The sequence below is a fragment of the Aquila chrysaetos genome, chromosome 17 (assembly GCF_900496995.4).
Source record: "Aquila chrysaetos chrysaetos chromosome 17, bAquChr1.4, whole genome shotgun sequence".
Lineage (NCBI taxonomy): Eukaryota > Metazoa > Chordata > Aves > Accipitriformes > Accipitridae > Aquila > Aquila chrysaetos.
In genome coordinates, this window is record NC_044020.1 from 15,500,988 (window position 1) to 15,645,166 (window position 144,179).

General features: G+C 39.4%; 2 protein-coding genes and 1 long non-coding RNA gene across 6 annotated transcripts; 1 reads left to right on the forward strand and 2 right to left on the reverse strand.

Moving 5' to 3' along the window:
• Positions 1-1,630: 1,630 nt before the first annotated feature.
• Positions 1,631-8,252, reverse strand: LOC115352576. Its single transcript, XR_003927188.2, has 5 exons — positions 7,832-8,252; positions 6,485-6,682; positions 5,128-5,247; positions 4,415-4,576; positions 1,631-2,344 (listed from the first exon to the last, which is right to left on the reverse strand). It is a non-coding gene; the product is annotated as an uncharacterized LOC115352576 (long non-coding RNA).
• A 22,497-nt stretch (positions 8,253-30,749) lies between these two features.
• Positions 30,750-66,526, reverse strand: SLC15A5 (solute carrier family 15 member 5). The gene is made up of 9 exons (XM_030041553.2): positions 65,742-66,526; positions 63,722-63,944; positions 57,537-57,706; positions 53,321-53,544; positions 50,604-50,790; positions 45,633-45,821; positions 41,137-41,268; positions 32,945-33,053; positions 30,750-31,077 (listed from the first exon to the last, which is right to left on the reverse strand). The coding sequence occupies exons 1-9, from the start codon at positions 66,109-66,111 to the stop codon at positions 30,969-30,971; spliced, it is 1,713 nt and encodes a 570-aa protein (XP_029897413.1). The 5' UTR covers positions 66,112-66,526; the 3' UTR covers positions 30,750-30,968.
• An 18,063-nt stretch (positions 66,527-84,589) lies between these two features.
• Positions 84,590-108,295, forward strand: MGST1 (microsomal glutathione S-transferase 1). Of its 4 annotated transcripts, none has more exons than XM_030041024.2 (4): positions 84,590-84,715; positions 102,852-102,999; positions 105,115-105,209; positions 107,678-108,295. In XM_030041024.2, coding segments are annotated over exons 1-4 (492 nt in total). In that variant the 5' UTR covers positions 84,590-84,713; the 3' UTR covers positions 107,925-108,295. The 4 variants fall into 4 exon arrangements, with proteins under 4 accessions (XP_029896884.1, XP_029896887.1, XP_029896885.1 ...); XM_030041027.2 differs by lacking the exon at positions 84,590-84,715 and adding an exon at positions 96,965-97,120; XM_030041025.1 differs by lacking the exon at positions 84,590-84,715 and adding an exon at positions 100,124-100,253.
• Positions 108,296-144,179: the final 35,884 nt, after the last annotated feature.

The following is a 144,179-nucleotide window of genomic DNA, read 5'->3' on the forward strand; positions in this document are numbered from 1 at the left end:
CCAGGCAATGTTTCTGCTTTCTAAATGCTTTGAAACACACAAAAATGTTGCATTTATAAGTTATTTAAAAAACAACATCAAATAATGACCTGCAGTAGTTCCCCAAGAATTAAAAATTGCTTACAATTTGTAGCGTATGCAGGATCTCGCTGCAAATCCCATCCCAGCCCCAGTTCTAAGTAGCTCATAAAAATGGCCTGTTTATTTTCTAAAATGATCTGCATAAAAAGATTAAGCTTATTTATTGTAAAAATTAACGTCTTGCTGAAACAGTAATGACTATATCATCGAGGAATGTTCTTCCCCTGAATGCCTCCCTCGGCAGTGCTGTGCAAGGAGACCCGCATTTATAGTCTCCTAGAATAAAGTTAATGCTCATAAGACTCTGCTCTTGTACGCCTACAGCTAAATCATGGTATCTAGCAGATGGTGTATGTGTGTTTCCTAATGCAATGTCTTGTATGTGTGTAGTTGTCATAATTAAATAATAACTCCCTACACCAGCTCATGTAACAGGAGAGCCACAGCCATATTTCCCGTCAGAATGAAGTCGTCAAACCCAGCTTGTGGGTAGATGAAGTAGACTATAAGGAAACTAATACACAAAGCACCCCATCACCTCCTCTCAGGAATGAAACAAGTTCTGTATGTGGCTAGTCCTTTTTAAAAAGTAAATAAAATCATCTCTGCCCCAAACCTATCGGATACTAGGGTCCCAACACATCCCTGAGGTTAAGTAATCTATTTGTGTGGGAGAGGAGTCTGGCCTTATATATTTGGGATTTTCCCTGCTTTTCATGGTCATCGTCACGACGGAGGAATTATGGACATCTGGAGGAGAAATGCCTGTGAGACAAGGCAATTCACAGCTACCATCTTCTTAAGATAAATGCAACAGCTTCTTTTTATATTCCTTTATGGATGGAAGACAGAATGATAGGTCGCTGCAGATATTCATTCTTTCCTTGACTTAGGGAGAGAATTAAGTTGTTGATTACGCCCAGCAAGAAACATCTCTGTTCAAACTGAGGACAAATGTAACTTATTTTAAGGGATACGAGTTTAACAATTCCAGTATCATCCTTCACTTTGCTGTAAAAAAATCCTTTTGCTAAGGATACTATAAATGCCTCGAACAGATGAAAGGCGTTTAGCCTTTATTTCATACTAAAAATTAGAATGTGAAATCAAGAAAAGCATCTTTCAAATTTGAGTGCGCAAGTTAAACAGGAGGTAGTGGGAGCTATTTACCTCTTTTGTGTGAAAAAATACAAGGAAGCTTTGGCTCCTGCTCCCTTTTGGCCAGGCAGAGCTTTGCCTGTGGATCAGCCTCCTCCTCCTGCCCCAGCAGGTCACACCTCCCAGTTAACTGCTTACTTCTTGGGAGTGGGAAGCAGTAAGCAACACCTCCCTGCGGCTTTCTCCTCTATAAGGTGGTACAGCAATAGTTGATCACCTTCCCCCCCGCTTCAGCTTCAGAGAACTGAAAATTAAAACCGGGAGTCAGTTCTAAACTTTGCAAAGGGCTTCAACCTCCTGGCAAACAAATCACTCCTCCTTTATCTTTAGGACGCTAATATCCTTTTTTTGGCTTGAAAAATGGAAGACATAATTGTCTAGAACATATGAATGGCTAACTCGGTATTTTTATTTCATACTATGATCATTTTGCTTCACATGGGTGAGAAAAAAAGAAAAATTCCACCTTGAAATTTCACATCCTATACTCTAATTAAAAGTCAAGGCAAGCTATTGCCACAGGAAGCTCATAAAGACAACAAACCCCCTTTTAATTTTTTTCCCAAAGTTTACATTATAATAAATATTCATGCCATCCACCTTTCACAGTGTAACTGCTAGAGAACACACTGTAATCTGTTTAAGAAGAACATGAATCAGACTGATAAAAATAATTGGTTGGATTTTTCTTTTAATTTTTTTTTAATGTTTTAAATAAAGCTGTCAAAGGTTCCTGTGGTAATGAAGAGCTTTGTTGTTATGACAACTGCTTATTCCTTTTCTTTTGAAGAAGTCTGCGATTTGATAGGCAAAAACATCAGGAATAATTAAAACAAATGGTAAGTGAAGACAAACATCTGCTAGGAAAAATCCCCACCCAAAACCTTAACAATCATCTTGCTTATGAAGTGACAAACTTCAGATGGAGCGTCTTCATGTCAGCTAGCACAGGGGTGTTCAGCAGCTGCCGGAGGTTCGGGTAACCCCATGTCAGAAAGCCCATCTCTTCATAAGGGGCACATATACATTATTCGTGTGACTCTCTCTTCCTCTCCAAAGTTGTGGTTTAACCCCAGTCGGCAGCTAAGGCCCACGCAGCCACTCGCTGTGGGATGGGGGAAAGAATGAGAAGGGTAAAAGTGAGAAAACTCGTGGGCTGGGATAAAGGCAGTTTAACAGGTAAAGCAAAAGCCGCGCACACAAGCAAAGCAAACCAAGGAATTCATTCCCCACTTCCCATGGGCAGGCAGGTGTTCAGCCATCTCCAGGAAAGCAGGGCTCCAGCACCCGTAACAGGGACTTGGGGAGACAAACGCCATCACTCCAAATGTCTGCCCCTTCCTTCTCCTTCCCCCAGCTTTCTATGCTGAGCATGACGTCCTGTGGTCTGGAATATCCCTTGGTCAGTTGGGTCAGCTGTCCCGGCTGTGTCCCCTCCCAACTCCTTGTGCCCCCCCAGCCTCCTCGCTGGTGGGGTGGGGTGAGGAGCAGAACAGGCCTTGGCTCGGTGTGAGCACTGCTCAGCAGTAACGACAACGTCCCTGTGTTATCAATGCTGTTTTCAGCACAAATCCAAAACACAGCCTCATACTAGCTACTACGCAGAAAATTAACTCTATCCCAGCCAAAACCAGCACAAAAGTATATTGTTATCAAAGTGTCCTTTCAGAAGTTAATTCTGCTTCTTCTAATAATTTATTGCTCCTCCATTTTAAAAGCAGTGATCGCTTAAAACATGGCCTCCAAGCATTTGGCAAACCATGCTGGTGTCTCTGCGACACGTTCCCCTCTCACTGCAGGACAAGGACTGGGGAATGGTGAGCTCTGGGCAAACTGGTGTGAATTAATATGTTTTGGCAGGAAGCAGGACTTCCCTTTAGAAGTGAAGGTGGACATTGCCAGAGTCCTCTAGTGGAGATGGAGCAATCCTCAGAGCACTGGCCAGGGCCCTACTGAGGGTCTTCATGGCTTTGACGAACCATGGTGTGAGCAGTAGGGCTGTCCACAGCTGAGAGCATAAGTGGACAGCTTTGGTGTTGACAGCCACATACACACACACACACACACACTGGATCTCGAGATGCATCGATCAAAAGTATTTCTGCCATCTGGGACTAATGTTAGATGCTACGGGAAAGCACACCATAGACAAGTACTGAAAATTTGGGAAAGTTTTCCCCAACACAATTTTTTCCCTCATTGTTATCTCATGGGCTATCTTTCCCAGGAGACATGTGACTGTCAGATTTTAGTCATTTCTTGTGTATGATAATTAGTCTGCTCCACTTTACAAACCGCAAGACTTAACCCCATAGATGTAATATGACAGAAGGGATACAAACGCACGTTCCTGGCTCTATAATGCTAATAAACTCGGTGTTTGGCAATAAGCTGTGATGATACATGCCGCTTGGAGACTGGAATCAGGAGTGCCAACATTCCTGCTGTGCACCTGACTTCATGAGAAATAGGACACTTTGCAGTAATTTCTGTAGCTTTACATGCCAGCTCGTACTGCCAGGCACACCACGATCTCATTTTGCCGTTCTTTGTGGCACACTCTGCTCTCCATTGCTCCATCCTCTGGAAATAATCCAGCACTCTTAAGCAGCAGAATTTTAACCACTCTCTTGCCTTGCCACCGACATTTAAGAACCTGCATTTTTCATGAAGTCTCTTCTTGATACCGCTGTGCTCCTCATTCATTCAGCCAAGATACGCTTACCAAAAGTGAGGATTTCAACATCCCTACCAAGAAAGTGCAGTCCCTGCTTGCCACCCTTTTCTATGCAGAGAGATTTCAGACATCCAAGAGAAGACAATCTTGCTAAGAAGATGGCAGGATTTAGAAATAAAAGCAATATTTCAGATGTTGCAACTGTAGATTTTTTTCTGAAGGTGCCGTAGGAGTCTATAGTAGTTTAAGAAAACAGAAAGAACCCCCTGAGTCTTATTTCCCTTCCCCACCCCGACTCCGCAACTGGCTGTATTACCACGTTAACAACATCTGAACTGCCAGGTTGGACACTAGGTGGTGCTAGGACAGTGGTTTGTCAGGAAATTCAGTAGGAAAATTCTGGGTGGAAGAGCACAGTAGGTTGTAAACGGTTACTTGCCAATAAAACATTTGCTCTGGTACAGCTAATCCATTACTATCTGTCTTTGTTAGACTCACCCACATGACTGGACACCATTAGCTGGCAGCAGGAACATCTAATGCTGTCTTTTGCCAACCTCGTTTCCCATACATCCGTAAGCTGTCAGAGGTATAATGCTCCTTTTGCCAATCTGTCACTCTTCCCGTCCCTTCCCAGGAGGACATGAGCCTGGCTGCCTCCTGAATGCAGAGAGAAAGATGCTTAAGTTTTCCTGAGCTAGCCCTCCCACTCAGGACGGCTACGTGGTCACTCCGCACATCTGCCTCGTGCCATGCCCGTAATAGCTGTTTGCCTGGTTGTGCAGCTGGCCAGGGTCGGGGAGCTGATTTGGTTTTAAAACAACCATTTCCCACCATGTCCCAAGGTTGGTTTTCAGCCGGATTGGGTCCCTCACCCACCGCATCGCCCACATAAGACATAGGGTGCCAGCGCAGGGTGCAGGGTCAGCCCTGCTTGCTGCGACCGCAGCGGTGCCGCCACCGACGACCGCGCAGCCCAGGACGCCGCGGCCGGCTCTCCTAGCAATGAAGGTACCAGAATTGGCGAGCTCTGATGGAGGGCTGTCTGCTGGGAGCGCACAGGAGGACCCAGCTTGGCTCCCTGCCCTCCCGAGCAACCCCTGCCGCAGGGGTGCGAGGCTCAGCGTCCCCTGAGCCACCCGCTCCCCCGGCAGCCCCGGCTCCCTCGCAGACGTGGCGTGCATCCTCCTGCAACTGCATTAAGGGCGTACGGTGCTCCGAAGGTCACGGCAGCTGCCACGCGCTGCAGGTGTGACGGTGTGCGAAGAAACCCGACGAAGCCTTGTTCAGGAGCGCTGCAGTGCCCTGTGCTCCCAGAGGTGTGAGTGAATCTGGTGACAAGAGGAATGAATAACGCTTAGAAACCAATTAGTGAGAAAGGCTTGCTTACTCTGATCTGGTTTTGACACCCAGCTAAAGTGTTTCTCCTCACTTACAGGGTGCTACGCGAGTGAGAGCCGTCTTGTCACACCGTCCGCCCACCCCTCTCTCCCCCCAGCCTCCAGGCAAACTGCACCCCCATATTTACAGACAGCAAATAAGATTAATTCCCTGGCGTCGGTCAGGTGCAAATTGGACATAGCTTAGCCTTTTATTAAATATATTCAGAGAAAAAGAAGAGTTTGAAAGAACAAATCATGTAGTCTTAGGATGCGGTCTACCTAAAGGATTGGCTGAAACTGAAAAATTCAAGGGCCAATTCACTTTTCATCCTAACTATAACAATTAGTTTGTCTCTGCTTCAGACTAAATTCTTTTACCCAAAACATTAGGAATAACAAAGGAAAGGGGCCCCGGAGATCCGGTACTTGGTGCTTTCTATTGTCAGAGAGCACTATTTGGAAAATCAGGACCAGTTTAAGGCAAATTTAAAAAAAACCAAAACCACCAAACAAACAAACAAAACAAACCTTGAAGAATAAAATGCAATTTCAGAATAACTAACAGCATACAGCAAGTACCCACACATTCCTGTGAGAGGTGCATTGAACCTAGAGATGATACCTGGCTTAACAGCGTGCAAGGCCTGTTCCCAGAAAACAAGAAATTCATTACAACATACGATACACAATACAAGGAGTTGGTGTTTGGGGTTTTGGGGTTTTTTTGGTTTTGTTTTTTTTGGGTTTTGGGGGGGGGGGGGTTGGTGGGGTTTTTTTTTGTTTTGTTTTGTTGGTTTTTTTTTTTAAATTGAAGCACTAAGCACCACTTCGTGGCAACCAGAAGTTTGTGTAAGAATGCTCCCATTTCTATATTTATCTGGAATGAAATATCTAGTCTGGAGCAGGCAAACAAAGATTTGAAACTGCACTTCTAGGCAAGTGTCCAAGGGGTGTAAACACAAGACTGCTCTGGACACTTTTGAGTCCAAGTTTTCCCTCAAAACTTTTTCTCAGTCATTGGCAGATATCTTGGCACAGAGTGGAAAGAGATCTGAAACCACAGAACTGCAGAGAGGAATAAACATGCTCTCACCCAGGAAAGGCACACAATAAATCTAGCATTTTGACCCTTTGGTGCTTGTGTTATCACAACACGACACCCATCACATCCTCATTCATCAGTTACCTGCGGCAAGACAAACATCCTTCAGCGGACGGGGCAGGAACTGGGATGTAGCGGCAGGCTGCATCCTTCCTGTCCCAGTTAACCAGTAACTGAGTAAATGGTGGGTGTTTGTAATGGCTCCCTCAGATGAAGATACTGTTGAGATCCAGGCATGCTGTCCCCCAGCCAGCATGCTGTACACAGAAAGACCTGGATCACCTGGAAGTGAAGACCGGGAAGTTGTGAGGAACACACAGATGATTCAGCTAGCAAAAAAAGGTTGACTCTCCTTGTCAAACTGCAGAGCATCCTCTGCACGGGTGCTTGTGGTGGGAAAGAGTTTCTTCCATTTTCTCGTTTCCTAGATTAAACTAAGTAGGAAAGTATTCTTAATGGCAAAGACGACCATTTGCACGTGGGAAAATTCAAACTAGCTATTGTGATTTATATCTGTGCCTTCATCAGTCAAATTAGTTTTCATGGATAGACAAGCCTGTGATGGAGCCAGGGATAGTATCACATCAAATAGTTTTACAAAGTCATTAATTACTAAAGGTCAGAACAATATTACAGCAGCTTTTTACGGATTTCTTGCCTTTCCCTACTCCGTTCTTGCTATGTATTCAGGGATCTTTCAAGACAATACAGATTAAAAAAAGAATTAAAAAAAAAAAAAGCAACAGTAACTTGGTGACTATTTTGTTATCTAAATGAGTAGTCCCAGATGACCATCTTGTTAATGCGCACTATAAAATATATTGTCCCTGCTTGGTGGATGTAAAACAAACACAGAGATTTGTGGGTTCTGGCAGTTGCTGCTTGCTCAGTAATGCTCGTGCATCTTGTCACAAATATAAAATGTAGATTTTTAAAATATATAAATATTTCCAGCTTGGCAAAGTGATTAAAGACAGAGGTTATCCATCTTCAACTATCCAAAGGTATAAAAATGAAAAAAGGAAAATATTAGCAATAATTCACAACGGGATGGGTCAGAAGACCCAGATGTCATTGTGATTTTTAGCCTTCGAAAAAAACCGCGGTTACCCTGACAAGACCCGGTCACCTGTGACTTCAGGAACACGTATTAAGGACCCCGTCCTCTTCTGGCAGTGAACCCCCCTGCTGTAAGCGCACCTGCAGCCGAAGGGCGCGACGACGGCCACGGCTCACGGAGCGGGCGCTGCTGCCCGCGCCGCCCCCGCCGCCCGAATGCCACCGTCCAGCAAACGGGCGCTCGCGAGACCACCGCTTGCTGCGTAGACGTACACGTTCAGGGGGCGAGCAAAAAGCCCAAAGTGCTGCCGAAGCGCAAGGGCCCGCGGCGGCTCCCCCGTGCCCCCCAGGACGCTGCGCTGCAGGACTTACCGAGCCACCGGCGCCTGACGGAGGAGGGCGAGCGACCCACGTGCGCGCCGGGGGCAAACAAAACACGCGCCCAGGAGCTGGCTGCTGCTTCGGGCTGGGTGAAAGCGCTGCTGCGAGGTGTGTACCGCTGTACAACCCCTTAAATTAGTCCTAGAGAGAGAACAAAGATAATTACACAAAGCGCTAATAAGATTTGAAGTCCTTTTGGTAATAACCAGCAAAATCAACGCAACCACAGCTGACACGAGCATCAGCGCGGAGCTGTTGAGCAGAACGTCGGGGCACGAGGCGTGGATCTTCAGACACAAAAAGAGTTGCTGAGAACTGGCTCACTGACAATACCCAGCCTGCTGCGTGCATTTATTGCAATGCGTGGGCTTGCAGCAGGTGACTCTGGCGTTAGCCGGGTGGGAAATAGTATCCATGAACAACTCCTCGCAGAGTCACTCTTAAATGTCTGCGATCCCTGCTTGTTCTATTGCTTCCCATTCAGTGGATGAGTGTAACTGCACTGTCATCCTGTGCTCCCCAGGGATATTTATTACACAACGGCCAGCAAATCACCTTCATTATAGCAACAAAATGCAAAGCCTCGAACAATGCAAAGATCTTTCAAGTTTATTGGCAGCACTTCCAGAGAAAGAAAGAGAGTGTGAATGTAGTTTTGGGTTTTGTATCCTGTCATCCCTCAACATCCAAGGGCTTCAGCTTGCTGCAGCTGGACTGTTGAGGACCCCCATGGATTAACATGAAGCCAGAAGACGGTATGAGATGATCAGACGGCAATCACAGAAGCAGACGCTTAAAGGATCTTTTCATTTCACCAGGTGACGGTCCTGATATGCTAATTGAAACAATATCTGTGTCTGCTCATGCGATTTCAAACCACTAAAGCTCTGGTTTTGACACAGGCACGATAAAAATAAAGTGTCTTCAAAAGAGTAGTAGTGACCTCATTCAGACACGTTCGTTTTCATGAAAGGTATATATGGCAGACAAAGTAGTGATGTTAGCAGTTTGTTCCTGGGAAGTAAGGTGGGGGGGAGAAAAATCATCACATGGTTTGTCTTTCCACCAGGCTGATTTCCTTTAGCAGCCTGAATAAGCAATTGGCTACTAGCCAGCTGCGGTGAATTTGTCCCATGTTTGCAAGATCAGTCAGTGAGCAAAGCTGTTTTCAGTTAATAAATATTTGATTTACAAGGTACAGTAAGTAATAAAAGGGGAAGGGAGTTTAGCTGCTGGGAGATTTGTTTAGCACTTTAGTGGGGATAACTAACAACAAGCTTTGGTTGTTTTTCCTCCTTCGCATGGCCAGTGGGCAACCAACTTTATCAGTCTTGCTGCATTACACCTCGTAGCGAGCAGAACTAACACACTGAGCAAAACAGAGGTGGACTGGGACGTACACTGTGCCTTGACAGAAACACAGCTGAAGGGAACACTCTTAGATTCTCCTTTCTTCTTCTCTGCGAGTAACCTGTGATAAATATTGCATTTCTCAGTATCATTGGGAAAAATCAAAACTGTTTGATCCTTTCCATATGATATAGGTAGCTATATATGAGAGGGGGAAGGATATAAAGTAGCAGGTACAGAACAGCCAGCAGCATTTTATCAAAGGAGAAAAGACCCCAGAAGACACTAATCAGCTGACTACATAGTCCTGGGTATTTTGGATAGAGCTGGAAAACAAAGTGGGCAGACACACAAACACACACAAAAGAAAAAAAAAAAGCCTTGTGTTTAAAAAAGCCCAAACGGGCTATGATATAAAAGGTAGCTTTTTTTTTTTTTTACATTTTAATTTCTTCCTAGAGTACTGAGCCTCTAGGTGGGGATGTGGTAATGCGGGCAAGGCAGGGAACAGAGCACCAGGAGACCTGAAGTGCAATGCTAAGCACAGGTGAGCGCATTCTGCATGCTGAAGGAACCGACACTTCTGTTCTCAGTCTCTCGTACGCAACAGACCTCCCGTGTGACCACGGGCACATCACCTAGTCTTTCAGATCTCCAGTTCGCCCACTTAGAAAAGGACTGACTATCCTACCCACTGCTCGGGCACATCAGGTTGTTTCACGCAGGCTCTGTAAAGGAGTTCTGAGTTGTGTAGCAGGTACTAAAAGAGTAGCTGTTAGAGTTGCGGCTGCTCATTGCATATCAAGGACTCCACCAGAAGAGTAACAGCCTCTTTCTAGAGGCTCAGAACAGCAGTAAGGATGTCCATACAGCATCACCAGAAATACTGCATATGGACAGAGTTATTGATTTCCAGGATGCTGTCAGTAGTTGCTTCCCAGTAAGTACGAGTGGGAAAGAACAAAGCGTTTTCTCTGTCACGTACAGACTAATTCTTCTGAGTTCTAGCTCTCCAGTCTATACAGCTTAACCCTGTTTTACACCGCTTTGCATTTGTCCCCAAAGTTATTCCAGGTGTTTGCCAAGTAGGAGCACAGAGCAAGCCCCAGAGAGCCTGCGGGTGAGGGACAGACCACAGGTCTTACAAAGCAGACTCTGGAAAACTGGCCCCTTCCCCACTCCGCGCCGCGCAGAGAGGTCTCGGACCGCGGCACCGGGAGAGGACGGCGGAAGGCAGCCCCGGTAACCCCGCACGCACCGCGGCCTTGGCTGGGCTGGCCCACAGCTCCGCTCCGAGGGCCGCAGTGGGGCTCGGTGGCCGGTTCGTTCCCCTGCCGAAGCGAGCGGCGAGCTCTCGCAAGAGCAGCTTTGGCACGGCTGGCGTCCGGCGGGTCCGCGCGGCGAGGAGCCGGCCTCGTTCAGCACTGCTGCGGAGGACGCGGCAGCTCCGGCGCTGGGCGAGCCAGGGCCCCGCACGGCGACGGAGGAAGGTCCATCTTCGCTCTTCTACCGGCACAGGAACCGAGCCTTTAAATTCTGCTCCAGGCTTCAGGAGAACTTCATGCCGGGAGTTTCATCAAAGCGTGTGCTTCTGCAAAAGAGTTTTAATGAATCAATGTTTCCTGACAAAAAATAGTTTTTGCCAGAAATCCTGTCCAGCTCCCCCGCTCAGTTACCTATCTCTAAAGACTGCAGTCCTCCATCTGCAAAACAAGGATAAGAATTCTACCTTCTTTTTATGAAGCACATTAGGGTCTATGGGTGAACAGCTCACAAAATAAAGAGCTATTAAGAACTGGTGCTTTCACAAATGGATCTGACAGCTGCCACGCTACTGTTGGACAATAGCATTCAAATGGGCCAGACAAAATAGTAATTTTGGCATGAACAATCCCGCATTATATTATTATAAGATATCCAATCATTCCCCTGGAACTGGAGTCCAAGGGTGATGCCGAGTGCTTTGGGGAAAGGAGGGAGCATGAGGAGGGTGTATTTCTTTCATATACGCTTTACTTTTTAATAGCTATTGGGATATCTGCTAAACTAAACTGCAATAGTTGGACCACAAATGTTTATTGTAATAACAGCAACATTATAAAACTGATCAGCCCCATCCTTCAGTAACAGGCTGTGCCTCTGTTTGTTTTTTCTGTTGAGGAGGGACGTGTCCCAGAGGATCTCCCTTTGGGAACCCCTGTCTCGGCATGAAATGAGTAACAGGATTTATGTAGACACTGCCAGCTTCTTTCCCTTCTCAGACAGAAAATGGCTTTATCTAGTCAGGTAATGTCACAATAAAGTAGTACAGTAGAAATTTCATCACCGAATGGTCTAAAAGAGACAGATCACCCAATCTATATTTTCACAGACTTTTTAAACAACATGCTGTGCTCAAATGGCAGTAAGCAGTAAAAAGAGGGGGGAAAAAACCCTAAACCACCACAAAAGCAAACAATTGATGCTACACTACAGATTTTAAGCCAAATATTTTCATGAGGGACTCATGGTAGCATTATCAAAGTTGGATAAACAGGGAGGGGACAATGCAAAGTGCTGATCAGATTTAGTGACCCTATTAGACTTGCTTTGGGTGAGCTTTTCAAAACAACTCTTGATTTATCATCTGTTTAACTAGGCAGGATTTGAGGGCAGAGGACGGGCTCCGTCAGGGCTGACAACCCCCTGCTAACAACATTCAATACGATGCTCACACCTCCCCAGCACATCTGCATCCATCCTACCTCTCCTCTCCTACCCTCGCACCCCTGCTCCTGAGTCAGACTGTGTTTGCACATCCATAGATGGGGATTATTAACAGCTGATTTTTTAAAGAGAGGGAGAAATGTAGCAAACGTTTCTTTTGCTACACTATTTCAGCTTCTTGCTTTAACTGCATTTCATAGAATCATGGAATCGTTTAGGCTGGAAAAGACCTTTGAGATCATCGAGTCCAACCGCCAATCAGAGCCTGTCCCAAATCAGAGCCTGGTGGCAGGTACAAAGCTCTCTGCTCAGTAATCTGTTACATTACAGCAGGGCTGGTGACAGTAATGCTTAACTGCATGGTTTGCACAGTCAGTCTGAACACAGGCAAAAACTGTACTTCCTATACTCCCTTCATATTTCTGTTTTCATAAAAAAAAAGAAAAAAGAGAAGGAAGCCTTAAGAAACGGCACAGAAGTTTCATAGGAAAAATTGGGATACAAATGAGGGAGATTTGGGACATAAAATGTTCAGCAGTGTCACGAATACTCACCACTTGCATCTAACTTGGCACATCTCTCTCAGCTGCGTGACTAAATAAAATAGTACTGTGTCATTTTGATGTTTTCTTGGTTTTGAATACCTGAATACAAAGCCTTAAAAAAAACAACAAACAGCCACATTAAGTACATAACACTACTGTCACATTAGTGTCCAGAAGCTCCACTCATGGTTTCAGCATAACAAGGTTTTTTAGTCTATGAAAAACCTCAGTGGATGTTGTTTTGTTTTAAGGAAAAGAACACCACGTACGATGCAGCAGGTTTGAGCCACTTTTGCTCTGTCAAGGAAAGACCAATTAGTGTCTCAGAAAATAAGTTCCTTCCAAGAAATCCAGACTTTTCTTGCAGCTCATATTGGTAACTCTGTACCACACCGACAGTGCCAAAGAGGGATGGGGACGCAGGAATTGGTGATGGGCTTTAGGAAACAAAGAGAAAGGAGGCGTGTCACCACCTACAGAGATTTTTACTTATTTTCAAAGGTGCGAGTGTTTACAAGCTCTCTTCCCTCAAAAGTAAAAGCAGATCTAAAACAAAACTATGTAAGTCACTACTGTCTCAGCTGATTTAGGCAGCTGTTGTTGTCGATGGTATCTTTGCTTCTCAACATTCATGAATAAATTCCTTCATCTTAAACCTTATATGTTTATAAGTTCATGAAAAGAACCCACATGACTCCTTTTATTTTTAGGAGATTGAATTAAATATTTATATTCCTCTGTGTCCCAAATATCAATTACTTCCTTCACCGAAAAAGTACATATGCAATGTGATTAAAAATTTACCCTACTACAAAACAATATACAATTAACTCATACTTTTCCAACTTTCCTTGTCAGACATCCACATCCATCCCTTTTAAACCATGCACACCATCAATACATCCTTTCAAATTTGACAAGTAAGTAAAAAATACAGCTATTATCAGACAACGCATCCACATGATCTCCTGACAGCTACAAGCACACAAGCAGTTGCTGCTGGAAGAAGTCAGCATTTACTAATGTGTGTCAGATACCGGTCTGATTTTCCTAGATTATAAGATTCCTAAAGTGCTTTGGCTTCAGAATTAATTTTTAGAGAAATTTAGAAAAACACAGACTCTGATCATTTTCAGCACAACCTACAAAGTTCTATTTTAACTTTTTTTTTAAATTCTATAAAATTATATTTGCATCTCTTATTCTTTCTGATGACAACTGCCCCCTCCCAAAAAAAGAATATCCAGCAAAAACCCTTAAAACTTTATCCCAGTAAAGCTTTCATTATTTTCCTCCTCTTCTGGAATAGAGAACATGAAATTCAATAGCAACATTTGCTTTCATCACTGCATTTTTACATGGGAGATATGAGGAATTTAAGATCTTATTTAGAATTAAGTAATAGTTTTTAAATGCCTAGAGAAAGACACCCTCCACAATAACCTTACAATAACATAGCTATGAAAATCTGTGGTATTAAAAAAAATTGCACAATACATTACCTAGTTAAAAAAAATTAAAAATCAACAAATCCAAACAGGAAATCAATGCTCACAAAGCAGAAGCAGCACTGCAAAGCTGTGTTGGGTTTTTTTTAACCCTACATCATCCTCAAAATATTTCTTTTTAGAAAGTCTCCTGAATCTCTCTAAAAATTAACTTTAGTGGTACGTTAATATTCAGACCGCAGGAGCAGAGAAAGACTGAGAAAACAGTATGTGAAATAAGTAGTGAAATGCTGTTTGTGAATACCAGATCCTATAGCAAAACACAACAGTTAACCAAAATTTGTCTTCTAACACAGAAAGTTAAGGGGTGCTTTTCAATTATTTTTTAAAAATGAAATAGCTATGATACAATCAGACATCAACTGGTCACAGTTAAAATGGCATAAACTAATATAGATTTTCTTCCAATGTGCAAACCCCTCTACACCAGCAGAAGTTATCTTTATACCTATGAGGAAAGGGATCCTACTGCTTTAATATCAGACAGGTTGAAAGAGCTACACATTTTCTGTTCAAGTACCCCTCCAAGTTCAGAAAAGTGAAGCTTTTTTTCAGATACTTACTGACATCACCTCACTAAGCAGTGCCTTTAGGAAAGCCCCCATACTGCTTCCGTTGCTTCTGCTGCCCTCTCAGATCTAATTTTTGCAGTTAGTAAGGGCTCAGACCAACCTAAGAACAACCACACGGTTCTCAAGCAGAAGAAAGCAGGAAGAACGAGGGGAAAGGAGGAAAAGACTTTCTCGAGAAAGAAACTCCCCAAATCTCTTTATTTGCGTTCCTGCAACACAGACACAGTGTGTCATTTCTCAGTTGTGGATCTGAAGTGGCTATCGTTTCCAAGATGAGGGGAAGGCAACTGCCTGACCTGTTGTATACTTCCCCCCTACAATGGAGAAAATAAGTATTAAGAAGTTTTGTGGATCAGGGACGAGGCTCTCGGTGGTATCGCTATACAGATACCTGAGCTCCTACTGAAGTCAAGAAGCAAAACTTCAAGAGCTCATGTGAGGCTGATCACGTGCCTCTTGTATTCAGTTTTGGAAGATCGCAAGGTTGTCTCCACTTCCCTATTTCTGGCTTCCTACAGCCTCTTCTAATATAAAATAGAAGGACTTCCCATCTGGATGGGTCTTCTGAAAAGCAATAACAACATATGACTTGATGATTTCCAGCAGGAGTACAGAAGAATGCACAGTGGAAAAATGTATCTTTGAATTCATAATTTTTGAACTTATTTTCATTCTCATTCTATGAAAAATTCATTTGTGCTATTAAAAACTGTTGTGGCGGAAACCCAAAAATCCAAGCCAATTTCATAACGGAAAGCAATTAAGTTGATTGCTGAATGATAAACACCACATCTTTCTTCAATGGGGATACTGTTCTTGAGTAAGCAAACTGTTTTTCTGTTCATGAATTTAAAAGAATGCATCATAAATCTCTCTCTCAAAAGTTCAATGGAAAGCCAACATTCATTACTGAATTCTTCTTGAAAGTCTGAGCCACTTAAAGAGCTTACATGCTAATAATGGGGGCAGAAAAAAGGCAAACTGACTCCTACACAAGAATATTAGGATTAGAAAAAATGTCTCTACAAATCCTGACCCATGTTTTTGCTTTCCAGCTGTCTATTTGTTGTTAGGAATGAATGTCTTCCTCTGGAATCTGTAGGTTGATTTAAGACTGGAATGAGAGAGTCACTATGAAAGAGACAGTTATTGTCCTGCATTTAGTTAAATGGCAAAGTTTATTTCTTAAGTAAGACAAGAAAAAATGGGCAACAGAAGCTTATTGATTTATTCCCTTGGTCCAGGCTACGTGAACTATATAGGTTAAGATCCTTTATTCTGAAAACCAAACCAAACCCCATCACAAATTGACTATACCAGTCTAGAATTTGATATTGAGCACAGATAAATTTATTGCTAGGCAAACCTTGACAAGGCTTTAAGCAGGAGAAAAATACACAGTTAAATCTGCAATACAGACCAGTTTTGAAAGTAAAGTCAGGTAACAGTCTGGGGCAATAATTATATTTTGCAGATTCCTGGACGTTAGTATTTTTCTGCAGCAGTAAAGTCATGAATGACAAAATGCCACACCTTACTATGGAATAATAATCAAAATCTGAATGTAGTTCTTAGCTTCTGTAAACCATATACATTATAGATAAAATGTAGGAAATGTAAAAAAATCCAGTATCAACAATAAACAAAATGCTTATGGCAGTTTTAGGACTTTATGGTTGAAAAATCCCATAGGTCACACCACACATTCATGCAAACCATACTGGCCACACCCAGACCCTCACAAAAGACTTCAAGTCAAGCCAGGCAGCAAAATGAAACCAGGTATTAAACCCTGAACAAGGAAGGGTCCCCCACAGTCATGATTCTCATGATCTAGAACTGATGTTATTCACCAACAGCTGAGGTGAAACTCAAACTACATGAAATGATGCTATCAAAAGACATTAGCTGAAGAAAAATTTTAATTGCTTGGAATATGTGATATTTCTCTTTTGTTTCTCAGTGTTAATTTCTTCATTGTTTCAAAAGGCACCAACAATTTCCTGGGGTTAGAGACACTCCATCTGTTGTATTTGAACAATATACTGAGAAGTGAACCCAGAACGTAATCTGAATCTTTGGACACACTAAGGAAATTAACAGTGACACTAAAAAAAGTGAATATCCTCAGCAAGCTGTTCCTCCCTTCACCTCTCTTCTGTACAGGTCAGGCTAAGATTTGACTAAAGATAATACAGTATTTAAAGAAAAAAAAAATTTTTTTTCAGTGGGAAAACCCAGTGTTTTTGATGCTTCGTAGTGTCAAGAGGCAGGAGAAGCTCTTTGAATTATATTTTTAGAAAGAGATTAAATAAGACATAAATGTGGAATGGAATGGTTACATGGAAAGTAGTGAACAGTGCAAGCTACAGTAGCCACTATCAGAAAGGCTTTAACGTGCAGAAATACTGGATGATTAGGCACAGCACGTTACTAGGAAGGTGCTCCAACTCAGGAGCCTCAAAGCCAGCATTTTTCATGCCAAAAAATCTCAAAATGTTTTGTGTGAAAGGCTGGCTTGTAGTTCCCTGACAAACGGGATCTGGGTACTCAGGATGATACTTCACCCAAATTGGATTTTCACAGGGTGCACATGACTCTTGTAGATCACACCTCTGAAAGAGCAGCCAAAATGGGCATCTTAACAGCTGGAGTCATAGAAGTGACCCTAGACCTGTGCCCCTCTTCGCCTCCTTAGTCAGCTGGCTGCAGTGCGTTTGAGGAAGATGAGCACCTTCAGCAGCTCTGCACACAACTCCGTCTTTGAGATCTCCTGTACAAGGGACATGCTTCAACTGTATTTACTATAACCAACTACAATTCCCTGCAAGCTGCAGCTCCCTTGCCAGGTTTGCATTTAAGCAGAGACTAGGTTAAGCTATTTGGGAAGCTCCTAAGACATGTACACTGCCAGATAATTTAAAAAAACCCCAAACAAACCACCAAATTAATATGGCTGCCTGACATGACTCAGCAGTCAAATATTTTCATTCAGAGATATTTAGCATTAAAATTCAAACAGACCCAGGTGTCATTAGCTATTTATGAGGGAAAGAATCTCAATTAAGTATTCTTGATTTGTTAACAATTCAAGTTACAATGGAGCTTTTATTTCCCTTTAATTGTAAGCAAACAATATTATTAGTACTCAAGGCAGACAAAACAGCAGTATTATCATTATTCATTTACCATTATTATAAAAAAGTACAAGAAAAAGCAACAAAAACCCCCAACCTCAATCTCTTCCTCCACCCCTCAAGATATCCTTTCTAATCCTATAAAAGCATCTGTCTTTGATTTCAAGTGGAGTACCTGCTGTGCAGGATGCAATGCCAATCCAATTTGTGTGCAACAAAACCAAATGGGTTGAAATGAACTCTGCATTTTAAAGATGTTTTTGTTTAATCATTACCGTCACTCCTCTTTAATGAATGCATTAATCAAGCAAAACTTCAAGCAAAAACGGAAAGGCTCATCTCAAGAAATGAAAAAACAAACAAACCCCCCCCCCCCCCCCCATCTTCACAATATCCGCTACTGTCAAACACTGTTACACTTTCCTTTGGCAGAACTTCAAATGCATATTACTGTAGGTTGTTTGGAGACATTAAATAGAAGCAGCAGCTCCCTCCAGAAAGAAGTGGAGGAGGAAGCAGGTGAGCTGCAGTGTAGTCTCAGCTCTGCTACTAAGCTGATTAATGACCTGCTACACAGGATGTACAGCCCCGAGTTTTCCTGAGCAACCCCCTCAAATGTCCTAGAATCCCATTTTATTTTAAGGAAGTAACAAGAACAGTCAATACTGTGTTGTCAGCAACATGTAAAAACTACGTACATAACTTTTATTCAGCCCTTTGAAATTAGTTTGTTTCAAAGCTTGGTATTAGTAAGAAGAATTTAATATTTTGAAGATTTCCACCAGACAATAAAAAGGCACAGGGCTGGCCTAAAGAGAAACTTGGTTTTAGAAATTAGAGTATGTAAATGCTTACTTCCGACAAATTCAGTCACACCCATTATTTACTTTATGATGTTTATCCAAATTTTTGAAGCAGGTATTGAAGATGAATTTGCATGGGAAAATACCAGCAAAGAACAGAAAATGGGAGAACACCACAGCTTTTCCAGCCTGGCATTCCCACCATCTCCATCACCCAGGCAAATTTAAGGATTTATTGAAATTTAACCATCATGATACACTGGAACAAGCCAGTTATTTCACAAATAAAGTGGAGATAATTCCATATAACTTTCTCAGATGAACAATGCATTTTATATAAATGTTTTTCCTTTATAAGAATTTTCTTTGTTGAAATTGTCATATTCTTTCATCAAGGTAATGTTTAAAATCCATTACTTCTCTCTTGCTTCATTTGTGCATCATATTTTTTCCAAATGGTGGCAGTGACCAGTAGAAATGCCTTAAACAAGGTGCCACATGCAAATGTGGGGAAAAGAATTGCTGAGAGCCATACCAAAGTTGCAATGTTTCTTCGAAAGGCTTTATTACAGAGCTAGATTCCTTTCCAGGAGGAATTATCCAATAGCACTCCATTAAAGGATCATAAAAATTTTAAAGATGTTTTATGATTAGGCCAGTGACCTTTACTAGAATTTCTCCCATGGCTTCCACAAATTTTATCTCAATGTAGGAAAAAAAAAACGCCAGCAGAGGAACAATCATATTGTTTAAATTAATTCATAGTTTGACAACAAAAAAAGGCAGTGTTTCCAGTAGCAGATAGTGTTTCCAGTAGCAGATAGACTAAGAGGAATATAGTAATATTACATAGAATTATCATAAATTATTTTTTTTCCTAAAGAAAAAAAAAAAAAAAAGAAATGAAGTTAGATTTTTATGTGCTCTCTTGATCCCTGGAGGGCTCATCATCTTTTTTCATATTTCTGAACAAAACTAGGGAGCAAAGATGGCTATACTGATGCACAGTGGATAGACATTTTGCTGTTCTGATACTACTAACTAGAAGATCAGCTAGTGCCATTTCTGGAGTTACTAAGTGGGCAAAGAACAGCTGACTCCTCTGCACACTCATACAATAAGCAGTCATTAGACAGGGCAGGGCAAGAAACATCTTCCATCCTCTGATATAAGGGTCTAGAATTCACTGATGTTGTTATTCTATATTATGACAACCACAGAACAGGTCTTTTTTATTCATTTATTTAAAAATGTATCCCACTCAGAAATATTCCAGAAAAGCCCACTCAGTCAGAAAAGTGGGAGACTCTGCTCCCCTGACGAGCAGTGACTGAATCTGATCAACCGCCAGATTCAGAGAAGGGAAGGAGATGGCTGCTCTCAGTCTCAGTACAGACTCTAGATGAACCAAGGTACACATGAATTATGCATGAAGTAATTTGAAAAAGTTGTATAAAAAGTTTAACTTGCAATTATTTGTCATTAATTCTTTTAGAAAAAATCTGTCACCTCTAGCAATAACTTTTATTTACCAGTTATTCCAGTGTTACGCACTCAAAATAATAGCTAATATTTTCCTTACTCTTTCTTCCAAATTCTCCATTTGAAAAGCAATTAAAAGATATCCCCAGATATGCTTCTGAGAGAGACTCAATTCCCTGATTTCAGTTGTTGATAGATACGACGCAACATCACATAGCGGGGAAGAAAAAGAAAAAGACGAGAGAAAGAAGTCATCCCAGCCTTCTGTCAGGCACTTTACAGCATAATGAGCTATGATGAAAAACAAGTCGAACGCTGAGAAAACAAGAAAGCTTGGAAATTTGATCTTACTGACGGGATCGGGAGTAATTAATTATAACCCATGTGACCACTGGATGTCCCCACTGTTCCTCAAATGCAGCACAGACAGCATCTACCAGCAGATCTGACAAAGAGCAGGGAGCATGCAAGGACACAAGTACGGATGAGTCCTACAGAAATCGAAATCCCCAACGCGTGCAGATACGTGCCCACAAGCGCGGGAGCAAACTGGAGAGCGGGGGGACAACAGAGCACACGCGCCGAGAGAGAAACACTCTTTGAATACAGCTTCCACCAAGTTCGCTTGGTGCCTACTCGATGCTCAATAACGCAACACCGAGCGAGGCTGGGTGACAGGTCCTCGGAGGGAGCTGGGAAAGCAGAATTACTTCTGAGGGGTTGTGCAGGAAGCCTGGATTAGAGCATGACGCGCAATGGGGCAAATGGAAAAGACCCTCATGCTGTAAGAGGTGAGAGGAAAGGCGAGCAGGAGTAGGGATGCCAGCATAAGACCACCGAGCTGCTGCCAGTCAAAAGCATCCAAAAGAGCCGAAACAACAAGAGAAGATCTGTAATGCCATGGGGTGCTCTTCATATCAAAGCTTTGAGGGCACTGGTGGGAAGGCAAAGGAAACACAAAAACAAACCCCCAAATATACCAGGAAGATGACTACTACGCATCCTTCTTTTGATGTCAGGTCATATGAGAAGTTTAAGTTCACATAAGGGTGTAGGAAGCCGAGGTGTTAGCATCAATTCATTTTTTCTTTTGTCACGTGACAAAAAGCCAGACCCAATTCTGCCATCAAGGAAGGACCAAGTGCCTTGCTTACTATGATAAAAAGGAAAGAGTTCATTCTAATTTTTAATGGAAGGAATTTCCTATTAATAGATTCAAAAGCAAATTTCAAATCAATGACATCTATTTTGCAGACTTAGAAAGCTCAAGCTCTGACAGCTCGTGACTTATTTCACGCTTGTAACGAGAGGTTACACCACAAAAAGCACCAGATTCCTCCTCTGTCCCCACCTCCTTTTATTAGCACAGCTCACTGTTGTTAGATGTTATGGAACATAAGGGCAGCAGCTGCTCATACGAAATAATATTGGAAGAGTTTCACTCTGTGAAGGTGATCTGTGAGTTTATTCTCTCTCCTCCATCCTTTCTCCCCTTCCTATCACTTGGAGAAGCCTGAGCAGTGAAGGGTCTGGGCCACGGCTGACTTCACCTTGGACTTGAAAAAAGCAAGGCATAAAAAACCTGCAAGAGCATGAGCACTAGCAGAGGGATACTAAAAACAAATATAAACTGAAAACAAGTACCTAAATTGCACATTTCACTAGAACATGCTAAACTGGCAATTAGTATTATGTTTAGTTATTAGTATTCTGATTAGTTACAGAAGCTATTGGGACGAACAGAAAAACAGAACTAAGGATAACTCCTTCAGCCTGGATGCTTGGAAGGGTTTACCAGAAGGGGTTTGTGTTTTGTTCTGTATTTTTTCCCCTCGCCCACTGTTAGAAGGATGACTGGTCTGACACACTGTGGGTATTCTTTTGTTCGGATTTCAGATGTTCACAAAACAGAGCTGCACAGAAAAGGCAGCTTTTTTAGGGGGAGAGCCCTAGGGGAGGGAAGTGCATGAATATATTTGAATAATAAATTAATTTGAGAATTTCATGGTTTGCAATTAAATTAATTAGGTACTCTGAGTTACTGGCCAGTGACTCTTCAAGCATGTTCTACTCTGTTTAAAGTGATATATATACACAAACGTGCCAGAAAACCTAGATAGCTTTTGTTCCCTCCCCTGGATCTCACCTATACTTTCAGATCAGCAACTGACCATAATACATATGCTTTGTATGAAGAATGAAATGGATAAAGTGATTTGCTGAGATTTCACAATAATAATAAAAAATTGGTACCTGTTAGGCTGACTTCTCATAGTCAACACTCTCTTTTGCAGCATGTTGTCTGACAGAGAGAATTCATTGTGCATGTTTCAGCCTTCCAAAAATAAGAGTTACTATCATGACTCTTCATCCAAAGATCTGAGATTGCTTAAAAATGTCAGGGATGCTTTATGACAGCTGTTCAAATTCTGAGCAGTTTCTTTATAGCTTTTGGCTCTAAAGGAGGATAAGTAACATCCCAAGACCTGATTACTTTCCCAGGTTTAAAATGGAGACTGTGCACTCTCATTTTCAGACTCGTCGTTGGAAGCTAGTTCTCTGGCCCCTCCTCCACTCTCAAGACATTACATCTCCACTTGACTCCAAGCTGAAGTCAAGTAAGAGTGCTCTGCACTCTCCAGCACTCAGCTTTTTGGATCTTAATCAGGTGCTACAATTAGAAGTTAGCCATAATTAAGGCCTATGTATTTTAGGAAAAGATAATAGGAAAAAAAATGTCAAGAAACAGTTAAAATCTCTTGAGCCAAACATTTTGGGGCCCAAAAGTTCAAGATCCCATCCACTGTCTTTGCCCTAGAGCCCAGAGAAGGAAGAGTTTAGCATAAAGTCTTATGGCTGTGATAGTAAGATAGACCCTTCAGAATCAGTCTGATTCCTCCAATTTTAATATTATCATGGTTTGAAAATTGTAAGACCCACTATGGAGTAATTGAAATTAAATCTTTAGCCATTAGAGATACAACTAAGCCCCATTAGTGTTTACAAAGAATTACCAGACTCATAGGAATTATACTTGGGTAAACAAAACAAAAACTATTGAGCCATTGATAGGGTCCTCCCCAGTGCCTCCACAGAAAAGGTTTTGTGCACGCAAGGCGGAAGACAACTGAATGGAGAAGTATTAAAAGGTGTACACAGAAGAAAAAAAATGGCCTAGGCCAAGTTTGCTCATACCTTTGGCATATTGGAATATTGGCCATATTCTATGGCATTTGTTCCTTATCAGCCATTAATTTAGCAGAGAAGAATTTAGCCTGGAGTTGCTACAGTTATCTCTGATTAAGTTTTAGCTAATCTTGTCTGCATATATGAAATTGCTGTGTAGTCCAGCCTGAAACATTCATAATGCCTTGATAGAGCCCTTTAAGCATGATAAACTAGAACAAGACTACACAGTAAATCCCGTCTTGCACTAAGGAGTCTCACAAATTCAGTTTTAATTTTTATAAACAGATTGCTTCTTGGGTTGTTATTATTAGTGTGAGCTGGACAGCTTGAATTAGAGAATAATTTATTCCCTGTGCATTTCTAATTACAGAAAAGAGGTTCACTCACTGACACACTTGTCCGTCTTGTTCTTTCCTGTCTTTCAGGCATGGCTGATTGCAGTTAAATAGACAGACCAGCGCAAACTGCATAAGAAACACAACTCTGTCAAAAAAGGACTGAAGTGTTACCATTAATTATTCTGGACCATGTGCTCATTTACAACAGATCTAACATGAGAAATATTCTCAGAGGTGTCAAACAGCCTCAGTTTCATAGGTGCATGGGGGTAGCACTGACTAAATGTTTGAGTGACTGGTAGGATGTGACCTGCCAGAGACCCTTGAAGCTTGGGGATTTCATGTGCAATTTGTGTTTCAGCATTCAATAGATAATTTAAATTGTGCCACTCTCTCTGAGCATTTCTGAAGGATCTACATGCCTGAGCCTGTGTTGGAACTGCACAAGTATCTCAAAAAAAAAAAAAAAAAAAAGCATTTATGAGCATCTGTGCAAGTGATTATTTGGAACTCACTGCATCTTAAAAAGGCTAGAAGAAAGTGAAAATATTGTTTTCTAAGGAACATCGAAAGGTAGGTGTAACAATCACTGACTGCATAGAGAGATAGCTTGAAAATGCTAACTGGGGGAAAGAACAAAAACAAAATCACCATGATTTAGTTAACCCTCGCTACAAGAGGGGCTGTTATTTTAAATAACTGAGCAGAGAATAGTCCACTTTAGCCATTAATCAGATGAACAAACTTTGCAAAGGCAAGAATCAATTGACTGGTAATTCACATTGGAACTGAAAAGAAAAGAAGCACTGGATTTACTAAGTTATACCCTTCAACTATTTTATCCAGAACTACAAGAGTACCCTCTTTCTGGTCAATTTTTTTTTTTAAATACAAAACGTGTGCTTAGATGTGCCCTCACTGCCACCACATTTAGTCTTTTTATCCTCTATGCAATCTAACAGACAAGACCTTCATCCACTCTCATGTATTCTCATATACATGAATTTCCAACCCCAAGCAAGGAGCAGCAATTGAAAGCTCTTCCATAATGAAGCCACACCATTTTCAAATAGGTAATAGCCACCTTCCTCCCCTCTTGGTACAGTTTGCTGCTCTCTCTCTTGTTGAAACTATTTGCTTATTTTTGCAAGACCTGCATAATTCCTGGACTTGGATCTCTGCAATGAAGTTTCTTCCTTAAAGTCACAGACATTCCCCTAGCTCTTTTTCACAGAATAGAGAACTTTTTGCTGCTTAAGGTTTTACACAATATTCTCACTATTGAAGTTTAGTTTACAAACAGCTTAAGCTTAAAGAGCATTTCCACTAAATGACAGCTCTTTACAAACAGTGACAAAGCTTGTTGAGGGTGTTATCACCTGTCAGCTTGATATTAAAATCTCTCAGGTTTTTCACCTGAATATTTTAAAAAGAAACAATTTCAAGACAATAGGAAAACTCTATGAGCCAAGGTAAAGAAATTCAGAATTGCATGTAATGCTGGATTTGCATTCAAGCAGCATCCTCTTGCAACCTTTGGTTTACTATTCAACATTTGTTTTGAATTTATGATTTTGCTTGATATCAAAGACTGCCTCTTTCTGCCAGCTAAATAGACAGTATCTTTGTATCCCATTCATTGACCATCCAAAAAACAAAGCTGAGATAACTCGCTTTGCCTTTTTACTAAGTGCTACTATAACTACTATCCCCAACCTCATCAGCGATCTTGCTTCTGAAGTTCATATGACATGACAATGAAAGCATTCAGGATCTGGTTTCAAAAGATACTTTTTACCAGGCTACAAAGCAGGTAGGACAAACACCGACTGCTTTAAGGTTTTTTTTGTTGGTTCCACACACACACACCCCCACCCCCCTCCCCCGCTGGTAGTTGGGTTTTTTGGTTTATTTATTACGCGTTTCAGATTTCAAAACATTTCTTCTGATCCGAAAGGAAAAAGAAAAAAAATATATATTAAAATAATAAAAGTAGTATCCAGAAAACATACACACCTACACTCAGTCTCCATCCAGTCAGCACATTCTGCTGGGTATAGAAGACTCAGTTTCAAAACCTCTGTTGTAAGCTAAGCTGTGCCAGGTGTGATAGAGCAAGCACTTGAACAGGAGTTTCCCATACTAACAGAAAAGAAGCCTAACCCTCAAAATGTAAAGTTAATATCTGCAATATTTTCTAGACATGTGCTTTTTCTCAGAAGTGTATTAGATAATTGGAATAAGCATATTTTGGCTCTACACAAAATCCTGATGTTTGGAAGGTGGTGGACTACACCCCAGACAAACTGTAGATATACCTACTCCACATTTTTTATTTAACCTGGGGAAAAAAAAAAAAAAAACAAACCACCCCCAAAAAAACAAAACTCAACACCAGTACTAGTACACTGCATAAGGTTCAGACTTCAACCTTCTCTGAATTAAGGAAATCTATATTTACAGTTACAGAGACTGAACTAGAATAATTTAAAGTACTATACCAACAGAATATTACTACGATGGTGAATATTACTACTATGGTGAGACTTTCTAGAGAACAGGTAGAAAGAAAGGAAAAGGTCATTTTTATTCTATTCAGAAGAGAGACATGATGTTCTTGGTTTGGGGGTTTTTTGGGGGTTGTTTTTTTGTTTGTTTGTTTTTAAGATTAAATAAAAGCAGACTTTCAAAACATCCTCTGGAAGGCAGCTGTATTTGCCCTCAACAAGGCAAATCCAGTACATGTTATAGCAAACAGACACCAACCTGAAGTCTAAAAGCTTCAGTTCTGCTCTGCTGCTCTGCTCTAGAGTCACAAGGAAGGTGTTCTCCTACCTCATCCTTCCAACTCAGAGATCCCACAGAAGCTGAACAAGACTAATTTTCACATTAAGTGGGTCACGCACCTCTTTCTTCCATCACTGGCAGAAAGCAAGCAATTCTAGAAAATTTACAAGAACTTTCAAGATGCAACAGTAGCTCCAACTACAAAAAGGGAAAAGAAATCCAGCACAGACCCAGACAGCTCAGTTTAACGCTGTAAAATTACCTCCAAGGTATTTTAATTAGACACACTCAGGGTTCTTTACCAAAAAGAGACTTCTGAATGTTATTCTTCCTTTCATACCTAGGGAACCTGACTGAAACAGATTAAATAACTTGCACAAGGACACTCAAAGCCTGTGTAATGTCTGATCTGGGTTCTACCTTCTGACTACTACTGCTGAGTCTTAACAACTCCCTCTTTCCTCTGCAAAGCTGCAGGCTTCAGCAAACAAAGCATTCCTTATAGCTAATTGGTATTACATGGAAACTCAACTGCTCTTATTTACAAAACTACAGATTTATGTCAAGCAAAGCCAATTATGCTTAATGTTTAAACTATTGCAGGTGCTCAATGACATTGTTGCTAGGCAGTAGAAGTGAAATTGCTCTTTTAATGCATCTTGTTCCAACTGGGAGCATGTGTTTTATCATCAGTGCAAACTTAACAGATGGAGATCTTAATCCTCTCCAGCGAGCTTTCTTCACCCTCCCTCACTCAAAATGGTGTCCCATGCATTTAGACTTAACTGAGGTGCTCAATGAACTGTCTGGGACAGAACTTGTATTTTTTGTATATGCTTACATGAATACAATATAAAACACACATTTGACCCTTAAAAAAAAAAAAACCAAACCAAAAACTGTACCAGCAGTAGTCAGCAATACATATGGCTATTCAAGGTTAGTAATGACCTGCGCTGAGCACAGCGCCTACTCAAATACTTATAACCAGAGCTGGTAGACAGCACAAAAGCAGCTTCTTTCAAAGTCAAGGCTGAGTCTACCAAGTCCTTTATAATAATTTCACTGTGTGCAGGGACAAGATTTAGAAAATTTAGGCAGTACTCAAACTACGAAACTGAACTGGGATGTTTCTGGTCACTCCTAGCCTCACTTAGGAGACAACTTTTTCCACAATAAATTTCCAAACTATAATCCTTTATGGTGAGGATTAAAACATGCATATCTTAGATTTACTTTGTGCAAAGCAATATCAACAGGTGACCTCAAACACAGGCAATCAGATCTGAATGTTTTGTTATCTCCCATGAAAACTGCCATAGATCAACAAACTGCTGAACAAAAAGAAGGCTATTCTAACATTTTCCAGCTGCTTATTGTGTTATTTTATATGCACACACATGTTATTTTTTCTGTCCCTTCATTTTTTCTAATGTGTTAAACCAGATGTGAAAAGCAGCTTCTTTCAAAGTCAAGTCTAAACCTGTAGAGCCCTTTATGTTAATTTCACTGTGTGCTGGTACAAGATTCATAAAATTTAGGCAGTGCTCTGAAAGTACAAAGGATTCCATCAACTTTATATGGAGCCCCAGATGCTGCAGTTCAAGAAGCATCCCCGTCTGTTGGGTATAACTGGCTAAATTGCTCTGTTATAACAGCAAGCATGATTGATAGACTTTTGCATATAGCTTCCTCTGCACCACCAGCTGAAATAAGTCAAAACCCAGAAATCAGTATCCCTTTTCTTTTGCCACCCATCCAAAAGGCCAAATTCTTACCTAAATCTGATAGAAAAAGCTTTCCTCTAGTCTATGTGAAGAAGGCAGAGAGTATTCAGTAGTCAGCTATTCATCCCAAAGCCCATTCTAACCCATATCTTCCAGAGTACCTCTTTGTGACAGCTGCCCAACTGCTTCCTTCTCCATTGCTGAAATCCTTTCTTGCATGATTGCATGACAGAGAGGTCCTGTCCAGGGAGTTAACTAATCCTCTTTTTCTTGCAGAAAGCTCTTCATCAGACAATTAAACTGCAATAGCTGCATTCTGTTCTTTGCTGTCATCTATTCTCACATTTTGATTTCTGAGAGGAAAAAAAAAAAAAAAAAAAAAAAGGTTCTTGGGAAGTTTGCGGTCATTCAGCCTGACCACGCACCAGAGGAAACACTTTTATCTTAAAAGAAAGTTAGGTTTCTTGTTCTCCTATTCTTTATGTTAATGGTTCCAAACTACTGTCATTTTTGCAGTTAAAAAAAAAAATATATATAATTATCATTAGGTGTTAAAAGGTCTCCAGCCCAATTATACTCACTGGCTCAAACCTTAGATTTTACCCTTTTATTACATAGTTCTCCTTTTGTGTATAACTCTCAACTGCATTGACAGCAACCACATACCTCTTGTCAGCAGATTCCAGCCAGCATCTTTGCAGCTTTTCTGTGCCAAGACAAAGGTCAGGTCAAGTATTCAGGAATTTCTCACTTTTATTTATGGAAAGAAACTAGGAGTTTCCATGGCTTAAAGCTGGGTTTATTGCAATACAAGTACCATTTAGCAAATAATACCTTACAAGCAAGTAACTGTCAGGTGGGATGGACAGATTTACTCCAATATGTGGAAATTAGTCTGCCTCCCATTCTCTGGTACCCTTGGAGACTAGGTCCTTCAGCCTTTCACTGTCTCTCCCTCTCACAGCCCCAGCCCCAGCCCAGCTTATGCAGTCACTTTTGGAGAAAGAGGCTATCTCTTCCTGGCAGGGCAAGAGCCAGGGCAAGGCAAGCAGGCAGCCTTCCCCCCCCACTTCTTACAGGGCAAACAGGCAGTTGTACACTCAGCTCCGCCATCAAGGCACGATGACGTCCCACACTAGTCAGAAAGCACATCTTGAAAAGGATGACCATTGCAGACGAACTTATATAAAGATATACTTACTTCTTCCATCTCCACCGGTGTATCCTAGGATCACATTCTCTGTTACCGTGAAGGAAGATATTAAACAAGTTCCGCAAAAAACTTGCCTCCAGGTGGGTACTTCCCCTTTCTACAGTATCTATTGCCATCTGGGCTTTAACAGGTCCCTCAGCCACCTTGTAGCTCTTCTGCTGACCCTGATCTCCACCTTCACAAGTTATTTCCCATGGGACATATGTCAAATGCTTTACTGAAATCAAGGCAGATCATCTCTACTATGGTTTGTTTAGAAAATGAATTCTCATTACACAAAGACATTAAGGTAGTCTGGCAAAACCACTTTTGATATATCTATGTTGCATTTTATTCAATTTTCCTTTTATCTCATGACTTTAAATATTCTCTTGTAATTTAAAAAAACCCCACAACTTAAATACTAGTGAGATCAAACTAACAGCTGCCGCCTGCCTGCCTTCCTATTTCTTAGATGCTTTTACTATGTTTTGGTCCCCTGTCCCGCAATGCCCAACCCAAAGTTACAGCATTAAATATAGTTAACAGTGGAGAGGTAATTTTCTTTACCAGCTCTTTCATAGTTTCAGCTCACAAACTACCCTCTGTGTCACTTCAGTGCACTGTATTTCTTTAACATAGTTTCTCCTGCGGTAGAACATTCCTTGTATCTAGCAAGCATCCTGGTTTGACTACCACTTCCAATACAAACATCTTGATATCAAAGTGCTCCTTTCATTTTTGAGTTCAACATGTTTCCTTATCACATAAAGACCGTACTTCTAGCCCCACTCTTTTTAGTAATACGACTTAAAAAAAAATTAAAATGTTAAGTGCTAGATTATCATTGCTCACAATACCCAAGTCAGCCAGTCTGGGGGGGTGTTTAACACTGTTTAGCTATTTAAAGTGGAAAGCATTTTACTAATAATTTTTTCCCCCATTTCCAAGTGCATCTACCCTTTCCCAATCTTCTTTTCCAAATTCCCTTCACCCCCTTCAACTGGGCTATAATTAATAATTTTGATGTGAATAAATTCTAGTCTCCAGTTCTCCTACTAGCAATTTTCTGTATATCATCCTTTAGGAATGACAAATCTCACAGTGCTTCTGCCAAATAAAAGACTGATGCTGAGGCATCTAATGTTTCATGACATATTTTATGGACGTATTACTGGTATATAGTTTCTAGCATATTACTTGTAGATCTCAAAGCAATTTGCAAAGAAGGTTAATATGGCTGTGTCCATTTTACTGATGGGGAAACTAAGGTAAAGAAGCAACTTGCTGAAGGCTGGGTAGCAGGTAATTAGCAGAGACAAGAATAGCACCCAAGTGTCCCACCTTTGAAAGTATCAACGAGCCAATACCAGACTCCAAAATCATTTGTAAATGATACTGTTGCAAAGTAATTTGCTAAACAAATGTATACATAGGTTTATTAATTTTGAACCATTACTCAGTACAAATACATGTGGATACCTATCCGTCTCCCTATAGAGATTAAAAGCGTGTCTCCATCAACCATACCAAGAAGTGAGCTCTCATTGTCCTCAACGTGCATTATGTCAGTGCAGCATCCTACAAGGCCAAACCCTATGACAACTACTATTTTGTAAATTTATAAATAACATTATTATTCCTTAGATAATTCATAAATACATTGGCAATCCCACTTAAGCGAACTAGGTAATTTATCATTAGAAAGCTGGTTGGCAGCACAAACAAAATTTAGTCAAACAAGGGTGAAATTTTATCAGGTTTTCTCCATAGGAGACAAAATGGGAGAACTTTACAGGACAGCATCATAATGCTTGATGGCTTTTTCATGCTTCAAAAGTTTTTCTTCAGGAAGACTTCCTCTGAATTCATTGGTGTATTCCTGATTCAGATTGTTGTATCTGGGAGGGAGGATAGGGAAGGAAAACACTAAAATAATTATCCTTTCTGGGATTAGATTCATCTATTGTTTATTAGGTAATATTTTGCAAGTTACACTGCCTTCCGAGTCCTGGACAGTGATATATGCTTTCCTGGAACCTTTCAGAACTTCAGGATGAGAAGTGCCAAACAGGATGCAGGTGCTAATAATAACCGTACTGTGTCATTTTAACAAATTTAAAAAAGAAACAGGCTTTTTTCCTCAGAGAAATTTTAGTATATTTTTTCTAATTCAGCGTTTTAAAGCCTTATTCCCCCCCCCCCCCACCCCTAAATCAGTGTTTATCTGAATAGTACTCACCCTTTTTTCTCCCCTCTGGGAGAATTCTTATTCAGCACAAAATGAAACAATTACATTTGACTCAAAAAAAGATATTTCATGTAGGTTCATGTAGGTTTTGGTTGTCTTATTGAAAAATGAGGTACCTTGATTTTGAAGTGAAATACCAATTTTAATTTTTTTTTTTTTTTTTTTTTTTTTTAAGACTGGAGGTCAACAAATTTCCTCATAAAAATATGTTCATTTGTGGCAAAATTATTTGTTGAGTTCAACCCAATTTTATGGCCTCTGTTTTGACAACCAAACCCTTTTTGTTTCAGCAGTAAATGTCACAAATGAAAATTTCATTTGTGACCAGAAGAATAAAATCCCATTTTATAAAAGTACATACAGGAGAAATTTCTAATCATGACTTGGGTCACATTTAAAAGAAAAGAACCAAGAGCTAGCCACCAGAACAAATGGACACTTGTGCTTCAGGTTACATTGAAATAATTGACAACACACTATTGTAATCTTTGGTGCTGTAAAGTTAGTGCTATATGTAAAAGAAAAAGCAGTATTTTACTCAAGAGTTCTAGGAGTACACTGCCTTTGGAAATTTTCTATTATTGTCATTATCAAATCACTACTTCATCAAGGTTTCTGAAAGATTTCCATAGAACTGCAGCCCCAAATTTCCATAGGACTGTCTAAGAGAATGCCACTCGCACGTGACCCTTTGCACTCATGGTGACACAGGTTGCCTTCCCTCCCTGTTCTTGACTACAAGTATTACTTATAACACTGACAAGAGAAAGTTAACTATGATTAAATGTTCTGGAGCACAGGAGGCAGGCCAACTTTCAAACCACCCTGGATGTGATTGCAGTTGTGAGTTCCTTGCATTTTACAGGCAATATACAGGCATTAAACCTGGGCTCTGTAGGTGGCATAAAATTGCTTCCTGTGGGGGGGCTAATTGAGCAATTCCATTGTATCCAGCAGAAAGTTGCTTTTATCTCATTGCCCAGTAGGGTATCAGGAAATATTTTAGAGTTATTCTGTTGAAACCACTGCATAGAGCATTAACCAGTAGCGGTCTGCTGTTTTCTTGCAACCCCTTCACCTACTGTCCTATACTAAAGATGTAAGCTTGTTGAGACAACAGCAACATTTTCCATATACTGGTACAAAGCCAAGCACAGTGGAGGTGAGTTCCATGACTGACATACCTTGGTGCTGTGATCTAAACCCAACGCCAACATATTTATGTCCTTCCGTAAAGGATAAGATGCTGCTCTTTCTTCAAAGCATTTTTATATTGATAAGACCCCTTAAATATTTAAGGCTGATTACATGAGTCTTTTTTTTTAACTCTACCACATAATTTTTACTGTGAAATCTCTCTCCTCAAGGCAGATCAAAAATACTAAAGTCTGAACCCTGAATGATAACGTATGATCTATCACTACCAATTCTTTATTACATGCTAGTTTACAGGTTTTGCAATAATTTCTACCCATAACTACAAATGAAACATCAAGCTTTCATTTTCTCACACATACCTGTGTGCAATGGTCCAGAACCCCAGGGTGTTCACCATCATTAAGGAAGCCAAGAAGAAGAAGAATCTCTCCAATTTACCTTCATGCAGCAAGTGTGGAAACCAGTTGCCTGGCAAAGCAGACATTTGAAGCAGAATTAGTTTACCTTGCAAGATGAGATGTGGCTCATATGAAAGACACGAAGATAACTTTGTGTAAGACACAATCACAGCAGGTGCTTTGAACCCCCCCTGTAGCTATTTATACAGACTTCATTCTCACAGCATCTATGGTTTTTTGAGTCTACAGTATACTTTGCTCCTGCTTTGCAGACAGACAAGAGAGATCTAGAGAAATTAAAGGACTTTCCTAACAAATCTGAAGCATACTGGAAAACCTAACTCTGCACAGCTACTACTGCAATGATTGGGCAGTCTTCCCTCTATATTATCCTGTGCACATACCTAAACGAATGTCAAACATGAAAATTTTAGGAAGAGCTAGAATTAAGGTGGTCTGTAGAAATCCTTACTCACATCTCTCATGCTTTTAATAGGCCCTTTTTAAGAAAAAGTAATAAAAAACATTTGTTCAGTGCCTTAGATGGTGCTCTATTACCAAGATGTTACCTGACATTTTACTTTACCTTTCTTTATAGCTGCCTTTAGCTGTGAGTCTACAACGTGTCCCTCTCTTGCACACGGCATTTATTTGCATGAATCAGATCCTTTTCTACCAAGGCTTTTGGCAATAGTGTTTGAGATATTTTGGCAGCTTAAACTCCATTCAGCAGAGGACAGTACCACCTATCTAGACCCACAGTCTTCCCTGCCTGTATTCTTGTGTGCTTTAGTTTGCAACTGTATTGCTTTTGATGTTGTCCATTGCAACCAGTCTGCAAACAAGCTCAGGTGGTAAATCGCTATGGAAATCAAGATGCTTAAAAAGAAAGCCAGTCTCAGTCAGTCTGTATTTGAAGACAATCGGTACCTGAAGTACCATAATCAACTACAGCAAAAACATAAAACCAAGGTGAAAAAGAATTTACAGTACATACAGAATACTAGAGAGCTCTACAGTGCTGTAACAACCTTTTACATTATTTGGGAATACAGGATATTTATTGCCTTTGAAGAAGAAAGAGAGACTGTCTTCATTGACAAGTAGAGAAGTGCAATAGGAGCAAATACAGAGCGTGAAACAGCTGGTGCTGAGCATGTGATGTCCACATTATACACAGCTCAGCAGGGTTCACATCAGACCAGTTCCTACCAAGAGCTGGAACACATCAGGTACAAGCATTTTTTTGGTTTAGTTCCATCCAAAAGGAATGCAGGTTTTCTTGTGCTCCAAGATCACACTCTGATGCAAATCAGAGATGATCAGGAGATTCAGATCAAAAGCGCACTCCTGATCTGTACTCACACACCAGCATCAGTGTGCCCAAAGTAGCCTTTCTTTGCCCCCTCAAAGTCTGGTATCAAATCCTAGCCATCTGAATAGAGTGGCTATTCACCACTTGAATGACCTAAAAGGGAGAAGAGGAAAAACAGCTTTGCTGTACAAACCTGATAGCCTTAACTGATCTTTTGGCCACTAATGCCATCCAATGCCATTCTTAGCTTGTCCAAATTTTCTAATTAGAGAGAAAGAGCAGTTCCACAGCCCAGGAGAGCCAGCAGTCAAAGGATTACACCCCACCCCCCCACACATATATTTACGTTTTTCTCTTTCCTCCACATCTTTGAGTTGTAAACACATTTCTTTTAAAGCAGTTACCTTTAGCTCTCCTGGGATTAACAGAGAACAACTGCCACCAGCGCAGCAGCCTTCCTTAACTCCTCTGCAGCTTGCTCCATGCCACATTACCTTTCTGCCTGTCACAGAGCAGCACCACCTCACCTCTGCGCGTGCGGTTCCTTTTGTAGCATTATCTCAGAGCAAGTTTTAAAACGTATCATTTAACATTGTCAGTTGACTGAACTCCTAGGTGCTATAACTTCATTTTAGTAGCTTATAAACTTTTACTGTCATAATTCACAATCAGGTGGTTTTTCATTTCACATCCCCCAGTGGCCAATAGAAGTCACAGAGAGAGCGCATGTATCTGATGAAAGAGAAAGCACGCATGGGGTTCGGCGCTACAGCTTGTCAAAGCAGAGTTCACACTGTCTGCTAGGTTATTTACATCAGCTAGGCTAACTAGATGAGCAGCAGGAGCTTCCTAATGGAACGGCTTTTACAATGGAACCCGAACAGAAAATATGTACTTAAAAATAGCACCAAGTGATGAGAAAAAAAAAAAAAAAAAAAAGAGGAATCTAAGCTTCTAAGAGAACTGAGTAAAATGGACCTTTGAAACTGTCTTAATGCTAGCAAAGGCACTATATTGAAGCATTGAAAGTGGAAATAGTTGGTTTTATCAGGGTGGGAGGGCAGCCCGGCAAGCAGGAGCGCTGGATTCTGCCCCCACTTCACCACTAGTGTCCTCCGTGGCCTGGGTCAAAGATCATTGCTCCGTCTCCTATCTGCTTCTTTAGTAATTGCCAGTGTTTAAACAGTGAGGCCACGATAACAACACAAAGCCTTTGGATAATCCTGTTTTGTAAGTGAGCAACAGCATAGGCAGGGCCAAAATTAGATTGGGCATGGTAAGACTCCAGCTCCCATAGCATGCATGCTCTCTCTCATTTACTGCTCTATCTGAAGCAAGAGGTAGGAGCAAGGCTTTCTTTTCCTTTCAGTGAGGGGCAACAAGGTTTGTTGAGGTGCCTTTCTCTACAGAGAAACAAGGGTGGTAGCAGTCCTAGAGATATCCAGACTGTTATCCAACTGCCAATACACATCTTCATCAGTGGATACAGCAAATATTAATGTAACTATTTCCTATTTTCAGCCAAAAATATTTACTTCTCACTTTTCTTATTTCTTCTTTTTCCTTTTTAAGTGGAATTTGGTTTTCTATGAAAGAGGGGATAAGCCTGGACTACATTTACTTCTACTTACACTCACTGCACAGAGAATCCTCTGCTGGCAGGAAGCTTTGGGAAAACAACCATCGGTGTTAAAACATCAATGGTGTGTTTCAGGCAGCGAAACTCCCTTTAGATGGTTTCACCCCTTACCCCACTAACACCTTCCACAAGCTGTCTGCAGACTCCAGCACCCTCCGCTGACTGGGTTTGGGGTTCATACCTTCAGGATTTTACTCTCAGCTGTGAACATCAGGAACTTATTGGGCCAGTTTGTTTGGTTTTGCTGGAGGAAGATACCTTGGGTACTACTCTGTTTGAAGAGTCCAGTACTTTCTCATCCTTGAATCAGCATGCAATATGCTAACAATTCACTTTCCCCCAAAAGACACTGCCTTTGGGTTCTGTCAATCCTTTACTTTTCTATGGAGATTGCCAACAGAAGTGCCAATTACAAGGTTGGTTTGTCACATAGATAATTGCTCACTGGGAATTAACTTTCTACAACAAGCTCCCGATTTCCTTTTTTATTCCAACAATGGAAATACTTTGTAGCATGAATCACCACAGAGAATCAGAAACTTCCTTTAGCTGTGTATATTTTAAAGACTCTTTTCTTATTGTTTAGAGGTGCATTGGTTATGCATTTCATGGCAAATTTAGAACAAATTAGAAGATTAAGTCTAGGCAGAGTCAGTTCCTCAAGCCTGCTATACCATACAGTGTTGAAATAAAGTGCCTGGTAAACTTTCACTGACATTTTGCAGTCCTATCGATTTTGCATCAAAAACGCTCAGGTAGTACAAGAAGGAGGAATATTATACAACACCAAGAGAAAACACTTGATCCTACCAACACAGGCAGAAAAGTAGGTGAAGCAGAGACTAGGACATGGACAAAAACACTGTCCTGGGCTGCTTCTGGTGGTTGAGCAACAGTGACAAACCACTGGCAATACTAGATGTCAAAGAAGACATGGAAAGGGCTGTAAGCCAGTCTTTGACATATACTAGTGCACACAAGCTATCTGTTACTATGATGGCACCCTTGGAGCTCTCAAGGGATTCACAACAAAGGCCAAAGTTGCGCAGGAAGGCGTTCAGTTTGTTTACTCAATAACACCATCATATTTTAGTATTGGGAAAACACAGGAGACAAAGCAAAACAGTCACATGCCAGAAGTTAGTCTATTCTGTACAATTCCCACATTTTTACAGCTATACTGCAACCTAGACTACGATTATAGAAAAATTTAATTTGTATCTCAGAAAAGGATTGTATTGCCTTCCGTCATTTCATCAAGTTAGTGGGCATATATTTAGTGTTTAATCATACCCAAATTAAAGTCTCAGTCTGCCTCTAATCCTTATTAGCTAAGTAGGCACCAGTGGACACCACCATCTGGACTGCAAGAAATATCCTTTAGCTTTATCATCTTTGGTATTGAGAATCACACAAGGCTCCAAACTGGAGGAAAAAAAAAACCAAAACCCACAAACAAAAACCCAAACAACTCCCCCCCCAACCAAAACCACCAAACAAACAAAAACCAGCACACCCCCCCCAGTTCTCTAAGTTCAAGCAGGAAAACTGTGTCTGGGGCAGTTTCCTTCTTCTGACCTTCCTCCCCCGCCCTCTTTCTTACATATTTACATTAATATTTTTAGAGAAATATATTCTGAAATGATTGGCATAGGAGGACAGGTTTTGTCTTGCATCTTCTTCCGTTAAAATGTTAGGAGAGGTAAGAGATCCAAAAGAAAGCAGTTTCCCAGCTTGTACCGAAAATATCGCTGTCACCCGTCATCTGTTTGCACTCGTCAGTTTTTTAAAAAGTCTTATTTTATCATATTCACACCATCCTCCATAGATGCGTTAAAAATGATTAATGCAGCTTTGACTGTGACTGATATCTGATCAACTTTGCCAATAAAAACCCAAATAAAATTCTAAACTAGTGACATGAAATATGATATAAAAATGTTTAAATTTTGTCAACACCCTCTGTGCTTCAGCACTTCAAAATGTAACTGGAGGATCTACTTCACTGTATCCTGAATTGCTTCATGGCAAACATGGTCTCATTGCTTAGAGATGGGAGAACCAGAAATAGTCTTGGCTCAGGTTTTAGTGAAACAAGAATCATGGGACAAGACAAAAGCACCCATAGCCCAAGAGTCACACACTAAACCTTGTTAAATCTTACAAAACCATTGAATAAACACTATCATCTTCTTTCAGCAAAAGAGAAAGAACTTTGGTCTTCCAATATAAATAAAATAGTTCAGCTTTTTAGGGAAAAAAATTTCTAGTTGGTTTGCTTTACCCACAGTTCCATAAACTGTCCAGACACTGGATGTTTTACCAGCTCTTTAAACAGAGCTGAAAAAAACCAAACAAACGCAAGTAATGAGAGCATAATTTGTGTCATTCGATCTTAATTTGACCTAGAGAGGTCACAGTTTTATTCTCTGAAGTGCTGTCATCTCTAGAAGGTTCAATAGGTAACCATTAGGTTTTGTAAATCAAAAAATTATTATTTTGTGGATCTTAAGTTCTTCATCACAAGCACCAAAGAACGCCATAAGAAACACAGTAGAAGAGTTTGGAAAAATACAGATGGAACAAGAGAATTTTGTATATAACATTTCCTGTCAAACTAGGAAAAAAACAAAACCAAGCCTAAATGCCTCTTTGATTCTGTTATAGTCTATACCCAGCTCCAGAAGTCTGATCCCAAGCACATTTTGATTTATGAGCCAGCAGGACAAAAGTCTAGCAGGGGTGAGTAGAGGAATACTTTAAGTCTTCAGTCTGAAGTGTTATAACACAAATGAAGATATAGGAGTATCTCCATTATTTACAAGCTGTGAATTGTGTGAGTTGTGGTAACTTGGAATAATTAATCTCATTCAAGCAGGGAACACTGGGAAAGAGATACATTTTATTTCTAAAAATAAGGGAAATCTCACTGGGTAAGAGCCCAATACTATGTTGTTTACATATTAATAGGGAAAGTAATCTCTAACGCTTCTAACTAGAGCAACAGAGTAAATGTTAAACACTTTTCACTATATTTTCTCTAAAGTTTTTCAAGTTTTGCAGAGGACTTCCCCTATTTAGGGGCTTATTCAGTCCCATTACAGCACCTTAATCTGAATACAGACTGTCACTGAATCTCTTGGAAATTTAAGAGTGACTTTTGCTCAGGATAATAGTGCAGTCAATTCCATCTACAGGAATGGCAGGTCTGACAAAGTTAAATGAAGACATAAGTTACACCTTTTTTTTTTCCCAAAAGCTAAGTAGAGAAGTTTGCCATCCAAATTCATAAAAGTGAGGAGTATTTTAGCCAGGAAACTTTTTCCATTTGCTCAAAAATCTTGAGCAAAAAGGGTTAGAACATGGCAACTGCAGACTGTGGAGCATTTCGAGAGTTCAGGCTTTTTGGTCCCAGCCAGGATAAGAAGTTGAAGGCTCTGATAGAACAGTATTTCTGGCAAGAAATGAACATTTTCTTTTTTGACTCAATTAAATGTTTTCATACAGACTTACAGAAAAAGAATAAATTGCCTTGATATAACATTAGACAAAAGTCTACTGAATTGCAAACCAAATGCAAAAATTTATTTCCTCTATTGCTTTGTATGAAAACATTCTGTAAAGGAATAAGTTAAATATATAGTGGCACAACCATAGTAAAAATATTTTGATGCTGACATTATGCTTAATTATTTTATAAATATTTAATTATATCCAAAGTCAAATGTCAGTAAAATATGTCAATTTTACTAAAACAAAATATTTCAACCTTAATAATTCCCATACTTTTGCGGGGAGGGGAAGAAAAAAAGTCAGCAACAGAGTCTTTCTTGAAGTGTTAGTTTCATTGAACCCATATTACCCAATTAAAAAAAATAATCTATTCCACTGGGGGACATTCAAGAAGCTCTGCTCTCCACACTGGATGCCTTGGTACTTAGTAGTTCTCTGCCTGATTCATTTGGGTAAGCATTCCTGGTTTTCACCCATCTCTAGGTGATGCTTTTATACCTCATAATAAAATTTTAATTGAATTAAAAATAGCACTGCATGTTAAAGAACCATTCGTTTGTTCAGATCTTGCAAGCAGGAATTAAAAGTTCTTGTCATACTTTCAAAAAACCCACTTCTCCTTGTTTTTAAGTTACATGGCTCTTTATGTAGGGAAGAGAAGAACCCAAAACTTAATCATGAGGAGTTACAAAGTTCTGCAGTCATGGTAATTGCAATGGTGTCATGCATTAGGGCCAGCAGTTGTGCTCTGTAAGAGAACAGTTCTCTGTAGTGCAGTAACAAGGAAGCTTATCAACGGAAAGCACCTTTCAAAGTACTGCTTCAGCAAGTGGAACTATTTCAGGCATGTGAACAAAGGGATCCCTGTCCTTCGTTTCAAGAACTCAGGTGCTCTACTTTTTAAATTTACTTGTGAAACAAGTCTTTTCTGTATTGAACAAAGATTCATCAGCAAAGGAAAAAAGACTTTAAGAAACCCTTGGCCTATCTTGAAAGTCAGCAACCCAGAAAAATCTCCTGTTCAGGGCTTACACTAAATGCTCTTCAACAGGCTGAATCTGAAATAACTCTGAAACACTAAGTTCTCTGGGAATTGCAGTATTCATCTGCAAAACAGTAAAACCACAGTGAGACCATATTGTCACAGAATCTGGTTCTTCCAGTAGCTGAGCAAAGGGAGGGGCATAAAGAAGGCAAGAGAGTAGTAGTGGGTCTGAGGGAACAAATTCTCTAGACAGCTTTGAAACAGTCAACCCAACCTCCTTTCCCCTACAACACTGTGGAACAGAAGGAAAAGCATGTTCTCCATTCTTTGAAGCACTAAGCTTGCTCTCATGGCCAGAGGCTTCCACGTAAGTGTGTTTAACATGAACGTACTTCTTCATGAACCTAAAAAGGTGTTTCCTAGACTATTTATTTTCTTGTCTTCCAGAACAGAAGTATGGAGACTGGAGGTGAGGGCTTCCTGCAAGATGCCATCCTCTAATTACTCCAACTATCAAAACTAAGATGACTCATTAAAATTGGATGAATACAGCTGGAAGGCTATTTCCTATCTTAATTCCATCTTAATTGTGAGAGCAAATCAATAAAACTTTGGCATCCCCTTTAATTCTGCTGCCTAATTCTCCAAATCAATAATAATAGAAAACTGTTCAGGAACACCGGTCATAAGCATATTCTTACCTTGAGTGCCTGCGTGGGCTGTGTGAACAAAGAAAGCTCCCATAAAGCAGCCAGCTCCATTAAAGAGAGTTAAAAAATGCATGGAAATCCCTCTAATTCTTTCTGGCACAAGCCGGAATGCAAGTAAGGAACCTTAGAAAGGAACCAGATACAGTTACAAGTTTAAAAAAAAAAGTAAATGATGGTAGAAGATAGATAAGAGAAAAAAATCCAAAATGTCTCTAATAGGGACTTTCCATATTTTACACAGAGTATGTACTTGCTGCAGAAGGGTAATCAGACATATTAGTATGTACCCTATTAACAAAGGGTTATCTAAACTGTTTAAAAGACTCTCCATAACAAACCATGCCACATACAACTATCGATATTCCACAAGTATGTAAAAATCTTTCACTGCTTTCACCTTTTCAAACCTCAGGCATAGCATAGACAAGAGAAACACCACCACAGTCAGCAAGCGTGAAGACAGCAGATGTGATATTTAACTGCAGGACAGCGGGACCTCCTATGCCAGAGCCAATGCAGCGCAGCCACTAGTAAATACTTCCAAAATCCAGAGCTCTACCTTAACCTGGACAGTTACCTTGCTTTAGCTTAAGGCTGGACAATGCTCCTCTTCCCCAGAGAGCAACCCCCAGAGTCACTGGCTAGTTTTTAAGACATTGTTCTTCACTTTCTTGCCAGAAGACTAAACCAGAAGAAGCAACAGCTTTGGTGGTGAGGTGGAGCTGTAGCATGCCATTATAGCATGGATGACTATAAATACTCCCACCAGTTGTAATTTGGCTAAACTAGGTTACAGTAACAGTAAGTCGTTATGACAGCTGTTCTTTTTGAGCAACTGTTCCTGACGATCAATACCTTGTTTCCTAATTTCATACCTTAAGCCCTCATCCACACTTGTTCTCCAAGCCCCTGTGTCTCCCACCCCACTTTATTAGTTGAGTTTGAATGACCTCCAGCTTGAGAAACTTGTCAGCAGAGGATCCTATTTGGATGCCGAGTTGCCTGAAGCATGTCTGAATACAAATGAAACTTTGCAATCACCATCTTCCACCCTTTTTAATTTGGATGTCCAAATGAGAGCTTTGCAAGCATATTAAAGAAAAGAAAAAAAAAAAAAAACCCAACCCAACCCACAGGCAGTGTTTTTTCCTCATTCGCAATGGGAACTGAAAGCCTGAGGGCAAGAAAAAGCAGGTGAGCCTGGGACACCATCTGTAGATGCAACAGTACAGTCTGAAACATTGTACAGTCAGTGTCCTAGCTAATTTGAATCACTAAGAGCCTAAGAAGGTTTTGGTTAGTCCTCCCTTCTAAAAGCAGGGGTGCAAAACATGCATCTTGGGCCAAATTCAGCCTGGGTAATTGCATCCTACTTACCTAAATTACTCCTGCTGTTTCAATTGCATACTCTGTTCCTCGCTTCTCCCACGATGCTGCCGTGAACTATTAAACAGCTGCTGCATTTCACCCTGGAGACTATTGCATTTCATCGGTGGGTGGAGTGATCCCCAATATATCCTTTAACTAACAGAGCTGTTTGTTACAGGGCTTCCCATTTCTAAGTGCTTTGAGACATGTTGATGGGCAGATGATATTCTTGCAGCACTTCAGCAAACACTGCAAATCTGCTAACCCTTTGTAGGGCAAAGCAGTTACAGTGCACCAGAAGGTTTGGACACTGGCAGTGTAACACAGCTGCTGTGGCCAGCAGGCTGGCTTCCCTTCACCAGCAATCTCATGCGCTGTGGGGGCAAATGCCTGCTAATATTGTCCCACAGGATGGAGTTGGTTTGTTTTTTTTTTTCCCTGGGGATTTTTTTTTCTTTTGTGGTGTTTTTTTTTTGTTGTTGTTTTGGTTTTGGTCGTCGTCGTCATCCCCCCCCCCCCCCCCCCCCCCCTTTGAAATCATTGGGCTTTAAAAGAGTAATTTCCTAGCCGAAACCAAGCTGGGGTTACAAATTCAAGCTGTCAGAGGCCTGTGAGATCTCACATTCTAACACTGTGGAAGAGAGCAATTATTTTATTATTGTTTTATTTTATTTTTTAAAGACTACCTCAGTGCTAGAGAAATATTAAATGCTGATATTATTCTAAGAGATGCTTATGCCACCTGAAGCAGATGATTATATAAAACTCCTATCAACAAGATACTGAAATATATTGTATAAACACAACTGTAACTATCAGGGTTCAGTGTAGATAAAGAGTTCAGTATGCCAAATCTAGCTCCTCTAACCAAGCGCTTCGGAAATGAGATATCTCCTCTCTTCCCTCTGATTACAAGTGTGAACATTTCTATCTTCAACTTGGATCATGTACTTTCAGGTCAAGTAAATTATTATGATAATTGAATTTGACCTTCTGCATAACAAAGGCAGGAAAATGTCAGGAAAGGTGAAACAACTACTTAAGTGTCTAGGCTGTCATTACCATCCATGGAGATCCACTGAATGGTTCCTGAACAGCAATTCAGTTCAAATTGAAGTAGAAACCTAGAGCTCAGTTCAGTAGCCTGAATACAGGTGCCCAGTGCTGCCTGAAATACTCTAGTGCACCTTAGCCATCTGCACTGGGCTGTCTGATTAAGGTGCAAGACCTACGGAAAACCCACGCTCTTCTCCAGCACCAGCTGGAGGCCACACAGGTACCATAAAGAGCCTGCTTGCCCCACGTGCATAGCCTAGATACTCCATGACAAATGGTGCCAGACACCTATGCGTGGGCAAGTAAGGGATGCAGGCCTCCATCCCTATCAGCTACAGCAGTAACCTACTATTTTAGGTACCTACCTTTAGTTTTCTACATGCAAGTCTCAAATTCAGACTTAGTCCCATTTACTGGGTTCTTGAATCACACCTCTGACCACAGCTTTTAGCAAGATGCTTAATCTTTATTTAAATAGGGAAGAAAATTTTCTTCCTAAGAAATTCTAATCACAATCCTTTAAAAATATTAAAAAAAAAAAAACAAAAAAACACACACAAAAAACCCCACCCAAAACCAAGATGGAGGGTTTTTTTCTTTTCTAAAGGCTAATGTCACCTTCCACTTATTGGACTTCTGTTGTATCCCAGTGTGCTAGATTAGAAAGCCTTATTCTACCAGCAATATGCTTCGCATGCATCTGCATGAGAAGACTGTAAGCAAGCCACCTCCTAACCTTTTTTTTTGTTAAGCTAAACAGAGAAGGTCACAGTTTTCAGTTACACTTAGCCTGTAACCTAGAAACCACATTACCTGCCTAGAAACCTGTCTCAGTTAAGTACTTGAGAGCTATCGGATGAAGAGGCATTATGAAAGTGCTAAGTATTTAAAACTAGGGAAAATTACCTTTTTAGTGACAGACCGTGACCCACAGCTCTCAGCAGTCTTAGAGTGTAAGAACGAAGCTGAGACACTGAAGATATTTCCTACTCTCAAATAAAAATCTGAGCATTTCTGGGGTTGTCCGGGAACAATAGACACTCAACCTGTAGAATTAAATTCCTGCAGAGATCAGCTAGTCAATGACTTTATCTGTGTCTCTAAGTGAATGTTGATTACATTATTTTTGTAATATTAACATTCTTTTAAGCTCTGCAAGGGAAAACACTGGTAAGCACTCTGTGTGCCCCTCAAAAGAAAATAAGCCTCAGGAATGTCAGTGTAGATGTGGAAAGGTAAATTATGGAAGGGAGAGATTGTGAGTCTGAACCTTCAAGAATGCGTCTACATAATTTATGGATGGCAGGCGTGAGCTAAGCTCTGCCTGTGCTCTGCAAAACAGGAGTGTTTATCTCTGGCTCCATGCCACAAGCTAAGGCATGATGCTCTGTGCAGGCATGTTTGCATGACTCCCGACTTGAGCACAAACAAAAATCTTGCATCTGCTTACAATATTCTCCAGGTTAGCTTGTCAGTTGAATTGTGTTACCCGCCTGCATACACTCTGTGTCAGTGAAAAATCCATAATAATTCTATTAGCTGGGTCCACATGTGAAAAGGGTTAAGCTAAATTGCTTCACCTTGCTTTGACTGTGGCCTCAAAAGTGCTCATAGACCATAGCCATAGCTCAGCTGTCACATACATATTTGTTCTATCTCAAGAAAATCATCACAGAAGAGTTCAGGTCAGAAGGAACCTCAGGAGCTCCTCTGGCCCAGCCCCAACCTGAAGCATGTTCAGCTTCAAGACCAGTCATGCATCCAAGCGCAGGGTCTCACTGCTCTGATCATCCCCCCACCAAACGGTGGATTACACACCCCAGGGACCTGACCCGGCTGTGTTGCCTTCCAGTTAATCTGGAACAATGTCATTGCTCACTCTGAGTTACAGCCAGAAAGACAAATTATGCTACTCTGAAGCAGGTAAAGCACAGATCTTCTCATTAAGCCCATGGAAGAGAGCCAGGGATAAAATATCAGATGACAGTAATTATTTTTAGGAAGCTGATATCATTCTCTGCAAATCAGGACACCCTTGCTTTAGCCTATTAGATTTTACTTACAGGAGGGAGTTACCAAGGCTTCAGCCACTCCAAGTAGGATGTACTGAGGAGCTAAGTGGAAGCAAGGCATGGAGGAGACCAGGAGAACCTCCTCGGAAAGTGTCTGCTCCACCTGAGGGAAATGCTTTCGGTGTATTTCAGAGAAGCCAGCAACCATCACAGAAAGTGCAGCAGATAACTGACCTACAACTGAGTAAAGAGCACAGAGAGCATTCACCAAGGCTGTCATTACAGGATCATCATTTATTTAGAGTGAAGCAAAGTCGTAGGAGATGCAAAAGAAGCTCCCCCACCCCATACATCCTCTCTGGACACATAAACATGAATAAAGAGTACTTGCTACACCACAAGCCTAACTCTATAAATACATGACAAAGGGACACCAGCTCAACACGGAAAGAATTTAGAGATGCAGAATAAATGAGCGAGGAAAAACTTTCCTGAAGAGCGAAGTCACAAAAAAGAACTTATTTTAAAGTTTGAGGGAGGTAAGAAAGGAGGAAAGAAAGAAAAAGCAGCACCCCTTCCAGATATCACAAGAGACTGGGTAGGAACAAGACTACCAAGCAGGGGGAAATCCTTCTATGCAAGCAGCAATAAGGTTCTGAAATACACACATACACTGTATGCTTTACCCATTTGTTTTCTACACAAAAAAGAAGCAGTGCAGTTGAAGTACTGGATTTCTAAGGCTGCAGGCCATGATAGCTGGGAGAGAAAAAGATCAGCAGTGCACATCACACCTCAGGAGATCAAGCATTCCAACATTTTCCCCATTCCCTCCACTATAGGGTTCCCTTGAGCTACTTCTGAAAGTTTGTTGGATAGTGCATTTGCTGGACTATTTAACATTTTAGGATGAGATGAGCTGCATTACCAGAAGACAAACTCCAGCTTTCTAAGTGACTACACATAAACCATTGGACTACAGTTGCCTCCCGCCTTCTTCAGCTGTCCTGAAGAAGTATCACTGCATGATCTGTAATACACGGGATCCACAACATCTTTCAGTATACTACTGCACATGCAATGCATGGAGTCTTACCCCCTGCCTCAGAGGTAAGGCACAAGTACTGCACAAGCACACAAGGCAGGAAAAAACCCCACCTATATGTTTAGCCTCCTAATGCAAGATAAATGCTTCTAATAAACTCGGATGTATTTTAAATACCACACACTTCACCACACATTGCATAGAGGATACTATTTAAATGTATTATTCTACATTTCTTGATGTTGACAGTATGAAATGGTTGTAGTCTATCAGAAAACACAGAGAAAGCAAAGTTTTTCAAGTCAGTCTCCTGAACTTGAAACATTTATACTTCTGATGTTTTGAGCTCCCATTGATTATGACTAAGTTTGTGATTCCTCAGCATTTCTAAGCTATAATACAAGTAGAGGTGTAAGAATTTGGTTTCTTTTGACATCTTTGGCTCAAATACCTGGACTATGTTTTTCCACTTGTCTTACAAAGCCTTGCCTCACTTTGCGACCAGAAATTGTTACACTTCTTAGATTTGACAGTGGCAGTCAAAGGCTTTTTTTTAATGTTATGAATATAACACATATAAAGTTTGTCTCTTTGGGTGTCAGGACAGAAAGGGCAGAAAACTGACATAGCTAAGTGGCCTTAGCCGCCTTATGTTTTTGCACGCATCTGTTTCTTTTCTCAGCAGCAAAGTCTCACACCCTTCCACCAGCACAGTTTTCCTCAGCTTTCCTGACTTTGAGTACCGTCCTCCCTGCCTAACCAGAAGCTTGGAGGCTGTTTTGCTGTTAAGGCCCCTCTAGTGCTTAATAAGAACATCAATGAATTATTGCTTGAAAATTGATGACAGGAGGGAATTCAACTGCATTTTCTAGCCAATGTACCTTATCAAGGCCAGGTAAAAAGCCCTCAAGGAGCTTCTTGTAATCTACCAAAGCAAGAGTTCTCCTAATAAAAAATTATGTTAGTACTAAAGAAACCTCAAGCAGTTCTATATTACTACACAGTGCTATATTTTAAGCATTTTCCTTACTAAAAGCCAAAACATTTCAGAAAAAAGTAACCTCTGAATGCCCAACAACTGTAATATTTCTTTTAAGGCATTATGTGGCAGAGGAAGAAACAGAGAGCCTTGGAGACCTGGTTTTCCTTCTACCTCTTGTCCCTTCAGTCCTCTTTAAAACAAGCAGTGTGGAATGACCATCTGAGGCTTTGGTTTTATAGAGGAACAGGCTGCTTTTAGGAACACTTGGGGCTGATTCTAGGACAAGGTTGTTTATATTATCTAGTGACTAAGGTTGTATTGGACCTTTGTGATTCCTGATCTCATATCCCAAGTAAAACAGGTCAAAAAGCTTTCCTGGAATTAATACTTGTTTAAACTAGAACATCTTTTAGGGAGCAATGGTCATCATCAACTCCCAAATCACCTCAAATAGACATTGGACTGGAGGCTTGCTTTTGTGTACTGTATGGAGAGCTGTTCTCCACATCGCTCTTGGATGGAGTAAATCCAAGACTAATAAGACATTTCAGTATAATCAGGCATTAAGAATATTAGTGCAAGAACTTCTGTGGCTCAGGTACTTCAGCTAGAGCCTCTTGCGCGTAGCTGATGGACAACTATCCAGAAGACACACACCTTCAGTTCTCTGCTGAATCTTCTATACTATTGACTAAATCAAGCAACATAAAAGAACCCCCCAAAACCCAAAGAACTATGAAACTGGAAAAGTTCTAAGTTTATGAAATATTCATGTTTTTCAAAAGAGGTCCAGATACTCAATATATTTGGGACACAATCTAAATTCACGTTAAGATTTTAAGGTTTTTTAGATCATACCTAATTTACAAATAAACCAACAACTATAGAGAAAGTAACATAGATTACAGTTTCCATGTAGATTCTTATTACAGAGCAGTCAGATATTTCAGCTCAACATTGTCTATATGGTTTGTCCTTGAAAACTGTTATTCTTGACATACTGAAAATTTCCAGAAAACTATTTAAATTTCTTCCTCTTACAAGACTTGAATTAAAATATAGTTACAGGCTGGCATAACACCAACAGCCTATTTATACTTCCATTTTTGTTCCTGAAAATAATTGTGAACCTAATTAACTGTTGGCAAAAATATTGGCACTTAGAGGTCTACCATATTTGCAGGTGCAGTCATATACTTGGATATCTAAAGCCATCGCCTGTACTCACAGGTATTTTTATGCCTCAGGTAATTTATCACCCCTAACAGGAGGCTATTTTAATAAATGACGCTATTAAGAATAAACCACTGCATATATTCTACTGCTGTTCAACATAACAGGATAGAACATTAATACTAACTTGAAATTTCCATGGTTTTAAGGAAAATTATTATCTGAATGTGCTTTTTGTGTTTTAATGCAGATGTTATTTTAAAAACTAGGGTAATTGCAACCTGCTGTGTTATATGCATCTGGTTTGTATAAAACTTAATAACACTCTTAATTAGGCTAATTTAGTCAGATTAATACCTCTCTGTGTGTCAGTACTCACTGTGCTGCTTGCCACGGGGCACTGAATTAATAGTAACACACTGAGAAAATAGTCGTTTATAAATATTTTTGTCTGAGGTTTGTAATGCAGGCTGGAAGATAAAAAAACCATAGGAAATTTAATGAGAGTATCTACAAAAAGGAATAGATTTAAGTGAACACAGAATGGAAGCTGCTTTTCTAGTGGTTATAGATGTAGCTGATATCAGAAGAGGGTTGCAGAGGTTCCTTACAGATCCTAGAACATAAGAGGTTTGGCGCTATGGGGTAATTAAAAAAAAAAAAATTCACATCAGTGTCAGCAGAAGGAGGCTCAACCCCTACTAAAGCCATCATTACTTCTATGCTATGAATTTCTCTGAAATGAGTGCCAATCTGCAAGCCTGAGCTTACAACGCTTTATGTTGAAAACACTGGGACTCAACAGAGAATACTTCTTTGTACCACATCTATGAGAATGAGATAATACTTCACCTCTGGAGATCCCCCTTTGCTTTACTTTAAGGGAACGTACAGTAAGGTATGTTTCAGTTTATGATTTTAATAAATAGAATTACTAACACCTGGACAATTATCCAATACTAGATACACAAATGAAAATTCTAGTACTAGAGAGGAAAGCTGTACCTCTCCAAGTAACCTGCCACCTGTGAATTGTTCGGCCTGCTCAATGGGAACAGCAGTCCAGTGATATGCATCCATTTGTTTTGCATAGTTGTCTGCATGTTTTCTTCTGCTTGCCAGTTCTAAAAAGACCTATTGCAGACACACAATTAGACTAGATACTTTTATTTCACTTGTGATGCAATGGAAGAGTCTGGAATAAACTGTACAAGAGATAATACTATTTCCCTTTTATGAGCTACAGTGCTAGTGTCGATGCAGTTATAGCATAAAAATATCAGAAAAAGAAAGCCTGTGTTCATAACCTAGTTATTTAAATCCAAACACCATTCTGAGCAATGAACACTTCTCCAGTATCAGAGAGCAACTAACCGAAGGACTCTCCCATCCCCCCAAAAAAACTTTCAAAGTAAATTAACTTTCCAAAAGTTAATGGATAAACAAACATACAGATGATAACCAAAGTCAGAGTAAGTGTCAGGCCTAAATGGTTAGTGCCGTTTCTCTAACCAATTCCTTAGGATGACTCCTAGTTATTTGTGAGCATGTCTCAACATTTTTTTATTGGTCAGAAGAGTCTCCGTCTCTGTCCTACACAAAAGCGATGCATTTTTTCTTGATATCTACTATGTTTTTTCAGGACCTTCTTTTCAACAATTCCTTTGAAACATATTTACCTCTGAGCATAATCCCAAAACAATTCCATCTTAACATTTATAGTCAGAAATAATTGTACAGGATCATCCATCAGCTACTGAAGTTTCTCTTTCAAAATAGAATACATATTAAAACTGCATAAACACATTTATTTTATACATACCAATGTAAATTGTTGGAGAATGTCCAGTGTCCTTGGCATTAAAGAGACACGAGTTAATTTGTTCCAAAATAGGAACAAGAATCAGTAGTGGCACGATGCTTATCACATTCATTGCTGCAACTGGCAAGACAAATCCACTGAAATGCAAGTTGGAATTCATGGTTTGGAGATAATATCCTGAAGGAATCTGTATTGAAGAATAAAACCCCGCTCCGTAAGTATAGCAGGTACCTTTCATGGATAAGATTTTTACTATATTTGGAAACTTCTCCAACTCTTTTCCTTCTGAAGAAGTCACAGTAAACCAAATACCTGCTGGCCAAAAGAAATGACCATTCATGATGAAAGCCTTTCAGATAGTGACATTCTCATTCTCTGCCAGAACGTAACTTTTTTCCTTCTATTTCATTTGCTCCTGAAATTAACAAATCTAAGCAGCAGTCCATGAGTTTATTTGATCATCCCTAGTTAGAGCTATCAGTCAATATACTAAAAGGTTCTGCATAATACTTTAGTCACTTCTCACAGACAGTGTTTGACAGAACAGAATTTTAGAATAGCAAGATGCAGAGTTTTTTTGAACTTCTGATTCTATGCTCAAGGTGGGAGTAGTTTTTAAGATGCTCTTGCCAGCATGTGGCTTTAAAAGCTACAGGGAATGAAGATTTGGCCACAGTCTTAGAACCAGGTTAATGTAACAGACAGCCATAGCAGCTATATAGAGGACTTCCTTCTACTTCTGAGAATTCAAAACAGAAGAAAACAAATAACCAGATGAGGAGTCCACCAATGGCAGTCATCAGGGTAGGAAATTAAGTAGATTTATAAGACTGTCTCTCACTTCAAAAGGAAATAATTCGTCCTGCTTGTGTGAGGCTCTATAGAGGATCTGTTCAGTTTATTTAAAAAAAAAAAAAAAAAAAAAAAAAAAAAAAATCACAATAGCTTCTACCAACAGATTTTTCAGTTTGTTTTTTTAAAGGAAGCTTGATTAACTCAGCATTGCAATTTCATGTGCAGCAGGGAGTTATAATCTGCTCCATTTTACAGACTGATGGGAAAAAGAAAGAGAGGTAACTTGAGCAATTCACAGAGTACAGCCATGACAGAGCTGGATGTAGAAATGCTTTCTTTACTCTATTTCTGTTTTTAGAGAGTTCTAGATTCCTGCAGCATTCTGCATGGCTCTTCAACATGACTGGTAATGCCAAATCCAGGTAGAATATTACTGCTTTATAGCCGTCTGAAAATTAATGTATAGTTAGTAACTGAGCTCACATAGGGTTTCTCATCAATGGTTATCGTCAACTCTGCTCACTGGGAATCTGTTCAGTGCTAAAGAATTACTTCAAATGCTAGCTCTTAATAAAAATATTTTTCACCTACATTCCATTCCCAAAAGAAGATATAAATTGTAAAAGGGTGAATAAATGGCAACAGAACTATGAAAGATCAGAATTGAGGCAAATTTTATTGGTTCCTTCTTTCCACTGCCTATTGCAAATCAGAATTGACTTCTTAAAAGGAATTAAAATATCATCAACATGAATCACAGGCACTGAAAGCTGTTAACTTCATAAGATGGAGAAAATACTATTAATCTTTACAAAAAAGATACTGATCTATCACCTAGTCTAAGAGCGAGCCTTAAATGTATTGGAAATTCTGCCAAAGGAATAAAAGTCATCTCTTTCAGCAGTGCAAATACTTTTATATTTTCTAGATATATACCTGATTATTACAACCCCAATTAATGATATCTGGTTCATTTCCATCTGGTCATTAATGCATAGCCTCAGCCACATGTGTGCATTTGCTGGTTTGAGGGTTTTTTTGTTTGTTTGCTTGGGATTTTTTGTGCTTTGGGGGGGGAATGGGGAAGGAAGAGGAGAAAGAATTAGGCAGATGGATGGGAATGTAGGATGATGGCAAAAGGGAGTGTCAATAAAGCAGTATATGGTAAAAATTTGTAAGAATTTCCCTAAGCAGCATTTTAACACCAATAAGTAAAAATGAATTTCCAAGCCAGCTCATAAATTTGTTATTCCAGTTGCCAAAGGGTAAGCTACCTCAAGCTCCTGCTTAGCCAGGATCATCCAGACAGAAATGAATCTGAAGGAATCATGTCAGCTTAAGTAGCTTCTTGACACATTTACATTTATATAACGTACACACACTCAGAAGCGGGAAGAACCACATAGCCTGATAGAGAGGCTGTGAAAAGACTGCTTCCCACAAATGGAAAACCACCCATTTCCAGCGCAGGTACACCAGCAACATAATCCCATCAAAACAATAGGAGAAATACGCAAGCAAAAGAGCAAATAAAATTTTCTACCTCTCCCAAAAAGTGAGTGAACATTTAAGAAATTGGAATATTACATTTTTTCAAAGAATGCTGAGCCCAAGTCTCCGATAACTGCAACATGGCAGCGTGAGGAGCACAGGACTCTAGCACTAGATGTTTCAGCCAGTAAAGGTTCAGAGAAATGAGTGGCAAGCAGTCACACAAGTTCCTTAATGAATCTTGACCAAGTCAGTTTTACTTAGCTGATGACGTGAAAGGATATAGCAAGGTATATTCTCAGGTAATTAAAACTACTCTGCAAGGTTGCTCTGCTGGTAAAGCAACAGTTAAAAAAACATGCCTAGAGACATAGTAGTAAACACATGTCACAGTATATTTCAAGATTTTTGTTTAAAAGCTGTGTACCCACCTGCATAATACATGTTCTGTATAGAATTTGGAAAGCAAACAATGGGAAGAGCCTGGAGAGCAACTTTGTGCTTTCCACCTGAGTCTCACTGTACTGACCACCATAGTTTTCCTTGGCATGATCTAGCCAGTTTGTCACACTTCCGCTAAAGTAGCGATATCGCATGCAGCATGTTTTTTTCAGTGCGCTAGCAATTACCCCAAAAGTCGTCAGCAGGGAACTGTCTGCAAACAATCAGAGACATTAGACATTGGTATGTTTTTATTTGCTGCCAAAACAAACAAGACAAGACAAAACACTTTGGGAAGGAAAATGCAGCCTGATATATTCACCTTTATGTCTTTTTGGGGAGGGGGAAGGCAGTAACAGTCTGGATTTCTTCCAAAACATTCTTTTTTTTGGAAGCCAGCTGGTTCACAACTTAATTGTTACAAAAGCAATTCAGCCCAAAATCCACAGAGAGAAGTGCCTTTTGCTACCAGTGATTTAAGACACCACAACCACCCGTTGCTGTGGTTGAGCAGTTAAAGTATTACTTTCCTTCGCTTTTTGCTTTCTATTGATTGAATGAGGTTAGTTTTCAATTCAAGACTGTACTGAAATATTGCATATCTGCTGAAGTCCAGCAGCAAGGGAAGGGTAATAGTGAAGTGAGAAGGAAAGGGAGCTCAAAAGAGGGCTGATGAAATAAGAGAATTTTCATGGATGCATTTCAAAGCCAGAAATATTATCTCAGGACTTCCAAGTAACATGCTGTGGCAGAGGAGAAGTTTCCAATCTAGTATTTGGCATATTAAAACTTGCTTACTGGTTACTGGGTTCAGGAATTGCTAACTTGGTTCTCAGACTCAGAGGAAATGGAAGTAAAACAAGGACAAAACTATTAGCTTCAGGCTTGGGAATGCAGATTCATTTACCTTTGGTAAATTGCCATCCATACAAATAGGGGTTATAGCACTTCTCCGCTTTTCTGAGAGTGTTGAAGCACTACAATAACTTGGGTATCTATAAACTAATACCTTCCAAAAACTAAGGTGAACTAAGATTGCAGAGGGAAAACATCTCCCTACTATCTCTGGTATGGAATTTTTTTTTCTAGAAATATCCATTGACACCTATTGGAAGCACTTGCTCTGGAGTACTAAGAAAGGGCATTTTATTAGATAACCTAATGTTTAAAACTCTGGCTGTCTAGCATTAACCTGTAGACTGTTTGCACTATTGAATAAAATCTGAAATAGCATATCAAAGCTTGCTAACACAAAGAGTTGCTACAGTTTTTATTGTTCTGTGTGACTGTACTAGGCAACTATTCTTACCACTCCTTGTAAGTGATGTTTAAGTTTAGGATCTAGACTATTTCAAGACCAAATCTTAAGACTAAAAGAAAAATCTGCAGACTTCCAGAGTGACTTGACCAAGGAGCTAACCAGAAAACAAGTGGGACTTGGGGCTTTTGTCATGCAGAGTTTTTTGGGGTTTTTTTTTGTGTTGTTTTGGTTTTTTTTTACTTCTGAAAATAAAAGTACCAGAAGAGTCAGTGTCAGCTCAACTCATTGGCAGAACTAGTAGTTACGTGGTTTAGGTCAGAGAAGTGATAATCTTTTGCTTCGCCCTATGCTAGAGGCTGGACATTCAAAAAGAAGGAATGAAAAGCAATAATGTTGTGTTACTGCTCTACAAGGGTTTGAACCCAGTCAATGCTGAAATAAGAAGTTACGCAGAGTACCCCATGACAAGACCAGCAGACAGCTCAACAAAGCAACAACTTGGCTGTGTCCTGGTTTATCTGACCTAGTCTCAAAGCTGGTCAAGACCATCTCCTTTCCTTTGGAATGGAAGATGTTGGGCAGACTTTTGTTTCTTACTCTCACTGCAAAAAAGACTAAAATAGGCAACAAATCCTGATGTTTCCCTGCCTTTCCTAATGGATCAGCTGAGGCCCTCTTTAATGTAATTTCAGTCAGCTACCTAGGAAACATTATTTTGTATGAGGCAAAACAGACAAATACATTATTTAGCTGTGTTTCTTGGCATAGAATTCCAGCAGATTATAAGATCTAATAAACTAGGAAGATAAAGCTGCTTGAAGTTGTAGTTCAAAAAGCTACTTGAATGATACATAGACCTAATCGATATAAAGAGGGTTTTGCCAATGATGTAGTTAGAATAAGTATCTCATCCCTTCTTTAAAAGAAAAGAAGTAAAGCCCACAGATCTCAATAGTGGGGAATTCTTCAGATTACAAGTCTGATCAGCTAGCAAGAGCCATATTTAAAAGCATAAACATTTCTATCAGTGCACGTTGTGTAGATCAACATCATACACTCCATACTTGCATTTCTAATGTTTTCATTAAAAAAAAAATATCTATCTGTATAGATGTTAAATTGCAACTTTCAGAAAGCGATTTTCCTTCTCCTTTATACTTCAGCCCTGGGCTCTAATGTTCTGCTACTTTGACCTTGATCTAATCATGAATATCTATGCTACTTAATTACAATAAAAAGCCTACATTGCACCCTAGACGGTAGATACACATTTTTTTCCCCCTCATCTCTGGTCATCTGCCAGTCCTCAAAATTATAGCAGTGGGAAGAAATGCAAATGAAGTCCATGCTTGACAGCTAAACATAATTGAATGCATGATCCATATTTGACAAGTTACCTTAAAATAAAAAAGGCAGCATATATAAAAATCATTTAAGGTCACCTATAGATTTGAACTACAGTTCTGAAGAATTTCCAATTTCATTATCTCACGGGAAGGTACAAAGTATATTATCTTTTATTTTGACTAAGGAGATAAAAAACTTTGCAGATATTAGTGTAGAGATTAGCATTCTGCAAAGACTTGGAAAATACATGATAAATCAAACAACACTTATAGGAAAAACACTTGATACAAAAAAAAAAAATTCTGCTAGTTTTGTTGATTGCCAAGATAGACATGATCTACAAATTTATGTTATTCCACTTAGGAGAATTAAACTGCTTAGATGCTAAAACTACAGATTTAGTCCATATGAAATGGTCCAGCTCAGGGCTGGACACTAAAGAATTTTTTTAGCTTCTCAGACTGTAAAACCTGTAGAGACCCCCAGCGAGCCAGCCAGCCACCTTTCTCTCCATAAGAACCTAGCTAATTTGATGCTAGTCTTTGCAGACCTCAGCTGCATATTATCATGAGGTTTTTTGGGCACTGTGGAGGGGATGCATTTCTTTGGCTCTGTTTGTTTTGAATAAACCTCTTTAGTGACATCCTTACTATGATATTTCCAGGCATTTGATTTATGCATTCATTCCCTCATTGCTAATATATTTTTGCTTAGATTATAACAAAAACACTGAAATAACAACCTGCTTTCACTTTCTGGGTTCTGTTGGAAAAAAGAACAGCAAGGTTTGGGCATTTACAGCCTTATTCAAGTCACCTAGGCTCCACTTATATTTCCATGCTTGGTCAATGGAGAGGGGTAGCTGCCATCAAAGGCTTTTCTAGAGCTCAGGTACTAATCGGTGAGGCCACAGAAGTGCAAGAACTTCTTCTGTTTTAAAATATCTGCAGTCTGCGCAGTAGCTATTTGGAGCTATTTGGTATTTCTAGTTATTTTCAAATGTGTAAAAACACTTGATGTTGTATAAGCAAGCATGTTGAAATAACAATAAGCAGCAGATATTCTGCAAGATAAAGGCATTATAAAACTACTTTGCTACTAGCGCATATTCCTGTTTAGCTGACTAACCACACTGCTTGGCTGCCCAGGTGCAAGTTCAGGCAAAGCAATGGAGCACACTTAAGGTAGAAAACACAAGTGTGCTTGGTGCCTTAGCATAGGCGCAAACTCTGCTTCAACTGACCAAAACACATTGGGCATAGGTTGAACCAAACATGACAAAATGAAGTCCACCAGCAGCATGCATATTATACCTCTTCCTGCACAGGCAAATGCTTTGACACGTGTCTCGACGTGACAGAAAATGTACATAAGTTTACCAGAGACTGCTTTCCACTTTTTCAGCCTATCCAGAATCTCCAGGTCTGTCTTTACAGAGGATGGACATTGTCTCTTACACAGGAACCTTGTAGAGTTAAACCCCAAGATCTCCAACCAAACACGGCAGTGTTGTGGAAGAACTTGTTTAGTTATGCAAGTTGATCTCTTCTGTGAAAATAATCTCTAAAGATATCTCCTAAGATAGAGTTGCCTCTTACCTGTTTTGGGTTTGTAAATCATTTCACCCCGCACCATGTGAATTGTGATCATAGCCATAAGCACGGACACAAATGGGATAAGAAAACCAAGGTTCCTGGCCACAGACTTCTGGATATAAGAAATGCTGACAAAGACAACTGCTGAATTTAAATTAACCAGCCAATTAAACCTAGTACACACAGACAAGAGAGAAAAGAGTGGAGAGGCTGAATAGTATAAGGCCTTTACAGAAGATTAAAACAACAAATTAAAGGCATGATAAGTATAGTAAGCATGGACAGCATCAGTACCATGCACACATTGACACAGCAATTAACATCAAATTTCATTTGGATGTCTCAGCTCCAAGAGGTATATGATTAAAGTAACTGTACTAAAGCAGTAGAGCTGAACCAATTATCAATCTAGTACTGCAAATATTCTTGTGGATCAGTCTAATTAAATACATCAACATTTACCATTTACACATTTAATAGCTGATAATATAAGTTTTGTGTATGCAATATCATCAAATCACATACGTTAAGCTTAAGAGAAATGTCTTAATGCCACCATCCCTTGTTTAAGAAATACTAGAATTTGATTTATCAGAAGGGATGGCTTTTCCATTAGTTGCAAGGCTCAGCTTGAATTTTTGTTGGCTTCTGGAGTTATCTTGATAAGGAGGCTCCCCAACAAACTTTGCTCTGAGAGTGCCTTTGGCAGTAGAGGTGCTTCCCAAGTAAGTGCTGAGCCTCTCCTATGCATAGGAGATATTAAAATGAAAACTGCATACTCTTGGAAGCAGATGGCATACCACTAGAGATAGGCCTACCGCAGTTTGGAACCACTGCTTTAAGAAATTATAAGGATAGCAAAAAGCAAACCCCCAAAATAAAAAATACCAGAACAATGCATTTCCCTGACAGTATGCAAAAGGATGACTACTTATTTTCTTTATCCTAGCAAATAAGTTTATATCTGTGCAGTTCAGAGTATATTGTCACCACACTTTTTTTTCCTTGGATTCTGACTCCTACGTAACACATTAAACCATGAGTTCTTCTAAAATTCAGCTTTTTCAAAAAGTTAGTTAACTGTATAGCTATTTATTGAAGTGAAACAAAATGTACTTCTATACTTCTATTGTATAGGCCTCTTCTCACAACATGACTGACCAATTTTTACTCTACCATCCATAAATACAAGTGTTAGAGGGGTTGTAACCCCTCTAACTTCTTTTAAATTCTAAGGTGCTCCCCTTACACTGCTCTTCAGGACACTTGTGTTGCCTTTTTGCTTTCAGCAGAGCTTTAACCAAGGTTTCCCTTAAAACATAACTCTGACAGAAAACAGGGGTTTGAGGCTACAGAGCAGACTCGAATATTCAGCATCTCAGAGTAGAGAGATGAGATTTAGGGAGGACCTGCTTTGTTGGAGTCACAGTTTCCAAAAATATTGTTGGGGATCAGCATGATACTTTGTTTGAAGAGTCAGTGTTAGTCATTCAGCAATTTTTGCTTCAGAATTGACTCTGGCCTGCAGACTTAGCCTATGAAATTTTAAGTTAAGAATTTTAACTTTGACTAAACTTCCAAGTTCCAAGTTGGCTTTAAAGACGACAACTGTATTTTAAACAAAGAAGAGGGATCAATAATGGAGTAGTACTACCTCAATATATCACGGATTACATTTTGTAAGTAACTGCAAGATTCCTTCACCTTTGCTGGAACCTTAGCAAAATGGTTTCATTTAAAGGTGAAATATATGTTGATACATGATTATATAGCTTAATACATACTGCTTGAGGAAGCAAAGCTTGCTTTCTTGTCTGGTGCCACTTCCGCCTCATGTATGCTATTTGGACTTGAGTATTTATGTCTCCTAATTCATCTAGAATTACCTTCTCAGCAATAAAAGAAAAATCTTAACATGTTGTAGCAGACCAGTTACCCCTCAGCAATCCAACTCCCAAGCTTTCCAGCTTGATCCCTCCTCAACTGCAAATGAGTGGGTAGGGCAGGAGCAAAGTATCAGCCTACCACTGCAGTTCTCTGTATCAGCAATCACAGAAAAATGTTTTGACCTGAAAATCCTAAAAGGGGGATTGCAAGTCTCTCTTGACACCTAGGAGACTTCCTCAACCCCACTTCATTAATTTAAAATGATTTCTAGGTGGCCTGTCATAATTGCTAAGACAAACCATAGTCATATTGCAAGTTAGAGTATTGAAGTACCTGCTGTACTCCTTCCACTTGTTCCGACGTTGCCCATTACATCACATCTAGCTACTGCCAAGCAAGCAAAACTTTTATCGTGTCAGAAGTACAGACCTTGGTAATGCTCCTCAGGTCTGTTCAGTTACAAAGACAACACTCACTCACTCTGCTAGGGGATGGGAGATGACCACAGGGCTGTGCAGCAGTAGGCATGGGAACACGTTTATGCAGCTTACCTCACAGGACCCAGGGCAAGTAGCAGAAGAAAAATGATGTACTCAACCAGGGCAAAGTCAGTGCTGCTGAGAGCCATGCAGCAGCAGCTCTTCCGGAACCAGCAAGGACATGCACAGCAGTGAGCTCTCCTGCTTCACGCATTTCTCTGAAGTCACACCAAGTCACATCTGAGGTTCCAAACCAATTACTGTTTCCTTTAAGTAATTTACATTTTCAGCAGATGATACTCATCAGAATCATGGACTTTTCCCCTCCACTTCAAGCGGTCTCTAGGCACTTTGGAATTATGTTACTCTGTGATGGTGTAGTTGGAGGGATTTTGTACATACACATGTTGACCCCTGTTCAACTAAAGCTTTTTAAAAAATACAGTTACACAACAGGATCAACTAGAACTTGTGTAGAAAGTTTTAAAACAATTCCTAACTGACAATTTTTAAATTACAAGTTTCAGTGGCTGTTTTCCAAACTTTCTAAAGAAGTGTGCCTGAGCTACCTGAAGTCCTGACACTCTTCATGGCTCTATGATTGTTTCACTGGAAGTAGGAAACTCCAAAAAAAACCCTTGAGTACAGGAGAATGCCTTTGTTTTTCACCACGGCATAGCAAATTTCTGTAAGACTGAAATGTAAAGCTCCTGTCCTCTCCCAGAAATGAGAAGAAAAGAACCACTCAACCTGTTTTAGCAACCCCTATGGGCCAAACAAGAACGACAAACTAGCCTCAATGAACACATCAGAATTTTGGGATTTGCTCATACCATACTGACAGCAGTAGATCAGAACCTACACAAACAGAAACACATCTTGCTAGCTCTCATATACCACAGCTATCCAATATTGCAATATTTGGACTGGCATTATGTAAAGTGTCTCAGAGATCCCAGCAGGGCATAGCTGAATTAGTTAAGTACGCCAAACGGAATATCATGTCCAACTTTGCAGGGAACAGCTCCTTCCTGGAGCTTCAGCTCTCTGAGGTCTTCTCACAGTGAGAGCCAAATGCCAACTTGGGACGTTCATTTCAAGAACACAGTCCAAATACAAACCTAAATGCTATTGTGACATGCCCATAAAAACCTAATAATCTCATTATAAGACTTTACAGAAATGTATTCATTGTGATAACTTTAAAGAAGTAACATGCAGGTGACTTCTTATTTAAAAGTATTGTTTATGTTTATACAGTATTCAGAAAGTTTTTACTTAATGTAACAGTTGAGATGAACGTGCTGAATGAAACAATCTGAGATCAAGTTAAATATATGAAAATATTCTAAAATTGACCTTTTGTCACTTTTCGGATTAATTTTGAAAACTCAGGAGATTTCCTGTCACTTGAAATATCATTTGCTTTTATTTTTTAAGCACGTCCAGCTTTCACGGTTTAAGTTCTGATTTATCCAAACTCAGACCCAGATATTCCATGTATGGACCAGTGTCCACTGTACTACAGCTTTGTAGGAGGTGGTAAGTTTTTTCAGAATCATTATGGAGTTCTCTGCAAAGACAAGGTGTGTGTGGGGGGAAACCCAAAGGGGTAGAAAAGCATTTTTAAAAGTGAATGTAAAGTGTGTCCAGGATAACAGAAGAAACTGATCTGCAGTATATGAAAAGAAAAAAGGAAGGGAAGGGCAGTGCAGGGTAGAGAAATACTACTGGTCCCATGTTCTCTGCATTTTTTTTACAGCGCATCAGTAAGACAAGACACAACACTTCTAACTCTCATCCCTAGTCTGGATTGTACCCTTTGCTCTCATCCTCTGCTCCCATAGACAGAATTTACTTCTTCTGCTACAAAAATAGTACCAGTACATAACCTTAACCTTAGAAAAGCAGAAGTCCTTTGGGAAACAGTCCAACAGAATCCAAGTCCCTTCTCCACTTAGCATTGGTATATTCTGTTTATTTAAAAGGTCAGTCATAGCTCATGCTAGGGGTTAGAACCAGGCCCTAGCTGTGCAAAGCAATCTTCTTCAACGATTGAATTACACAACAGGTAATTACAGGGTCTTTTAACCCAATCTTTAACCCAATAATTCTGATTGTTTAAATAGAACTTGGCTAAGAACACAGACTCAAACTCAGCAAGAGTATGCAACCATGTCATTTTATATTGTTTTAAAATTCAATCCCACGACAAGCACCTACCAAGAGAAAACAGCCTACCAAGAAAAAGTGATTATATTCAAGAGGTTTTAACAAGATTAAGATTGCTAAGACTAAACCCCCATTTTTCAAATCTTGAGATTGCACTTAAACAGTCCTTCCTTGGATGCCACTGCAAAAATTATTAAATTTTTTTAATTGCACATGTGCCTTTCTTAGTATTTCTAAAGTTCCAAGAACTGACCCATTTGGATTCCCCCAAGGAACTTTTTATTCGTATTATATCTCCTTTGTAATCAACACTGAGAAGTGTCACTTTGATTAAACACAATTCTGAATGGCTAAGACCATAGTACAATAAATTCTCCAGAGCTATCTTTCAGAACAACTGATTGCTCTCCAGTCTTAATCCCCCAGAGTCTTATTTAATCAAAACGATGTTGCTAATTAAGGATTAAAACTTAGAATAGAGTAAAAAGGAAGGATATTCCCTCCCTCTCCCATGGGCAGGTCAAGGAGGCAGAATCTGCTCTAAGGACCTAACAGTCTCATCCACCTTTGGTAAAGCTGCCTTATTCACTGAAGTTTGGATTTAATTCAAAACTCTTTGATATTAACATAATTGGAGGAAAAAAGAATAGCCAGGAAAGCCATCCCCAAAGGAGGAGAGATCTGATTCACCAAGATCTTCATTGATTCTTCAGCATTGCATTGTTAATATGCAAATGTGCTCAGTTTTTATTTTAATAACTGTGCACGTATAGGGAAAGGAGAGAAAAGGGGGCAGTTTAGGGCTTATTTCACCGGGCCTTGAAGCAGGAATCTGGAGGTTCCCACTGTGACTTCTTTGATACTCACTCCACAGTTTAACCAGAAAGTGCAGGTGAATGCATACAGCACTCAGTATAGTGCTACAGAAGTGGTAAATAAAGGCAAACACATCATCAGAAATGACCCGACGCACCGAGAGAGAGAAATAATTAATATGAAACAAAACTGAATTTTAAGAACCATTTTAGGAGCAATTTTTCCTCAAAGTCTTCTTAAAAAATTTAAAATATTCAAACTAGAACACAAATGTGAAGTGGTTTATCTGATGCCAAAACATCACAGCAACAGAGCTGAAAAAATACAGCAGATCCCTACCATTGAGGTTAGCAGTTAGAGACTACTAGCAACCCCCAGTTCCAAGAAACCAGCAGACTCGACTGCTGTGTTTTACTCTGATGTAAATTCTAACATATCATTGAATTTTGCCACTGTTAATTAGGGAGTAACAGCAAAATATCCTAAAGGCATAGCCATGTTAAAGGTAGAAAACCAAATGGAATATGTTGTTCTAACAGCAACTAAGCTGTCAAGTCTTTGAGCATTTGGGCAAATCAGTTGATCCTAATTCTGACTGAAGATTTCGGTAGGAGGCCAAAACAGATGATCACCTACCAGTTCTAGCAAAAGGAAACATTTAGGAAAAGTTTTTACAAAAGTTCTTGGAAACTGTTCTAAAATCTAAAAGATTTGCAGTTAAAAACAAAACATGAAACCCATCATCTGTAGAATCTGCCTTGTAAGTCAGCAGTGAATTTCAAGGTAATGCTCTATCATCCCTAACAGGTATTTAGCTGACATTAAGTTACCAACCAGTTGAAAAAAGAAAACAGTTCCTTTGGTCCACAGTCCTCAAGGTTGTATGCACTTAATGGACAAACTATAGCTCTTATGCCTCCTATTCCCAGACTAGCTGTGAGTAGTGCAAAGTAGAATACAATTTTCTGCTCCCTTTTGGTTAGCATATGAAGAATATGTCGTCTGTCAATGTAAATGTCTTCAAAGGGGAATGCCACAACAGGTAATAGCGCTGTGCCTGGAATTGGAAAGAAAATAGTCATTTAAAATTGATTAGAATCAGACTGATAAGACATACATATTTTTAAGCAGTTATGTTGAAAAAACAGATGAAAAATCAAAGATACACAACAGAGCAGTGCAAAGAGGGAGAGTCTTAATTCTGGAGAGAGGCAGAACCTGTCTGGATGTTGCTATGTATAGTAAGGCAGGACCGCTAAGGGCCTCCAAGAAAGCAATCTTCCTCTGAAGTGCTTGTAAGGATTCAGGTTCTTCAGTTAGCTGAAGACTCACTCTCAAAATGTAGCTCCTCTCACTGGCCTTCCCCATTGCCTGCATACAGAGGGCAGTAGCTCTCCACTTGCCAGAGGGCACCAGTTAAAACATGTTACGTCACCTGATGAACCACCGATCAACCAAAAAAACCACCCCGTGGTGGAGTGTAGCCATTTTTGCATCTTCTTTAAACCCCAGAATTGTAATGGGAATCATAATTTAACAAATAAATTCTCAAAACTTTTATGGAAAACTTTTTTTCCTGCTGCAGCTTCATGGGAAACACATGACTTTCAGAAACTTTACCTATAGAAGCACTGTCACGCATTGCATTTACGACCTCTAGTCTGCAAAGCAAGTCTTTCAGATTTAATCAGCTACAGATTCCTCAAGCTGTAACTGGAGACTAAACTCAAAATATATTGATGTGTCAACACCACCAACACTAGCCATGACTAAGACTATGACTGTGCATCAAACCCTAATATGTCAGGAATGTTTAATGATCTATCTCCAAAACAAAAAAAAGTTCTGGTTAAAACAATACCCCAATACATCAAATTCTGTTTGTCACCAGTCTTCTACTTTAACATATGCATTGAAAGGACAAGCGGCAGAAGGAGATTTCAAACCAGAAGCCCATGGGAGAAACAGTGGAACATAACAGCAATCATTTTTCCAGGCTGTTTGCACAATGGTTTTGCAATCAGCTCAAGAACATTTCAGGAATGACTCTGATTTTTTCCTTACTTTGTTACATGTCTAAATAACAATGTGGCTGGCTACTGCAGAAGTCAGACTTGTGTATGCTCAACTACTGGTCCAAGTAAAAAGTATTTATATCAGCTTGGTTTAAGTGGACAGAATAACCACCAGCTGCAAGATGCATTAATTGCTACAGAACAGTCATACTTAGTTTGAACAGTGCTTTTATGTAAAAGATCTCCAGAACAACACATGGGGAAGATTCAGAATGTGCTAACAGAAAGCAGGCTCTCAATACAGGTATTAGGATACAGCCTCTCTACTTAAGGCAAAGTTTATACTGGTATGTGCTTAAATACATCTTTCCCTCTTGTCCAAATACAACAGTCATATACCTTTACATACAATAAAGTCCTACTACCAACAGCTGGGAAACAGCTTCCGAACTCTCTCTCTCAAACTATCTCTCTAACTAAAGCCTCACATTTGTGCCAAACGCTAATAACCTTAGATGCTTGTTAAAGGGACCAATTTTAAGAGTTGAGCATCCATGTTCTGAATAGCTAAGCCAGTTTAGAGGAGTCAAGTTTGTGCACCAACTATCCACAAGATACACATGCAAACGTTCCTTAGTCTTACTCAAAGCACTGCCTCACAAAAGTACACAGGCAAAAATACTGCAGTGCATTTTGCAGAGGAGAAACTAAGTAATTAGCTGTTAGAGAAGGTAGCCACAAGGTTGGAGAAAGTGATTAGATTTCAAACATAATACTCAATAATGCATTTCTGCAACAGAATTACTAAAAGATAAAATAGTCCCCAGGGTGTCACCTACCTAGGAAGTGTAGAAACATGCAGACGCACACAAGTTTGATCCTCCCCACCAGGCATTCGGCAAGCCAGCCAACCAGTACTGGTGTCAACATGGAGGTGCCTACAAAGCACATATTGACAATAGCTGCCTGGTAGTTGCGATAGCCAAGTCTGACAGTGCAGAAGAGGATCATGTTGCAGACGATGCCAAAGAACGTGAATCTCTCACACAGCTCCACCAGCAGCACACAAATAGCCTCTTGGAATTTCTTCTCAGATTGAGACAGGTTTTCATCATGGTTGCTTCTCCCAGGTAACGGTCTTTGCTCCTTGTCAGCCATGTGGTTCAAAAGTTGCTTCTCTTGTATATCTCTTCTGTCTGCATCAGGCATGCTTATCTTCTTTTGAGTATGACTGAGTAGACCAGCTTAAGTTACAGGTATACTTCTGTTCTCCTTCACTGTAATTAGCAAACTGGTAAGACTCTTGCTTTGAATTCCACACTGCACTACTACAATTTCTTAGGGCACCTGTCACTTTTGTGACATTACATATAGGATCAAAGAGTATTAAAAAAAAAAAATAAAAAATCAAAGACGTATATCAATATTTCAGCTTCTGAATTTAGCAACACTTAGGAACTCAATCAGTTTATTCAATTAGTACATTTGGGGGTGAACAAGATTTTTCCCCAGAATTATATTACCCATTAAATTACGTGAATCCAATACTGTATGTGCAACTCTATCTGTATGTTAAAGATAAAGATTTAAATACACATGAAAGCTAACATTTTCAGCACAATTCAAGTAACAGATCAAGAAAATAATTTGGTTAAAATAATCTAATACTCTAATTAGGCAACAAGTGAAAAATGGCAAGCAAAGATAAAGAGAAGGTTTTTTTTTTAAGGTTAACAATATCTAATCATTATTACATTTCTTGTTATTTTTGGTTGAAATTCAGATAAAGTTAATTATAAAAATAAGTAATGCTAATACAGTTAAGTTAGAAAAGCAAATTTCAAAAGAAAGCAAGTTGAATGTATTAGCAAAGAAAAAAAAGCAATCTAAAAGCAACCTAAACCAGAACTGTTTCTTTAGCCAGATATTACACCATAGCTACAATGCATCATAAGGGTCAAGGGCACAGATGATGTGTTCTCTCATATCAACCAAAAGCAATTACAAGCTTGAAAGGAAATTAGGAAGAGCCAAACTTATAGTGCTTTATAATGCTCATGCTACCTTATCCACAGAGAAGTTTGCTGATTTCCCAGATCAGTTTCTCCATTTTGTGGATCTCATTAAGACCACTAACACCTGTTCAAAAAACTCCTAACTAAGAATGAGAAGCATTCTGCATTTATTTTGCACAAACATAAATGCATACACGCTACAAGGCAGTGGTATATCAGGTCTGCTTCTCTAAATAGAGCTCAACGCTTCTAATGGCATTTTTTGAGACATAGGCTCTGCTGTTTGTTTCAATCTGTCCATATAACTACTCAAATTTTACCTCTTCAGATCTACTTAGTATATGAGAACTCCCACAGCCTAAAACAGATGCACATTAGTATGTAACCAGTATGGATAAAGATAGATTCCAAGATTACCTCAAAAAAAAAAAAAAAAAAAAAAAAAAAGGCAACTGTGATTGAAATAGAAAGCCTAAAAGCTCTGAAGCTTAAATCTTAAATCTAAGTAGCAATAGATTGCTCCCTAAAATAATTCTGAAATATATATTTTTTTTAATCAAGTACTAGTCTAAAGCAAGTACTCAAACAGCAAAGAACTTATAGATTTCAGAGACATCCAGTTGGAGATGAAAACAGCTGTGACTTGTAGCATGCCAAGAACTATTTCTGTCTTCTGATCTATAATAGCTAAAATGATCTTCATTTGGACAAACTGACCAGAGAAATCCAAACTAGAAGTCACTTATAACTCAACTTAGCCTCTCCATCAAAGCATATATCTTCTGTTGCATGAAGCTACTCTTATCTAACTGTTCTTGAAGAAATTTTTTTTTTAAGGAAATACAACTGCATTTTAGAATCAGTGAGAAATCAGGATAAATACACTCTTGCTCCTATAGACATTTCAGTGTAAAATAGTCTATTTTCCTACAAATTATTTTTCTTTAAAGAGTGCAAAGTTTACCTGTTCTCATGGGTGCTAGCAATTCAAAGTGAATCATATCATGGCAACTGGTAGAGACAGCAGGGTTACTAGCTGGGATGGCTGTACCTTAGTCCTCACGTGGTTTCATTTACCCTAATTTTGGGTTACAAGCTAGGGAAAAGGAATAATTGACTGAGCCTTATAAATGCCATAGAAAGCAGGTGGGTGATTTTCATTGTTACTTTTGAATTGCCTTTGCATGTGACTAATACGGGTGTGGTGGTTATGATAGTCACAGATCACAAACAATGCAGGAGTTAACATGCTTGATGCGAAGAGAATATAGAACTTCATATAACAATATGATCTTTACTGATTTTTTTTTTAATCGTTTCTGCAGCAATTATAGGTGGTCTATCTAATTACTTGACATGGTTTTAGTTGAATTGTAGTTGAATCACCTGGCATTCACTTGGCTTGTTCTTATTACATAAGGCAGTAGGACTGCATAATGCCTGATGAAAACCTCTATTATTTTTATTAACATATGTACAGCTTTATATATACTGAAGCAGCTAGAAACTAGCTGCACCAAATACTGCTATTTCAAAATCCAGCCCTTCTGGCAGTACCTCTGTCTGCCAGTAAGGACTTTGTATATTTTTTTTTAAACAAATCTTCTTTAAAGGATAGCTCTCAAAATGTGACAGTCAGATCTTCGAGAGAGGTTTATAAAAATACTTGCTCTCACATGACAGTGTCAGCTCACTAGAGGTCTGGCTGTTAATAAAAGAGTTGCTATTTGGTGGCCTATCACCCAAGGTAGGTTACTTCTACTGGAACCTATAAATTAGCATTAGGCAAGTGAATTAAGTTGGACAATCTGGAACTGAAATTGTCTCCTAATATTCTCTGACAAGTGACAGTTGTCAGTGCTTTTCTTACGGGGGTAGTTTACTGATATTGAAGAGGCAGAACTTCAGTGTCCAGCACAACAGTTCCTCTGGCTAAAAGGTAGTATTGGCTCTAGACCTCTGTTTATGTCCTAGAAGGGTCAGTCTCTCCAATTTTTTAGCAAAATTAATTCAGCTTTACTCTTACTCTTTTAAAGAACATGTGAGAGGTGTTACCTTTCATCATAGCAGCAGCTGTGGTTCCTGCTAAATATCTGGGGTGGAAAAAAAATTGACATGGACAAGACTGACAATGCAACACAATGATTTTGACACTGTAAATAAAAAATTACATGGGTCAAATCTTTCTAGTTAACACCAGGATTCCCATTAACTTGCATGGGTTGAGAAGTTGGCTCAATGACCACTGACCTGAGAACTGCAATTTCAAAGTCAGAAGAAAAGCAAAGCAAAAGCTCTGGGTGAGAGCATTGCCAAACAGGGGCAAACATGCCTGGGGTTTGCTGCCTGATGGTGTAAACACAGGTCCAAGGTGGTAGGTTTGAGCAGGCGGCCACAGTAAAGAAACACAGCTCAAAGCTGGATGACAGAAAGGGAGAAAGCAGGAAAATGCTGCAAAGACAAGTTTGGAGGAACGCTTCTGGCACCAAGTGTCTTGCTACAGCTCCAGGTGACTAATTAGAAGAGTTACAAGGTTAGTGATGGAAAAAAGAGTTGTGGTAAAAACACAGGCTAAGACTAGACTTCATGCTTTTCAAAATCACCACTTTAATTTACTTCTCTTATGTGTATGAGAAATGCTCAATTTAACACATAATAGCAGTTACCAGCCCAAGTTTGATCCCTGCAGGATGCCCTTCAGCAAGGGCAGCTAAGCATCGCTCTCTGCAGGTATTGCTCATGCCTGCTTTCGTCTAGCGCAATGTGTGGCCTCAGAGAAAGGGTCAAGCACTCTGCTATTAGGTATATCCTTCTCTCTTTTTTTCCTTCCCTGCAGTTACATCTATAGTAGCGGGAAAATCAACAAATGCAAATTACCAGTCTTTGGAGGCATAAAAAATAAGTACTAGAAGCTGTGGTCTTGTACAGGTTGGAGATGACCTGCCACTTATGAATATGCTTCACAGGGCTTCAAAATAGCTGTAAGGACAGAGTTTAATTGTAGAAGGGGTAAAGCAAAGGTTCATATTAAAAAAAAAACAGTCTTAACTTCAGTATGAACTTTCTTTTTCTTTTTCTGTCAACTTTTTTGGTTCTTTTTGTCCCTTTTTTTTCATCTTTAGGTGTTGCTTTGGACAATGTCTTATTTCCTATATCCTATATCCTATTTCACAGGTAAATAATGAAACTACTTCTATTTAAAATGTTACCTCAGACAACCATTTTAGCAATTGGTGCACTGCCTGTCACTGCAGTCTCAGAGTACTCAGGCTGCTGTGCAGGTAGCCTTGAATCAGAACTGGGACAGAATACGACAGTGCTTCTTTTGGAGTTCACAGCATTTGAAACCTGTATCTGATCCTTCCGAAGAACTTCACCAGCATCAGGAAGATGCTGACTAATATTTGTCTGACTACATACTAGAAGAAAAAATACATGCAAAACCCAAGTGCTCTGTGAATCATGTAAAAGGTCAATTGAGAAACTGAAATGTAGTCGTTGGGAGGCTGAGAAAGCTTATTTGTGAAATCTGTTAGATTAGCAAATCTACTCAAATAAAATTGTTTTATATTTTATAAAGATCTATTAAATGTTATACAAGTACACGTTGAAGGCTGAAAAATAGCATCTATGAAATAACCAGTTATTAAAATTACTGATTATATGAGAAATTCCCTGGGAAGTTCTGGGACTATGGTACCACATCATGTTTGAATAATTTTTTTCTCCCTTTGATAAGTATTCTTGCAAAACCTTCCCCACTTTAGCCACATGTAACTGGGAACCTTAGCCTAGTAATGCCTTGGTGTGGGATAGATGTAACCTTTGTCTTGTTCCACGGCAACTTTTGTCTGTGAAAGTGCAAGACCAGGGTGACACGTTTAATTTAGGGAAAAGCTATATTTTAAGAAGTATATTTGTTTATCTTCCCTCATGTAGTCATAATTAAAAATGATGTGGGAAAGCCATTTTCTTCTTCATTCTGCCAAAAGGTAACATACCAAGAAAGACAATCAAATCCCTCTCTCAAGAATGCCCAAGAGGTCCTGGCAGAGAGTGAAGACACGACCTCTTCTGCAAAAGGCTTTCTTTTCTCTGTTTGTGCTATGAAAGACTGCTGTAGCCATTTCTCCCTGAGTCCTACTTGTTCCTGAGTGTATATTTTTTTTCTCTCTTTCTCCTATTCAAGCAGGGAATGTGGCTAAAGCACAGAACTGACAGGAAGCAAAACTTCCATAGCTTTTTCCACAGTACCTAAGCAAGTGCAAGTACAAGTACAAGACATGGACATACTGGAGCGAGTCCAGTGAAGCGCCATGAAGATGAGAGGGGACTGAAGCATCTCACATAAAAGCAGAGGCTGAGTGAGCTGGGACTGTTCAGCCTGGAGGACAGAAGGCTCACGGGAATCTTATTAATATGTATATATACCTGAAGGGAGGGTGCAAAGAGGACAGAGCCAGGCTCTTTTCAGGGGTGGCCAGTAACAGGAGGAGAGGCATTGGGCACAAACTGAAACACAGGGAACTCAATTTAAACCAAGGTAAAAAATTCTGGGGTTGTCAAACACTGGAAGAGGTTGTATAGAGAGGTTGTGGAGTCTCCATCCTTGGAGATATTAAAAACCTGACTGGACACAGCGCTGAGCAACCTGCCGTAGGTGACTCTGCTTTGAGTAGGTGGGGTGGACTAGACAATTGCCACAGCTGCTTTCCAACCTCAACCATTCTGTGATTCGAGCAGCAACAGTAAATACTTTGCCAAAGCAGAATCTAAGCAAGAAGATGACAGAGGAAAAAAAAAATAGTTTCTTGACCAGTTGCTGGGTATGCCCTCTATGAGTGAGAAAGGTTTGCTAATTTACTTTTATAATTTTTTTTCAGGGAGATGGTTTTAAAATTGCTGATCCTCAAACCTTTGCTATAAATGAGAATTATTTTGGCATGATCACACTGTTCCTTCAAACCGCACATGTTTTATTTTGGGGATTTTGTTCAAACATATATAATTATCTATGCTAAGCAGTTTTTCATATGTTCTAAGGCTTTTGTCTTATTGCACCTAGTTGACAGTTTTATAATTCAGGAGTAATTGAATTGCAATTATTTTTCATGATGCATGGTACGGTTTTATATCACGTTGTTGGCAGATATTCTTTATGATGTCGTTTGGTCTAATGGGAAAATTAGAAGTAGCTCTATCATATAGAAAGATGGCTTTTTTGTGTCATGTTATAGTTTGTAGATGGCACTCAGGATATTTTCTTTTGACATATAGATTTTTAGGTAGGGACTGAAATGAGATTCTAAAGCAGGGTTCACAGTTGAGACAATATTATCTGTACATCCAAGATGATTTCAACTATTCTCCCATAGTGACAGTTCATTTATATTCAAGTCCATTTAGTAGACTGTGGTTAGTATTCTAAAATACATATATAAGTACTATGTGATGGTGGAGTTTCTGCTCTAAATTCATCCCTTATCCAACGTAACTGGTTTCAGAGAAGCCAGGAAAAGATGTCAGCATCTTTTTTAGAAGCAAATTTTCATCAGAACAGGGGATTGACAGTAGATCTCCCACCTCACTGAAGAGCTTTCCAACCACTGCAGTGCCTAGATAGTCTCTTAATCTCTCCTGCTGGAGCTGTAACACATTGTGTAAAGCTTTATGAGCTATAGGGAAGCTGACTTAGAAACCTAGAGATTAGGACTACTCTCCTGGAATTTGGGGAGAGGCAAATTCAAGGCTCTGTGTCAATGAATAGTTAATTATGCCTACAAAATAGATAGTCCTCAACAGACAGGAGTGAGAAAGCACTATCTGAGAAAAGCACAGTTTGGCACGTTGGATGTAGGAGAATAGTAGAAAATGAGAGCTGAATGCTAGAGCCAGCAGAGCATCCTTTTACAAAGGGAAAAGAAATACTTTAAACTTTTCAGTTTTGCCCACAAAATAATATTTGGAATCTCACAAGTTTTCACGGGATGGGTCAATGATCATATGAAACCTAGATCATATGTCCATATACCATTCTCATAAACAGATGACCGCATAAAAGTTGATGATGGAAAGTTTCAGATAGCCATCTTGAAACCTTTTTTATTTCCTTCATCTGTTCATATACATTTCCACCTTGTAAACTGGTACAGGAAAGAGCAATACATAACTTTATTTATTCAGCTGCAAACTTGAATGTCCACAATGTCAAAACTGTGTGAGTTACTAGAGACTCTCTCTACAGTACCTTGTGTGGCTTGATTGAAGGAGAAACTGGCAGAATTTAAAATGTTTCTCCTTGTAATGGCCAATATTTTCTCAATAAAAATGTTTTTTGGAGAGTTTGGAAATGAAAACGGAGTTTTCAGTCTTTATGAATGGTGTTAGCATTGCCAGCAGGTCAAGGGAGGGCATCCTTCCACTCTGCTCAGCACTGATGAGGGGATGTCTGGAGTACTGGGTACAATGTCCTCTATCATCAGCAGTTTGCCTAAAATGAGTGAAACTGAAGTTAAACTCCTAATCTGGGGATAGGTACAGTAGAACTGTTTCAAAATTAGCTCTTATTCTTGCAGCAGAGGCAGGCAGGTTGAAATTTTATACCAAGCATGATCAGATTTTTTTTTGCTAAGGGTTTCAGGGTATATCTTCCAGACGTGCATCTGAACTGAAACCATGAGTCTGAACAGGTCTGGGCAGGTTTGTATCCTGATGTTATCTCCCAAGTGCAGGCAATTTTTTAAGCTTTCTATTATGTTTGACACGTAATGTGGAAGCCACATGTGTCTTCTAAAGTGGGAAGCCACATGTTGCTTCTTTTTTTCTCTGGCACACAACTACATTAGGGCCTCTATGTCACCTGCATTTAACTATTGTAATGACTTTTGACTGGTGTCCCAGCACACTGAATTAGCAAGCTACAAGTAGTACAAAATGCTACTGCTAGGATCTAATCCAGCATAAGGAAGGGTAAATATGTAGCTGCAGTTGTACTTTTAATTGGAAATAAGAAATGGAAATAAGAAACCAAAGGTCTCTTAGGATACTACAGACAATACAATTCAGGTTGAGCTCTTACTTTACTTTGTCTGGACTTTCAAAACTTTTGTGAAGAAAAACGAGCCTGAATAAGAATTCTAGTTCTAAAACCCATGGGAATGAGGCTCATCCCTAATTTGAAATAGGCAGGTCATTAGGAGTTTCCCTACTTGCTAAGGAGGATTGTATCATGTTACTTCAACGTGTTTAGATGTAGACATATATGCATCCTAATAATCAGCCTTCTTTCTGCTTGCTTTCTCCCTATATGGCATAGTGAGACCATGAAAGTGACTAAAGGCCACCCTCATCATATGGCTGAAGCATATTGGTCTGCAGACATACATGTACACATTTTGTTGCAATCAGCTCTTCTGAACACTGATTTTCAAATGCAGATGACAAACAGTCAATATTTTAGGAATAATTCTGGGGAATTCCATACACGGCTTCTGAAACCACAGTTTGTGTGCAGCAGCAGGTCACATAAACTGCTTTATTTAGTTTCCAAGGAAGTCAGCTGGTGCTTGGGATAGCATATAATTTTCAGTCAGTGGTATAGGTGATAAACTCTCCATCTTCTCTTCCTTGTTGTTTCTTTTCCCAGTACTCTTGTACCAGACTTTGAGAAAGGGGCTGCACAGAGGCTTAGCTCTCACCACATCTGCCTCTAGGATTTTTACAGCCTCCAAAAGCTAGTCCAGTAGCACACAGGAACCTTAGCAAAGGGCAGAATCTTTGGCCCAGATATGAGTCTCAATGTAAGAATGGTTTGCCTTATCAGAAGTCCTCAGCACCTCCAGTCTTCACATCAGTCCATACAAGCTATGGCTGCTTGGGGCCTCAGGAAAGGTGTGGGATGTACTCAGATACCAACCTTCTGGCACCAATACCTCCAGATTTTAACACAATTCTACTCCTCAGCTGATTGCTTATGAGTTTCACTAATGCTGTACTAAAATGTTGTCACTGAATCCATCTAGTACTTTCTTCCTACAGTCCTTCAAAGAGATGCAATGGAGAGGTTAAGTACACTGTACATAGGCAAAAAGAGAAAGAAACCTTGGATTTGCTCATTCTCTTTCAGACTTTCTTTAGTTAGCTAGAGTAAAACACAGTATTAAACCACTGTACAGCTTATAAGGAAGTACCCTGAGTTGTCTTTAAATATCAGAAGGCAGCATGTATGCTACTGATTTATTACTGGAGACAAGACAGACTAGTGTCTGTTACATGTTATAAGTGATTTGGCTATCATTTCAAACAAAGCATGCTTTTTTATTAAAAGTACTTCAGTTCCCTGTTTTTAAACCATCAATAAATAGAAAAAGGAGAGGGACAACACATACCAACTTAGTGGAGAATGAAATCAGTATGTTGCTATTAAAAAAAAAAGATTTTTCAGAATATGGCTAAGGAATCATCATTGCAGAAGCGTGATTTTAAAGGCCCACTGACACTGTCAGTAGAGGGTGCTCAGCTCTGTCAGGAAGGTGCTTTTGAAAATCAGTAGACATTATGACTCAGAGGGTGTTCAATGGCTTGCACTGATGATGTGTGAGAGTAAGAAAATATATTTTGTTAACTTGTAAGTGTGGGCAGCATCTATATTTAATTTCTCTGGATGTCTTGCCATTGAACATAGCAGGTGAAAAAAACCCTGGTAATTAACTTCAACTTAAACATAGTCGATTAACTTTTTTCAACTTCAGTTACTGTTTAACCTGACTGATTTTGACTGAAACAGATTAAAGAAGGTTTACATAATCCTTTCCACTGATGGAATTGGTGGGTGCTGTGATGTCTGTCCCAGGGTAGTGATGTCTTCAGCTGCAAAGGTTTATGAAGGCAACATCTCCCCATGCCTCAAATGCCGAGATCAATACATAGTGTAACTTTATAGCCGGCTGTACTTCTGGGCCTCTGCTATTTGATGACTTGAATACACTTTTTCCTGACTACTTATGGCAGTTTAAAGATATCACTGAATTTCCAAAAGTATAGTTACTCCCACCTAAATTCCAGTCTATGAGATCTGAATCTGTATTTGGAAATATTGTTTTCAATTGCTGCTTAAAAAATATACAACCATCAATGGCTGTTACACCTGCTATTCAGGGCTCACGCAGAATGCTTGTCATGTTCAATACAAGAACCACCTGCAATATCTGTCCATGCAGTCTTCAAAGCATGGAAGCAATTTAAGAGAATGAAAACCAGAATAATAATTATTAACTTTGTTTACATTTGATACATCTTTAAGATTAGGAGGTTTTGGTTTTTAAACACTGGACTTTAAATTTCACTCTTAATTGCTGGTTGTGTGAATTTCAGGATAGAAATAGAATTGTTTACATGGATTATACAGTATTTAAAAATAATCCTTCCCCATTTCGAGACATGCAGTATACTACATTTTGAAAAATTCATTTTTCAGAGGTGCACTTGAATGTGTGATTCCAAAACAATATAATCAGACCAAATAGCTTTATCAAAGATAGCAATTCAAAGCTTTTAGTGCAAATGCATCACAAATGCTTACACTTAGAAATTCTCTTTGTAAGATTGTGTTTACAGACTCTGCCACAATAGGGAAAAGAACAAAAATATCTTTGATGATTTAGCAGAGAAAAGGGTAGTACTGAAAAAGAGATGAGAAAGAATGGGATGCAAGACACTATTGAAAAATAATTGATACTGTTACAGGAAGAAAGGCTAAACTCAAAAAGAAAGACAGAGAGGGAATGATAATGAAATAGGTTTGGTATTAGATGTTCACATTTTACAATTAGATACATAAGTGTTTGTACATCAGTAAAGTTTTGTCACATTCATACTACACATTGACCTAAAACCACATTTGAGTTTCTCAGCTTTCCTCCCTATTGTTTTCTCCTTGACAGACTTTTTGAAGATCTTAGATATAAAATCTCTTAGTGAGACGTAGATCAAGTAACTGTATTTGTGGCAGAAGAGATGAAGGTGGAGGAATGCAAACCAGGTTTTGGCTATCACACCGGGATCTGACAGGAAAAGAAAAGCATAGGGACACCCTAACTTCCTCACCCAGTTCCTCTGGCCGAGTAGGAATGGCGAAGGAGAACCCTACGTGCCAAGTGAGGCACAAGGGGACCACACGGGCCACACTGTTTAACAGTGGTACAGCCCCATCACCAAAAGGCTTGCCTCTCTCCGTGTGTAACAGTGGGCATCAAGTTTGGAGGGAAAACCTCAGGTTGTAACCGAAAAAAGCCTGGAATTGGCCCAAGAAATCAGTCTGCATACATGTAACAGGAACCGACACCTCAGCACTTTGCAGAGTTTTAGTGAAGATTATATTTAGTTTTTACTGCCACGGTATCTCTCTATCTGCTATACACAATTCCCTTCAGTCCCCTTTCCCAAAGAAAACACCACAAACATACTAGAGAGAACAGTAAGACTTTAAGACAAGTACTTTAAAAATAGTAAGTGTTAAACTTCGGATGACCTGTGCAAATCTGTTCAGTCTTTTTTTTTTTTTTTTTCTCCTGGATTGTGAATAGTCTTTAATTAAAAAATAAAATTTGTTAAGAATCTCAAAGCACAAGATGGATTTACTCTGGGGATAATTGCCATGAAATGAGAGTTTCTGTAAAGCCCAGCTTTACTTTTTGCAGAGCATGGAAAGTGTGGAGTGGATGAAGTAGAGGTACGGACCACTAGTAACCCCAAGTGCCAAGCTAAGGAAATCACATTGGCTTCCACCTTTTCCTTCCAGTCTCCACCTTCTTTCTTTTTGCTATAATTTCTGCCCCATCCTCTCAATTTCTCCACCCTGCTGCTATTTTTACTTACCTCCAATTTAACCTGGCCTTTATTTACTTTTTCCTATCCCTGCACACTCTTATTATTCCTCCACAGAGAGCAGCAGGAACTGAGATTTCTGTATCATTATTCCTCTTCAGCCTGTTCCCAGACTACTTTTTGTTATCACTACCTTTTTCTTCACTCTCCCTTTCTACAGTTTTGCTGCCTTTTCTTTGAAGGGGATGGCAAGGTAAAGAAAGATGTAAGAAAACAGAAGCTGGTGAGAATTTATTTTCTTCGAATATGCCAGCTCTTTAAAAATCGAACAATTACACTACATGGGTCCAGATTAGCAAAAATCCGGCAGATTCATGCTTGTCAGGCCAGACTTGTGCAAAACTTGCCTGCCTTGCTGTCCGCCACTCCCACAGCAGCCTGCTGGCTGGACTGCCTTCAAGTCAGGAGTGACACATGCTCCAGAGCCTACATGTCTTTAACCATCTAAGTGCATGCTTAGGAGCAGGGACGGGATAGAGTATGCTCTCTGCAAAGGGAATCTTCTGACGATGCCAGTGCTACAAATCCAACAATCTTTCCAGGGCATACAAACTGAGATTTTAGAGGAATACGCAGTTACTTAATACAGGCAGATATTTAGCATATTTGGCAAGTGTTTCAAGGGATGAGGATGGCACCTTTGGCTCCAGTGCCTTTCCATAATTTCAAGTTCATGTTCCATGGAAGACTTGCAATGAGTTTATTTCTCCCAGATTACTATACCTCACTACATCAAAATAAACACTGAATTCAAATCAGATTTTACATTTACTTATTGTTGATAGAGCAGATAACTTGGTCTGGCTCTTTCCAAGAGAAAAGAATCATGCTTCTTGCTGAAAAAAATGTCAGGGAGATATTTAATATGATTGCAACTAACTGTTAATATTCAGGCAGCAGACAGAAGAAAAAATAGCATAGTTATATAGTCCCACTGCAGAGATGTAACATTTGTAAGATAATCTCCAACGCAGTGCTTGCAGGTCACGTTTGTTCGCATACTTCAGAGGAATGTTTTCTAATCATCCAAAGAAATTTACAGTGTTGTGTTGAGTTGACACCACTTGAAATCAGGTCAGCAAGCAAGAGATCCATAATGAAAACAGCTGTATAGCACTTGTATGTGCTATGCAAGTGGCCGCTGCTTCCAGTTTGGTGATGAAAACATGATACATATTTTTCACAGTGAAAGATTTTGGCAGTCACACAACCATGCTTTCATGGGGTTGTGAAATCCTGAGCAGATCCACGCTTGAATCTTAAGTTTTAAAACTTCTTTCTTTTCATAGTCCATAGTGTGTTTCACCTCTGGATTTTGCAGGTAACCCTCAGTAGGTCTGGCAGAGTTTGCCCTTCTCTGCGGGAGAAAATGGAATATATCAACCAAGAGTAGGTAGGATTTCAAGTCTTTGGCATTGAATAAGGGAAAGAGTAAAAGTTAGGTTTCAGAATATGTGTATGAAAGTATCTGTTAATATATTTGCTATGATATAGAGTAGTGTGTTCAAAATGCATCTTACCAGAGCACTGTTTTTCAACAACTTATTTGTGAATTTTAAAGTGTGAATGCGTATCCAGAGGCTCAACCTGATAGTATTCAAGAGTCTCAATTTTCACAGGATGTCTCTAACTAGTCACTTTTGAAAACGTTGTCTGTTGCTAATTAAGTCTGGCATGTGTCTGTCAGATAGGCAGGGAATGTTATTTGCCACACTAGAGGTGGGTCAGTTATGATACAGAGAATTTGTGGCCCCCTTGCAAATCAACAGCAAGGCCAAACATAGAAATGAAGAATCCTAAATAAGATCAGAGGAGAGGCTATGGTCCTAGATAATGACTCTAGTTACATAAGGATGAAATCAAAGCCATTCCAAGTTTAACATGGGAGGGAAAAAAAAAGAAGCCTTTTCAAAATATCCAACAGTGTGTCAATCAGATCATGGGCTTGATGTGTGGGACACACCATTTAAAGCCTTTCTGTCACTGGTACTGAGCGTTATCTTGATGTCTGTCTTGTTGGGAGAATAACTTCTGTCCTGAACCCACAGAATTTTTCCAAGCAGACGTTCTCTAAATTGCTCTGCCTTGCAAAAACACAATTAATTTAAGTGAATCTGATTTTTCCAAAATCAGTCATTAAAATAAGCCCTACCAAGCTGTAAACCTTGTCGGATCCCTTGGCAAGGATTGTTCTTCCCTGCTTATTTGAAATCAGAAAACAAATACTGTACTCCAAGTATTGCAAGATATTTAGCAATTTTTTACAATGGCACAGATTTCTATTCAGTTCTCAGGAGCGGCTTCATAACAAGGTGACACTGACTTCTGATAGTTAGCAGACATAAAATGGTCTTATTCTGCACAAGAGTTGGATCCTGAGAAATTCTTCTGTGCTCAGTGATATGGCTGCTGATGCTACTGCCAGAAACCTTATATTTTACTGCCTCAGTGAAATGTTTTTGCCACACTCTTGTGATCATTAATGATATTTAATACAGCCCATAATGTGCTACCATTATCCTTGGCCACAGGAAAACATGGTTTGTATCTGAAGCTGCTCAGTCTTTCTGATTTGGGCCTTATCTGCACTCAAGACCTTTGCCAGCATAACACTTTGGTTGCCTTTTTTCTTTTAGCTGCTACCGTAACACCAATAAAGACTTCAGTGTGCAATGCAGTACAAACTCACCACAGATATGCTCCCCTTGCTATACAGGGATGACGACATGACTGAATGCTATTTTACAGGGCTGTAACAACAACCAATGGGTTGTATTACTTTAACTACGGTGGTATATTTAAAGTGGCACAATTTTGGAGCACAGACAAAGCCTTATTTACCACTTGAGGTATAACAGCTGCATAAAAAATTATATTCCACAGATAAATCATCCCATGATGGTGGCAAAATACTGCATTTAGCATCTCTCTGTGCCAGTAAGAGAGCCAACAAGACTTCAGACACCTGCTAATGGAAAACAGAGAGGCAGCTTATTTTTATTACCTTCAAAGTTTTTTGATACTAAGCTTCATATTTGTCAGGAATTGCTGATTTTATTTCCCCTGTGGAAATTCAAACTTTGCTGAAAAACAAAGAGAAAGAATTTCTGGTCTTTTCCTGATTTTTTTCAACAAGCTGTGATACTGAGCTTTTGTATTCCCTAATCCAAACCTGCACTGACCATATTCCAGGAGACATTATTGTGGATAGAAATATCGAGCTACATTGTCCCCACTCAGTGTGTATTTTGTGCCACAGAGTGACAGGGTACCTGGCTGCTCCCTGAATGTCAGGTAGGTCCCATATGCAGTCAGGTTCCCAGAGTAAATATGAACATCCTAATGCTGTGGTAGTGTCTATCATTTGGGAACAGCTGGAGTGTGACAGGGTCTGTTCATTTTCCTTTTTTTTTTGTTTTTTTTCCTAAAATTCAAAGGGGATGTTGGGGTTTCCTGGAGATCCAGCTTTCTTTTATCTACCATCTGTCCCACCAGTTAGTTACTTAAGCAGATAAGTCTTAAGAAAATACTGCCCAAGCATGGTTTTGGTTTTTTGAAAGTAGTTTAGACTATATTCTGTTTTTCACAACACAGTAAAGTGAGCTGCAATCATGTGTCACATTGGAAAATGTAACTTAGCTTTACACTTCCTCTTTTTTAACTCTTTATGTCTTCAGGCTATTCAGTACCTTTTTGTAAGTACAGCTTTTGGGTGAGAAGGAGAAATAAGTGGGATCAAATTAATATTGCTCCTGGTTATGGAACTTCAGCACGGCAGGACTCCACAGTGTGAAATGTGTTCATCTGATTCGTGTCAATATAAACAATGCTAGGGCCGCATAATAAAATGTGACCCTCACTGTAACCATTTTGTCGGTCCTTGTATAACCACAGGCCGGGAGGAAACAGATGATACGTCTATAGTTCTTCTTTGCCAGCCCCAAACCGGTTTTGTTGTTAACTGCGCAGTGTTAAACAAGAGATCCTAGGGGAGAACTGAGGCATTTATCATAGTATTAAGCGAGGTTACGAACGGGGTGATCTTTAGTATGTATGAATAGAGGGTGTATTGAAGTGGCAGTGTGTAAGCAATTTGTTATATGCATTTGTTGGGGGGGGGGAGGCGTCTGTTGCGAACTCGCTCTGGTTTTGATGGCCACAGCTGGTGCTGTGCAAGGTGTCGCCTGTTGCACAGGATGTCTGCTGTCATGCCCGGGCAGCGAGCAGCTTGGTCGGAGATACATTGTATAGGAGACCCCTCAGCCAATGAGGAGAGTTCCAGAAGTTTCTGGGATAACAACTGAAGACCCCTCAGCCAATGAGGAGAGTTTGAGAAGTTTCTAGGAGAACTGAAGACCCCTCAGCCAATGAGGAGAGTTCGAGAAGTTTCTAGGAGAACTACTGCACCTGCACAACCAGGAGGTGGAGAGTCTTTTGGAAGGACACGATGTAACTACTGTTAGACTATAAAAGAAGCTGGGTTGTTTTTCACAGTGTGCATCTTGGTAGAGCAGAGACTCCCAATGCACGCAGTGCTGTTTGCTTGCCTTTATTAATTTAATAAATTGTAAACTTTGATTGGAATCCTGTTTGAGACTAAATTCATTTATCATAACAGCAAGCAAGTGCACGGCAGTGGCACATATTCCTACTGACTGTGAACACCTTCTGTACAATTCACACAAACTGTACCAAACCAGCAGAATGGATTTTTTTGATTTCTGATACATTCAATATTGCTTCCAGGTCATAAGCATTCCACTGATGTCCCACTGAAAAGTTTCACGCTCCCACTGAGCAGGGGTTTGCCACCTGCACGTTGTCCCCTTCTGAACCTGGATAGGGGTGGCTGGGCCATTGAGGAAGAGACCAACACAGAATTTGTGAACCCCACGAAGACACCAGCACACCATTTCCAACCGGGCAGCGCACCCAGAAGCTAGTACAACATGTGAGCTTCCTACTAATACAAGGCTTCAAAGTGAGATATACCTTCAGACAGTAAGGCTAATAAGCAGAATTACTCTAAGTGTTTGTACAGCTGAGTTGAAGTTTTAGCTCACTATCCTCTTCTACTCAGCTGACTCTTTCTACTTCAGCTGATAGCAAGGATCAAGTGCAACTCTAGCCTTGAGACAGAAAGATACTGACCAGACAGTGAAAAGCTATCAATCAGCCTCAGCTAACCTGCAGATACTGTGGTTCACTGACTATCTAAATTGCATTCATACAGCTTTCATCATAAGAAATATGCTGGGTACCTTCAGGGGCAGGTTAACCTGCCATTGATTTATAAACTTTCTGGGTTTTTTTGTTTGTTTTGCATGTAACAATTTCTAGAAAAGGGTCTGGTTTTATTTTTAAAGTGGTTCTGAAGTAAGCCAGATATCGATGAATGCTGTCAGATACCCCGTAATGGGATTCTTTCTTTTCCTTGTTTTTTTTTTAACAGAATGGGAAGAAATAAGTTCTCCAATAAATCCTTATTTGGTGTTTCTAAATGCTGGTCAGGACAAGTCTCCTCCAGGAGCTTAAATTCCTGCAGTCCGTTCAGCCTTCTGCCTGTTGGCTGCAGCTACCAACAAAGGCTTATTTAATGAGCGCCAATTGTGACAGTACATTTTGCAATGCTGAAGGACCAAAGGGTGCACAACTTGCTCTGAGAAAAATGCCTCGTCTCAAATGGGGAGAGTGTGAAGCAAAAAAAAACGCAAAAAAAACCCCAACCAGTATTGAGGAACTTCTGCCTGATAAAAGACTGAAAAATATTTTAAACCTCATTAGAAAAATAAAGTTTGCCTGTTTCTCCTGTTTCATACACTGTGCAGGCAAGGAACACATATGCTGTCACATTCATATTTTACAGGCTCTTTTTTTCCCCCAAACCTTCGTACCTCAGATTTGAACTTTAAACTTGTGACAGTGTTATGTTCATTAGAATAAGAATCACTTGCTATTTCCATTGCAAAGCTCCCCCCCAGAGGTTATCTTAGCTGTTTTATAAATCATATCAGGAGGAAAGCTGGCATAAAGGTTGACAGCTCACTCTAGATAATCATTTCCCCTTCTCTTAAGTGACTTTAAGGAGAAAGGAGCGTGTAGCTTGCCAGTTCAGTTTTTAGTGGTCAAGCATCCACATCTAACCACCACCACTGACTAAATTAGCTTTTAAGTATTTTACTGAAATGCAGGAAAATCACAATCCTGCTCCGAAGGAGAAAGAATCTCAAACATTCGTCAGCTATCAAGCTGTATTTTCTCCATCCTCCCAGGGCAGAGACCATTACACAGAATGGCATGAACTCCAAAGCCCTTTGACATAGGCTGGCACTTGAAGGGAGGCTGGGGTTTAGACTACTGTTGATTTATCAGCTTCCTCAAGAGTTGGACTGATTAAACTAATGGCTTATATGGGATTGTGGGGGCAGACAAATGAAGCAAGTTAGTTCTTGTAGAAAACAGAAGCCACAACTCAGGGCAACAGCCTATTAAGTAGAAACTTAATGGGAATAAACAGGCACTAAAAGAATCCCGGGTTTAGGAGAAAAAGTCACCTTGTGTATTATACTTCTACATATATTAATAAAACTAAATCCTGGGCAGAGAGACTGAAGCAATCTGCAAATTGTGCCAAATCTTCCCAGGCTGAGTTAGAAGGGGGGGGGGGGGGGGGAAGAACACTGTCCCTTTAACACTGCACTTCACCATGACCTGTTTACAGGCTTTTTGCAATCAATAGGAATCTTCCACTGTTTCTATTGCACTTTGGAGCCAGTGTGGTTGGGAGAGAAGGGTTCACTATAGCAGGTAAAGTGGGCAGTCACAAACAGCAGATGGAAAGCCTTTCTTGGAAGTTGGTTGTGATAATAGCAAGTATTAAGGAAGAAAAAAACCTGAGAATATTAACTTGAAATGTAAGTATGATTCATCTGCTAATCACTGCATCTATCCCTGAAACTGTTGTCTCTTATTTAAATAAGGATAATAAGACTGTCCTTTATAAAACACATAAACCTGAAAGTGTGTATCAGTAACTAAGATACAGGGAGCTTATTTTCTCACTGTCTCATAATACAGAATCAGCAGACAAATTCAATTCAATGCCATTAGGAAGAATAAAATCCAACCGTGAAAAACAGTACCTTTTTACCCAGCATATAATTGGACTTTGAAATTAATTTCTTTTGGAAGCCAGGAACTTGACAAGATACAAAGACGGACTGGATATTTACACAGACAATGAAAATTATATATAGAATTACTAATTTTGAGCAACAAATGTTTGGAAAAGATGTTAAATTTTGTACTTCAGATATTTAGCAACTGTAAGCTGACCAGCCCAAACTGACAAAGGCAATGAGTAGTACAATTTGGTTAGCTGCAAATAAACAGTTAACTGTAGTGGTGTGGAAATAAAGGAACTTCTGAAAGCAGAACAGAATCTGAATCTTAGGCAATAACTTGAACGAAATACTGCCAGTTAAAGAGATATTACATAAAGCACCACACATTGCACATATTACTAATTCTCAGTCTTCCCGTACTTTTAATAAGCTGATCTTAACTGGTACAACACCCCCAGGAACCAGATGAACCTTATATCTAGTACACCCTGGTAGTTTCAGAGCTTGGTTGCCTATTTACATTGATGGAGAGATTATATATAAGTATTATACAGTTATTTACACACATAAATCTTAAAAAGACAAAGGATTACATGAGATACCACCTAGTAAAGTGGGTCAGAATTGAAGGCACGTTTGCAGTTAGGCGGGAGGACACTGAACAGCTTCCACTACCAACTCCTCGCTACAGGTGCTGGGTCTTTATTTTCCAGGGCTGTCAGCTCCCTCAAGTCCACATGGAGACGTTTTAAAAAGCACAGATTCCTAATCTGGTGCAAAACCACTGAGTAGTGTTTACCTGATTTTTTGACATGAGGAGTTTTCATTAGCAGTAGCAGAGCTGAGTGTGCTCTTGCCATTAAGCAGGTATTATGCCTAGCTCTCACCTGTCACTGGGTTCAATGCCAAGAAACAGAACTGGGAGGCAAATACAAAATCAGTATTGTGTTTGCTCTAAAGGAAGCAAGGAGGCGAGGAAATTCTGAACCAAAGCCTCTGCATTGTGTCTTCGACCTAACTTCTTTTCAGTGTTGCTACGTGTATTGAACTAACTGGCAAACTACACAAAAATATCACTTCATGCTCACTGAATGCAAATTCTTGGAAATGAAACATGAGAACTATTAAAAAAGAGGCAATGATTTGGGGGAAGAAGGAGCATATCTAATTTCTGGTGAAACTACCTTAAGTAGTTAGAACTGGCTTCATTTTTCATGTAGCCATTAACTTCTTAATGAGAACGGGCTGGAACAAAGATGCAGCTATTCCAGAGCCTGGCCAAGCATTGTTATTGCAGTTAAGACCAAAGTCTGCTTTTAACTTTGCAGTGATGAAAGCAAGCTGTTGCATCAGTGGGAGTTCCTGGCAATACTGTCTTAGATTCCCAGAGATAAGCTTGCCTTGGGTAATCTCACAGAAAACAGTGCAACGTGGCTGGGTGCCGAGGTCAGTGACAAGCTTAGGACACAAAATAAGAATCACTTGGGCCCATTGTCCCCAGGAGCAAAAGTGACATAAAGCATCTTTCAAGAAGACAGCAGTATTCTACTCCCACTGGGAAACCAGCATATCCCTGTTTTGCTGCTTATTTTTAGCTTTGGTCCCAGATGTGAAAAGGCTAGGCTGGTACTCACTCCTCCTTTGCACCTCCCTGGCAGTTTCTAAGGACATAGCTTCATTTCACTATGTACGCTCTCTCAGAGAGAGAAAGATCATTCCTGGGTGCTAGTAATTGTTTGGGACAAGAAATGCCTGGGAAACAGCCATATATGTGGGGGGCCGTTTCAAGGAGAATTAAATATCAGTGCACCTAGAAGGCCATTTACATTTACCCTTTGATTTGGATGCTGGAGATAATCTTATTCTTGTAAAGATGTAGTTTATGCAGAATTCATAACAATGCCTGATACTCCAGTTACATCTCTGCTTTCTGAAAGCATCAGGGTATGCTGTGGGATGAAAATATTGCCTTTTTTACTCCAGACTCACCTTAAACCCCACACACAGATTTTACACAGCCTTTTTGCATTTTGCTGTTATAGATGCCAAGCCATTAGTATGCCTACCCTCTTGTACTAACCTGAAATTATTAAATTAAATGTTTATGATTATGGCTGTATTCCATTGTTTCTTGAATGTGGACAGTTCAATACAATTTCTAACCTGCACATGCTTGCCGCCTGGGGGCTGTGAGTCATGTTTGTTTTAAAAGAGGCAGCACTCACAGACTGTCACTCACCTGGGTTATTAGAAACAGAGAACTTTAAGAATTACTCTGCCACCTCCTCGCCTCTAAATATAGCTAGCGTGCGTGGGTCTTAAGTGATTTAGCTAGTCTGAGAAAAGGTCTCATTCCAAATAATCAATTAAAAATCCATCATTTTAAGAACTATGTGGGCCTCAGGCCAAATGCATCTTGGATGTAATACCTTTGACTGTTTAATGCTGATATTAATTATTTGTATTACAGCTCCAGATCCTAACTCAGAATGAGATTTCTTTGCACTAGCAAGTAACAAGAGCTGTTCCAAAGAGCGAACTATTTAAGTAGGCATGATGGACAAAGAGCAGCAGCAGAAAATCATCATTATTCCCTGCTTCACGGATGGGAAACTGAAAGACAGATTCAATGACCTGCCAAGGGTCACATAGGAAAAAAAGTAATTCATAAATCCCAGCACAAGGTCTTAAGCCATGAGATTTCCTCTCATTCTTTAATCAATAATAAAACACCACAGATGTCTAAGAATCTAATATCTACAAAATTGCTCCAAGGTCTTTAGGCGTGATACAATTAATTTCCATTAAGAGCAATGTGATGTGAGGGCACTCTGTACTGACCAGAAAAGTAGGCCTTGCAGAATTTGCAGTTTTTTAATATTCTTTTGAGAGAGAATATAAAAATCAGGGATAGTCTAATTAAAATAAAAATGAGGGGAAACAATTGCCAAACCTTTGACCCAAGCTAAGGCCAAAGTAACTGATTCAGGAAGTAAACCAATTTAAAAAAAACCAAAAAACCCAGGTCTAGAAAAAGCAAAGTCTGTAAGTGAAAATATTTATAATGGATTTTCCTTTTTTAAATGAGAGCATTGTTTCTCAGTGTTATGTGTTCTGTTGGCTTGACCTTTAAGGCTGTACTCGGCCACATTTTTTAACTCCCTCCTCCCCTATTAGCACAAAGGATTACCAAGAGAAATTCTCACAGATTCACCTGCCTGAAGGATTTGGATTTCAGGAAAAACATCAAATATCAAAGAACTTGCAACATGATCACAAGAATCAACAATGCTGAATTGCACGAGTCAAATTCTGCAGGTTTTAAGGAAGAAGTTAAGCGCTGTGGGAGAAATTCAACTCACCCAGTCCCCATAAGGCCAACACAGGGAGCTTCCATAAATACCTGAACCTTCTACCCAAATTGCTCTGTAGTTTCTTTCAGGTATTTCCATAAATGTAACAGGAATCATCACTAGGTTGTGCAGTACATAATCAGGCCTCAGCATGTATAAAGTATAGCCTTTGAATCTTCCCACCATCCTCTCTTATTGCTTGTTAAACTAGTAGTAAAAGTAAAAAAAAAAATTATTACTGCTCCAGCATAAGCCTGAATCTTGCAGTGAGTTATGGTCATATATAAATCTGTGTACAATATATACACATTATTGACATTAATGCAATTGAACAGTTAAGCATATATATCCACTTTTAGGTGGTGTGACATGTCTGACTTTTATTTTATTTTTTTAAAGCATGTAGCTAAACTGGAACATGCAGCTACTGCTCCAGTTAAAATATCAAATAACAGTACTTATGTTATTTTTAATAAAGCATGCTACATTTAGAGCATTGATGCCTCAACAAAAGTGGAGAAATTAAACCACGTTTCATTACAACCTGTCCTAATCCTCCACCATTGCCGATATGTAAATCAAACTGATAAAAGACTCGAAGAAAACCCCAGGCTAGTACATTTTAACCACCACTCATTCTGCAGAAAGACATTACAATACTATTTTCCTTCCTTCCAGTGTTATACAATGAACTTTGATTCTCTAAGGAATTTACACAGAGAGCCGACCAGTATTCTTTGTTAAAACTATTGCACAAAAGTGCAGAAGTGAAAAATTAAGTTTGCTGCTTTATAAGAGATGTTGAGATTCCTAGCTGGCATGCACTTACTAGATGGAAACTTTGTCCCATCAGTGTTTATTCTGATAAGTTATCTCTAGCTGTTGTAGGGTAAAGTTCTTAGGAAATATATGCCATTGCTATCACTCTCTGCACTTGTGAGAGTTCAACTATGGATAGGCCCTACTCATTCAACATCCACTCTGTGAATCTTCTTTATCACTGGGAAAATTCAGGTTTAAAGGAGGTGCCACTACTTGTGACTGGGCTTATTTTTCAAAAGCATAAAAATAATTGAAATCCTTGTGAGCCACTTAAGCTGAATGTAAGCCATATCCCACAAGTTAGAAAAAAAAAAAATCTGTTGGCTTCGATAGGATTTGGATCAGGTCTATTGCAGTGGAAGTAACAAGTCAACTACTCTTATTTCTGCAAGAATGGTAGTCAAAGGACTTGACTTCAAGTGAGTATCAGCCCATTAAGCAATAGTTACATTTTATGTGTTTCTGAACATATGGTAAAAGGTCATGAAACTTTCTAGGTGGCTTGTTTATTCAATAAAATTTAGTAAAGGAAGGAAACTTGCGCTGATGCTCAGAGAATTAATGGAATGTCCACAGAGTTTAACAGGACCTTCTGTGGAAGGCCAGTAGCAGAAAGACCGCATTCAGGCAAATCAGGCCACTGTAATGTGCCCTTGACCGCCCTTATGTAGCATTAATATCAATTTATCTGCCTTGTCACAGGAAGAGTAGAGGGAATACTGAGTGGGAAGAAGGAGTGATAAGAGCCCCTGAACTGCCTTCAAAAGTAGAGTGGGCACAATTTCAGAGGGGCTTTTAGAGGCTAAAAATGAAACAGTGCACCTGAAAATTCAGAATTAAATAACTGAAGTAACTTCATGAAAGATTTAAAGAAAACATAAACTAAGAGTAATGGTGAACATACACCTAATTTAAATATATGGGGCTAGAATCCGCCCTTGGGTTATAAGGTTATGCAGGGCAGATAAAGGGGTTCATTTATGCTGCTGAACAGCCGTTAGCTTTGATTGCTGTAGACTGGGAAGGCAATGAAGTGACTGAGTGCGTCATGCAGTGCAGTGCTAACAGCTGAGGAAAATGAAAGAAGGATGGGAAAAAACTACACCCCCAAACTAGGGATAGTCAACTAACTCTGTTACAAGTTAATTATGTAACTGCTATGAAGTTAAGGGGCAAATCCTGCAGTCTTGCCTAGGAAGAAGTCAGTTTCAGTGCAAGAGAGGACAGAACTTGGCTTCCATCCTAGAGCAAGCACAGCATCTGAAGCTTCCTCTTCAAAGGGCTGCCCATTGATAAGGATGGATTAAGTGTTATAACAGATGCTTGTAATAAAAACCACCCTGTGAACACCTGGGCGTGGTACTCAGCAACAGGTTTCAACAGAGCTACTGAAGTGAGACAGTTGTTGGTTTCTAGGTCACTGAAGTCCAGATGACATGGAGCTAGAAGGACGGCGTATGATTCATGGACTTGAACTTCATTGAATTTAGATAGAGTTTTCTGGAAAAAGATATTTAACATTTACTGAACACAAGGTCTACAGTAGTTGGTCTTTTCATTGACTTTGGCAGACTTCAGATCACAATCTGAAAGACCAAAAGCTACTGCACACAGAGACATTTATGAAGCCCACAAGGAAGAACTGGAGGATCAAATCTTTATCCCTGCTATCATAATGTCAGGACGGCTAGCGACCAAAAGTCATCATCTGACAATTAATTGTTCAGTTGGCTGTTGAAACAAGTTCAGGATCTTAGTTCATTTCCCAGCAAATGACAGTACGTGACTGTTGCAGCAAGATTTTTGTCATGCTTCACAGGAGGATCCAAGAACTGAGTTGTCGTCATTGACTGGTTAGTCTCTCACCCCTCTTGTAGTTCATTCAGGTCATTGTTGAGGGGGTATAACAAGCTTTTCTATTCCTGTCCTTGGAATAAGGAGGGAAGGAGCAACATACTAAGTATTATCTGCCCTTTTAAGAAGATTGTCATTTGCCTGTCCAACCTCAGATTTAGTTATCTGATTAATCAGGTAACTCTCCACTCAGTACAAAGCATTACAAATTGAACTTGGCCAATATGGACCATATTATTATTACTGAATCAACTTCTATTTGTTTGTATCTCATGAACTACTGCATAACTGGCCTCAGTGTGACTGCATGCACAGTGCTCCATACTGTGCACAGCTGAGCAAGATCATTATTCTTCATGATCCCTTGCTGAGCCTGAGCAGTACAGCACAAAACATAAAAATATATACACATATAACATGCCTTAAAAGGGTTAAAGAACGCTTTGAAAAATTTCTGTTGGAGATCCATTTCCTAGATGATTTCTCTGAAGTCAAAAGGGCTATAAAGTTTCAGGAAGAAAATATGTAAAAGGCATGAATATGACTGCTACTGAATAACTTTTTGACAATTTTTGTCAGTAAGATCATCTGATGGGTCCCTCACTGTATAGAAATCCTCAGTTTGTGGCTTCTTGTAGCTTCTTTACTTCACTAGAGCTAAAAGTCTAGGTCATGATCTGCATACTCTGGCACACTTTTGCCAGTGCAATATGACATGGACTAGGAGGAGGATGTATGTCAGGTACCTTTGCTTTGTTCTGTTCTTAGGATACGGTCAATCACATTTCTCCAACTCTCTTCAACATGTAATCCCACCAAAATCCCTTACTCAGCTTCACAAGAAAGCAGTTTTTCCTGTACAAAGACAGCTCATGCTACCATTAGAGGCCAATATTGCCCCTTGCAAATATGTATCTGTGTGGAAATTAGGATGGAGTAAAGAGCATCAAGAGCTCAGTTCCCAATACTCTTGGTGTAGCTATCAGGCTGGGAAGCCAATCTTCCATGGAAAGGGCCAAAATCCTGCTATCCTCAGAGGGAAGCTGATTATTTTTCTTTTAGGAACACTTTCTCATCCTCTTTTGCTGCAGAGCTCCTACAGTCATTTTATATGTACACATATATTGATGATTCACTATAGCTACTGTCAAGGATGTATTTTTCCCTGAGCTTCAATATACCCAAATATATAGTAAAATGCCTTAGCCAATAGGAGAGTCGCTCATTCCTGCCGAAAGAAGGCAGGGTTATTGCTTTGCAATCCTTCCCATGTAAGGAGGCACATACAATTTTTCATGGCTCAGAAAAGCAGCAGGAAGAAACACGGTTTTGCTCCATGAGGAAGTGACCTGCCCTAGATCTGTACCATCTCACAATGTGACGACTTCTCTCCTGCTCTGAATTCCACACTTGCTCAGAGTGCTGGAGATGGGAGGAGGAAACAGGTGAATTCAAGGTCTTTCCCTGCTGCATGGCAGAAGGAGGCTCTGTTCCTCATGCTTATCTCCACCCCGGGCAAGGCCTGTGGATACCTTCTCTGCAGAAGGGCACGAGGCAGTATTTCAGAGCTCCTGTGTGCAGTGTGCACAGGTAAGAAAAACTTGCCCTAAATGTGAAAAGACAGATTACAGCAGGGATAAAACAACAACCCAACAAAAACTTGCATAGCTACCAGAACTATGTTATTGAGGATGCTATTTGTCATCTCCTGTATAATAGAGCATACATTTTGAAACAGGCTGGCAATTCCATTTCATTCACTTCTTCTCTTTCCTATTCCACAAGTGTCATTGAAAGTAAGCAGCAAAGTCACCCTCTTCATGAATTCCTCAAACTGAAATGCTCTCCTGAGGATTGTTATCCTGCTGCTGTGTGATGTAGTCTGGAAGCCTGCATGTACCAAATTAAAGAGAACTCTATGAATCAAAGCTGTGAGACTTGATACTGAGCTATATAATGAGCACAAGAGCATGGAAGGCCCAGTCCTGCTCCCACAGAAATGAGCAGCAAGAGTCTGATTCTGATTTTGCTTATCCAGCTATAAATCAAGAGCAACTTCACTGAAGCACACATCAGTAAAAAGTGAACAAGCAGTCTTTCAGCCACTAAATTCCCAACATATCATGCACTATATTTAGCACAAGACATTGTCCCAGCTTGACTTTGCCTGCAGGGTCATCCTGGGAGAAAAATGCTGAGGCAATGTTCAAACTGTGTCTTAAGAGAATGCAGTGGAGGAGGGGGTTAGCAGAGCCTACTGAGCCCTCGCCAACTGCCCATCTGCATCAAAAAAGAAGCAGGGATCCTTCTCAGAGACCAAACTAAGCAAGAGTACTTCTCTCCCTCTGCTATACTGCCAGATCCTCCTGAGTCCAGAGCTGGAGGCAGGATTTGATGACCAGATAGCTATTAAGAGGTTCCATAAAATTTTATGTGTTTATGAGCCCTCTTTATTCAAGCTAAATAGACAGTGCAGCTGAATATCCCTGTGTACAGTGAGACTTAAAACAACATAGAGCATCAAGCTAAGCCACAACGTGTTATATCAGCCAAAAGATTTTCACCAGGACTAGTCAGAATTGCAATGGCAGGGAAATTAATTAGTTGCAACAGAGTGTAACAGAGACATGCTGGTTATCATGGCTTGAGGGGGGGGGGAAGAAATGGTATTTTTGTTAAGGCATAGTACTCATCAGAATGGCAAGGTTGAAGCTATGAGAAAGAAAATTGCCCATTTCTACCAGAGGAACATATGATTTTGTGATGTTCTTTGTAAATGGGATTGCACCGAAGAACATCATCACTACTGGAGAGAATAATTGCATCCCTACCTTATCACCTCTTTATCTTTTTAATGAGAATTGCCTGGCAAAGCACCATACACTGGGTCACAACTCTGCCCAGAGAGGATGTGTGTTTGGGTAGTGACTGAATATGAATTTGTAGCCTCTTATTACTGGGCGTTATATGGACCACTAAATGAAAAATGGTCCCTGTCCCAATTAACTTTTAAATCACTTACACAACTCCTTTTTTTACAAGCTAAAAGACAGAGTAAGATGCAGACGCTTGTCTTGCTGCTGTGGTTTGTTTGTTTTTATTTCCCATCCCAGGGCTTTAGGGAGTGTGTCTCTGCTAAGTATTTCTGCAGCTGTTCAAAAGCAATCTTACTGCACAATACAGTATCTGAATAATTGTCTCAGGTGACTATTAAAGTCTACTGCTGCACCATAAAACCATGAGGAGTAATCTTGCACCACAGCAGAAAAAAACCAACAGCCAACCCTGCAGAGTGTCGTTCCTGTTAGCAGGGAGCGACTGCAACCCAGTGAAGATTCAGGAAGACAGAAAGAGCACAGGGAAGGCTCTGGACCTTAAATTGTTCCTTTTCTTGCCAACTAAGCAAAAGTTGCTGATTGTTAAATATTGAATTGTCTGTATTCATCCCTAGCCAACTGAAGTCAATGGACTTACATCAGGGAGGACTTTAACCCATTACATGTCAAATGTTTGTCTTCTCCTTTCCCTCTCTGTCTCTCCTTACAGCCTTTTATATACTGCAGTAAAGGAACCCCTTTAAAGCCTAATGTATGGTAATACAGTTTAATTGTGGTTGGTTGGCCTATTGGGGATAAAATGTGCTGGTTCTAAGTAATTTTGCTGACTCTAAACTTGGCTCTGTACAGAGAGCTGGGGGAGGGGAGGTTGCCAATAAAAATAGCTGTGCTACCTGGGAGGCTCTGCATACTGCAAAGGTACTGTTGGCGTAGGCCTTATAATTGCAGATAATTGATTTTTTAAAACAATGATGTTTGGCTCACACTGACTACACAGTTTACCTCTTAACCCTTACATAAGAACAAGTCACACGCAAATTTAACTCCCAGACAAGCACATTTTGGGCACTCACTCCTCACAGAGCAGAATGTACTCACTCTGCATTCATTACACAACTTCTTTCAAGCTGTGAGTTGGAGACAGCTGAATTGCTGAAAGCAGGAATCTCCAGCCTTCATTTCCTGCAGGATGACAACTGACACCCAAAAGCCGGGGCGCCTGTTTCCTCTCCCCTCATCCTCTGATCCAGTACTTCTACAGAATCCCCCCCACAGTCCTACCACCAGATCAGTGATAAATGCCAGTTGGCAGGCCAGGTGATTACTACTGATCAATATCGTGCTTACATGCAACACTTAAGTTCTGTCTTCCAGATGGTTACTCCCCAAAAATAACCACCTGCGCAGGAGTGCACCTCTCCTTGCCTGCCTTCAGCTTTCATAAGCATCTCCAAACTGCCAGGCAGAAGCTCCTCTACTAGCTAAACATGGCTCACATCCCACCAGTGATATATATATAATGTGTTATGAAACTCCAATTTTAGATGATTAATAATGAGCCACAGGACCATTTAGCCTATTGACATTCAACTGTGATATGAATCCGGTTAAGACTAACAGTGACCAAAGGTTCAGACCATCACAGAGTGGTTTAGTACCCTCATGGAAAAATGAGCTTGCTTCAATCCATAGGGCCTAGCTCTTTCACTGCCTTACATAAATACTGACATCTACATGAGTATAAAAACCTCACAGTATGATTTGGGAGCACTTTAAAAGTTAATTTTATAACTTTACCTATTTGTCTATAGACATACCAGGTCTGTGTGTCCACAGGTATCTCCAATATCTGTAAAGCTTTTGCTTGTTTACTTCCAGGAATCTCTTGTCTGCAGAGACACCTTGGCAGCTTCTTGCTGGATACTTTTTTATCACCTCTGCCTTCTCAGTTGCTCACTCAAACTGATTGTAAGCCATTTGGAGTGGCACTGTAGCAAGAAATCTTCCAGTTTGGTCTCCAGCTTTATAATTTTCTTGTGCCTCTAGAGCAGAGCAGTAGTACAATAACAAGGGAAACCTACTGGACTCTTCTAGTAATGATTAAAATCTCAACGTCTTAAAAATCATTTTGCTCTCTATACTTTGACTGTTCAATCTGTGAAGTGAAACTTGATAACCTTTCTGCTTTTACAATGAATATCTTTCTCCTTCTGCTACGTCAGTGTTATTTTAAAGGATCAGATTTTGTTCTGCAAGCTGTATTTATTAATGCTTAACAAATAACTCTTCTCACTGGATTAGTTTAAAAGTAACTTACTGTGGTGTCTGCAAAATCTGTTTTATTGGCACATCTGAGCATTATAATATCAAATTTCTCATGGCCTTAATGATATACAATATCTTGCTTTCCTAAAAAAAGAGTTGTACAGATCAAACAGCATCACAAAAGCTTAGGTTAATGCCCCTTTCCCTTCAGTACAGCATGGGACTTTATATACCTCACCACATATGCATTACTGTCATCTGCAAAGGTAGTTCTGTGCTGCAGACTTATTTTCAGAAGCGAGACCATTGCTGCAGTGTTCATATGCAGTGAAAGAGGAATCAAGGCAAGAAATGGTCCACGATGTGCTTATATATAGACCTACTGAAAAGGTTTCCCTATGTCCCTTTCTGAGTTGTTCCTCAAGTGGGACATCAAGCTGTGTAGGGCAACAGTCTACAGATACTTTTCATGTGTTGGAGTATTTCTCATGATATGTTCACATTCTGATTTTTGATCCCTGCCTTGCACGTTCCTTGTAGCAATGGTGCTACCTGACTGAAGACAGTAAGCAACTTTAGAGGATAATCTTCCTCATTGTCTCTTTAAATGACAAGTAAATGAGCTTTGTGGGGTTTTCGAATAACGCATTAACGATCTATAACTGAGCAGACAATCAGCAGATATGACCACTCTTGTTCTTTGTGGAGATTGTATCCTTTCACCTTCTCTCACCGCTTGTTGGTCACCACTCACTGTGGCTGATCACTTAAATCATATACTATTGTTTCTGTCTCATAAGTGAGCATCTGGAATTCTAAAAAAAAAACCTAATTCCAATACTGAGAACTGTTGTCCTCCAAACAGTGGCGTGAATAAAAGAGATGGATGGACACAGCTGTTCTGGAGTTAGAAGCTCAACCAAAAGGCAGCTTACGCCAGAGATGCCTTCACTGAGCTACACCCAGCAGGAAGCGCTCCTAACTGAAGAAAGATCCTTTCTCGCTGTTTTTGAAGCAGTTCCCCAGAGAAACCAGACAGCACTTTGAGATCTTCTGAAGCAGAAGTATGTGAATCACAGCAGAATTACACAGGTGGCAACATCTGATATAGCGAAAGTGCTTTATAACTAGAGGGTGTAGGTTTTAATGGAGTAGCACAAAAACTGACTCTGGTCTGTTATACTAAACAGGTTTTTTTAACACTTTCCTTTTGGCATTTAAACAGTATTTCAGATTTTAAGTTAAAAAATGGACTGAGTCTTAGTGTTCATGATTTGTTTTACTCCGTAAATCATTGGTTTATTTAATGTAGGAGGCATAATTTGTCTATTTTACAGAAGAGCTATTTGAGGAAACAACTAATTTATATTAGCAAGGGGGTGGTGAACAAAAGTTTCAGGTGTGGCGAAAATGTATTGTTGGTACCTCCTTTACCACTCTAATTATGGTGAATAAATGGAGCCAGAGAAGGAGACAGGCAAGAACAAGGCTGATCAATACATGCCTCTCCCTCGCCTTCCCCGCAGTCAAACCAGAATGATTGCACTTATCTGGCCTTCTTGGGGAGTATCTGTTCCTTGCTGGAGGTTAAATGAAAAACTCTTGTATTCCTACTTTTATGCTGACCCTAAATTTGTGTCCTGATTCTCCTGTCTCTGGCTATATGGACAGTTCTTCAAGTCAATGGGAAAATTGTCATGAAAAAGGGTTGCTCACATGAATGAGGTTTGCAAGATCAAGCCCTTCATGATCAGTATAACCCTGGGCATCGGGCTGATACGGCATCCCTGATTTACAAGAGTAATCCTATTAGCATCAAAGGGACAATTCACATGAGTAAGGACTGTGAGAATGGGCCCCTCAGGAGCAACTATCACCACAGTTATGTATCTAACCTCACTTAGATCACAGCAGTTTTCAAATGTTCTACAGGCACTTTATGCTGCTACTGAACTTTGAGAAGAAAATAGACCTTGAGCACAAGTTCACTTCTGCTTTACTGACTATGGCCCCAGTTTTGCACTCTACTTAGACTCCTCCCCACTCTTAAGTGGTTCGGGGTCTGCAAGAAATATTGGCTTCTCTTCTTGTTTCTTTTTCTTTCTCTTTCCCTTTTTTCCTTTCTGTTTTTCCTTTTTCTTTATTTTTCTTTTATCCTTTCTCCTTTTCTCTTTATCTTTTATTTTTCTCTTATTTTATTTCCTTTTATCTTCTTGTCTTTTCCCTTATTTTCTTCCCTTTTATCCTTTTTTCTTTTTTCCTTTTCTCATTTCCCTTCCCCCTCTTCTTTTTCTTTTTCTCCTTTCCTTTTAATCTTTTTTCTATTTTTCCTTTTTCATTTTTTCTATTTTTCTTTTTTTCTTTTTGTTTTTCTTTCCTCTTTCCCCTCCCTTCTTGTCCTCCTCCCTTCCTTTTACCTTCTTTCTGTAGCTTCCTTAGAATTAGGGGAATTAAATGATGGTAGGAAAAAATTAACAAGGTGTTGGCCTCAAAATTCGAGACTGGGAACACAGAAGCTTTCCCAATCTCAGAAGCATTTTTTAAGGTCACATAGATCAATCTAAATTTCCAGAACATGTAAAACAGGAATGTGAAATCCAAAGGAAAGTGTGATTTTTGTAGAATTTCTAGCTGCATTTCTGCTTCTCTTTATATCCCACCTACAACTAATGAAAATGGCCTTTCTCCTGGCTTTCTGGTATTTCCATGTCTAGTTCTGAGAACTGCATATAAAACTGCATATAAAAAAAATTACCAGCTTTTCTTCTCAAGTATAATAATGTGGGTTTAGTTTAACTCTGTTAACGTAACAAGTTTACCTTCTTTTTAAACTGGCTTTGGATAAGGATTAGAACGTCAAACATAAAAAACCAGAAAAGGTGGCAATAGAAAATAATTATAGTTTTATTTCAGTAGCACTAATTACACTATGTGATTCGGATATATTATGTGTTAGGTGTTGTACAAAAATTTGTGAAGATAGCATTCCTACCTTGAAGTAAGTTACGAGCTGCAGAAATGCTTCCATTTTTTTAAAACAAATCCATTCCCTGGGATGGATCCATGCTCATGCGAGTTATTTTGTTGACTTCAGTGGAAATACTATTTGCTGTGTCCTTAGCAAGAATAAAGGTTGTTGAACCCAACTTCTACCAACGTTTAAAAAAAGTTCTGATACTACAGTCCTTGCTCAAACGAGTTTTGCTTTGTTTGATGATCAATAAGAAGAGTCACAAAGGTCTGCACACAAACACAGGTATTTAACATGACATGAAGCACAGAAGTAACATCAGTGAATGCTGAATATCTGTACCTAAGACTAATTTTTCCATAACGATGCAGCCTTAAAAATTGTATCCCTTTCTGACTTTGTACACATCTTTAGGATTATTTCTGAAACCTTTACTGGTCACCCAAGTACATTTATCTCCCTGTTCTTCAGTCTTGTTTATCATGAGCTGCTTAGTCACAAGCATTGCTCTGGTGATGAGGAGGAGTGCTGTGGGAATAGCGTAATTTTCTCTGAAGAAGCAGTGGGAAGCTCGGACGCCAGGTTTCCACCTTTCCCCACATCCTAGCCCGCTGGTAGAAGCCTGTGGCCAGCCCTGAAGTTCCTTTATGCAAGCCATTTCTAGATTTTTTTCCCTTTGGTAAAAGTTCAGATCCACCAAAACAATGTAGGGGCCCAACGTACTGAGACTCCAGGTGCTTTACATAGTTTTGAGGTAAGCTTTGAGCCCGCTTGGGAGTTTGTGCAATCGCCGGACATGGCGTGCCTCTAAGGCAGCCCGGCTGGGTCACAGTCTTTGGTTTCCCTCCGTCGCAGAGTCCAGGGGTGTTCAGACAGGAGGGCTTTTTCTTGCTTGTTTGTTTTTCCTGGTTCTCCCTCTCTTCCTCCCAGGTAACGTTTGCTGGGCTCTGGGCCTGAACCCTGCCCGTCCTGGGTGCGCGGCCGCGGGCGAACCGGCGCCGTGCCCGCCGCCACACCGGCCCCGGAGGCCGCGGCGGCCCGCGGGGGGCGGCGGGGGCCGCCAGCCTTCGCGGCGAGCCGGGCCGGGCCGGGACCCGCCTCCGCGCCCGAGGGGGCGAGGCGAGGCGGGGCCGGGCCGGGCCCCGAGGCGGGCGGAGGCGCAGTGGCCGGCCGGGAGCAGCGGGGCTGGCGGCGGTGTGGGCGCTCTCCGAGGGGACGCGGGCGAGGTGGGTGGGCGCTGCGCGATGGCGGCTCCCGCTGCCGGGCGGGAGCGGAAGGTCCCCCTGCCGCCCTCCTCCCCGCCCCCGCGGCCTTCCGGGCGCGAAACCCTCGGCGGGTGCGGGGAAGCGGGGCCGGGGCCGGGGCCGCTCCGCAGAACGCGGCGGGGCTTTTCCTCAGCGGGCGCCGGAGCCGGTCGCCCCGCGCAGGCGGCGGCCGGGGGCGGCGCGGGGGGGGTGGCTTGGTGCCCGCGGCGGCCGGCGGGCTCCCCGCGGGGCCGGGTCCTGCCCCTGCCCCTGCTTGTCGTGCGGGGGGTGAAATGAAGGGAAACCAGCCGGCGCGCAGGCCGGGCTGCCTCGATAAGGGCGGGGGCCTGGGCGAGGGAGCGGCGCCGGCGGCCGCGCTCCGCCGCCCGACCTGCCGGTGTGGAAGCTGAGCGTGTGGCAGGGCGCAGGGCCTCGCCCGGCGGTTAACAGCAGTGGAGGTGTGCCGCGAGCGCACCTGGAAAAGCGGCGTTGCGACAAGCGAACAACAAAAGGCCGTCCCGGTGCTCGTGTCGCTGGTCACAGCTGCGCAGTCCGCCAGCACCGGGACACGGTCACGCGTGAGGGGAACGGTAGCATAGTTGCCCTCCCGCCGAGGGCGCAGCGGCTGACATACCTTTGCCCGCCGGCTTTTAAGACCCGTTGCGTGGGATCTAGACCTGTGCGCTTAACCGAGCCCGGGCTGCGCATTCGCACCACGGAGAGGTATTGTACTACCTTTGCAGATCAGGCTGTTTGTAGTGTTACTAAGCATATCCCTTTAAGCCCTGTGCTGTTTTAGGATGCGGGGTTTATTTTTGCATTTCTGCTGGTGTTAAAACTATGAATTCTTCAGTATACTTCCTTTTCGTCATGAAGGCAAGGCCTGGGCTTTGTGAGAATTTGGAGAGGCCAACTCTACAAGTGGGGAAAATGGGTAAATGTGGTGTAGTTCCAGTGGGAAGAACACATAGACATGCTGGTGAACAGTTTCTCATGACTCTGCGTAGTGCTTGGATGTGTTTTCAGAATAGCTTTAAAATCCAGCAGGGAAAAATGCCCTGACGCCATCGATTTACTTGACTGTTGTTGTGTGAAACTATGCACGCTTTCCGCTGTGATACAAAGTTCAAAATTGCAGTTTCTGTTTGTTGCTGAGAAAAATCCTTGCCAAATTGCCGATTATCTTGGACACTGCTGTACTGTAATGTTAAAGGAGGAAGAGTTATACTGAATTTCACATAGTCCCTAGACCCAGTGCTTGGCCCGGTGACCCAAGCACTGTTTTAGAAAGGATGAAAGAGGAAGCAAAATCCCATCACCCCAGCCAGACTGGTCCAGGCAAGGCTAGATTTGTTTCAGTGAGCAAACAGCTGCTTACCTCCATCCTGCCCACCTCCCCACCAAGCATGTGCCTTCAGAGTGAGAGTCTTCTACTGCTCTCGGCTCATCTGATTTCCATTGTTTGGCTATAGCTGGCAGTGACTCCATGCTGAAAGCAAGATGAGAGATTGCTAGAGCTGTAATCAAGTTAATATTATTAGCTTTTTTATTACTATTGTTAAAATTATATCGTTGGAAATAATGAAGTTAACTGTAACAAAAAGTACATTTATTTTGGTCTCGAGTGAAGCTAAGACATACTAGTTTTATGGATTCCTACTCTCTTAAGTGCATGATTGAAGCACTTGCTGAGGCAAAAGCCATGCTCCATGCGGAGCACAAACTGAATGTGCAAGGGGACATGCCTTTTGTTTTACATGCATTCAGTCCTCATCACATTCTTAACTTTATGGTGTTGATAAAAGGCACCGCCTCCGTAGGATTATGGGTTTGATATGGTCTCATTGGAAAGAGACTTCATTAGCTTAAACCTCCCATGATAAAAGCATAAATAGTTCTCTGCTTTTTGTTGTTACAACTTAATCTTTGACCGTGAATCATGCTAAAAGCCATTTTTAAGAACGAGGTCTCAAAGAAGAAAAATGCATGTTTAACTCAGTTTGATCACAGGTTATTGCTGGGTGGGATGATACTGGTTAGTTTGAAAGCTGAAGTGCAATTATAATTGTGTCATTTTACAAAAAAAAAAAAAAGGCAGGCAATACTAATTTTACTCTTTAAACACTACAGTATGAATAGTATGTCATCACAATCTTTCTATCCTGGTAACTGCTTAGGGAAATTCACTAGTTCAAATGAATTGGTCTAAAATTGCTCTAACTCCACATGTTATTTCAAAAGTGTACTGATTTCTGTGACTAAATTTTGTTTCTGCCATTACATTAAATATTTTGGTGGTTTATATTTTGACAGTTTAATAAACAGATATAATGGAAGTGAAATATTAAATGATAATATAGTTTCTCATCTTAAAGTATTGTATTTCTCATCTTAAAGTATTATAATATGCCATTGTGACAATAAACTGAGGAAGAATAAGTTTGCTTGAAAATAAACATTTCACAGTGGCAAAATTGTGCTGTCATTGCAGTGATGCTCAAAAAAAAGGCTATTCTGACAATCTTGTTGTCAGACCTTTGGATTGCTATGATGTTAGCCTAACTTTAATGTTTTTTAAAGGTCGTCAGTGAGAAGTGTGGAAATGGCTAAATTGACCCAGTTAATTGACAATGAAGTCTTCCGGGCTTATGCTACCTATACAGTTATTATTCTTCTAAAAATGATGCTAATGAGTCTTATAACAGCATACTTCAGAATCACAAGAAAGGTAAGAAATTGGGAATACTGTCTGGTAGAATAGATTGAAATTTTTATTGAAATACAGAGATATCACAGTTTGTTTTCTTTTCAGCTTTCAAATGCTGGTGCTGGTTTTTTTTCTTCCTCCTCCCTCCTTTAATGATATTCTGAGTTTGGTGTGCTGGTCCTCTGTTGGTCTCAAATAGACGATGTCTTTAACCTAATTATGAGATAATTATGATACTGTATCTTAGAGTTGCGTTTGACTTAGTCTACCCTTCTAAATAACTTCTGTTATTTTTAAATAAGAGTTTTTCATAACTCTAATTTCCACTGTCTTCTGCAGAAAGCTAGTGTCCAGGGTACCCAATTTATAAAGCAAATAAAGTGTGATACGGGGCCATGTACATGAATAACTAACTAGTAGGGTCAAAGCAGGGGTATGAAGTGGATTTTTATGCTTCTATAACCCTTTCATCCAGTAATTCTAAAGCTCTTTACATTCCCTAATTGTTTTAGCCTTCCCATTGCACATAGGTCATTATCTAAAAAAAAACCTGATTTTTTTTTCTAGAATGAGAAGCAAACTGAAAATTTATGTGGATTGATGTGTAGGCTAGATAAGTATATGAAAGATCCACTGAAGTTTACTAAGTAATGCAAAAGCTGCATCTAGCTTAGGAGAGAGCGCTCATGGGAAGCATTGTGTTGTGTTTACCCTGTTCTTGGTCTTCTCTAGGTATCTGCTCGTGGCCACTGTTGGAAACACTTGGTCCTGGGCTGAAAGAGCCCTGAGTTTGCCCCATGTGGCTATTCTTGTGAGATCTGCTTCTGCAAGACAGTGTGTACTTCAAGGATTTTGTTGCACTCGTTTTGTTGAAATGCTGCTTTTTGTTCCTGCTGGGTGCAAGAGAACCCAGCTGAACTGTTCTCTTGTTCCTGGGGTCCTAATAGCACAGCGTTTGAGCTGCTGCTGGTTTCTAATAGCTCTCTAGGTCTTTGGCACAGCGGAAGATGGAGTATAGTAGAGCATACAGCCTGTCCTGTGCATTCAAAAAAGGACGCAGATGTCTGTGTCGTAACTTTACTTCCTTTTGCACTTGCGGAAGCATGTCAGCTGTAGGGGTCCTATATGTAGATCCAGTGGAGTCCTGTATTAGTGCTCATACTGTGTTATGATCCATATGTATGCAGGTGACAACAGGGCCTTCATTAATTTGGAGTACTTGGTTTTCTTATGACAGACAGTAATATTACAAACAGACAAATTAATAAATTAATTTTTATTTCCTATTTAATATTAAAAACATCTTTTAATGCCAAGAAAAAATGGAGGAAAGCGGTTAGTGGAGCAAGAGAAGGTAAAACGTTGCTGATGCTCATAACATGTCTCCAGAATTTTGAGGCCAAGGATATTTCACAGAAAGGGATCAAGGCTGCTTCAGAAAGCAGTCATGTAGCTCTCCTAAAATCAAAAGGTTTTCTTGACTTATGCCTGCATAGCCTGAACGGTCCACAGAATGCAGGTGTTGCTATGTGTGTCAGCAAGGAGGTATCTACTGCAGTCTGCATTCACTGAATTAAATGTTGTTTTCAAGTAGTGTCTTACAGTATTTGAAGTTAATAACAGGTCATATAAGTGGAAAAGTTTGTACCTAAGAGGAGAGGGAGAAACTTACTTGGTCATAAATGAGGATGGGAGTAAATCTCTTGGATACTATTGCTGTGTAGACTTCTGAAGAAGGAATGGATCCAAAAGGGCTTTCAGATAATTTGTCAAGAATAGTGAAAAAGAGACTTAGGCAGTACAGACAGTAATTCTACCTTCCAGGTCTCTGTTCCTTCAGCCCACTGGCATTACTTCAGGCTGAGTATCGGTCATCTGCCATGCTTGTCCATCTTACAAGAAGGCTTTATCTACATGCATAAATTACATTAATTTGTCAGCATGCAAGCTATATACAGGCTAGGCTCAAGAAAACAGTAGTGCAGTGAACAATATATTATTCCTTGTGCATTTAACTTCAGGAAAGTTATGTGAGGTTATAGAGGCATTAAAAAGAGTGACCTTTATAGCAAGCTGCCTTGACTAGAAGAAACATTATGACTTCTAATGTCTCTTGTGTGTTTATGTTTGAAATAGGCATTTGTCAACCCAGAAGATACAGCAGTGTTTGGAAAAGGTGAGAGTGCTAAAAAAAATCTGCGGACTGATCCAGATGTCGAACGTGTACGCAGGTAATGCATAGGAGTCTTTAAAAATTATTTTAAATAGCAGAATAATACTAAATCAAGGAATTAATTTCACCACATTCTCTTTGGCAAGCCTGTGTGTGTTTTGTGCTGCTTTATGTAGTAATCTAATACATTAATTTGTTTAAATGAACAAACCATTCCACATTCAAATGGCCAGCATGCATACTAAAACTAATAAGTCATTGTCTGGTTATAATAGCTAACTCTTGGATAGTATCCTGTATGCATGGGGGAAGAGGTGAGAAGATTGTAAAGTATGACTGTAAGTTGATTTAGTATGAAGCAGCGTGCATTAATTGTAAATCAGCTTTCTATATAATTTAAACACTAGTTGCAATAGTTGCATCTTTTCCTAAAGTGTAAAGGAACTAACAGGGAGAATAGGAGTAAAACTATGTTAAAGTCATGGAACTCTAGAGCTGTTACTCTGGCAAATTGGACAGCGTGGGAGTCAAAGCCTGTGCTCTTTTTGCTGGATTGAATCAAGGTTCCTCACTAATGTGTCAGTTGTACAGGGAAGTTGACCAGCCTTCTGGAATAATGCTATTAATAGTATGGCAGTGTGCAACCTGCATTGTATGTATTTTGTTTTGTAAGACTCGTGACAGAATGTAAGCTGTATTTCAGTGGGCTAAATGTTGCAGCTTATTTAATTTTATTTAGCTGATGGCAAAATTTTCTGTTATCAAAATCATAACTTTCAAGATGCTGTCTGATACACCTGTGCTAACAAGGAAGGCTTTAATGGAATGCTTTCTGTATCATTATTTCTTAATGAAACTAACAGTTTATTTGCTATATATATTTTTATACCAAAAACTTGAATGTGAATGAACTGTTCTCATTTAAACCACCATTAGGGAAGATCTTGAAAATAAGTATCAGCTCTGATTTCAGAACAGTGCATCCTTGCAAATGTAGACAACTGTGGTTCCATGAAGGCTAATGTACTTATGCATGTCTCTTCTGGATTAAAATCTCAGAAGAGTCTATTCTCAATGGGCTGTAAAGATGCTCTGAACTTTCCTTTTCACCCCCTGAGTGGTTCAGGGAGTTGTTAGTTGTTTAACTTGGCTGATTGTTATATAAAAATGGGCACTTTTTGGTGAGGAGTAATTCCTTTCTATTTGTAAATTCAAAGAGGACAGCTAAGTCGATACTAACTTTACGACCAGATGCCCTTTTAACTCAAATTGTTACGTTGGAGAAATGACAACCACCTCACAGAGTCATTTACACAGATTAGATTTTTAAAACACTGTACTGTCAAATCCTGTGTTGCTGTTTTGCAGAGTTGTTCAGACTTCCCCAGACCTAGTAAGTCAGGTTGGTTCTAGTTACTCCATTGGTGTTGCAGCATCATCCATTTTCTCCTCCCAACAATGGTTCTTAATGGAAGTTTAGTATATTTTCTTTTGCAAGCTTCATGGCAACAGATAATGCCACACAGATTTAGCATGGCTTCTCTTCTATGTAAGTGACTGGAATTTGTTCTGTTTATGGGTATAGAAAAGACATTACTTTCTTCAGTGTACTTTGGGGGGGGGGGGGGGGGGGAAGCTGGAGGATATGTTTCCTTGTAATGATAAATGAGTTGAGAAAGCAGCTGCAAAACAGCACCATGTTCTGATTCTAGTTGGCTGTGAAATTTGACTTAATTAGTAAGGCTTAGATGTTGTTTTCAATCAGTAAATCTGGCTGGAAGTATAATTTATCTAAAGAGGTAAAGGGAGCAGGGAAGGTTTAGGAAGAGGTGTGAAAGAATACTTCAAGATCTGGAGTTCAGTCTCAACACATTTTTAGTAAATTATATTATGGTTTCAAAATTTCAAACATTTTTCGACTATTTTAGTGCTTAGTAGTGAAGAAAATGAACCAAAAGCGTAACTGTCACACCTGTTAGATGCTCAAAAATAACATTCTTCAAGATGATTGAGCTTCATGAACATTTGATAGAATGTTTCATATATAGGATATTTCATATTTTCTTTATGGACACTACAGACTGAGTTTATGGGATTGGAATAGACCATCTGGGCCATGAAGTCTAGTAGTAGTCATCCATTTAATTGATGTTCAGTTGCGAGAGGCTACAAGAAAATTCTAGCTATCTTCTCTGCCTTTTCTTGGATTCTTGCACACCGAGGTGCACTCATATATCTCATGTAAGTCCCTAATATTACCACGATCCTAGGGAAAAACTAAGACCTTTCATACAGAAGATCAGAAGCTTAAAAATGTGGGGTGCAGCAAGAGAGACCAGAGCAATGTCAGGTGAACATGTCAAAATCATTTCAGTAGCTGAATCAAATCCCCCCTGCAGAGGAAGCTAACAGTTGTGTTAGGGCCTTAACAGTAGCATGCTCTGAAGATGCTGAAAAATTATGAGGCTTGAAGTGGTTTATTCAACAAAATGTAACACTGTAAAACAACTTTGCTTCTTTCCCCAGAGGCCACCTGAATGACCTTGAAAATATTGTCCCGTTTCTTGGCATTGGACTACTGTATGCTCTTAGTGGCCCTGAACTGTCCACAGCCTTGCTGCATTTCAGGATCTTCGCTGGGGCTAGGATTGTTCACACTTTTGCATATTTGATCCCTCTTCCCCAGCCCAGCAGAGGTTTGTCTTGGGCAGTTGGCTATGCAGTGACCATCTTGATGGCATACAAAGTGCTGAAGACAGCGTTGTACCTGTAGCAGAGTCGTAGCTTTTGTGTACCATTCGACATTCCATGCAAAGTTTCCAGCAGCGTATGTTGATGTCTTGAATAAGCCAGCATGAGTTTTCTGTGGTGACTGGAATTCATTTTTTAAACAGAGGCTTTTCATTCCTGTTCAGAAATATTTCTTTTTGGAGGAAAAAAAAGTCTTTTCTTCCTGTATTCCCTATTCATGGGCTGCATTGCCAAAATATTAGATTGAATGTTCACTTTGCGATTTGTCAAGTGCTTATGATTCTAAACATGCAATGATGCTGTATTGATAGCATGTGTGGCAGTTTTCTACAGATGCACTATTTTTGGCTGTAGCTCTGAAGTCTAAATCAATAAAGACAAGAGGAAAATAAAGTGTGTTTGTATTTTTGTTTTCATTTTGACTCTTCTCACTGCAGCCAGCAAATAGCATGTCACTATGTATCAGGAAGAGATTCCAATCATACAGTTCTTTGAAGAATGCTTACCTTAAGAGTAAGATATAACTAGTAATGCTAGGCTCGTTTTAAAAAATCTTTGATGAAATTGTTGTTTGTATAATCCACTTCGGGATTAAAAACCCCAAACTGTTGCAGCTCCATTTCTCTCAGTTGAATAGATTAAAAGCAAAAAAAGTATTTGGGCTAAACTCTGTTTAGTGACACTGGTGAGAATTTGAAATAATTATTTTTGTTGAAGTTACTCCAAACATAGGTTTCGTGACTGGATAAAGTGTAGATCCTTTGTAGAAGATTTTTTTTTTCATTTTATAATAAATTCAGCATAAAATGAGTGACACTTGCAAATATATATATCAAGTAATTCCAATGTGAATATATAATTAGTTTGCATGTCATACTGTCATAAATATGTTGCTGATAGAAAATTTTGCTCTTTGCTTATATCTTTTTGTGATGTGTTTGTTTGAAATACTATCTTTAAAGACTTTTCCTGGTCTCTTGTTTGTTTGTTTTTGTAGATGTGACTTAAATAATAGCACAAGATTTCAAGAAAAGATAAATGACCCAGAAAAGTCTTTATATCCGGTGTGTTGGTCATTGATAAGTTTTAAATGGCTGAAGTCAGAGTGCATGTTTTGTTTACTTTTCTACCACAGAAGCTGTGCTGCTAAGGGGTAGCCCAGAGAAGAGCTAGAGAGTTCTCTGCTGCCTCCATATGCCAAAGGGTTTGTTTTTCTTTTTGCGTGGGAGAAGTTGTAGTACCACAAGGTATATCACAGGAGGGCCTACCTATCTACCCACAGTTGTGAGATGGAAGTTCATGCAGTGTTATGTTAGACTATAACTGAGAAGGGTAGCAGGGGTCAGGAAGGGTGCAGACAGACTGGTTCAGTCCGAAGAAGGGAGGTTTTTATTGCAATTCAAGGACAGTCTTTAAGTCATGTCTACTAAACAAGAGAAGGGTGGGACCTGAAATCAAGAAGTTAACATTGATTTACTAGAAATTAAATCTAACTAACGAGTGAAATAATGAAGAGCTGGATCCTCTAGAAGGAGGATGCTTAAGAGAGGAGGATTAAAAGTAGAACATTGTGGAGCTTCAGTTCCTGACATGGCAGAGTAAGCACACGTCAACACCTCTGGGTTACCAGGGACTCGAATGGGAAACATGGGCTTTCGTGTTTCTTCTCCTTGCATCTTTCTCCACCATTTCCTACCTGTGCTGTTTTTCTCCTATTCCTTCTTTTTCTGCTAGCTTTTCATGGAATCTGGAGACAGTTACCTTGGACAATATCATTGTAACAAGGTAAGATTGGCCATCAGCTCTTCCTAGCTCAAGAAGGATTAGTGATGGAGGGAAAAGGGGTGAGACTGCGGCCTTGAGCTGGGGCCCAAACCAATCATCAGAGTCAACCTGCTGACTCAGATTGATCAGTCTGTGGCTACTCTTGACTCCTTATATCGTGATACCAGCATCTAAAACTGTATTTCCCTTACTTCTTTGTAGCTTACCTCTTCTTTCCAGCTGTGTGTCTTTCTATCCATCGAAAACAAGGGGAAAGTAACCACCATGTAGAGCGACCCATTTGAAATTCAGCAGCAAAGCAACTCCTTTCCTTTCGCATTGAAAAGGCTCTTCTGACAAGCCTAGTTGTCACTGGCAGACATAGGCAGGAACAGCTTTTTTAACTCCTTTTGCATCAAGCTTTGTACAGAAATCTCATTCTGAAGAGAAATACCTAGATCCTGTTTTTATTTCTGTGATCTTACATTTGAAACAAAACTAGTTTTAAATCCTTTCCATTTGCTCAGTGGTTTCAAAGCCCTGAACATACACTCATGATGTGCTGAGAAGTAGAAGAGGTAAATGGAAACCCTTACTGGAGTGATTCAATATTATTCTGTGTTTCTCTTGCATTTATTTTAAACCTATATTTTATTTTCCTTTGCTCCCACAAATACCATCTGTGCATCTGGGTGGGCTACGTGCTCAATCTGGGAAATCTGCCTTTACCAGCATCAGTCAAACTCCGACTGCCAGCTCCATTGAAGTGTGTCGGAGTGGTCCTTATCAAACAGCTCTCGCATTTCTCCAGGCCATGCCTTAGAGAGGTATACTGTACCTATTGTACCACTGTAAATGTTAAAAGGTTAGCTAATTTTCAGAACCAGTAAAGGAAAAAGAGTGTATTAGTTGAATGTATGACTGAGATAAACTCAATTTTCACCTTGTAAAATATGCATGTGTGGATTTTGAACTGCTATTATCAGGTTCTGTTACAAAATCTTTAAACAAAATAACTGATGAAATGACCGGCTGTTACCAGCAGTTATGCTGCTTTTGACCTGGTGAAACTACAGAAAAGGCTAGTCCATGGGAGACATATAAGAGGTCAAACCAACTTCTCCTAGGCTTCATTTCTGTTCCTTAAGCCTGTTATTCCCACCACTAATCTTAGGCGATTGGAGAAACTACAAGTTTTCGTCTCTCTGCCAATTGTTCCTGCATTTTATATTCTTACTTCACCAAAGTACTTTGTTTATCTTTGAAGTGGCTCTACTAGTTGACTGTGAGGTACTTTAAACTGCTAGCTGACATAGCTTGACCTAGTTAGCTGATATAATCTCTGAGTGAATTTCATGTGCTGCTTCATTTTCAGAAGTGTAAACATGTAAGCAATTCCTCAATTTACTTTTTGACTTTATGGGTAAATGCTTATGTGGCTTTGGCCAAAGTTACTTTGTCCTGGTTTTCATGGCAGGAGACAGATGCACTGAAGGCAGTGAGTTGCTGAGAGGGCTGGTGACTGGCAAAGAGCTCTGAGCTAGGATTTGCCATTTGAGCATGACTTTGTGTCCTGTCACAAGCAAGTGTTTAAAACTATAAATGACATATTAAATGTTTCTTTGAATTTTCAGAAGCAAGTGTATATCTGAACTTCACTGCCTTCAAGGTATTTATTTCAAGAAGCTGGCTCAATGTTTGTGAAAGTGATGGAATTGTGTAAGTCACCAAAATACAGGAAAAGAAAAGCTTAGGCTCCTAATTCAAATCACTTACGGGTTTTGAAAAATTTTCTAGTCACCTGAGGCCTGTTATGGTCATATACTCCATGCTTAGCTGTGTCTCTTCTTAGTTATTTACAGAAACAAATTCAATCTAGATTTTTTGGTGGAAAATGCTTATAATGCGTGTCCTTTCTAAAGGACAAAAAAAAAATTCAAAACTTTAAAAATACCCTTTTAAAAGTAACTAGAATGCTGTCTGTTATTATTCAAACTAACATGTTTTTCATTTCAAGGCTGAAGTTTAGGAAGAACTTTTCTCTTTTCCAAACATTGTCCTGCTGACTGAGATGGCCCATCAAGTGCTCTGTAAAAGGTTGTATTGACATACGTTGAGACACTCTCATGATTAAATACCTCCAGCTGTTGGACACTTAGAAAAATACATCTGTGTGATTCACTTTAAGTGAAGCAAAGCAGGACTAATTAAATACTGATTTTCAGACTTCCAAATCTTGATTAGTAACTCCCACTCATAGGTTTTGAAGGCTAAGATGGATCATTAGCTCCTTCAGCCTGACCTCTAGTGGAAAATACGCCATGGAATGGCTGCCCTTCTGCTGAGGTTAGTTTAATCACAGCATGACTTCCAGAAAGGTGGGTGATCTTCATTCAGAGACTTTGGGAGACAGGCATTGATTCACTCTTTTCTGTGACATTGTTTCTGTCTGGAATATATGCACACTAAACTTAGTCTTTAAAAACAGTATAGGTTCTTTTAGTTGGCTTTGTTTTTAATCGAGGCAGTTATTATTAAATTATTGCAGTGCAAGGAGGAATATGAAATATTTTAAACAGGTGCTTTGCTCCTACAAAGCACTCTGCTCTTTACTCCTGTACACTCTTGGAAAAGCAAAAATTTAGAGCCCCTTTCCACATGTAAAAAAATACTACTTTTCTGTTTTAAAAGTAGGCATGAGAAATACGAGGTATAATGCATGAAGTTTTTTTCTGTATAATAGTGCTAATTAAGCATTCTTAGGAGTATATGTTATGGTGAATATGCACACACGGGACTGTATTCTGCACAAATACGTGCAATGTATGAAGTTGTAACCATTATCCTATGTCATAAATTCTGTAAGTAGTACTACAGTGATGTAGGGTATCCCTTGCTAGCCTGGAGTGAAGCATCTTGAAGTGGATGCTTATAAAAGAGGAAAATGACATCTCCAGCATGCTTTCTTCAAAGCCTACTGAGTTGTAATATGGGCAGCGGAATGGTGGCTGACATATTTAGTCAGCCTCCATTCCTTGACACAGCATTTCAAAGTACTGACCTGCATGCCAGGTGGCTGCTTCTGGCATGGAAGCACATTTAAAAGTAATTTATTTTTATGCATTAAAGGACATTATTTTAGCTGTGGCACGCATAATCTCCACAACTGAATGCTTTTATATCTAGTTCTTTGCTGGTGGATCCCAGTGTGCATCACCACTGACAGCATCTTTCTTTTATTCTACATCTCATATGTGCTGGTGGATTTCTGAGAGAGCTTAAGAAGAGGAAATTCCAAGAAAACTGTCTTTAAAAAAAAAAAAAAGAAAAAAAGAAGAGTGTTTGTCTCATGGGTACTGCTTGTCCAGTGAGGAGGAACAAATTCAGAAGGTAGTGTCAGTACTGCAGAACCAAGAAGGAGGAAAAAAAATAAAGGGAGGACTGAAGGGAGGGAAATACTTCAGTGATAACATAGCACAGCATCAGGCAGTAAACTGGATGAAGACTGGTAGATGAAGCGTTGTAAGAGAGGCAGGTAGCTTTCTGCTTCTGTGGTTTTATTTCATGAACCCACTTTACTATCTCTATTTAAAATAAGTTCATTTTTAAGAATGTGTTTCCTTGTGCATTCATTGTTAAATATCTGCAAAGAGGATTATAAATACCTCAAATCAGAATGGAGGTGACCTATGGGCTGCGTCAACACTGTAGCTAATTCTGTTTGATCAGTTGCCTCTTAAGGCACCTGTGGCTCACAGACTGCTGCTGTGGGAGGTAGGAGTTGGCATTGTGTGACTATGAAGAATAGCCTATGAAACTGCCCTAAAAATGGCATCACACCTACAGCATTGGAGAGGATGATTATTTTTCTGTTTATGGAAAAGTATCCCTTTTCACTGCAATACATTCATGGAAATCAGAAAGGACCTTCAGAGCAAGGGTGAGTTTGTCTGGGAGCTGGGCAGAATGGGTTCAGCTCTGTAGGTTGTCCCATACTTCTTGGAAGAATTTCTGAGCTTCGTCTCTTTAACCCTCACTTTAGAGAGGAGCTGTAGGGATTGGTGTACGTGGAATTGCCACAGAAGTGCTCAAGGTAGGTTAAATTCTTAATCTTTAGGTGTCTAAGAGACCTCTGTGTAATTGCCATAAAGGTAGAACTTTATCTTCTTCCTCTTTTGAGAGAAAGCAGTTTTTGACACTAAAAACTCAGTTTTTCTTAATGAGCCAGCAGTTACGTTCTATGTGCATGACTGCCTCATTTATTTAATACTGGGTAGCTATACAGCACAAAGTTGTTTACTATGGGATTTTCACATCAAACCTGTGAGCAGGTGTGGTCCATCTTACAGGCTGCACTTCTCCGAGAGCAGGGCTGGCAACTTACATACTCTTCATGTGAGTGTCCATTCTGTACTCTTAAAGGGGAGTCCTTCATAAGAAGGACTCAATTTGTTACAAATACAGGTACTCTTTGGTACTAAAGTTAGCTGGGACTGTGTAGCTCGTGCTACTCAGCTCTTCTGTTGTCTCTCCAGCAATTTGGAGTTTGCTGTCGATCTTTCCTTGTCTTCTGCTTGGGAGAATGGTCCAGTGCTACTGATCTGCCTTGTTAGCTGACAGATGGTTTATTCCACTAATGTTTCGTGAGCACTTCATGATGATTGTGATCAAATGTTCACTGCTAATATAAGTGATAAGCACTAAATCTTATCATCTGCTCATTGGGTGAGTTTTGAGAGGTTTTGTCAAACTGGAATTTAGTTTCTGTTGATGCTCAGCCCTCAGCTGGAGTTTGATACACCTGTGTACTTTCAAGGTAAATGAAATTAGTTCTGCGGGTCCTCTTGGTTTTCCTTGGGATTGTTCTGCAAGTGAAACCTGGGGTGCAGTTTCTTTCTTTGTGTCTGGAGTTCTGTGGCAGTGTTGTTTGTTTATGGCTCTTTCATTTAGATTCAGGTAATTTTGAGGAATCTGACTTTCTTCAAACAAATCAGACTTACTTAAAAGAATGACTGTTAGCTCTCCTTATGTTGTGCTTCGTCTTTCTGCTTTGCCCAAATGGAATTTAGTGTTAAGTATATTACCAATGTGTCTATGTGTTAGAAAATCATAAAATGGGCAGACTTTTTCCTTTCTTTAATTTTGGTCTTCCCTTCAACCTTTCTTCATTCCTAATGAGAAACGAGCGATTTAGATCCATAGGCATGGCAGTAGGTTTTTCTTCTCTCTGCTCGTTCTTAATTTCGTGCATGGTACCACTAGATGTCCCTCTTTGGCTTTTTTATTAGGTTTCAGGACTGGGCCTGTGAAGACTGAGGTAGCGGTGCTGTGCACCTCTGGCAGATTAGAGTTGTAGGGGGAAAATATTTTGCTAGCTTTAAAGAAGAAATTTACAATGCATATTAAAGCAAAATAGTGTCTCTGTACAGTAAACTTGTGCTAAAAAAAACTTTATGGAAAAAGTGACCTTTGTGAAAACAGAATATTTAATCTGTGGCTGAAGTGTTAGAATGTTTTGTTTTGTTTTGTTTTACCTTTTTAAATTAATAAGGCACCAGGTAACTGCAACGTCTGAATTCTTCTACTGAGGTTGCTAGAGAACTATGCAATTTATTTAGTTCCCTGCTATTGTTTTTGATAAGTTAATACATTTTATGATTTGTATTTAGCAGTAGGGTAATCTGAACAGGACTGAGGCGGTTCAAAAACTTGAAGTGAGTAAAGAAATAGAAATAAAACTCAGAAACTGTGTCTGTCTGCCACAATATCTGGAGGAGAGACTCAGAGCAAATAGTTTACTTGAAAGTATCTCACTAGTTACAGAATTAAACTTGGGAATTTAAAGGTGCTGTAAAAAAATGTTGCTTGTATTTATACAAAACTGGGATGCCCTATAAAGCAATGTGTGCACAGCAGATTTACTTGTCACACAAAATGCCAGGAAAGTGGTGGGGGGCATCTTTGAGTGATCCACTTGGCACAGAGGTGGAGTACAGTGTCAGCATAATGAATAGGACCTTGCTTGGTGGATGGAAAATATTTTAAATTGAGTTTTTATTTAATGGATTTGAACTTTTCATGCCCAATTACCTTTTTGCTGAAAGAGAACAATAATAATAATAATAATAAAGTGCAAAGGTTCAGTTTCATTCTAGAAATGGGGAAATGTGCTTGGAGAGCTGTCAAAAGGCACAGTCAGATCTCAGGAGCATGGAGCAAGGTAGCTAATGCTCTGGAGTGGATGTCCATCAACTTCTTTTGTGGCTTTATATGTCCTTGTCAATGGTAATGTGACAGAATGGGATGAGTCATGTACAGGGACGGATGGCAACAAAGAGTTGGTTAAGGTCAGAGAAAGTATGTCCTTGCAAGGGGGTTTATATGATTTTCTTAATTTGTCCAGTTAAGTCTTATAGGTGCGTGAATTATGGAGAAACCAACCCTGCAAAATGAAGCTAACAGGATTTAGGGAAACTATTCCAGGATATATAGAAGTAAATCCTTCCCACAGAAAGCTTAATCCATCCTATAGCAGGAATGTAAGAAGGATGAGGAAAAGCAACAATCTACTAAATTCTATGGCTCTTTTCCTACTGAAATAATAACCTGTTCTTAGTGAACTTCCATTGTAGGAATTTTTAACTCCAGGCACATGTACATCTACAAAGAGAAGCTTAGCCCAGATGTGTTGAATTGTACTAAATAAAAGTGTACTTTTAAGAGTGTATGTAATGAGAGAGGACACATCTGTATGCTATTTATTTAGTTCTCATCGCTATGATATCTGGGTTACAATGTATTGACTATAGACCTAATTCAGAGACCAGTGAATTGAATGAAAAAGTTCCCACTGACTTTCACAGGCTTTGTATCTAGACGAGTAGTCTTTATCATATTCCATTCATTTAATTAAGTATGTGCAGAATACAGTCCCCACTAAAATATTTACTGCAAGCAATAGCGTCCAGAGAAAATACTATAGTTTGTAAAATTTCAGAGAAAAAAACTGTCAGGTAGGTGCTACCCTACTTCAGCTTTAGCTCTGCTATAACTACCACTAGAAGTGACTGGTCCATTGTTTACATATTCTTGATCACAGCAAGGGCTTTATTGATGGTTGGACTTTGACTTGGCGTTACTGATGGCTCATATGGTGCAATCCTCAGCAGGGGACATAAGAGAGCACCACTTTAAAATGGATCCTGCTGGCCATGTGGTGCTGTTTTGTTCTGTACACTGCTAAAAGAGCCAGTGTCAACTTGAAATCTAGTCAATTAAAAACAAACAGGCTAATAGGAGCTTCATGTCCCCAAGTCCTTTTGCCAGTTCCTGTGGGATTGCAATCAAGAGTATCCTATTTTTAACCATGTTTTTCTCATTCTTGGTGGCTTTTTTGTGTGTGTGTGTGAAAATATAAACCATGCCAAAGGAGGTACTGGCTACTTCACTGACATGGAAATGAAAGAGTGAATGTGACTAAACCCAAAGCACACAAAGTAAATAGTCCACATTTGCTTTGTGTATTTCACAAAGTAAGAATAAAATGTATTTTTCCTCTAACTCTTTCAGTTACTAAGAATTTTGTCTGAAGATTTACATGGAATGAGCTTAGCAGTAGAAGAGACAAACTGAGTGTTTTTTATGGCAACCTCTAAAAATAGTAATTTAAAAAATTGAATAAAGTTTGTTAGATCTGAATAAACATTTTTAAAATACTTTTTTGAAACAAACTGAAAAAATCATTAAAATTGCTCTCATTGGAGAAAACAAAATATTTTGTTTCATAAAACACTACAATTAATTATTTTTACAATGGACACAGTGGATTTTCTATGCACTTACCTACATATAATATTTAACCGTGCTCATACAAACTTCTCTTCTATTTAGAAGCAACCCCTCTGAATTAATGGTTCCAACAGCGCTTAAAATTGGAGTCTGGAGCTGCTCAAGAAGGTCACACAGTGGGCTATGTACTGGGGAATGCCATGGAGGCCAGACAGGGCTCATCGTTAGGGGACTGATTCTAGAGGCACTGAAGATTATCAGTTTCTGTGGACTGCAGGGCGAATTTGTGGCATTCAGCACTTCAGTTTGAGAGTATGGGTTCAGGTCAGAACTATTGGTTTGGGATATTGAAAGACTCTTGGGATGTTTTCTGTTCAGAGGACTAGGTGACTTCTAGAGAGCTACCCCAGCACCAGTGACAAAAGCAATGCAACTTTTGGACAACACATATCACATCCACTGAAGAACATTGAGATACTAATCCAGAAGGTACCGATCTCGGTCATATATTGAGAGGCCCATCACACAACTGAAATTGTTTTTCATCTGCTAATATAACTGCTGTTTCTCTTTAAGTTTGATTATGAATTTTCACCCTCCTCTGTTTTGAAGTATTAAAGTGAGACTAGCAAACATACCGGAGAGTGATCTGAGATCCTCATATTCTCCAAGGTCTCTGCACTGTCAGTGGACTTGGTGTTGGCAATAGAAAGTCCATTGCAGCCCTGGCAGAGCCGGTTGATGGAGTGGTTAATGATACAACACTTTTTTTAGTAATGTGTCTCATTTGGACACCACAGCACATCCTGTTTGTATTTCATCTCCTTTCCCTGGTACTTTATCTATGTCCGCTACTCTTGCATTTTGACCCAAGGGACTTTTATTTTAATCATTTGCTCTTCCTACCTGAACTTTCTTGTACATACTTAATATTACTTTACCTGAGACTTGAACATATGGAACAGATATTTTTAATTCTCACAGTTAACGCTTGATTGCTTAAAAGATATATTTTTCTACTTTCAAAGAAAGCATTTAAAATCTCCTATATTCTCACTTGCTACCCAGAAAGGTGTTTAGTGCTGACTAGGAATGCATACAAAGTGAAACTCTTTTGATTTATTTTATTTTTCCCCTAGCAAGACAGTAACTGACTTTGGTGAATGAAGAAGCCTTATCCAGTGGAGACTTGAGGTTTCTTCGCAGGTGTGTGGGCTTATTTGGCCCACTCATGGACCTGTTTTATGTAGTCACGTTAGGGAGGCACCAAATGCTGGCAGATAGGTTTTATTAGCAGGGCCCTGATGTTGTGAGAATCTGGTTACAGATAGCTCTGACCAAGAGTAGCAGTTGCTTGCTTCTGCTTATAAAAACTAAGAGTTTATAACTGGAGCACCAAAAGGCCTGTATTCTATCCCGATCTTATTTGACACTAAGTCAGGTAATATATCTGTATTTCTGTTTCCAGTCTGCAAACTTCTATTAATAAAAGAATTGAATCTTAAACAAATACTAGCTACTGAAAATGCCTGTGTACAAGTTGGCTGAGTTGCAGCTCACACACACACACACACACACACACACACACACTCTTGGGCATAAATGTTCAGATGTAAGGTAAGCAAAGAAGAGACATAGAGACAAAAGGCCAAGTGCCAAAGAAAAAAGTAAAGCAATGTGGTACCTTAGACTTGAAATTAGGAAACCTGTTCTACTGTTGACACGTGACATGAGGTGGAGCACCTCTTTTTGCTTTGATTTTGTTTCTGTCACCTTTATTTTTGCCACTTTGAGCAAGGGACTCTATCTTATTACCAGTGAGATTTGTACAGAACCTAGCGTACCAGGGTCATGTTTCTGACGGAAGCTGCAATTTTAATTTGTTGCTATAGGTGGTACTATAATATTAATACATAATATTAAAGAAAGAAGTGGAAATAATAAAAAGGCAAGAAAAATCAATAAAAAGAATGGTGGCGAACAAATGCTGGTGTTTCACACTGTCTAAGGAGAGTTCCAGCTGAAGTGATTTTTAAGCTCGAAGGCGATATGGTGACATTCATGTGGTGGCTTTTGAACCAAGTAGTGCAAGTCTGTTAGATACTTACTCTGTTTTCAGATCTCTTCCACGAAAGCTCATAGAGCCACAACTAGATCACACCCTGCTCCTATCTCACCTGATAATTTTCTGTGCTAAAAACCTGAGCACTTTACAAAAAGGTTGTTCCAAGATGACCAGGAAGTCTTGAGATTAGACATGAAAGAAGGTACTTTTCAAAATGAAGAAGGTTCTTAATACAGGCAGCCAAGAAATGTTTGAATGGAGTCTCATCCGTAAGACAAGACTTAATCTCCACAGTCTTCTCCAGCCTCATCTTGAACAGGTTTCCCTCTCACTTAGCTTTTCTGGACTATGTTTTTTTACTTACAGAGAAGTATTACTTAGTTTTCTTTCATTTTATAATATTGCTGTTTTAAAGTCTACTTAGCGCTTAGATAGTCCAGAGAGGAACTGAAACATAGTAAGTCTTGTGCAGAAGTTCCTTCTGAGAGAGTTCTGTAGATCTCCCACCTCAGATTATTCTTTCTGATACATGTTACTTTGGCCAGAAGTGTGAATTCAGTATTAAGCTCTCCAGCTTTTCCTTGGTTACTAAATTTGGGAATGCAGTAACATAAATCAGTATTCAAGGCAGCTGGATTTTCTCAAAGCTGCTATTCTGACAGGATAATGCTTACTGATCTTCTATAGTGGCATCCATAATAACACATTCTCAAAGAGCAGTTACTGTACAATAAAGGTGATTCTTTAGGCTGTTGAGGTCAGCATGGGTTTCCTGGCTTGTCCTACAACCTCAGTGTTTAGAGTTCTCACATACTGTATGGGCTTTGAGTTGCAAGAGAACAAAGGATAAATGCGTGTCTTTCTCTTTAGGACTTTAGAAAGACTTAGAAGGGGTACAGGACTTGCATGTTATCAGCAGACACACTTTGTAGAAATATCTAGTTCATCTTTATAGTACCCCTGTGTACCTTGTGTCCTTACATGTGGACTCTTTTCTGTAAGACAAGAAATGTTGGGGGGAGGTTTGAAAGAAAAGAATTGTTTAGCATGTCAAGGAAGACACATGAAGTAAAAATACATAACATAGGATCATAAAGTAATTTAGGCTGGAAGGGACCTCTGGAGATCATCTCATCCAACCCCTCTGGTCAAAGCAGGTCCAGTTATATCAGCTGGCCCTTGTATTATGTCAGCTAGCCTCTGACAATTACGTCAGACTCACCTCCAGCTGAGTCTTGAACACCTCCAAGGGTGGAGATTCCACAACTTTTCCTGGCAAACAGAAAGGTTAGTTACTGAAGTCTTATTATCAAAAGTTAGTTACCAAAGTTTTTAGCAAATAGTATAACCTTGTCCTAACGTTTGTAGTGGGGATGACGAAAATATAGAGGTGCTGCTGTGTGTATATAAAGGAGGGGGCAGAAGGTGGCAGGGGGAAAAGCCAGTGAAATTCTTGAGGCTTAAGGCCCTACCTTGCACATTGGAGATGTATTGCTGTGAGATGGAGAGCTATGTTCCTTGTAATGCCTCTTGGGTGCCACACCATGGAGGTACGGGAGCACCTGTAGGGGACGCTTGTAAAGAGAGTGTCCAAAGGAACAGAATTCATTTCTGATGAGTTCGTGCTAAGCCATGCATAGGGAGGACAAGGATGTAGGTTCAGGTCCCAGCTGAACCACAGCCTTCTGTTCCCTTAGACCAGTAATTTGGGATCTGATCTGGAAACCATCAGTTACTTGGAGATTTGCTACTTAATTGCAGTAAGCCTTTAATCTTCCCTGCACCTCATTCCTATTTGGTAAAACACAGATGGTGAAACCTTTACCTGTTTTGCTTATCTACATCACAGGATCTTTGGGACAGATACCATTCCTAATTATACAGTAGTTCCCTTGCATGCTACCATAACATTAATAATAATAATAGTAACCATCTTTCAGTATGCAAATATGCATTTCAGTGCAGACAAAATGTTACAGAGAAGGTATTCCACAGTGTAAAATGTTTGTTGTATAATCCGAAAGGTCTTTCTTTGTGTGGTGTGTGCAGTTTTTCAAATATAGTTATGTTTACTCAGTACTGCCTATAAAATATATTTTAACCTTCCCCCTCAAAATATATTCCACTGCATCACTATAATATCCTTGTGAAACAAACATTTGGATTTTTTTAACAACCCAAACCGTTGTTTCACAGGGCGCTATACAAATGGGAAACGTAGTTAAGATTTATTTATTATGTAAAATGGCAGGGATTATTATGTTTATTACTTTTAAATTGCACAATGCTTTTACATTAGGATCAATTTTAGAACACAGGATTAGCTACTATAACTACTGGCAGTTTTGGGGCCTTATTACCTTCTATTATATTCTGAAGTAATTTTCATTTATTTAATTTAAACTTCTGTCATTCTGCTTTTTCGAGCCTTAATGTCTCAGTTTCTAAAAATCCAGTTGGTGTTTTCTATCTCTATTGCTAAAGAAGTGCTGTTATTAAGTGATTCGATGGCTTGTTTAGTCCCTTGACTATTCCAAGGCTCACTTTGCTTAATTTAACTACTGTACTCGCCTGCTCCCTCTCTCCTCCCCCCCGCCCCTTTTTTGTTCTTAATTGTTTTCGGAGTACTCCACTTCCTGTGGGGAATCAGTCAGCACGCCAGACTTCAAAGCACTTGTTACAGTAGACCAATTTGGCAATATGCTAATTTAAGCCTATTTTTATATCTTTCTACGTTGTTTCTACGCAAACAAAGACCATTTTGGACATTAGCGAAAGAGCAAGGTCTTTGGAGGCTTTTTATTGCCTCAGATCTTATTGGGGTAAAAAAGAGAGTGACTTAGCTGTTGGAGATGGAAGATACCTGTAGGGTCTCATTTGATATATCCTTCTCTTAATTACTTCCTCGATTTTATTTGCTTTGCCCAATCTGGTCCTGGTCCTTCAAGTGAATCCATAGACATTGGATGTGGATTGGCTTTAAATCAGGGTAACTGGGGTACAGCTCTTACTGTATGACCGTGAGATGTGGGGCTGAGGGGCCTCAGCTGTGCAAATCATTATGTGTTCACAGAATAAAAATATGTGAAAACTAAGGAAAGCTTAATTAGACAGTTTGGACCTCTGAAATTTCCAAGAACAGTGAAACAGGTTGAATCTGTGAAGTTTTTAAGTGTGCTGGGCAAAAACATTGCATCTATAATTGTATGCACATTTACTGACACTGTACAATTTAAGCTATCAGGCACCTGACAGGTGAATCTAGGAGCTGCATATGAAAACTAAGTACAAATTTATCCACACACACAGTTGCCTGACTGAACTGCTTAGAAGGATCACTGATTCATGTTCCTTCATGGATGAAGTTACAGAGTGGTTTGGGCATAATCCAAGTAAGATTTTATGTGTTTTACTTCAACATCACACATCATCTCCATGAAGTCAATGAAGTCATAGTTCCAGTTTCATCCATACTGGCTGTGTGCATCTTTGAATCGTCTATCTTTAAAGATTTGGTCTGGATCCATCACAAAGCTATGATTAGTGCTATTTCTGTTAAACTAATGAGAGCTGCCAGGTTTGTGCTTCATGCTGGTTGTAGGGTAGAGGATAGATGATCTGGCAGGAAGTATACTGGGACAATTTTTTTAATGAATCTGAACTGGCAAGACAAATTCGTTCTGGGTCTGGAGAACACAGCATTTTTGTTACGTTACTAGAGGCCGGTGTCTTGTAGAACCATGACCTTGGATTTATTACCTGCTTATAGTTAGAGATGTTTAGCTTTTCAGTGGGATTATTTGATGATAGAGAGAGAAATCCTGGCCAGATTCTGTAAGTCTTCAGTGGCATCAGAATCTCATTCAAGGCTGTTATTAGCTTTGTGTTTAGTAATCGATGCCTTTGCAGTTCTTGATTATGGTAATTTCATTAGTGATACTGTTCCAAAATGGCACGGATTGATTTTTGCAAGGAGAGTCTTGTATACAAGGAAACGACAGGAATTCCTTTATTCTCATATTCATTTTTCATCATCAAACTGAGGAATGCATTTTCAAAATGCTCTCTCCATTTAAGAAGACACTTCTGTGCTGGAGGACTTCAGACATGAATAGAGAGGCTATTGTGTCAGCAGAGGCTGACGGCAGAGGCTGCGTGCTTATAAAGGGCACAGACAGGTCATATTATGAAGAGTTATCAGGAATCTCTTACATGTAACATATAATTTTTATTTGAGAAGATTATGAGCATGAACTCAGTGTAGAGTGCTGGCACAAGGACCCTTATGCGAAGGCTACCAAGCGGATTCCTGCATCCCCTTCTTTCTGCAGAGGGAGCACTGTGCAAATTCTGAAAAGGCCAATGTGAAGACTAAGTCTGAAGATTGTCCAGCTACTAACTGAATAATTATCTTGATCTTGTGACCTGAGATCATGTTAAGATCTTAGGGACTTCTGTAAACTAAGTCTGAAGTCTGGCCCTTTGGAGAGTCTGATCTATTGCTGTGATTAGTAATGCTACTTTTTGGATGGGTGTGATCTCAATGCTGTCTTTTTGTTCACAATCTTGGTTGAAAAATGGAAACAAATGTTGGTTAATTACTACAGGGAATTTTATTTGGGATTTCCTACTGTAAAGGAAAAATTAAAGGGACATGTAACCTGTGATTTTTTTTTTTTGATGGAATTTAGCTCTTTCAGTTTTTATAAGAAATAAGAAATGTTGGTGGATTTTAAAGTGAAAACATAATTTTTAAACAATAGGTTGAAAAATTTTAAAACAAAATATTTTTTTTAACTTTTCCAGACTATTTTTTAATTATTTTCTTATAGCCAAAACTGCTGTCTGAATTCTGTCCATCTGGTAAATAGCTTCAGACTCTCTAAAATGGTATTTCTCAGTAGTTATGCCATTTGATATTTATATACATTGCTCCAGTACAGTGTTTCTTTAAGAAATGGTCTCTGATATATTTAACCACATCTATAAGGTGGAGTGATGCCTGCATATGCAAAAGATCAAACTATAATAATGTCTTTGGAAATGGAAGATAGCAGACTCTCCAGTAGCCCTCATTAGTGGAATTATATAGTTATAGCTAAGAAAATTATTATCTGAATACTACAGATGGTTCAATGGCTTCTTAGTGCAGGGACAGAGGGAAAAAAAAATCATAAGCAAAACATGCTGGGAATGACTAAATGGAAAATGAGAAAATTTTTTTCTGACTCCTAGTAGAAACGGCAGATTCAGAATGTCAAAATGTCAGATTCAGATAGCTGCAGACCTTGAGGCTAATGAGATCTGGATCTGTATTTTGTAGCTTGCATCCATAGTTTAAAGTGAATTCGAGATCTAAATTTATATGTGTGATGCAGTTTAATATCATTTGAGTTTCTGGTTCTGGTTCCAAAGAGCTCTTAGACAGTGATCTGAGGAGCTTCTGAAGAAGGCAATGGAACGTATGCCTCACATTTTGCCCAAGTCTCTAAAATCAGAAAGATGTTATATTCTTTATGAACGTGAATGTGCAAAAGAAGTGTCTATATTGTACAAGCATTGGAAAGTAAAACAACTTCTTTCATAGTGAAAGTTTAGGTCTTGTCCAGTAGATGTTTGTTGTTATTTATTGAATTTTGCTGTATTGATTTCTGTAACTCTGACTATTTATCTTTCTACTGCAACACACATTTCAGTAAAAACTCTTTTGGGGGCAGAAGGCCAGAATGAAGTCTTTGCATGGCTTATCTCTAAAGTAGGAAGTGAGAGACTCAGAAGTTGCACCTACAAAAACCAGTGGGGACTCTTTGATGTCTCTCTTAATGTGCTGGGTTTAGATTACTTTGTGAGTACAAAAAGGGTGAAAGGTTTGAGGTTACTTTTAACTAACTCTTAGGATCATGATTTGTCCATGGGGTAGTTTTTAACAGAGCAGATACAAGGGGATGGGCTATCAGATGCAGTGTCTTGAGGCTGAAATCCAGCCTCTGTCCACAAAAAACTCGCATGACCCAAAGATTCATATTTTCAATATCATACATCTTTAAAGGAAAAAAAAAAAAATAAAGGGCCACAGCACAGGATGTTTTTTTTCCCAGTTTTTCAGCCCTTTCAGGTTATTTTCTATAACTAAGAGCACAAGATCCTCCCTTTTAATTTTTTGATAATTATGCAGATGACTCCAACATGTCTTAATGTAGAACACTAAGTACCACAAACTGCAAGACAGTGTCATGGGAGTAGGCTGCATGATGCAGGGGATTTAGCAGGTACCGCTCAGTCCTGTGATACTGAAGTACCTTTAGAAGTGTTCCTGTTCTATGGCAATCAGTTGGTAGTTCTTTATTCACCATCTCCTGTATTATCTATAAGTTTCTGCTGAAATGAAGAGCTTTGTAAAAAGGAGAATTTTAAGGCTAAACCATTCAATCCAGGTCTTGCATTCTTAAAGGGCTACTGTTTTCAGCTGAGCCTGCTGGTTATATTTTGGAGCAAATTTGTCCTATAAGCAAATGTGAAGTAGTGTGACAATGTTTAAATTTCAGTGAGGGAATTTTAAGATAAATAATACTTCTCTGAGTTTTGCACAGGTCAAAAGCATGCAAATTCACAGCTATTGTGGGAGGCTCATTCATGCTAAGAGTAATAACATAATTCAGGGTTAAGCCTTACAGTGGGGGCCAAATTCTGTCCCTTGGTTCATCTGTTGCTTTCCTTCATGTTCTTCCATAGACAAGAGAATATGGTGTCAATAGGCCCACATTCTTTTGACATCCTAATTCAAACCACAAGAGTTTCTAATAAGCTGCCAATCCTACTGCATATTTATTTTTGCAATAGCACCAAACCAACAAGTGCTATCTTTCACTGTTAGATATTCCCTAAAAGCAATAAATGATATTCTTACACTATTGTAATGACACTGTCCTTTTAACTTGGTTGATTAAGACCTGGTTTAGTGCACTGTCTTTAGTTATGATGTAAGGCTTTCAACTCATAGGTAACTGCTTCAAGAATTTTGTAAAGCTGATGTTACTGCAGGATTCCTGACAAGTGAAAAGTACAATGAAGTATGCAAATAAAAAATATCATGAAAATTGATCCTTTTAGACACAACGCTGATAGGAAGCGTAAAGCTCTCATCAAAATTTTCTTTACAGAAAGTCTGAAATAGCTATTAAAATCAGTCTACCCCAGATACAAAGCTACGCAACTTGGATCAGAACCTCGCCTTGAATATTCCACTTGTTTCTCCACTCTGCTGACATAGGGAATTGATAATTTCTGCTATTCTTTTTCAAATAGAAATATTACATTTTCACTCTATGGATAAATAGATTAAGGATTTGTCAGGCCAATTTTGCAGCTTTCAAGAAATTCACAAACCTTTAAAATGTCATATTGCTTTTACGACATTTTAAAATGTCGTAAAAATCTACCTAGGGAAAGGATGCATATTATTTATGACTTTCCTATATATCTATGCTTCAGATATTTAAATCTACTAATTACTGGAAGAAAAAGACAGCTGTGATTTCTGAAGGACTTAAAACAAATCAAAGAAAATTTACAGGTTAGGAATTTGTTAGTGTGGTGACAATGAGCCCCAGATAATTACAGACTAAGTTATGAGCTAATTATATAGGCTGAAAATTCTGTCTTTTAGATCCATTTTGGACAGACCTGTCTATATATGAATCTTCTATTACCTACTCATATCTCTCTTGTTTGTCACTGTGCTCTTCCCTGCATTAGGAGAAGTAGGGGAGAAAGGACTTTCTCCTTTCCACATTTCCAGGACCGCAGAGAGAGCACTTCATGTGCTGGAACAAACAGGGCAACGCTGGCCCAGTTCTCTTCCACAGAGGAATAAACCTACCTCTCCCAGCAGAGGAGCTGGAGAGGATATGGACATCTTTGTGACCTGAAGGTATTTATGAGGGACACAGGATGGACGTCAGTCCCTACATTGGCAGTGTCACTGGATGGCATTTTTTTTCCTAAATGCAATGCTGTCATTATCTTTAAGTTTCCAGAATTCTTATGTAGTGGCCACCATATTCAACAGACAATTTGAATATGGATTGTTCCATAATTGAAGCTAAGCTAGGACACTAATTAATCCCTTTTCTGCAGTTCTGTAATGAGTTGGCTAGCTTACAAGTACCACTGACCTCTAATGGATGGAATCAGAACTGTTCAGTCATTTGTCATGTCTCATAGGGCACCACTTATGGCGAATCTGCTTTAGGTTAAATAGTAAGGGCTTGTGCTTTTGGGTCAGGAGAATCTAATTTCAAGCTCAGTTGCTGCCAGGAATTTCTGAGTGGTTGTGGTCTCCAGCTCAAGAGTAGGGTGTCATTAGCGAGCTCAAACGCGTGAGCGGTTACTCACAGGAATCAGTTAATGCTTTGCTCACCACTGTAAGAAAGTTTTCAGTCTGTCCACAGGAACAAATGTGAAGCTGTAGGTGGTGAGAAATTTGTTGTACTCTATAAACAGAACATTTCAGAGCTATTACAAAATTTGAGATTTTTGGTGAACAGAGCTCTTTATTATGTCTTTGTTCATTGTGGGCTAGCTAGCAGTGATTCATGGAATATTACTGTACATTTGATTTTCGTAGTTGCCCATTACATCATGTTAACATATTTCAGTAAGTAATCAATTCAGGTCTTGGTATGGTGCTTTAATTCAGGTTTCATTCCTTGCCTAATATTTATTTTCGGAGGTGTGTTGTCCATCTTCATCTGAGGTCATACTGCCCTCTTTGCAGTAGCCATTTTAGGATAAAATGCTTGATAAGATTTGCATTTAAAAAATGAACTAAAAGAACTGGACCCCCTCCAGCGAGGCACAAGTAATTATATCATTTGTATTGCAAAACAGGAGCAGCTATAAAACATCAGTATACTTTTTAAGATTGATATTCTTAAGAAGCATTACTTTACATATAAAACGACAGGCCAGGCGGAGGGGAGAAGCCCTCTCCGGTGTAAGTAACCCACAGACTCATAGGCAGAGGCATGGTTTTTGTTCTGGATTCTGCTTACTCAAGAACTGCAAATTTACTGCTTCTAGGTCTTGCCTTTTACTTTCATGGTACCATGATTATGACAGCTAGTGAGGGACATTATTAGACTTTGTCTGTGATCAGAATAATTTTTTGGTAGATTTGTCCCAGAAAACCATGCAAGTGTTGCATAACATACAGAAGTCTTTTGTCTGGGTAGTTTATCTTTGGTTTCTTCTCCGCACCCCTGCCAAAATAAGAGCCACTGAAATTTTTGTCTGCATAGCTGTGCAAAAACTGGCATAACTAAGGTGTATTTTGTGCTGTTGGTTAATATGGCAAGAGGTATTTTATGTAACTTGGATGCTCCTGGCCTTAAGACCTCTTGTTCTAAGAGAAAATATGGGAATTGTTATTCCTCACTGGTTGGATGACTAAACAGTCTTCAGGCAAAGCACTGTTTGTGCTAAAACCCATGTAATGTTTTGTGAATCTCAAATAGAAATGCTCATCAGTTTTTCAAATACTTGTGAATAATATGTAATCTCATGAACTAGAATCATGTGTGTTTGGCATTTTTTTAATGAAAATATTCCCATATCAGTGTCTGTTAGCTTGTTTAAATATTCAGTGACTTCTACCCTGAATATAGACCATTTGCAAAAAGCTGTTAGGTGAGTATTAATAAATTAATATGTTAATTAAATCTGCATCTGTGTACAGACTTTATTGCTATTTGCTTTGCATCTTTTTAAAATAAAGCTTTTTGAGCTGTTATTTTTGTGTGTAGCAAACTTTACATTGGAGTTGGTCAATCTATTCTCATATTGGCAGAAGAGGATTTTCATTGATCGTTTTCTCTGTATTTGCCTTTTTTCCTCCTTCTCTAAACCCTAGTGCTGTAATGCAGAAGATTTATTGTCAATGATTTATTAAAATGTAATTCTAAGGTGACTCCTTATCGTGAAAGTAATCTGCAGGCTATCTTTGTTTAAACTTGCAACCCGCTTTGTCAAAGAAAACAGCCTATGAAATTTTCATTATAATAGACAGGTTTTTATAATGAACTGGGAAAAAGCTATTATGACCAAAAAACAAATTGTTAGGAAACTTATGCATTGAAACAATATGCTCATTAATTGTAATTTTTTGGGGAGGGTGAACAATTCTGTTTAATGGTTACATTTTTCAGGCTTATAAATTAATTTGAATTACCCAATATCACTTAATTTTTCCCTAGGAAAGCTTCTGCTTGCCCGAGCAATATTATAACTGCTAATTCAATTACACTGAAATTGTTTAATAGAAAATATAATTGCTTATTCATACAGAATACCCATTAAAGAAGTGCAAAGGCCTATACCCTAGGGTTACTACATATTAGTACTTTGGGAATTCAGATGGGAATGCTGGGTAGGGAAGGTGCTGACTGATCTTTAATTGTTCATCACCTGCCTCCAAAATAATATGAATGGACCCAAACTAAATGACCACTCATTACAAGTTTCAATTTAGGAGCTTGGCTGGGGTCAGCAGATTGCTTATGCTGATCGCAATGATTTGAAGTTGTGATTACCATAAGCAATTTAAATTTTATTGATCTACCCTTCTGAAAGTTGTAATTGAGCATAGATGTTGGACCCGTAGCTCTCCAAACTAAATTGTACTCTGAAGCCCTTGCTGGATTACTGCAAGAATCAATAAGCAGTCAGTCACATTAACAATGAAATAGCTCCATTAACATACAGTGCTACTGGTGAAACTTTATTTAGGAGGGGTGTTAGTTCACTTCATTGTTTTATCAATGAATTTCAGTTGTACAGGGAAAAGTATAGCTTGTGTACGCCTAATGAGCTTGCATAATGATAATCTTATATGCTTTAACTCTGAGTCTTTTTATGGGAAAGAAAGATTATTTTTTTCTGTGACAGATTTGCTTTATGATGAGCAGAGGAACTATGTAACTGGAATTACAATTTGTTAACTGTGATGCACTGAAATAACTTGGGCGCCAAAGAGTTTTCTACTGTGACATATGTTCACTATTAGTGGGTTTCAGACAAAAGATCATGTCTCAAACAAGAACACAGACACACAGTGAGTTTGTAATTTATATATATTTGGAACTTCCAAGTGGAATTTAGTGGTCAACCTCCTAAACACCCTTCCCCCCTCCAAGTTTCCTGCACCTCTGTGGCATTGCTGAAGAGATTAGAACAGTGACCAGAGAAAGGCTGGTTGTTGTTACATAAAATAGACAGTAGAAGCAACACAGAAGGGGTTAGTATGATGGATAATAGACCTGTCTGGATTGTGTGAAACAGTTTTTTTCTTGTGACTCTAAAGTGACTCAAAATTTTGGAAAGAAGATGCACAAACTGGACCATTTGAAGTATGGCATGGCTGGAAACACAGAAATATCTTTGACTAAATCTCTTATGTATCCCTTTGTGCTTTGTCTCTGCTTTCACTATATCTGCTATCTTACTTAGTTTGTCATGACTTTAACTCATTGCAATCTTCTTTACTGTAGTACCTTAAAGCCCTAGCTACAGTACAGCCTGTCTGCCTTCCCTCCATACTAGGTTTTAAATGAGCAATGAACCAATATTGGTTGACTTGATTGGCAGTGGTATTTTGCTAATTTAGTAGTTTTAATTGAGTAAACTTGGATTTGTGAAAGTGCCATCTTTGGATTCATTACAATGATAGTAGAAGAGCCATAATGATAGCATCTTATGTTCATAAATTATTTACATTTATACCTCTTTACTACCTAAGGAGCTGTTGATTTCACACTTTCCCAGACAATCCTATTGGCAAGTCATTCATGAAGAAACGAAAGCCACTAGCAGCATACTGGGCCTAGTTTAGACACTGGTGAAAACCATTGCCATTAGACATAATTACTTCTCAGGAGCAAAGGATCTCTCTCCTAGTGAAAGGATTCACATGTTTTTGAAGAGGGGTAATGCCATCAACTCTGACTATGATGTTACTACATAGCAGCATTGAGAGCAGCAGTGCTGGATTACCAACCACCCTTACATATTCCTTGACCGGAATACCCCTTGCAGAACACAAACTATAATTTCAGCACCTCAGTACTACAGAATTTGTGGTCTTACAATCACTCCATAGCCAAATGCCTAACATATATCTATGCAGAACTTACAACTCTGTTTGCAATAAAGGCTTATTCCTTAAAATTTAGCAGTAGATCAGCTTTTGTAGTCTAGGACATATACTTCAGATCAGTGAAACCAGGCATCCTAAAGGGTGCAGGCATCCTACAGTGAAGAGCATACACAGCCCTTTTCTAGAAATATGCTCCTGAATTTTGATATGAGCTGGTTTTTAGTGTAAGGCAGTTCAACCAGTTATTTGCAGCTGTAACAACACAAACAAATATTTTGTCTTGTCCTACAGGTGTAAAAGTACTTCATGATATTTTTGCTGCCTTCTCAGGAATTCATTTTCTCCAGGTTTCTGCCACTATATACCACATCCTCACTGAGATGTTAAACTATTTTTCCCTAGATCTCGGTTTCTCAAGGATTCAAATTAATGCATGTGTACCGTGAACCAGCTCTTGGAATTCTTCTCTCAATTCAACAATTCAATTGGTATGGTTTATGTGAGGTTCCTACTCAGGCCCACATCTACTTTATAGAAACTCATGCAGCAGATGAATAAAAGAGCACATAAATCATTTGTCATTCCTTCAGCTGAGGCAGTGTTGTTATCCTGAGGAAGTCGTGTGGAACAAAAATACATGCTACTTACAGATAATTTCTGTACCAGCTTGTGACGTAGAGCAGACACAGAGCAATGTAAGATATGGCATTGATTCATAAAAGGCTTAATGTGAATGGTCACTTTCAAGTATAGCAACATGTTTACAGTTGATAACACACCCTAAAAAAAGACATGGCTGATCTTTATATATGAAATATCAGCAAGAATAATGTTCAGTGAAAACTGTCTTGTTGAAATTACAGTTCTTCAGATAAGAAATTATACTAATTAGAAGAGGACTTAAGTATTTTATAAACTATAAGATCTCTTGTAAAATTGATAATCGGATGCATACTCAGTTTTCAAAAGGGATTTTTGAAAATGGTGTTCTACTGCTAATATATTTCTTGCAGAAAATCTGAGAAAAACATGTCTGATTGATCTATATCCTATATAAAATGTCATGCATCAAGAAAATTCCACATGTACTGTCTAAGTGTTATATTGAAGGGATGAAGAGTTCTCTGTCATGATAGCTCGATTATGAGATATTATATATCAAATTACATTGAGGAAAGAAGATGCTCTTTTAATGCTTGAGATTCTGATCTCTCTATCATCTCTTTTATGTTAAAGAGCTTTGGGTTTTCAGGTCATTTGTGATAGGATCTCTAACCAAAAAACTAAAATAAAAATCCCTTTAATTGAGAGCCCTTTACACTAAAAACCAAATAAGTTTTGAGATCCATTTAATTTTTACTTGTTTTAAGCACCATCATAAACATCTGCCACCTGGCATAGAAATTACTTCATATGGCAGGTGGGGAGATGAGATTTATTTAAAAGTTCTTTGTCTTTGATACTTTTCCCTGCTGTATTTTCCAGTGGAGTAATTTCAAACTGATGGCATTTAAATAACCATTTATTGCCATAATGGAAGAATACAGTTAAAAATACATAGAGTAATTGCTGCCATTCCAAGAATACAGCAGTAGGCATAATGGAGCAAACCATCTTCAGTCTAGTTTGGCCTCTGGCCACAACATCGGCCACACTTTGATCATTCAGAAGAAAATAAAATGCCTTCCGCCTCTTTTCTGCACATTTATGTAATGCATAAATTGATTGATTTATTAACCTGGACAAAAAAAGTTTTCTTTTTCCCTCTGTAGGTAGTGCTGGAAACCTCAGATCTGGGGGCTGACTGTATTCAGTTTTGAACTCATCCACAAAATCAAAACGAGTTTCATGTAGCTCTCTGAAAAGCGCAATGTACACATGGAACCTCCTTCCCGTGGGTTGCAACCCGCCCTGTTCCATATGCTCCCTCCCGTACAGGCTTCTTGTGTATTTTTTTAATGCCACTGGAATTCCAAAGCAATTTACAAAGGAACATGAAGCCTTTCCATTGAGAAATTGCAGCAGTGTTAGATAGCAAGCGTAAGAGGTGGGGGGAGAAATTAAAGGGAAGACAAGTTCTTCTGTTTATCTTTTCTCCGCCTTGGCTTCCTTCACATTATTGCATACTTTTTGCATGGCATTTTAGGGACAAAGAAAGGTATTTCCTATTGTCCTTCTCATGAGACTTTTGACCTCTATAATGGAATCATCTCCTAAGATCATCTGTTCTTGCAAAATTTGAAACATCTTGAGCAAATGATCTCATCTGAATAGTTCAACCTGCGACATTCTTGCCGAGTCTATTAGGTCCATATGAGCTTAATGCAGAACTAAGACCGTACAAATAGTTATAGTCCAGGAAATTTACAAAAAGCTCTGAATGCACTATTAGCAACCATAAAATCATCAAACATTGCTTTAAATGCAGCAATAACACTTGATTCTTGTGCCAGTAATTTTCAACAGCCGAGTATGACTGCAAACCAGTATTTTATATCTGATTCAGTTTGATTGCTCTCACATTCAGTGTGGTTCTAAAAATTCTTCTGAGTATTCAGGGACAGAGAGGGAGAGTGAAGAGGCTGATTTATGCATTGTAATCCTGTGAATTTTGGGTACCTTAATCATCCTTCCCCAACTTTTTAATCAGGTTTTTTAAACTTCACTTTGTCTGTGCTAACATCAATAAATATTCCCATGACTCCATTCATTTGCTGACCAGAAATTTCATGGAAACAGTAAAACATGGGTAAATAATAGCAAATATTCTTGAATAGCAAATTGTAAAGTTGGTGACGTGAAAATTTTCAGCAAAAATCTGGCCTTTGTGTCCTCTGACTTACCATTTTTTAGTGTGCATAACATACTTACTGTGACTAATCTAGAGATCAAGATTTGTCAGAATTATTGAGAAAATGATTTTGAGTAAGAAATATATCTGAGGAAAAGAGAAATGATGTTTAAATGGAGGATTCATTTTATGTTCAGCTACCATAGTTTGTCCTATTTTATTCTTTTTTTTTCCCAATTCTTTAACTGATGAAAACAAAACTGAACATAAACCATTGTCTTATATTATTATTAAAGTTCCTTGATTGCTGTTTCTTCTAACTTTATTTTTAACTGCTGAGGGAACTGGGCAGATATACTCATTATGGCATTCAAATCAATTCCCCAGCATCTTCCTCAGAGGTTGCAACAATATCTGTTGTCCAAGGACCACATTCATGGACAATCAGTGTGTGAACATAGATTCATTTTGGCCAGCAACTGTCAGCTTGCAAGCTTCATCTCCTCTTTGCTTTCCCTTCTGAGTCAGAACTGAAATTTCCCACAACTAACAATAATTTTAAATTGAACCATTGTCAAATTTAAGTAAGTTACTAAATTTTTTTGTTTGAGTCATTAATAAATATTGGAAGCACACCAAGCAAAAGCCAAGTTTCGTACTGATTTTGGAGAAAAATAAGGTCTAGGTTTTTCTGTATAGGCTTTTGGAAATTCAGGTTTACTTTTCTGCTCTCCTACTACTTTTACTATGGAGACTAATCAGTTAAGGCTACATTTTTAAATGTTCAAATTTAACCACTGTAATGGCAGTTAAGCTCCTGGGTTGATTTTGAAGATTCCCATAAGCACTTATGGGCCACATCCCTCTGGCCCATATTTTCAGACATATTTCAGTGTTTGGTTCCTATTGATCTGAGTTAACCTTTATGCCTCGGTCCCTTACTTGCATTTTGTTGTGAGGATGTTGTAAATCTAAAGCCAGATGGGGATTATTTGCTTTTTTCATAATACACAGAACAAAATTATGGATCTAAGTAATCCAGAGCACTGTGATTATAAATATGGAGTGGTCAAGCCCAGGTATGCTGAATTTTGAATAGAAAATTCACCTTAATAGCCATTTTAGTATGACCCACAGTCCTTGTCTCATTTCCTTGAGCAAACCATTATCATGTAAATTCTTGAAATGTATTTGATGTCTCAGAATTTAACAGATTTAAATAATCAGAGATCAAAGTGGTTTTTTCTTGCTATTAGAAAAATATCAAAATATTTCTTTTTTAAATTTAAGACGGTCATTTTTTTCTGCAGTGACTTAAATTTTATTACGATAAATGTTTCTGGGAGCAAAAATATCCATTCTATTTTTGATTTCTTTCCTGCCAGGTAGGTTTCTAAATATTTTTGTGACCTTGTTGCATTATCTTCTGTTATACTGCCATGTAGTGTCTGATTTATTCATGGAAATATTAGGATACATAATTGTTAAAATATTGTGGTTTATGTGGCATAACAATCTTGTACGTATATAAAAAAACCTGTGAATAACCTTCCATACAAGCACCTAATAATTTATTAGATATATTATTAATCATTTACAAGATGTTAGATCATTAATAGTTATATAAAAAATCAGAACTTGAAAGTCTGAGTCTGTTTTCAAAAAGCCAAAATCTTTCAGCTGGTGTAAATTGTCATGGGTGGGGGTTTTTTTGAGTAACTTCTCTGTATGGCTCAATATCCACATTTTGGTGCTTTCTGTTCAGTAGCAGGCTGAGGAGCCCAGCAAAAGCATTTGGAAGGTGCCATGGGGATGACTGCCCACCCCTGGATTTATCCTCCGGTGCTGTGCCATCTGGTTCACTCGGCAGCCACTCAGGCTTCCCCATGTACGTGCCTCAGCCTTAACCTCCGAGTTTAAGAAACCACAGGGGCTACGTCTTCTGAATGTGAAATTGCTAGCGTTAGTGGGGTCTTTCTGTCATTGCCTCCTATCTTTTTGTCACTATAACGTACCATAAGGTAGACCTCAGGGCTGGAAGAAAGATTAGGAGGATGGAAAATAAATGAGCCAAGCAAACTTTGGAGAGCAGTTGATTGGAGAGGATATGACAACGTCTAAAAGAAAGAGGAAAAGGATGATGAAGTAGAATGAAAATACAATTTCTTCCATAGTGCAGTTCATATCTTAGTAGAGATATTAGTTATGATTTTCCACTGACTTGAAGGGGTATAACTGGTGTACACACTGTGACGGATTTTGCATGGAATTGTGATCATGTCTGCCCTTTGACGGTATAGAACGTAATTTTGGGGGCCTGTGAAATGGGCCTAATATCCTATTTGCTGTCCTTTTGTATAACAGCAGTCTTTTGAAGAGGAAACTCTTGTCTTAACTGCTTTTTAAAATCTTTTTTCTGATGAAGTTGCTCAACAACTTTTGAAACAGCTGGAATTAACCAGAAAAGGGTAAATGCTTTAGCCAAGTTCACGCCGAAGCACTGCTTTGGCAATGGTTGCTGGAACATTGTAGCAATTATTACAACCACAGAACTGCTGTTTTATGGGCTTGGTTAACTCTCCCAAGCACAGGGCTGCTCTTCTACGACAAATTTTTCTCAGTCTACTTTGATTAGTTTAGCCCTTTACATTTCACAGAACTTAAAAAACCACAGCCCTAAAATAGCTGTTTCGTAGCCATCTCCCTACCATTTGCTGAGTGCTTGTTCTGTTTTTCTTATATATAAAAAATACTTTTTCACAACATTATTTTAGATAGTAAGATACACAGTTTGTGTTGAAGCTAGTTGTAGTAAGCTAGGAATCTGAAATGTAACTTGGTGACTTACATAATTAGATAGCTGTAAATGAAGGATAGTTTATTACTGTGGTACTCCAACAACCTGCCAGCCCGGAGCACAAGAAGACCCTGGAAAGCTCAGATTTGAAATAGTAAGTAAGCTCGAGAACTTACTCGATAGGAAGTTTCTAAATTAAAATTAAAAGTTTCTCTTAGAGACTCAGGAGAGTGAAACAGAATCTTCCTCTAGATAATAAAAGTATTATTTTCTTTTTATTGGGGGGATTTCTGAGAAATTATTACTTTTTTCCAACCTACCCTCTAAAATACTCATTTGTGTGAAGAGGTATCCTAGTTTCAGCTGGAATAGAGTTAACTGTCTTCCTAGTAGCTGGTACGGTGCTATGTTTTGAGTTCAGTATGTGAAGAATGTTGATAACACTGATGTTTTCAGTTGCTGCTAGTAGTGTTTAGACTAATGTCAAGGATTTTTCAGCTTCTCATGCCCAGCCAGCGAGAAAGCTGGAGGGGCACAAGAAGTTGGCACAGGACACAGCCAGGGCACCTGACCCAAACTGGCCAACAGGGTATTCCATACCAAGTGACGTCCCATCCAGTATAGGAACTGGGAAGTGGGGGCGGGGAATCGCCGCTCGGGGACTAGCTGGGTGCCAGTCGGTGGGTGGTGAGCAATTGCACTGCGCATCATTTGTACATTCCAGTCCTTTCATTATTGCTGTTGTCATTTTATTAGTGTTATCATTATCATTATTCGTTTCTTCTTTTCTGTTCTATTAAACTGTTCTTATCTCAACCCGTGGATTTGCTTCTTTTCCCGATTTTCTCCCCCATCCCACTGGGTGGGGGGGGAGTGAGTGAGCGGCTGCGTGGTGCTTAGTTGCTGGCTGGGGTTAAACCACGACAAGAGGTACCTCTCCTGAGTTGTCTTCTGTGATGCTTAAGTAGCTGTGTGATTCCTGTGTCTTGTAACATAGAACAAATTTAGTTCCTCTCAATTCCAGCTGCACCCTTGAGGACCAAACCACCTATGGAGGGCCTGCTAAAGCACTTTCTTATGAAAACAGATGGTGTCAATTGTTCCTGAAAGACAAAAGATTAAAAGAAAATGTCTGTCTGAGTTAGACTACATTCCAGAGATCTGACCCAACTGTACATAGGCAATCTCTGCAACAGGGATGTCAGAATGACTGTGACCCAAAATCATGTTATACTTCAGTAGCAAGGTTCTCGAAGAGGTACCTTTTGAAACGGAGGATTGTGTTCAACCAGATGGCTGGCCTGAATTTCCATTGTTCCGCTTGGCTCTCTAGTGATATGCAGATTGCTGTACTGCTTTATATTTTCTCACAGCTCTGCCTAGTATTTACATTCAGATAACTCTGATGAAGAAAATTAAAAAGCCAAACATAAAGAAGCTACAGAACACATTTGTCTCTGAAGTGTGTGTGTGTGCATTAAAGGTGGTAGTAAAGGTGTACTAAATAGGTATTAATCTTGTTTTCTTTTTCTTCAACATATTACCTGAAAGCTGCCACAATTGGGATAAGAGTGAAATGAACGTAAGTATGATAAATGATAAAGTGCTCCTGGGAGTAAATATTCCACTCAGAAAGAGCATTGCTAATCAAGCAGTGCAGCCAGCTAATGCACTCTGAAAACAAGCACCTCAAAAAGATTCTAAATTTGAAGCATTGAAGACTGACATTTAGCTTGAGTAGCTTCTGGTTTAAGGTGAAACTGCCACACCAAGGGATCACAGTAGCAAAATGAAACCTTGGAAGGGGCAGAGGCTTGATGTGTCGTATTATATGACCAACAAAATCAGGAAAAAAGAGAACTAAAATTTGCTACTCAATATGTACTGACTGAGTTTGGGCAGTGAATAGGATTAGGGAAAGGCAAGGATAAAATGTGGCCCTCTTAGATTCATAATAGGTGTATTAGTGTTGGTGTCCGCTGGACTGACTGAGGTGCTGCTTTGTTACAGCTGTATCTTTGAAGGGCATTCGTGAATGCCTTTGGGAAGTTTGGTAGCCCAGGTGCCAAAAGGACTTTGGTCTGGCACACTAAAGCAGGCAGTATGCGTTGCTTTTAGAGAAAGCAGCATATGTTCCGCTTGTGAATTTCATCTGCCACCCACTCTTCAGGAGTGTAACACTGCCCACACGTCTTGCCTGAATGACTTGGAAAATATATTTTTATTTCCAACTGTTACTCAAAGTTGGAACTATCTAAGCTATGATGGGTCAGGAAAATCATGCAGAACAGCTTCTCTTTTTTGAAAAGGAGCATAAAAAGTACTCTTGGGATGATAAATTGTACATAACTCTAGAATGCGTTTTGGGTAACTATTAGGGAAGTATTTGACAGTGTTTACCTAGAAAACTTTGTGGATACGGTATGTGTTTGTCAATGTTTACAAAATTGCATGTAAGAAGTTGACTGTGAATCCATCTAGCATTTTCAGAAAATGTTTTAATTTCACCTAATATTTATTCAACCTCACTTAATCTCACAAATTAGCTGTTTCGTAACTCCAGGAACGATGAGTGTCCTTCCTTGTGTCTTATCTGATCCTACTGTGTGACATGGGAAGGAAACAGAATTGCAAGCAGTAATCAAGATGTTGTTGTGCTTGGTCTAGATTATGAAGTTTTCCATTTTAATCTGTATTCCTTTCTCAGTCATTCCTGATGTTGAATTTGTGTTTTTGACCAGCCTTGGTCACTAAACTGACATTGCTGAACAAACACAGTAACTTCAAGATCTCCTTCTGTAATGTTAATAGCTAGTTTAGAACTTGTCATTGTAGTATACATAGTTACCACTATTTTTACTTTGTGCATTATTTTGTGTTTATCAACTTTTAATTTCATCTACCATTTTATTGCACAGTCATTTAGTATTGTGAGATCTTCCTACAGTCAGTTTTAATTTTGACAGCTCCAGAGGTTCAAAAAGCATGAATCAGGCCTCAGGAAATCACTAGATTGCGTTTAAAATTATTAATCTGGGTGCTTTTTACTGCCTTCTGTTTTATGCAAACTTTCAACTTTTCTCAGAGGCAACCAGGTCTAGAAATACCATTGGTTTTTTTAATAAAAGTATACATTCTCTAATAATCTTTTGATTTGGGATCTGGAGATTTAAGAGCATATTAAGTGTTCCAAGATTCATGCAAAAAATTGAAGTATTGGCAACAGTGTTCAGATTGTCACTCCATGCCTCCATAGGGTTCAGGTGGCTGAACAGTAATGGAGAACACAACTGTATGCAATGATACCACAGTGGCATTGTAAGTTACCGTATCTCAGCTGAGCTGCTATAATTGGGCATGTTTGGAAGTCTTCTGCTGAAGTATGGACATGTTAGAGAGACAATTTATTTCCAAATTGGATCCAGAAATTAATCTCATGCAGATTGAGACTCATTCACAGCTGCAAACCCAGATGTCTTTTCCAGCACATCTTCAGAGGGATACTTGGAGCTCAGTGTCTGTAGAGGATGATTTCACTCTTTACATGCTTTTATATTTGTGGATTTTACTGATCAGAAAGTGATTACGGAAAATGATTAATCAGTAGAAGATGGGTAACTAGGTTGGTTTAGATTTGAACAGCTGGTTTACAAATCTTGAATAATCTAGCTGCCCATATGTGTAGGGACAAAAATGTCTTTGCACCTTTCCTGGGAATGAAGGGGCTTGCTCTGCCGATTATATTTGTAAGGGAAGTATTTGTTTATTGTTGCATTTTGCAGCGTCTCCTGCAAATAAATACTTAGATACTTAGAAGTAGACAAAAACTAGAGAAACGGTAATCATAAATTACTGTTAACTTTTTTTATGTATCAAAGTGAACAATAGAAGTGGCTTATTTTTAATTTCAAGATTTATTTTTTGCAGTTTTCCTAAAGGAGGCAAGACTAGACTGCTGTAATATATGAGCTGTAGATCCAGGCACCCTCAACAAAAAGATTGTTTCTTCTGAATCTTTTATCATGAAAATATTTTAAAATATGTCCTATTTATGTGAAGATTTGTTAAGTTGGAGCACTGACATTTTCCAACATTGTCCCTTGCTTAAGTACAGTTGAGAAAGTTGCTGCATGCTCAATTACTTCACATAGTATAGGCTGTTAGTAAGCGCGACCAAGATCTGGCAGCTTGTTGCTCTGTATTAGCTTAGTTTGTGTTATAGCCAATTGCTGTCTGACCTCTCCACACTGTGGAGGAAATGCAATGCCATCTGTATATCTCTTAGTCACATTAAATTATGTCATTTATATTACATTGGAATGCAGGGTTTACTTTATGCTTTGCAGCAAAATTAGCAGAAGTAATAAGATATAGGCAGAAGCACAAAGGTGAAAATTTGTGGGGCCCATTTCCCTCCAGCTTGTTTTGATTCTGCCAGGTGTTGAATTTAGGGAGAGAGCAAGGTTGTTTAAATCTATGGAGGTGCTAGCATGTGTAAATGTTTATAGGTCTTAAACACCCACTGATCTCAGGCAAGACTTCCATGTGTTTGGTCATACAGGATCAAGTCCTTACTCTTACTTCATTATACCCTTAGAAATATGAGCAGGAGAAGAAGAGGGGAGAAAAGCACATTGCAATTAGGAAACTGATATCAAATTGATAAAATACACAAGATATTAAACAAGAAATTTTGTACATTAAAGAAGAACTTCAGGTTAATGCTACCTGATAAACAATTAAGTATACATCACTCTTTGACAGTCTCCGTGACTGTGTCAAGCTTATACTCTGTGAGTACAGTCCTTGAGATTTTTTGCTAAAAGAAGCTAAAAGGAACCAGGATTTCTCTCCAGGGGGGCCTGTTCCAATTCCCGTGGAAGTAGATAGAAAAACTGTTATGGATTTAAGTGGAGCTGGGTCCTACATGTAATTTTTCTGTCTTTAATTTCCACAACTACATTACTCTCAAAATATACACCTGTGGATCCCCTATCTGCTGCTCAAATGAAGTATCGCTCTGCCCAGAATATGAGTTACATTCCACATGGAATAGCTTCCAGAAGATACCACTTTTTTACTGTAGTTTTGTGTAAAATGGAAGGGCAGTAAGGCTGTCAGTTATTTGGTGCAGCTCATGCAGGCTGAAACAGGATCCAGCTGCTCTTTGGACATTTATTGCTTCAGTCCTTTCCTGTTAAATGTCCACTGTCATTTTGGTTTTATGTGAAACCCTTCGTTCAAAAATACGATCACAGACAAGAAGGACTCTTAAACTAAAAAAGTTTTCTATGTGTTAGCTGATATAAAACTAGACTATGTCTGGCTTGATAGGCTTAAAGAAATTTTAAGTGTTAATTTATGTCCAAAATATGTCTAAAATATTTATAAATGATGAAAATTTATACGAATCTTTGACATAACTCATCCTATATTTTGTTTTATAAACATTCAGAAACTATTCACAAGGAAACAGGATGTGCACTGTCTGAGGAGCTTTCTGCTCTTTCCATAAAAGGATCTGCTACATGGATGTTATACAGAGCTGTTGTATATCACTTTAGTCTTAAAAAAAAGTGTATACATTGAAAAGCCAAGGATTAAATCCTTGAATCCTTGAATTCAATAGGAAAACTCTTATTGATTTAATTGGAACAAAGATTTCACCTCAGATCCTCAAACATTGAAAACTAGCATAACTTTATTGAAGATGATGAACTAAGCTGAAGGATGATCTAGTTGCATTATAGCTGAGGATCTGGCCCTCAGAATGCATGTATTTCTCAGGGTACGAAAGCAGTGAAGAGGAAATATCTCAGAAGACAAGTAAATGATTCAGATTTAGTTTGCAAGTTTAACCCTGGGCTAAAGAACAGAACAAAGCCTGCACTGTAGTCCTCTGCTACCCATTTGTACAGGAGTGATTGTCATTTTAAATTAATAAAATTAGGTAAACTTGTGTTCATGTCAGATTTATATCCTCATTTGCAATACATTAACAAATAAAGTGAAAATGTATTTATACACATTATATAAGCTGATCTGAAATCCTGATGTATGAACCCACAGATTTATAAATTACACTTGTAAATCAATGTAAATTGCTTGGTCAGAATGTTCATGGCTTGCCATCATAGGAATTAGATACAGAAAAGACTGATTCATTTACCTAGTCCATCTCCCTGCCAGTGAAGAATTATTCTTATTCATTGTAATCTTTTCTAGTGTGTTGTCCAGTGTAATTTTGAAAGACTCAAAGATTAGGATTTTTCTATTTCCCTATAAGATATAGATTTTATTATTTATGTCTCAATAATTTAAACTGAGAGAGGTGGCAGCATTTCAGGGCCTAATATTCAGAGGCACTGGGATCAAACATCTCCAAAGCACCTATCCTATACCATTCAAAACCAGAGAAGAGCAGTACAATTAGCGCATAAAAATACAAAGTAAAAACATATGTAATCAGCGTACTTCTCTTCATCCACACCTAGAGCCCCTCAGTGATGAATAACCCTTTGCCACCACTTTCAAAAATTGGCTTATTTCCATTTCAGAATATGAGAAGCAAGGAGTTTAATAAACAGGTGCTAAAGTAAAGCAAAACCTGTAGTTACGAAATGGAGGGATTATTGTCTTGATTGAGGCTCTTAACATTAAGGGCATACTTGGTTAAGTTTTATCTCTCTCTCTCATTTGCACAGATTCCATTTCCAAGCTCCGGATGTACGGGAGATAATATAGAGATCTGACACCCATGTCTATTTGGCTGTTGAATCTTGGCAACTGAGTCCATTAACCCCGTAGCGTCATGTACTCCTGGAGTCTTCTTGAGAGCTGTGTGATGTTATAGGCAGCAGAGTTTACAGGTAAATGAGCGAAGCGTGAGGCAAACAAGTTCCACGGTTGTTACTGGCACTG

Bases quoted from the DNA above. Each gene is read 5' to 3' on its own strand.
- SLC15A5 (XM_030041553.2), bottom strand. From the start codon at position 66,111: ATGCCTGATGCAGACAGAAGAGATATACAAGAGAAGCAACTTTTGAAC. The intron at 63,945-65,741 runs GTAGGTGACACC...TTCCAATTCCAG, and splicing joins CATGTTTCTACACTTCCTAG to GCACAGCGCTATTACCTGTT. The intron at 33,054-41,136 runs GTAAGAATATGC...CTGCTTTGCCAG, and splicing joins AGCCCACGCAGGCACTCAAG to GCAACTGGTTTCCACACTTG.
- MGST1 (XM_030041024.2), top strand. The intron at 103,000-105,114 runs GTAAGAAATTGG...TGTTTGAAATAG, and splicing joins ACTTCAGAATCACAAGAAAG to GCATTTGTCAACCCAGAAGA. The intron at 105,210-107,677 runs GTAATGCATAGG...TTCTTTCCCCAG, and splicing joins GATGTCGAACGTGTACGCAG to AGGCCACCTGAATGACCTTG.